Source organism: Diplotaxodon limnothrissa, linkage group LG20 (assembly GCF_057381915.1).
Source record: "Diplotaxodon limnothrissa isolate DT_005_m linkage group LG20, D_limnothrissa_male_GT1.1, whole genome shotgun sequence".
In the NCBI taxonomy this organism is placed as follows: domain Eukaryota; kingdom Metazoa; phylum Chordata; class Actinopteri; order Cichliformes; family Cichlidae; genus Diplotaxodon; species Diplotaxodon limnothrissa.
This window is the reverse complement of record NC_140615.1, coordinates 29,381,569-29,525,747: the sequence shown is the minus strand read 5'-3', so window position 1 is coordinate 29,525,747 and position 144,179 is coordinate 29,381,569. Positions and strand designations below refer to the sequence as shown.

The following is a 144,179-nucleotide window of genomic DNA, read 5'->3' as shown; positions in this document are numbered from 1 at the left end:
CGGAGTTGGGTGACGAAAATGGCTTTGCCCAGCAACGTGTGACCTCGGCCACGCATTTGGGCAAAAGCGGCAGTACCTGCTTAGTAGTGCACTTTGCTTTGGGGAGCCTTTTACCCTCGTATCGTGAGGTGGAGGTCTCCGTTGTCACCGCGGGCCATAGGATTGCCAGCTTTTCAGCTGCCCGTTTTGCAACGTCAAATAGCTCCATGCCGCGGGACAATCGGCCCCTTGTGTCACAGAATTCCGACCAGAGGGGGCAAAGAAAACGTCGTCATCCTCGTCCGAGACAAGATGTTCCGACGCTCCCTCAGAGGATTCGCTGAGTAGCTCGTCATTAGCCTCGAGGGAATCAGACAACATAGCTTCGCAGCTGACCTCGGCATCATCCTCCAGCGGGAGGACGATATCCATCTCGTCGCCCAAGCTGGTGCCTGGTGTGGCGGTCTCATTGTGCTCCATCGGTGGGCCGATTGGAGACAGCATTGGGTCCTTCTTTGACAGGCAGTGTTGCCAACTTAGTGACTTTGTCGCTATATTTAGCGAGTTTTCAGACCCCTTAGCGACTTTTTTTCTAAAAAAAAGTCGACTTTTTTTCTAAAAAAAGTCGCTAAAAAAAGACGTGAAAGCGCGTATCGCTTTTACTCTCAACAAGCAGCGGGTGCTGTAACACAGTCAGTTCTTCTTTTACTCTTTTACTCTTATGCTGTTTTGTGGATAACGAGGTTTAAAACTACTTATAAACACACACACACAAAATAACTCCACCAGAGTGCCTATTTCGGGTCACTTTTGCCGGTCCAAGCCCGGGTAAAGGAGCAGGGTTGGAATGCGGGGCGACCGTGGCTCAGGGCCTACTGGTGTTGGCCAGAGGGGCCGATGGCGCGATATGGCAGCCTCGCTTCTGTCAGTCTGCCCCAGGGCAGCTGTGGCTACAACTGTAGCTTGCCTCCACCAGTGTATGAATGTGAGAGTGAATGAATAGTGGTATTGTAAAGCGCTTTGGGTGCCTTGAAAAGCGCTATATAAATCCAATCCATTATTATTATTATTATTTAGGATGTTTTTTACTCACTTTATGTCTCTTCCACGATGTTATTTCTCTCTCCAACAACATAGGTTACAATTAGATTAGCATGACCAATTATGCAAATTAGGCGATGACGTCATTTAGCGACTTCTAGCGACTTTTAGGAGAACCAATAGCGATTTTCCTTATTGAGGAGTTGGCAACACTGTCGACAGGCTAGCCTGGCGGGCTAGCCTTCGACAAAGGCTTTTTAAATGGTAAATGGCCTGCATTTGTACAGCGCTTTTCTAGTCCCTAAGGACCCCAAAGCGCTTCACACTACATTCAGTCATTCACCCATTCACACACTGGCGATGGCAAGCTACATTGTAGCCACAGCTGCCCTGGGGTGCGCTGACAGAGGCGAGGCTGCCGGACACTGGCGCCACCGGGCCCTCTGACCACCACCAGTAGGCAAACATGGGGTTAGTATCTTGCCCAAGGATATTTGGCATGCAGCCAGGAGGCAGCCTGAGATCGAACCACCGACCTTCTGATTAGTGGCTGACCTGCTGTCACCTGAGCTACAACCACCCCAGGGTGGAGCGAGCGCAGTGTTCGCTTATACCCGGTGTGGAAATAGCCGCTTGGGCGTGTTGCAGCCCGAGGAACATCACACACGCGTCATGTGTATCTGAACCTGAGATTTTGCAACCGCAGGGGCAAATTCTGGGCAGCGGTTTGCAGTCTGCTATATTAAGAAAGCTTGGTGTAGCTAGCTTGGAATGGCTGGACGGCTAACGCTGATCTTTTTTTTTTTTTCTTCTCTCGGTCGGGTAGCTATGGTGAGCTAGTATGACCTAGCTAGTGTGGTGGCTAGCGTTTGTGCTACTTGGCTTGGTGACCGTGTGTAGCAAAGACAGTTAGCTTGGTCAGCTAACTGTTGTGCTAGGTGCATGCTGGCAGCTAACACACTCTCCGACCTGGCTCTGTGGTGAAGAGCAGGTGACTCGAAACGCAAGCCGCGCTAGCACCTGGTGACCAAGGTGTTAGCTTGCTCACGTGGACAGTTAAGCTAGCACTCACGTTCACAGTCAGGAGAGATGAGGTTTCTAAGAAGCGAGAAGAGGAAATTGAATGACGGGTGACGCTGCGTCACACCCTTTTATAGGGAGGAGGGTGGCCCCTCCCTGACGCAAGCGTCACGACTGCCAGCCAATACTGGCTGGAGTAATGATATAGAGGCTTCTGAGGACAACGCTGAGAGAGCGTTCCCCATAGTGAGACACCGAAACGAATGTTTGAAAGAGAACAAACAGTTGCCATTGCTATTGCTTTGGTCCTGCTAAATTCCTTCAACAATGTTTCCTGGTAGAATATTTACTTTTCAACTTTTGTAAAACAGTAAAGGTAGAAGTCTGAGTATTATTCTTTATAAGTGCAAATAGCTCTTACAGATTACCCTAGCACAGGGGTCAGCAACCTGCGGCTCCGGAGCCGCATGCAGCTCTTTAGTCCTTATAGTGCGGCTCCGCGTGGTTGATAAATTAGAAGTATTTAGCTGAAGTGTATTTTATTTATGTTAGTTCTTTTTTAACTTGTAGTTCTAAATTGGAAGATTATTGTGATATTGAAATATAAAAATAAAATTATATTCTATTATTTTTTTTCATCGCTCAAAATAAGCTTCACACTCGGTGTACCAGCTGAAACGCCGTGCATTTATCGAGACTTTCAACCCCAGGTAGGCCAATTATGGATCTTCAGATCCACATTATGTCAGCAGCTGTTCTCCAGCATGAGCGGCGAGACGTGATTGCGGGTGCAGCTCAGGGGCGTCCGCCTCCCCTGCAGCGACAGCTTACAGTCCTGCGTAAAGATGATAGTGACTTTGTACAGTCCCGATTTGCAGACGCTGTGCGCAGAGGTTCAGGAGCAGAAGTCCCATTGTAAACATACCATCTCTTTATTGACCACTTTTCACACACAGTTTGCTGTACACATACAGCCGGCTGTAGCTTTTCAGCTCACAGCCCGACACATACCAACACGACAGCATAGATAGCACAGACGTTATGGCGGAGAGATGTGATTGCGGGTGCAGCTCAGGGGCGTCCGCCTCCCCTGCAGCGGCGCTGCAGACGACGCCCCGCCACACACATTAACCAGGTAAAATACATATTTAGGCTGAATTTTGCAAATATCTATTTTTCATTTTTTAGCAGAATAGTGCTTTTTTTCCCAATTATTTTTTAAAAGTCAGGTCAAGGCTCCAAAAGCCCAAAGGAGATATAACAGTTTTTGTTTGCTACATGGATCATTTTAGTTCAGCTGGTGTCTTTCCTTTTGTTATATTTCTTTAAGAGTCCAAAATGTGTTAATTACATAAATAAAATGTAATTTTCTCTGTAGCACTTCATGGATTTCATAAGCAACACACCTTAGTTGTTCACACAAAGCATAAAGGTAAAAAACAATATATACAGTATTATCTTCATTTTAGATGTCAAAAAGTATTTACGTCTCCCAGTGTTTTCTTTTGCCTGGAAATGGGGTCCAAATGGCTCTTTGAGTGTTAAAGGTTGCTGACCCCTGCCGTAGCATAACAAAAGTACTGTTTCCAAAATCCACATATGTCTGGTTGACCTTGGATTTTTGACTGTATGCTTCAAGCATACAACACCATGGCCTTAACCATATTATGAAGCTTACATGTAAGTTCAATAAGGAAGATCTATGGTCTCACATCTGCCTGCTCCCAGGTGCAGCCAGTTAAATCTAAGCCTTATCACTCCGACTTTCCCACACTGTCAAGCTGTTCGTGCCATCACGGGTCTAGTCCAATCACCTTCTCCAGGCCAATCAGCATTCATGAAGCATGCTTTAAATCTCACTGTGCATCTTTCATTGTCCTTTGCAGATGCCTTTGTGCAAAGAAGACTAGGGATCATTAGAACCAGGATATGGAGGTTTACCCCGCAGACTAGACTTCTGCAGACCCAGAGTTCACCCTCAGCCACTCAGATGGGACTACAGCTGACCACTCCCAGCCAGGTAATGGAATTGATCAGGGAAAAATACATTTATCCAACATTTTCTGCAAACTAATTTAATCTAAAATAGTTTCTTGACTTCCACTGCATGAAGATGTAAGTCTAGCCCCTTTGCTGTACAAGTGCTGCTGATGTTCCTGAGACTGGAGCAAATTTTTCCGTGACAATCTCTCCAACGTCTGCAGCTTTACTCTCCTTTCCAGAACATACTGAATCCCATTTTTGCTGGGCTTGGACCTTCCTCCAGGTTTTCTTTAATCCAACACCCCCTGCGGGTTCCACAAAAAATAATGAACTACCACATAATATTCAGAGTATGTTTTTTGAGAAAAGGAAGTTATCATTTAAGGGGTTTTTGTAACTTCGAAGCTGTGAAGGTACGTACTACCAGAAAGAGCTTTTGTGCATGCAGTGAAGCTGTGGAATACGCAGTTGAAGCCAAACATAAAGCAGTTCAAAAAGAGTTCTGAAAATATGATGTTCATGAATTATAAAGAAAGGGAAAATGTTGGAATTCAGTGAATTTAGTAAATTCACTGAATAATTTACTGAAAAAATAAAAAGCAAACGTTACATGCCACTCAAGGTCGACCACATCCTCACACACTGCTCCAACAGGTTATTTAAACCCCGGCCAATCTGAACCCAGAATTAAGGGCTCCATCAGGCGTGAGCTAAGTGCAGCCTTTACACTGTGCTTTTTACCCTTGTATTTAATATGCAGCGGTAAAAATAATATATTTGTGTATGTCCCCATGCACATACGTAATTTCCACCCACTCTGCCTCCGCCCACACCGCCAACACACGTGTCTCAGCATTTGCATTGCAGTCTGTGAGTTGGCCTCCTCTGGGCTGGGTACCAGTGTCAGGAGTGCCAGTTGTCGGTGCATCTAGGTTGTGGTCGCTCCAGTGGTTAAACTGGCTGAGCTGCCAGGTGGTTTTCAGCCAGCGACACAGACATGTCAAGGCTTGCTGGCCAGTGGCAGTGGACCCACTCCGCCATTCCTGCTGGGAGCACTTCCACAAACCGCTTGAAGAGGATCACATCTAGCAGCCGAGCCTCCCCCATTGGAGCCACCTGGCCTCTACGTCACTCAGCCGCCTGGCCCCAATTGTCCCTCCTGGAAGCATCTGCGTATTCCACAGGCCCTGATAATCACCTGGCGGGCATCCTCAAATGGCCTCCTTGGCCCCACAGACAAGTATTGTTGCCAGTACTCCCAGCACCCAGATCCCAGTAGCGGATCTGTCATCCCGCGACTGGGTTTAGGCACCACTGAGACACGAAGAACCCACACGTACACACTCTTATCACGCTGGTTACACTTTATTTAGCACTTTAAGTCGATCTGTGCAGCTTTTCAACAGACTAGTTCCTGGCGCAACCTTCCTCTCTTCAGTCCCAAGTAGTAACCGAAATGGCAGGGCTGATCACAACCAATCAGTCCCAGCTGCTCTGCTGGCCTTCTGGCACTGGCCACCGAACCCACTGCCCCACCTCTGCAGCAGAGGCGCAGACAACACCCTGTTGTCTGATGCAATTAGCATCAAATCCACTTTCCTACACAAGAAAAAAATACCTACTGCGCTCACCAGAGCAAACTTTTAAAAAGATAGCTAGGACACACCCACACAGCCATAACAACAAACAGAACATTCCTTAAAGAAAACACATTAACCTATTTATCACCAGAAAAAAATCAAAAGAAAATATAGGACTTTTACCTGCTTCCTTAGAAAGGACACAGCACTGTCTGGGTGGAAACAGGAAGTAGAAAAGGTCGAGCCAGTCTTGTCAGGTTTCAATTTATAGTCACAAAAAGGTTCACTTTAGTAGGCTTCTGGTGGACACAAACCCCCACAAATAAATTTAACACTGCTGTCATACTTGATTACCAAATACACATGTTTGGTCCAATTTTGCCACAAATTTCCTAAAGCCTTTATCCTCCACAAAGTTGAAAGGTCATCAGTCCACAATTACAGAGACTAAGGCTTCACCCAAGTCCTTCTTTGTCTTCACTGAAAAAAAATAGAGAACCTTTTATTTGTGCTATTATCATTGTTACTTACAAATATGGTAAAAATGCCAAAATGTGTCAGTATAGTAAGATAATTACCCACACTTCAATTAAATTCAATATTATTTCCACAGCGCCAAATCACAACAGCAGTCGCCTCAAGTGGCTTTATATTGTAAGGTAGACCGTACAATAAGACATACAGATTAAAACCCAACAATCATATGACCCCCTATGAGCAAGCACTTTGGCGACAGTGGGAAGGAAAAACTCCCTTTTAACAGGATGAAACCTCCATCAGAACCAGGCTCAGGGAGGGGCGGGGCCATCTGCTGCGACCGGTTGGGGTGAGAAAAGGAAGACAGGATAAAGACATGCTGTGGAAGAGAGACAGAGGTTAATAACAAATATGATTCAATGCAGAGAGGTCTGTTAATACATAGTGAGTGAGAAAGGTGACTGGAAAGGAAACACCCAGTGCATTATGGGAATCCCCCAGCAGCCTACATCTATTGCAGCATAACTAAGGGAGCATTCAGGGTCACCTGGTCCAGCCCTAACTATATACTTTAGCAAAAAGGAAAGTTTGAAGCCTAATCTTAAAAGTAGAGATAGTGTCTGTCTCCCAAATCCAAACTGGAAGCTGGTTCCACAGAAGAGGGGTCTGAAAACTGAAGGCTCTCCCTCCCATTCTACTTTTAAATACTCTAGGAACAACAAGTAGGCCTGCAGTGCGAGAGCGATTAACTGAAGGCTTTTCAGCGAGTTTTTAGGACTTCCTGATAATAATGAATTGCAGTAGTCCAGCCTGGAAGTAATAAATGCATGAACTAGTTTTTCAGCGTCACTCTGAGACAGGATATTTCTACTTTTAGAGATGTTGCACAAATGGAAGAACGCAGTCTTACATATTTGTTTAATATGTGCATTGAAGGACATATCCTGGTCAAAAATGACTCCAAGGTTCCTCACAGTGTTACTGGAGGCCAAGGTAATGCCATCCAGAGTAAGAATCTGGTTAGATACCATATTTCTAAGATTTTCAGGGCCAGATTTTCAGTACAATAACCTCAGTTTGATCTGAATTAAGAAGCAGAAACTTAGTGGCCATCCAGGTCTTTATGTCTTTAAGACATTCCTGCAGTTTAACTAATTGGTGTGTGTTATCTGGCTTCATAGACAGATAGAGCTGGGTGTCATCTGCATAGCATTGAAAATGTCTGCTATGTCTTCTAATGATACTGTCTAAGGGAAGCATGTATAATGTAAACAGAATTGGTCCTAGCACTGAACCCTGTGAAACTCCATAATTAACCTCAGTGTGTGAAGAGGACTCTCCATTTACATGAAGCCGATTATTAGAGATAGGTTGATCATATTTAAGATTGAAGCATTAATTAATGGCAGGACTTCTTTGAGCAGTTTTGTAGGAATGGGGTCTAAAAGACACGTTGCTGGTTTGGAGGAGGTAATTATTGAAGTTAACTCAGAAAGATCAATTAGAGAAAAAGAGTCTAACTTAACATCAATGGTACTAAGAGTAGCTGTAGATAATGTTACATCTGTGGGATGATTATTGGTAATTTTTTCTCTAATGATAAAAAATTTTATTTGTGAAGAAGTTCATGAAGTCATTACTAGTTAATGTTAAAGGGATGATTGACTCAAAAGAGCTCTGGCTTTTTGTCAGCCTGGCTACAGTGCTGAAGAGAAACCTGGGGTTGTTCTTATTTTCTTCAATCAGTGATGAATAGTAAGATGTTCTGGCTTTGCGGAGGGCTTTCTTATAAAGCAGCAAACTATTTCTCCAGGCTAAATGATGATCTTCTAAATTTGTGACACGCCATTTCCTCTCCAGCTTACGAGTCATCTGCTTTAGGCTACGTGTTTGAGAATTATACCACGGAGTCAGGTACTTCTGATTTGAGGCCTTAGTTTTCACCGGAGCTACAGTATCCAGAGTCGTACGTAGTGAGGAGGTAAAATTATTAACAAGATGATCGACCTCTGTTGGTGTAGTACATTGTTAATCATTAATATTTAATCGGTGCTGATTATTGATTCTGGTACATATGTAGAAATCAACTGAACTAAAGGTATGACATCTTTAACACTCAGGCTCCTCCTCGTTTTCCATAATAATAATAATGGATTGCATTTATATAGCACTTTTCTAGGCACCTAAAGCACTTTACAATTCCACTATTTATTCACTCTCACATTCACACACTGGTGGAGAAAAACCACAGCCGCCCTGGGGCAGACTGACAGAAGCAAAGCTGCCATATCGCGCCATCGGCCCCTCTGGCAGGGTAAAGTGTCTTGCCCAAGGACACAAAGACTAGGACAGAGAAAGCTGGGGGATCGAACCGGCAACCTTCCAGTTACAGATGAGCTTCCCAACCCCCTGAACCACGGTCGCCCCAACCAGCAGCTTTAAGAGTTTCTGTATATTTCGCTCTCAAAAGGTAATTCTGAATCTGCTATTTAACGGCACTTGTGTAACAGTATTTACTAATACTAACACTATTTAAAACTATTTATAATTAAAGTAAAGATGTCCTCATAATGGGATGTAAATATAAATATAAATATAAATTACATTTTAATTTAATAATATAAATTAATACATTAATAATTTATATTATTTAATAATTAATTAATTACATTAATTTAATAATATAAAATTAATACAGGCTTTTAAAAGTTACATATTTTATATTAAAAAATAGTTCACAACATTAATCATCATTAATCAAGTCATCTCACTTTAGTCATTAACACTGAAAATACTCAAATATTAGACTCCAACAATCAGATGTTTACCTATGCTTGGAAATGGAAAAAAGAACTTCATTCTAACAGGAGAGATCTCTCGGAGAGCAAGGCTCTCTTTATTTATCTTTTATGAAATATTTAGGAATTTAATGGGGCTAAATGAAAGAAATGCAAAACGGTTAAGTAAAATATTTTTAAAGAAACTGTAAAAGCATGCTGCCTGTTTCAATTGCTCCAGCTTTTTACTACATACTTTAACTTTTTGTCCTTTTTTTTTTTTGTCCTCTGTAGAGCTCGTCTGTCCTGCATGGTGCTGTTTCCGAACCAGGTTAAGATGTTTCCCGCCAGGATGCTCTCTATGGTGCACGAGTAAAAGTTCCTGAGCACTTTGGAGGGCAGTTGGAAGTCTCTCAAGCGTCTGAGGTGGTAGAGACGCTGACGGGCCTTTTTCACCACGGTGTTGATGTGTATATATGTATTTATATTTCTTCATACATTCTTATATAGTTCTATATTGTGTATTTTGTTGTACAGTTATTTTATTTTCAACTTTAATTTATATATTTTATCTTATTCTTTCCCAGTTAAATTTACCCTTCATTCTAATTTGTGTTGTACAGTTATTTCCTTTTTAACCTTAATTTATATTTTATTCCTTCCTAGTAAAATTTACCCTTTTTAATTTTTCATATTTATTTCCCTTTTTAATTTTTCATATTTATTTCCTATCTTATTCATAGCCTTTTCCTTTTTTGTTTTCTTTAGGTCACGAGCAGTTGTCCAAGCATTTCACTGCATATCGTACTGTGTATGACTGTGTACGTGACAAATAAAATTTGAATTTGAATTTGAATTTGAGTACTAGTTTGTTTCCTGTCATCATCAGAAGTTTTCTAATGACTTTGTCACTCTGAGCTGCAGATGATTCTGTTTGCACCATGTGACCGAAGAATTGGAAGAGAGTGCAGTAGGTTTTCTCTATCTTCTGAGGCAGCTGCTGTCTTTTAAAATCTAGTAATATTGCGATCGTGGCTCAAGAGTTGGGAGTTCACCTTGTAATGGGAAGGTTGCCGGTTCGAGCCCCGACTTGAACAGTCTCGGTCTTTGTGTCCTTGGGCAAGACACTTCACCCGTTGCCTACTGGTGGTGGTCAGAGGGCCCGGTGGCGTCAGTGTCCGGCAGCCTCGCCTCTGTCAGTGCCCCCCAGGGGGGCTGTGGCTACAATGTAGCTTGCCATCACCAGTGTGTGGATGACTGGATGTGTAAAGCGTTTTGGGGTCCTTAGGGACTAGTAAAGCGCTATACAAATACAGGCCATTTACCATATTGTGGGGATAGAGCTGGACCTCCTTAAGGTGGTGTCAGAGAAGTGGATAGTGTCCACGATAAGGGCAATGTTAGATAATACCTCCCAACCACTCCACGGCGTGCTGACCAGTCACAAGAGCACGTTCAATGAGAGACTGAGATTGCCCAAATGCACCTCTGAATGACACAGGAAATCATTCCTGGCTGTGGCCATCTGCCTGTAAAACTCCTTCGTCTAATGTAGATTGCAAAAGTTAAACCCTTTGCACATCCTCTACAGTGAAAATAACAAATAACAAAGTTTTACAGTTTGCTGGTAAAATGTCAATCATATATATTTAATCTCTGTAATGTTCTGCATATTTCTAATTCAGCTATTTGTATACATTAGAGATTGTTCTTATATTTGGTAACTTCGTAATATCTTGTATTGTTTAATTTTTTTCAGTCTATTGCTGTTCTTATTATATTGGAGCAAGTGTAAGTAACTTTAGGTTACCCGCATTGCCAGACAAGCTTATCTCAAGCGTGGGGTGGCTGTAGCTCAGGAGGTACAGCAGGTCACCTACTGATAGAAAGGTTGGTGGTTCAATTCCAGGCTTCTCCAGTCTGCATGTCAAGTATCCTTGGGCAAGATACCCAGGACACTGCCAGACCACAAGTAGAGTGAGCCTGCAGGCCATCTGGTCCCTGCCACCCCATACTTGTGTAACCAAGAGCAATCGCCTCCAGTCGCCTCCAATCCAATGTGAGAGCCGTTGCTAACTGATATCCCTACCCTTATAAATGAATGCCCACGAAAGAAAAATCCTGAAAAGGATTTCAGAAAATCCTTGGTCCTGCATGCATGCAAAATTCAAACAGGACACAGTGTATGCAGCCTTCTTCAGAAGAGAAAGGGGGTGGGGAGAATGCTGACAGGACAATAGGCACACATGCCCCAACAACCTTAGGCACACCAGCACCAGAGCACATTCCCCTCTTACCAATATTATCCATGCACCATGATACACAGGGAGAGAAGCCACCCAGTGCTGAAAATGCCTCATAAACAGCCGGCCAAGCTGGACCACCAGATCCAGTGGCCAAAGGGATAATCTGAAGGAAACTGCTTTGTGTGGGCGAAAAAGGCCGAGGCAAGCTCTGCACATTTTCACTCTCTCCTCTGACAAGCGGGCTGTAAATGTGATCGAGTCCAGAGATAACCTGAGGAATGATATATGTTGTACTGAAGACAACACACTCTTCTCAGTGTTTATTATGAAGCCCAGGTCAGCCAGATGCTTCATGACAACAGAAGTCTGTGTGGAAGCCTCGCCTCCATAGCCACAATAGACTTCTGCTCTATTGCCACTCCTGTCCAGCGAACAAATACTTTGGGGCTCAGCGACAGACCGAAAGGCAGCACTGTGTATTTGTAACAAAAGCCCCGAAAAACTAACCTCAGATACCTCCTGTGTGGAGGGTAAATGGGAATGTGGATATATGCATCCTTCAGGTGGACTGAAGTGAACCAGTCGCCTTGGCGCACTAAACATATCAGAGATGCATGTGTGAGCATCCTGAATTTGTATTTTCTGAGAAATCCATGCAGAGCCCGCATTTCCAGGATGGAGCGAAGACCGTTTCACCCCCGTTTAGGGACCAGAAAATACCAAGAGTAAAAGCCACTTCGACTCTGATCTGACTATACATATTGCTCTAGAATATGAGCAGACTCCCTGTGCTCTGGAATGTGATACGCCCTGAAAAGGAGGTGGAGTCACGGCGAACTGAAGCCTGTAGCCCCATGATATTGTCTTCCCAGGCTGAAGTTGTGAGCGTTGCCCATCTCACTCTCCTCCGGGATAGAGAAGAAGCAGCCTCTTGTGTCTCCCCTGCCCTGCCTGCCCCCAACACTAGTGGCAGACTATGGCTGAAACATCTGGTTAACACTGAGCATGCCCAGGGTGTTAGGCTTTTTACAACATTGGCCATGGGGTGGCTGGAGCTTCATCCGTTGAACTGAACTGAACTGAATGGGAGGCCGGGCAACTGCCTGTGCAAAGGTGCAAGAGGTGTTGGCTCGATTTTCCGGGGGAGGCAGAGCTTGAGAGCCTCATCCTCTCTCTTCCTCGCCTCACATTTCTGCTGCATGGAAGCCAGAGCAGTCCCAAAAATGCAGTCAGGCACGATCGGCATGTCCAAAATGTCCTCCTTCTCCCTCTCTGACAGGTTTGTCAGGTTGAGCTATCTGGCTCGCTTCTGCAACACTATCTTCCCCATAGATTTCCCTGTGGCTTGGACTATGCAGTACCGCATGTGGAGGCAAATGTCCGTGATCACAGTATTCTCGCCCCGCACATTTGGATTGGGCCTAGTCTTCATGGCTTCACATAGCTCTGCCTGGTAGCAGCTAGGATGGAGGAAACATTCAGTGCATTACAAAGCCACCACTTTGTAGGGCCTTTCAGTCATGGCGGACTGAAAGCGGTCTACCTTTGACGGGAGTGTGGGGCTCCTGGAGGAGGCTGTAGGCAGCTGCTGATAGAGGTGGACTGCAACTACCAGCTCCATGGGGGACTTACTGAGTAGGCCTTGCTTCTCCATGCCCTCAAAAGAAGAAGTGCCCTGTATGGGGCTTCTGCTGCTAAACGGGCGGTCCTTCCAAGAGACGGTTACCTCTTCCAGCAGCTCTGGAAAGACTGGGAGTAATTGCTTCGCCGCTCTGGTAGACTGGGGCAATTTCTTCCCCTCATAACATCATCTAGTGGTCTCAGTTACTCCGTTATGCCACAGGATATTAAGTGCATTTGCACACATTTTGCATATCCATGCTAGGACCATGAGAGGTTGGTCTGCTCCCTCTGCTCCTGAAGAGCAGTCGTAGGGGCGCTAGTCTGACATTTCATCTTCATACTTGTCGTCGGATAAGAGGATTTCTGAGGCATCCTCATCATCATCCTCGTAATCCAACTCCAATATGTCATGCATTGGTGGAGCCACCCCTGCTAGGTCCAGCTGAGAGCCCCAGCTGCTGCCAGCCCGCTGTTCAGCTTCTGTGACACCACCATCGGCCACGGTGTTGGCTGTGGGCAAGAAGGGGTCTGTTCCTGACAGGCTAGCTTGGTGCACTAGCCATCGTCAGAGATTCTTCATGGTGAACCGGGCACGATGTGCACATGAACCGGAGGCCTTGGTTGCGAGCTGGGCATGTTCCAGCCCAAGGCAACACAAGCAGACCTGGTGAGACTAGTCCATATAGAGAAGACAACAGGTTTTTGAATAACAACTATGTAATAGCGCAAGCTATTAAAGGGTGGGTGGCTCTGCCTGGTCATGCATGGTCATCACGATCACCACCTAATCAGGATTGGCAGAATGAGAAAAAAGCTTCTGAGGAATACGCAGGGAGGCGCATCCCATAATGAGGCATTGAAATGAAAGTAAGGAATGAGAACGACAGAATTTCCTTAGGGATTAAGTATTTTGATTCTGATTATTCTGATTCTGAAATTAAAACAAAATAGAATGAAAACCTAACAAATATTTTAAAAAGTAAATGTGCCATGCAGTTTTGCTGCTTAGGATATCCTCATGATCATCACAATACTTTGTTGGTACAAAACAGGAAGGAGCTTGTTGTGATTCTTATTAAGAGCTGATTTCATAAGCTGAAGGATGTTTCAGTATTACATGTTACTAAAATCACTCACTAACAGGCTAAAGACGACAGTGACTCGTGCCATTCATTCACTGAGCTTTCAGTATACTGTACAGGGAGTGCAGAATTATTAGGCAAATGAGTATTTTGTCCACATCATCCTCTTCATGCATGTTGTCTTACTCCAAGCTGTATAGGCTCGAAAGCCTACTACCAATTAAGCATATTAGGTGACATGCATCTCTGTAATGAGAAGGGGTGTGGTCTAATGACATCAACACCCTATATCAGGTGTGCATAATTATTAGGCAACGTCCTTTCCTTTGGCAAAATGGGTCAAAAGAAGGACTTGACAGGCTCAGAAAAGTCAAAAATAGTGAGATATCTTGCAGAGGGATGCAGCAGTCTCAAAATTGCAAAGCTTCTGAAGCGTGATCATCGAACAATCAAGCGTTTCATTCAAAATAGTCAACAGGGTCGCAAGAAGCGTGTGGAAAAACCAAGGCGCAAAATAACTGCCCATGAACTGAGAAAAGTCAAGCGTGCAGCTGCCAAGATGCCACTTGCCACCAGTTTGGCCAAATTTCAGAGCTGCAACATCACTGGAGTGCCCAAAAGCACAAGGTGTGCAATACTCAGAGACATGGCCAAGGTAAGAAAGGCTGAAAGACGACCACCACTGAACAAGACACACAAGCTGAAACGTCAAGACTGGGCCAAGAAATATCTCAAGACTGATTTTTCTAAGGTTTTATGGACTGATGAAATGAGAGTGAGTCTTGATGGGCCAGATGGATGGGCCCGTGGCTGGATTGGTAAAGGGCAGAGAGCTCCAGTCCGACTCAGACGCCAGCAAGGTGAAGATGGAGTACTGGTTTGGGCTGGTATCATCAAAGATGAGCTTGTGGGGCCTTTTCGGGTTGAGGATGGAGTCAAGCTCAACTCCCAGTCCTACTGCCAGTTTCTGGAAGACACCTTCTTCAAGCAGTGGTACAGGAAGAAGTCTGCATCCTTCAAGAAAAACATGATTTCCATGCAGGACAATGCTCCATCACACGCGTCCAAGTACTCCACAGCGTGGCTGGCAAGAAAGGGTATAAAAGAAGAAAAACTAATGACATGGCCACCTTGTTCACCTGATCTGAACCCCATTGAGAACCTGTGGTCCATCATCAAATGTGAGATTTACAAGGAGGGAAAACAGTACACCTCTCTGAACAGTGTCTGGGAGGCTGTGGTTGCTGCTGCACGCAATGTTGATGGTGAACAGATCAAAACACTGACAGAATCCATGGATGGCAGGCTTTTGAGTGTCCTTGCAAAGAAAGGTGGCTATATTGGTCACTGATTTGTTTTTCTTTTGTTTTTGAATGTCAGAAATGTATATTTGTGAATGTGTAGATGTTATATTGGTTTCACTGGTAAAAAGAAATAATTGAAATGGGTATATATTTGTTTTTTGTTGTTGCCTAATAATTATGCACAGTAATAGTCACCTGCACACACAGATATCCCCCTAAAATAGCTAAAACTAAAAACAAACTAAAAACTACTTCCAAAAACATTCAGCTTTGATATTAATGAGTTTTTTGGGTTCATTGAGAACATGGTTGTTGTTCAATAATAAAATTATTCCTCAAAAATACAACTTGCCTAATAATTCTGCACTCCCTGTATGTAGAACTGATCAATGCAGAGGAAACGTGGTTGCAGTTTTCTGAACTGGTAAACTGAGGCTCTTGATTTCCAGGAGGATGTTTGCTCAACCAGAAGACAAATACAAAATCAATAAAATTTTCAACTTAATTTCATCTCGTGTGCTCTAGAAGCAGCTGTTGATGGGAGAGTGGGCAGAGCTGACTGATCTATGAAATCAATTGTATCCTATTCATTTCAGAATGAATCATTATTGTAATACTACAGGAACTAAGATGTGAAAGTATGACCCTCTATTTATCTGTACCATATCATGTTCATTTGATTTAATAGAATGGGACTTTTATGTGTGCCTTTCTTTAAAATAGAGTTCATATTGTGTGTGGAGGGGGGGGACCACCCGACTGCACGTGAATCTCAATTATCCAGCCAATTGGGCAGTAAGGAATATGATTTGTTACTGATCCTAAGAGGGCTTACTTAATGCTTATAATACAGTGTGTGCAAATCAGCACAGTGGAATAACTTATTATTCAGATGGTCATTAAGTATGAAACAAGGTCTGTACTATGAAAGCTGTTTTACCCATAGGAGCTTCAGACAGATATGAATCATGTAAATATGAATTATATTTACAGGGAACTACTTTTACACAGTGCATTCTAGGTAGAAACTACTCATAGTTTTTTACCCATCAAGCCCCAAGTTGCTTATCTCAGCATGGTTAGGTTTCCAGTCTACCAAACTCACTGACAATTGAGAAGACGAGGGGTCTCAAAGTTGTTTTAGCGGTAAAGAATTTATCACACAGAGATGAATTAGTTATATAGAATGATATATTACATTAGCTGAGGACAGAATTATCAGCCCCACTATGAAAACTGCTTTTTTAAAAGTATTTTTGCAAGTGCTGTTAAAGAGCGCAATGGCTTCTGCAAACATCCTGATTTTATTTTGGATGTTAAATTATTTTACTGTAATTTTTTTCTTTTTCTTTTTTTTTTTGCCTGCTCTGAGATTTATTTATTTATTATCCAAACTGGAGCAATCAGAATTAAAGTCTGACGGCCAAGAAAAACAGCCAGCAGATTTATTTTCCCAAGTGGACCTTTTGCTATACTAGTACACTTGATTGTCATAGTTTATTAGCTTATTCGTTATTACAGGCAGAACGGACAGGACCGGGAGATGGGAAAGAGACTGAAGAAGGAAAAAGAAGTTGGGAAAAGAGTTAATTGAAGGAGATGGGAAAGATAAATAGAGGAAGAGTGACAGAGAGACAGAAGACACTGATAATCTGTTTTACCAACTGTTGAGAAAAACAAGCAAAAAGAATATGACACAGCAAGGAAACAAAAGCATCAACCAACATAAGCATAAATAACAATAAATAATACACGTTGAATGCCACTGAGTAGCATACAGTACTAATAATGCATGATATGCATTCATAACTGTAACTGTCTAATAGTGGGTGTGGGGAGCCCTGCCCCACCAGAACATGAAGCAGGCATGGAGGAGATCCAAGACATCCAGAGCCCCCCCCCCCCCCCCCCCCCCCCCAGAGTACGAGAGCCCAGTGAGGACCACCGCAGCCCATGGATTCTACATGTATGAGATGCTGAAGATTGTGCTGATCATTAATGTACTGTGTGGAAATTAATCTTTGGCCACCTACAGTTCCACTGATGTGATATGATCACTTCAGCAAACAGTAGATGGTCAGATATATCCCTCAGGTCCAGTGTCACGTCTGTTTTTTCCTATTTCATAAGCAAGACTTCCAGATACTCTTCTTCTACTGTTGGCAGTTTTTTTTTAGATCTGAAACATCTTTTGTCCTCTACTTGACTAAATCGCTCAGTTTTCTGAAAGACACACTACACACCATGGTGAGATATGACAATTTTCAGTTAATAGCTCTTTGGAAACCAACTTGTTGGTAGAAAAATACTTTTTATGCCTTAAAAAATTGTGTTATCTTTAGCGTTTTTTCCTATATTTTGGAAACTATTGCTCAAGACCACTTAAACAAATTACAAAAAAGTCGGCTCTCCCAGCTGTCATAGGTCGAAAGCCAGGTACACCCTGGACCGGTTGGCAGTCTGTCAAACAGCTAATCCAAAGAGACAGACAACGATTTACAACTATCGGCAATTTAGAATCAACAAATAGCCCAAACCCTCTAACTGAATATCTTTGATTGTGGGAGGAGTATGTGGAGAGATGGGGCACGACATGCAAAATGTTCTCCACACAAGAAGTCCCCGGCCAGAAGGTGGATTTGAACTGACTGTTGTGAGACAGCAGTGCTAACCAGCATGTAACCCAGCTAATCTTCTAATGTTTGCTAATTCTTGCTCATTTTAGCAATCAATTAACCTATAAGGCTTTTGCTTTCCTTTCTTTACCACACTGTTTATTTATGAATCCTTTTTTATTGCTGTAAATGTGATTTACATGATTTATCTTTGCTATGATTACCATCCATCCATCCATCCATCCATTTTCATCCGCTTTGTCCGGGGCCGGGTCGCGGGGGCAGCAGCCTAAGCAAAGAGGCCCAGACCTCCCTCTCCCCAGCCACCTCCTCCAGCTTATCCGGGGGAATACCAAGGCGTTCCCAGGCCAGCCGAGAGGTATAATCTCTCCAGCGTGTCCTGGGTCTGCCCCGGGGCCTCCTCCCGGTGGGACATGCCTGGAACACCTCACCCAGGAGGCGCCCAGGGGGCATCCTTGTCAGATGCCCGAACCACCTCAGCTGGCTCCTTTCGATGTGGAGCAGCAGCTGCTCTACTCTGAGCCCCTCCCGGATGGCCGAACTTCTCACCCTATCTCTAAGGGAGAGGCCAGCCACCCTTCGGAGGAAGCTCATTTCTGCCGCTTGTATCCGTGATCTCGTTCTTTCGGTCACTACCCACAGCTCGTGGCCATAGGTGAGGGTAGGGACGTAGATCGACCGGTAAATTGAGAGCTTCGCTTTTACACTCAGCTCCCTCTTCACCACGACGGACCGGTGCAGCGTCCGCATTACTGCAGCTGCAGCCCCAATCCGTCTGTCGATCTCCGGCTCCCTTCTCCCATCACTCGCGAACAAGACCCCGAGATACTTGAACTCCTCCACTTGGAACAGCATAGGTGAAAGCTACAGACAATGCACAGACCATATAGCTTCAGACAACAGACTGATTTTATAGTTAGATTGTTGTATCTCACTGCTGCATTTGACCAAATCTAGAACCCAATCTTACCACTTGGGGGCCATCTACAAAAGGATTCAGAGCACTTATTTGGATTAATGTGGAACACTATATATACATGAAACTGAATTTCAGTATTGAGAAAGTGAGCAGGCGTCCATATGGAACAGTAGGCTCTCCCTTTCTCTCTCTCCCTCTCCACTTTCTCCTGTCTATCAACACAATCTATGTCCAATAAACGCTAGAAAAATCTATTGCATTCTAATTTTAGATTGAATTAGAGTAGATTAATTTTTTTTTTTTTTAATTTTAGATGATATAACGAATAAGACTGGTTTCTGAGTTTTACAGCTGGGGTGGACAAGACTAAGCATAAGTCTGTTTGGGTCTTTGGTTGATTAATAGGCTGGTATGAAAAATTGCTGCCACACTGCCCCCTCAGCCAGTACTTCGAGGTTTCTGATAGTTAGAATGACTCGGGGGTGTTGATTCATTTAAACTAACATAATCATCTTGCTGCAACCAGGTTTCTGTAAGGCAGAGTACTGTACTTATATGATGTCTCATATTTTGTGCAATTATTTCTTGTTGTGCTATCATCCTTCATCTTTTTAATAAATATGTTTTCTGTTCTTAAGCAGGGGTGGTGTTAATTGTGAGCTGGGAAGTCTTGGTTGTAGCATCAACTGCCAATCACTTTTAAGAATCTGAGATCTGATGAGACATTTGGACTCGTTTACAAACTGAAACTGTGTGATTCTGGGCCTGAACATTGTAGTTGACCTGAGATTATAGATGATTAGTATACTGCCCAGGGTCAGCAGCCCAGATTCCCAACCATTAAAGCTTGGTGTAAGTACAGATGCGTTGCAATTATTTGGATGATTATATGTATTATATTTGAATTATAATGTTTTTGATGCAAATTCCCAGAAAAATAACTCATGGATTATCATTTAAAGTCAGTATGTTTATATACAAATGTTACATTCTCATCGAGTCACAAAAAAAATAATAATATAAATGTAACAATATCTTTACAAATTTCACAAATGTTTTAGTTCTGCAGATATTTTGGACTTTCATTCTGCAGTTTAGTCATTATATTCCCCTTTTGTCCGTCTCCTGTCAGATGTGAGTTTATTCCTGTGACTCAGTTCTTTTTCTCAGTAGCAAAAGCGATTGAACTACCTCATCAAGAATCACTGATCCTCCCACACTGCCACAGAGTTTGCTGGTCCCCATCCTCCAACTGCTCATCAAAGGGCCTGTGCCTCTCTGTGGCCCACAGTAGCCTGCTGTCACAGCCTGCACAGGGACTATGTGATAAAACCTTCTGTCACTCTAATTATACAGCCATTTACTCAATGACTGGAAACTAGGTCTCACAGTGAGTCTAGAGTTTACAGGTTTACAGTCAGAGAATTGCACAAAGAAGAAGAAAGAAATATGATGTAACGTCATAGAGGAAATAAAATCAGCATATTTAATCTGTTTAATATGCTGGTTTACACACACACTGCCTTTAAAAACATAATAGGATATTATCACATATTTCACTTTGAGTGATCTTTTTACTTTGTAACTATACCATGTTAGGTCACAACAAAGATAAGTAGCAATTGTTTATCTTTGCAAAGTTACAATTGACTCATAGGTAACAGCATTTATGTATATGTATTTTTATGTACGTGGTCCTTGTCTGAGCACCACCCAACCATAATAAATGTTAGTCAAATTTGAGTGGATGTACTAGTTTAACAGGTCTTGGTTATTGTGGATACACTTACACCAAATGTAATTTTATGTGTATTTTGTCCGTTTGTTGCCTTTGAAAACCAAATTTGTAACATTATTAATTTGCACAACACTGAGATTTGAATTGAACAGTAGCAATATTTTTGAATGGTTTAATGGTTTTGATCATCATCAGATCATCAACAAAAAAAATTATAAACGGTTCAGGGCGGCCGACCCACAGGCCGACAGCACAAACACAGTTCAGGAGGCCGCTGCATGCACTCTAAGAACTAAAACTGATAATTACTTAAATATTTTGGTGCAACACTTTTACACTCAAAAATAATGAGTAAATGCAAAAACAATCACATCTCTTAAATACACCTTATTGAGTAAATCCAACTAAAATGGAATAAGTTGTTATGAACAATTAAAGATGTTACAGTAACATACAAAATTGAGTAAATACAATTGAAAATGTAAGTTAAAACAACAGTAACCAAAAGTTCAAACTACATAAAATATTAATTAGGAAATGCTGAAATGCTTGGCACATTTAACCTACACCATTACAATTATTTGTTTTTAAATAATGGTTCAATTTACTTAATATTTTTAAGTTAACTTAAGCAAAAACGTTAATTACAATTAAGTGTTTATTATATACACACACACACACACACACACACACACACACACACACACGAAAAAAGAACCACGTCAGTTCAACATTGTTCACAATGATTTATTTTAAACAGCTTTTTTGTGAATCACACATTTTGCAGATTCCTTCTCTGAACACAGTGAGCTGAAATCTGTTCTACATTCAGTGGATAAAACTTGGATAAAATTTCAGTCACAACAGCCTTATATAATAAAATTGCATCCAAATTGGCATGCTTGATAAAACTCTGTAAAACTGGCATATTCATGCTAACAACACGAAAAATGTACCTGCCATACAAAGAATAAAAGTGGCTCAAGTGAACGCAGTGCTTTACCTTTTCAGAAAAGGTCAAATGACAAAAATAAAATTAAGATCCCAAAAAAACATAAATCCTGAAAAAAAAAACAAAAAAAAAAAACATTTGCACTGTGACATAGTTTTTGAACATCTTATTTTGATTCCAAAAAATTGGGAAGATTATAACTAAAGAGTGACCAAAAAACATCCAGAATTTAAATAAAAAGGTTTCAAAAAGGATTGCGCTTATAAAAAAATAAAAAAAAAATCATACAGAAGATACTCTCCCATTTACACCTTAATGTGAATCTGGAAAGTTAATACAAAAACACAGTTTATGGTACAAACATTATTTATGAACAGGAATGTCAACACAATGTAATGCCGCAACTGAACCTTTTGATGAGCATTACATGTCACTTAACAAGTCTAACACTTTAAGAACAGCCCTGTGAAATTTTGTCTACAATGAACAGAGGTCATTTTTCAGTCTTTGAACCTTGACAGAAAGGTTTCCTGGATCCAGCTCCATGAACACTTTGTGAAATGCTTCAAATGTGCATTTGAAATTCTTGGGGTATTTCAGATCCAGAGCATAGCACAGTCCCAAAAGATAGCAACAGGCTTTGCTCAGATTCCCAAGTTTGCCCAGAACAGTAACGCCTTCAATAACAATACCCACATCAGTAGGTTCGCCTGACCTGTCTTGATTCTGCAGCAGGTAAATCTTCATCACCTCCTCAGCCAAAGCCTCTTCAACAAAGACAGCATCAGCACCGTCCTTTAAAAAGAGAAACAACTGTTTTAAGCTCACATATTTCCAAACATTGAAACAAAAAGTTTCATTTGTATGACATCACCGGTACTCATAATATGTGGACACTGTGCTCCAAAATCTTTGAGCAAATGCTATTCTTTTGTATGCTTTGAAGTGTTTTTTTTTCTTTAGAACAGTATCTTAAAACTTTTCTATGATCTCACAAGCTAAAATAAACTACTAATATTCCTAAAACAGATTTAGTGCACCAACCTCAAAGGTTTTGATTAAGGCACTTGGATCCTCTCCCAGATGGTCAATGAGACATCTGATGATGACTTCTCGTTTTTTTCTCGATGGAATTTCCACTCTGTAAAACAGGAAGTCTCAACTGAGGCAAAATTTGCACATTTAAAACATGACTTACCATTTCTAGCTTAAACATAACTATTTTTTTTCTGTTGTTGACCTGTTTTCACACCCACCATCAAGGTAAGAACACCTGTGGAGCTAAAATATTGAACAGAAACCTAAGAAAAGCCGTTTTTAGTGGAAGGGCCTCTTCAATGCTGTGTTGGAACGTTTTTGTGGTTAGAAAATGCAATCTTCCTTACCTGAAGCAGAAGGTTTAACTGTGCCCTGTCGCGTTGTCCAGCAGCACCTTTCTTGGCTTGAAACAAGGACAGGAGTTTGGATGAATACAAGTCCAACGATGACATGAACTTTGGTTCAAGGTTCAGGGTCGTGATCCTATGAAACTCTGCACTGACCTGGATGGGAGAGGACAAAAAACCAAGGACAAAAAATCTGAAGGCCAAAATTCTGATTCAATCAAAAAAAAAAATCTTTAAGTGGAACTACCATTTTTTGCAACCTGGACCTTATTTTCTAACATGCAAAAGATTAATTTACTCATCCAGACATAAATCCATATAAGTGGAGTTGTTCAGTATGCAGACTAAAGCCTTAACATAAAGTATTATCTTCCACTAAGCTTCTAAATTTTATGTTATGAATTGCTTGCACTATTTCCCTGTGAGATTGTATAATCTTGGAGGGAAGAGGCGGAGCCAGGTTGCCCTCTGAACCATCGTCTGCCAGGCAGCGATGCGAGAGGAACACACCGCTGAAGTGGTGCACATTTTCAGAATCGCGTCAGCGGCTTTACAGAGAAAGCCTTTCAGCTCCTCTGGCAGCTCTGCTTCCTCCACCTTCCTGGAGATGACAAACGCTAGCGAGGCAGTGTTGTTAGTCACTGCAGCTGACAGAACAGTGCATTGATGTGCGTGATCAGTGAACCTTGCTATCAGCTGGTCAAGTTTGGCGGGATGGGCCGGTCGCTGTCCAACGACCTTGGTCATTTTGGTGCCGAAAACTGAAGCAAGGCTCGGCTCTAGAGGGGGAACAGGCGGAAAACTCCGGTCTGTGAAGCCCTCTGTGAAGCCCTAGGTAGAGACCGGCGCTCTAATCTTCGCTGGCTCTGCTGCTACCTCAGAGAGGTAGGTCATCACCGCCGGGAACTGAGGCCAGATGGGATCTGGGCAACGAGAGTGAGCAGAGCCATACCTTCCCTCCAGATCATCCGATGGGGGTGGAGCAGGCTGAGGGACGGGAAGTCCCTTCTCACCAGCTGCCTCCTGGATGATGCCAGGCAGATCCAGGAGCAGCGCACCAACAACTGGGAGCGGCGTCCTCGCCGACATGTGAAGGCCAGGGGTGGATGAGCGTCCGCTCATCCGCCTCCCTTCTGTCGCCAGGCTGCCCAGCTCGGAGGCAGTGGAGCTGCCACCACTGCCGTTTTCCTCACGGTGGGTGGAATCATCCAATTCCGGCCCACCATCGAAGAACTCGATGGCTTCTTCCAGCGAGTACCTCTCTCTTAGCGGGAACGCCTCCTCAGTATCAGCCTTGAAAAAGGCTGACCTCCGCTGCTTTTCCTCTGGCGGGAGGAGCTAACAGGAGCAGCAATAGGATTAAGGTGTGAGGGCGAGGTCCGCATGGTGAGGACCGAGGCAGCCCACGCAGACGGCATGTTGGTCATACGACATGATGTAGCAGGATGGACACAGACGGATGGTCTCGCTGGACATCTTCTGGCTGGCTGAAGAAAAACGGTAGAGCCGATTTCCTGGTCTCACCGTAACTTATACTAGGACCAGGGTGAGGCCCACACAGCAGGTGGGCGTGGACTAAAATACTTCAGTGCTGCGCTCACAAGGGGAATACCCACTTAAAGGGCTGCGCCTATACTCATAGAATCTGGGGTTACAATACGTAGCCAACGTTTCATAAAAATATTAAATTACTCTTCACTCTTTACTCTTCAGTAAAATCTAGTCTGTCGTTATGTGCTCCAGAGTTAGATAAGTGAGACAAAGGCACTTTGCAATCAGCCCAGTCATTCTTCAGTCAGGTTACATTAGCTTAGCCTAAAACAAGTTAAGTGAACGGAAATTACTAGCATTTATTGTTCCCTAGGCTTGGGAATGGTTTCGATTAGAACCATTCTGGTTTTGATTCAGATTCCTCATTTTGATTCAAACTCCTAGCGATTCTAGAGTCTTATGACAAATTAAAGCAACCTGGCTGCTGCAAGATCATCAAAATCACTAGGATGGTAGCAACATGTTTTTCCTCACTTATCTTATGATGGGGGATCTAACAGACCAAATTTTATTTACAAGTGGATATCCCTTTAAATGTTCACTTACTTGGGAGACGTCAAACAACGCCGGCCATCTGTCCTTGATGTCGCTGACACTCAGCTGTTGGCTGATAATATCATGTCTTCTATGTGCAAAGGTTTTGCACATTAAATCCTTGACGGCTGTGCTGTTTTTCTTCTTATACTCCTCAATCAGTTGTTGTCGCTCCAGCTCTTGCTGTTCTTTACCATCTTGTCCTGGATAGTGTGGCAGAAACAGCACTTCTCCTTTCCGCGCCTTCTTTATGTTCTTCGCTGGAGCCTTGTCATCAGGGTGCTTGTTCTTCAGTGAGTTGCAAGTAACCTCTGGAACTCCAAGACTTCGTAACTTTGACCTGTAATTTCCCATCTTGTATTTAAGACTATACATCCATCCCATCCAGCCATTACGACTGCCTGGCTCTGTCAGACATGGGTGCTTTTTGACCAGAGCCTCTGCCACTTCTCCAAACTGAAGGCCAGTAGGGTAGGCTGTGTAGCTGTACATATAATCAGCTAATTTTTCCATTATATCTGACTTGACTGAAGTATTGTTCAGCACAGTGCCATTTTGAACAAAGACTTCATTGGCATTTTTCAGTACAGTCTCTGTTGCCACAGAGAAAAGTGGAATGACAATTTCATCTGGCCATGTAGTCTTCAGAGGACTTTGAAGAGGGGAGAGTATGACAGTGTTGTCTGAAGACAGAGATGATCCATCTGTTTGGTCCTCTGTGGTTTTATAGGTTGAAGAGCTTGAACTTTCATTCAGTGAACTTACATCTGAGGGATTTTCACACTGAGGAATCAATGTAAGCACTACTGATGGAATGACCACAGCTTTGACTGTACCCCTATCTTTGATTTGGTTGGGAGAATGAAGTGTAAAGAAATCTCCAAATGAGTCATCATAATAGTGCAATGTGAAATCCTCAACTAGCCCAAATGTCTCTCTCACTGTCTCATGCAACTCCTCAACAGTCCTGGGTATTCCAGAAGAGAGCACAAGCTTCTCACTCTGTTGTCCAAAAATTACTTTCAAGGCAACGGAGTCCATCTGCAGAATAAAAACCACAAGAAAAAAGAAAAAGAAAGGGGGTATCTGAGTCTTTCCCCTTACACTAACAAACAATGTGACGTTTTATTGACACCATTTTCTTGCCTTCAACACGATATGGTGTTAAGGGCTAAGTGTCACCAAGTACTCTGGGATGTATTAGGTCATTTTCCCAGAAGGATCCAGGTAAAAAGAATCACAGATTTTACATCTAATAGTTGGAAGGACCTCACACTCTTCCGTTTCATGCGAACTGTGAGACCTAGGCAAGTGTGAGCCTAAGGCACCCCATGTCTTAAAAGAGCAAGGACAATTCAAATGAAGACAGGGTATGGAATAGCCATGACCAAATGTACCATGTTTCACTCGATAATGTTTGAGTAGTGACACTTTTGATGACTCCTCATGTTTGCAGAGTTTACACTGCCATCTCATCACCTGTGACCTAAAACATTGTGAGAAAATATGTCTCACAGTATGAAGATGACAGAATGGTGTATAACCATATTTACACAGTTTTTGTATGATTAACTGATTGAATAACCAATACTCACTACCAATTCAGGTGGAGGATACAACTTACAAATAAGTCAACATGGAACAAAGTACAATACTTAACCACATTGAAATAATCTGAATCACATCACCACGCTGTATAAATAAAAAGATAGTATGGTGACACTAGATGACAGACCATGAAATCATCAATATATTTACTGAACTGAAAAATTCTCAAAATTTAGATTTGGCATTTGTATGACCCACCACAAAACCAGTATAAATATTTAGGTGGTATCACCATCCACTACTCAGCTTGTATAAAACAATATCATATCATTCCAAAATTTAACACATCAAGTCCTCTGAGTAAAATTACCTGCTTTACTTTGTAGTTGATGCAGATTTTTTTCTCCTGGTGGTGAAGATGGTGCTGAAAAAATACAAATCAAAACTTTATCATTACAAAACATGTCACTGAGTAATCTGCCATAACATCAATCTCTTATAAGAAATTTTAACTTGGATTGAAATAAACATTTATTTATGTAAATTGGGAGTAACTATACTGGAAATGATGGTACTTTTGGCTTGACCCAAAGGACCAAAGCTTTTTTTTTTTTTTCATTATTTTCTGGGATCTGAAAGGAAGTAGGGCCCCGAGTCTAAATTTACTTAAGCCCCCATAGTACTTTGGACCGGCCCTGGATGAGGTAATCTGCTGACCCGGGCGGTCCTCTCAGTGTTCTCTCAAAAACTGGCCCTGTTCGGGACAAAGCTGAAAGCAGCGTCTTATATGCTCTGAAAGACCCCACATAGAACAAGAAAGCTAAGCAGCATGGTTGCTGCTATGAACTGTTCCGCGGGCAGATCTTCTTAGTTACCAAAGCCATTGATGACGTCTGTTCATCACCTGAACAACCTGACAGAGTGAGTCAGGCCGCATGACTACCGCAGCTCCCGCACCGCGACTCAACAGGGCCATTTTCTAGAAATGTCTGAGCACACCTGCTTTCACGTGGTTCCTAAAATGCCCCCGATTAAACGGTCAGGTCGCTGGTACCGGGAGATTCCGGTCAAATTACCCGGAACGCAGATAGCGACTCAGAACGTAAAAGGATAAAAGGGCGCGGTTTCCCGCCACCTTGACTGGAAGACGGGTTGAAAACTTAAATTAACGTGCACAAACACGCTGCGAAAAGTGAGCCACCATGACAAACGCTTTCTTCAGAACATGTTATAAAAGAACGGTGTGGATAAAGACAGCTAATGCAAGAATTGGTCACTTACCTGAAAACGTTACCAAGTCTGCAGTGGATGTGTGTCTGTCTCGTTCAACGGGCAGAAAATCTCCCATGAGGCCATGCTCCTCGCGCGCGGTACATGCCAAAGGTCATTAGTCTTACTCAAAGTTTTAAGTTAGTATTGGGGGACAAAATTATATTGATTTTGAACCATTAATAATTAAAGTTAAAGACAATGATAAGTATGAATACCAGTGTCTCAGTTATTTTGAGTACTTTCTATGAGATATATTGAGTAGATTTAAATAATGCACCCTGTGTTTCAAATACAGAATTTTTTCTTTTAACTAAACTTGAACAAAAGAGCTCAGTTCAACCAAAAACTGGTGTTGAAAATTTAAGCATTCTTTTCAGTATTTTCAACTCAAGATAACACTTTTGTGATTTTCAAAGATTTAATCAAGGTCATCTAACTTAGAATTATAATGATATTTACTAAGCCCCTGAATAATTTTTTAGGGTGTGGAAAGCACCAGTGCAGATATAGTTCTGGAGGCCGACTGCGGAGACAGCGGTGGCAACGGAGAAGTTCTGGAGGCCAGCCATGTGCAAAGCGGCAGTGGCGTGGGTGAAGCAAATCCAGAGGTTGACCGCGCAGAAAGCAGTGGTGGCGTAGAAACAGTTCAAGAAGCTACCCATGATGGCCAAGATCCTCAGCCAATGGCCTGGAAAGTGGCCGGCGATGGTGTGGTGCTGGACGTGGACATGGCCGTGAAAGCACAGGACCAGATGGCAGCATGACAGCTGCAGGAGAGGAGGTAGGACCAGACGAGGCAAGGCCAGACAAGGGCATGGACGCCGGCACCATGGCTGTTGCAGGTGGTGGAATTGACGGTGGCATGGCTGCCGCACACAGTTGATCCAAAGGTGGCGTGGCCGCCGCAAACAATTGATCTGACGGTTGAATAGCTGGTGGAGCTGATGTCTTTTTTTTTTCCTTTTTTTTTTTTTCTTTTTCCTTTCTTGCCTGTCCCGTTTGGCTCTTTTGCCATCAGAATTGTTGTCTAAAGGCAAAGAAAGATGCCCAACGGATTTACTTTACCAAATTGACCATCCCAGCCTTGCCGTAATGGTCCATTTGATTCACCTTTTATTGTTTATTTTATTTTCACTTACTGAATACGGGACAGACTTGACTGGGGGAAAGAAGGGGAGAAAGAAAGAGGGAAAGAAAAACAGCTGAGAAGAGGGACGGGGGAGAAGGGCAAAAAACAAAAACCAACAGAACGGGCAGAAAAAAAATAAAAAGAAAAAAATGCATATATCAATCACCTGGATCACCTGCTAAGAAAAAAGAAAACAAGCAGAAGAGAACAAGAGTAATAGAATAAACAACATCACAATGATATATGGGAATATGACGCGCTTGTTTTTTTTTTTTTAAAGGTTCCTTCATGTAATGATCTGCTAGAGGGTGTGGGGGGGGGCACAGCCCCGTCCTCCAGGGCATGAAGCAGGTATGGAGGAGATCAAAACTCCAGACATCCAGAGGCCCCCAGAACACAAGAGACCAAGGAAGACCAACAGAGGGGCAGCCGCGCCACTGTCCCAGAAAGAGCTGAGGAGAGTCCCAGATGAGGGCTCACTCAGCAGCCGCGGAGCAGAAGCCAGGGGGAGTTGCAGTGACGCGCCCGTGAGCTCCGCCGGCAGCCAGCCGTGCCTGAGTGACCGAGCCCCAGGCCGAGAGGCCGGGAGCACCCCACCTCCGAAGTGGCCCGAGCAAGCCCCAGGCTCCAGGCCCCGATAAGCGGCCGCCAAGGAGTGAGCCGGTGTGTACCTGGACGCCCATCCCCGGACACAAAGAACCACCAACGCACCGATGTCTGAGGGAGTCCGCCACTGGCAGGGGAAGTGGTGGTAGGGGGAGATAGGCCTCCAAACCTTGGAGGGCCTGAGATGTCCCCAGAGAGGTGGCGCCTCTCTGGGGACATATAACCTGACATATAGACACAGACATACAGGCACACACATATACAAACATCCATTCCCACCCTCATGCTCTCATATGCACTTACTCCACACTCAACCAACATGGAGACAGACATAAAGAGACGCTGTACATACGATCACACTCCCCAAGCGTACTCTACGAACCGGGTCTAGGTACCCTTGCCCCTGGAGGGGGGAACTGCACCCAGACCTAGGTGGTGTTACCCTTTTCCCTGCGGTGGGGGGAGGCAGACCGCCCCGACTCCGCAGCAGCAGGGAGGCCCCACACTCCAGACTGCAGTCGGACGGCCAACTCCTCCTCCTAGCCCCCCCGCTCCAGCAGGTCGCAGAGAATGGGGGTGAGAGGAGACTCCAAACCTCCCTCCACCCGCTCATTGTAGTGTTGATGTGTGTTCTAAGGTGCATCAGGTGGAGCTGATGTCTGGACAGACTCTCCAGAGTCTTCAGCAGAGACAGAAGACAGCATCGAAAACATGGACAGCTGGATTGACTCTCCAGAGCCACCAGCGTAAACAGATGGCTGCATGGAAGCCGCGGAGTGCCGGAGAAGCTCACCAAGGCCCCCAGTGGTAACAGACGGTAGGTGTGCAGATCCCTGGCTGAGGCGACACAGGACCAGCAGGTGCAGAGACCCCTGGCTGGACAGGTGGCTGAGCAGGTGACTGAGGCTGTAACAGAGCTGATGACTGAGCTAGTGACTGAAGTAGAGGTTGCAATGGTGGTTGTAGTGGTGGTTGAATTGGTGATTAAAGTGAGGGGAAACTGCTGAACAGGCTCACCTCCAACTGAGACAGGAACGGGTACAGGCACCTACCAGACACTAGCCGCTCCCACCCTAGGAGCAGGTATGCGTGCGGAGGTCAGCTGTGTCCTGGCTGGCCTCACCTCAGGGACTGGTGTGGGTTTTGGGGCAGACCGGACATCAGTCACTCCCACAGGTGCAGGAGAGAGCTACAGGTACAGGTGCAAGAGAGAGCTGGTTCACGGCCGCCCTGAACCAGCCGGGACAGGCAACAGCTAGGCAGCTGCTGTTCCCACCTGACGAGCTGGTACAGGTGCAGAGACTAGTAGAGCCTCAGCTGGCCTGAAAACCAGAGCAAGGACCAACCGAGCCCCAGGCCTCCTCACCCGGGAAACTGATAGGGGTGCAGGGGATGGCTGGACCACAGCCACCCTGGGAACAGGACCATGGAGAGGCAGAGGAGCAGGCTCAGAAAATCTGATTCATCAGAAATTGGCTTTCAACTTCTTTCACCACGGTGGGCACAGTGGCGTGTCTAGAAAATTTTTGTTGGGGGGCCAGGTAGGGGCACAGATTTGGAGAAGGGTGGCAGATGTAATTGGCAGATAATGTTTAAAAAAAATTCTACCAACCATTAACCATAATTCAATAATCCTGTAAACCTAATAACCGAATGCGCTTTTAACTCTTATTAGAATGAGATTTTAACCACTACGGTGCAAAGTTTTTAGATACTGCGTTGATAAAGTACAAGAGATACAATCAGTGCTTTGTCAGTGTTTACTCAGCATTCAAGGACAGCAATATTTGCATAGTATTTTTACTGACATATAGTGCACATATGTTTTGGGCAAAAACATTTTTTAATATTGAAATACGAACATTTGTAACAAACAATTGACAAATTAGCCAATGCAAAACTTTATCTGCCTGTTAAAAAAAGAAGATAATCTTTTCACAAACTGGTGTTTGATTTTGAAACAGGGAAAAAGTGGGGAAACAACTGAAAAGACTAATATTTGAATAAAACCTGAAAGCAAGTAAATACTTTCTATGCTGCCTTATGGTAAACTTTGGTAATATTGATCAAGAACAACACTGGCTGATGATGAAATACAGTCAGCTGGCATGGTGACACTGCCAGTATTAACCTGCAGGGCTGGACCGGGACAGAAAATCGGGCATTTTGACTAGAGACCGGCCCAACAGGTATTAAAGCCATAAAGCCTTTGAATGAAAACAAATGCTGTTGTGACAGTGATGTACACTGTCTTGTTGGTATATGTATGATTTCTATACATTTTACGTCAGATAAAATCTTTGGTTGTAAGATTTAGATAATTATTTAATAAAAGCGAGGTATTTTAAATGAGAATAAGAAAGAAAAGTATTTCTTTGTGCCCCCTTTCCCTGTTAATGCCCTACCTGGCCCCCTGGCAAAAATTTCCTAGATCCACCCCTGCACAGTTAACAGCTGTCAGCTGCTTAGAAAAGGATCCTGGTGTTATTTGTCTCTCAGAAACAGTTCATAACTTCCCTTCAACTCATTCATGTCACCTAAAAGGTAAACCTGTTTCTCCATCACCTGTTCAGCTCTGATGATTCAGTAAGGACATCTCCTGGTTTCATCTTCATGTTTCCCTCTCACCACATATCCAAACCGACATAATGACCAGCAGTTTTACAGCTGTGGCTCCAGCAAACATCAGCTGATACTAGAAATTAATATTAAATAAATTCTGACAACAGCTGATCAAGCTTAAACGTGCTGCTGTTGTTTAGCGCGACATCTGCTGGTTTCCTCTTTCTGGCGCAAAGTGGGCAATAAATAAATGAGAGAGAAAAGCTGATCAGCTGATCATTGATCAGTTTCATGATTGAAGTAGCAACAGGAGAGGCAGGGGGAGAGAATGAGAGAAGAAGAGGCAGCTGTGCAGCGTAACGACAGAATAAATCCAGCTTTGTGTCTTTTTCCATTATAGCTAAAGTCCGGGACAAACTGCATCTCTTCTCAGCTCAATACGAAACGTGTAATATTTTCACTGAATGAGGGACCATTCCATTTTTTTAAGGAGCCGTTGGCAACTCTACTAACCTTATGAATAAAATAAAGTTCACTATCAGTAACATCATAGAACCCACCCACCTAAAAACTCCATCAAGCTGGCTAGAACGCAGTACGAGTTATTGCAACTGACGGTAAAAAGTCAGCACAACGAAAATAAAATCCACCTAAACTTAGTTTATATCTGACCCAGATAGACTGCAGGTCATAACTTCTTACCTGAAGTTCAGTTCACCTGACACTCGGACTGGTGGCCGCCTCGGGGCTCTCCTCCTGCCTCCCCTTCCCTCATCCACCTGCTGGCCTCTGTGGAAGCCCCGCCATAGCCACCACCAAACAACTGAGTTATTTTTACACATCGACCTGCATCTGGCCAATCCACCACCTCTCATTGTTCATGCCGTTACAAAAAAAAAATAATAATAAGTCACCGGGCATATGCCCGGTATGCCCGATGGCCAGTCCAGCTATGTTAACCTGCAACCAAATCTGCAGCTCCATACAGCAATGTTACGACTTAGATTATATCTTATAACTCATAACTCTTATGTTAGCTGCCCTCAGTAGCATACTGTCTGAAATATTCGTCGGCTGAATTAATTCTTTAAGTGTTATTTTTTCCTTGGTATTCTAATTTCACCGAAGTTTACTAAACTCAACAAACTTAATATTACTTACCGGGACATTTATTCTGTCCTCATTTTCTTTCACCGAAAAATTGTTTCCTTCAGTGCCGTCTTTCGTGCTTGGCTCTCCTACCTTTGCTAACGATGCACATAGCGCAGAAGCCGATGCTGCATTCACTTACACTCGGATATCTGAGCTTCACCGTGAAAACATAATAATCGTACATTTGATATTTGATTGAATTTTATTGTTTTACCTTTGGGGTGGCACCTGGGGTGGCCAGTCTGGTTGGGGGGGTGGCCTGTGCCCCCCCAGGCCACCCCGCTGGACACGCCATTGGGTGGGCAGTCTTTGGAACTATCAGTCTTTGAATTGACAGAACCTGAACTCACAGTCTTTGACTCAGGAACATGGCTTACAGACTTTAATTTAACGGGTCTTTGAGTTTAAGTTAACAGTCTTTGAAAAATGATTGTGTTTTACCTTCTGGAGAGGAACAGAACAAAACAGTTCTCCCAGTCAAACTCTTCATCCAAGAAAGATATTTCAAAGGTTTCTGGATTGAGAGTATAGTTATTTGTGTGTGGGTTTGGGAGGTGTCTGGAAAAAAGAAAACAGTCATTGTCACCCACGGCCGTAGGTTGCTCAGCAGGGTTAGTATGACGGCGGTGTGAGCACCGCTTCCTGAAGCCAGCGGGGTGAACAGCTGAGCCTCTGGTGTGCAGAACGGCAACGCCGAGGCTGGTGCTTGTGCATCTGAAGAAATGCTGAGGATTCCCGCCTGAAGTGGCCGAGGCTTAGGTGCAGGCGGAGCAAATGGTGGGGGCTTTCGGCAGCTCCTGGGATCTCTGAGAGCCAGCCAAGTCCCGTGGAAAATGCGCTCATAGTCAGGGACGCGCCATGGCTTCCAGCGGAGCTCTTCCTCCAGCTGGGCTAAAGCTGCCTCCAGCCACTCAAACAGCTCGAAGTCTGCTGGGTCCATGTTGTGGCTGGATCATACTGTCACAGTTTGTGAGGTAAAGCGTGTGGAGATGATGGAGAGTGGACCCAAGTGCAGAAAAACAGAGGTGTAGATGGAGGTTAAACTGTAAGTGGGTGTTTATTTAAAGGAAGAACAAAAAACACTACAAAGCAACAACTAAGGGAGGAACTGAAAACACTAACAAAATCTAGTGTGGGAACAGGAGGGAGACACGGCTGTAGCTCAGGTGGTAGAGCAGGTCATCTACTGATCGGAAGGTTGGTGGTTCGATTCCCGGCTTCCCCTAGTCTGCATGCCAAATATCCTTGGGCAAGATACTAACCCGAAATTGCTCTCCGATGCATTCATCGGAGTATGAATGTGTGTCAATGTCAGTTGTGCTTGTGCGAATGGGTGTGAATGGGTGAATGCACAAGTTGTGTAAAGCGCTTTGAGTGCTCAGAAGAGTGGAAAAGCGCTATATAAGAACTAGTCCATTTACCATTAATCTGACATAATGAGACACAGGAAGTAAGGCAGACTGCACTGATAAAGGACCAGGACTATCAAAGTAAAACAGGAACGCATAGGCTGAACTCAAGACACATAAGCTTAACACAATGACTGAGGAGACACAGAGAACATAGAGACCTGAAACATGGGACAGGAAGTCACAGAGTACACACAACACAGAAACTAGGAGACTAGCAGTGATAAATCATGAACTCAAAAACTATGTAATAATTCAAAAATGCAAAGCAGTGTGTCACTGACCTCGGACCGTGACACTTGTACTATTTCTTCTAGACTAAACACAAATTTCATTGTGTAATGTTTCCTAAAAAGCACTTAGGTATAGAAATAACTGCATGAGTGAATGAGGCGTGTTATATGAAGAGCAGAGTAGAAGAGTGCTATTTAAGAACAAGTCCATTTCCCATATATGATAGAAATAAATAGTTATAAAACAAAATTTGGCTTCTCTAATTAATACATATAATCGACAACATTACACATAGGGCTGCTCGATTATGGCAAAAATGATAATCACGATTATTTTCACTGAAATTGAGATCTCGATTATTTGACGATATTTATTTAACCCTTTAAGACCTACCATAGAACCAAGTCCACCAGAGCTTATATTATTTTTTTACATGTTGTAGTGCCATTTGTGGGAGCATTTCAAGTTGCTATACATCAATACAACTGTTATAGGCCATATTTTAATAATATGTATGCATTATGTCCATAGTAACTACATTAATTGCAAAAAAGTGCAAAAAACTACAAAAAAATGTAAAATCGTTTTTGTTTTTTTTACATATATTTCTACTTGGAGAAATTTAAGAGGTTTATCCCTCAAAACTTTAAATACAAAAAAATTGTAAAAAATAGTTTACAACAACAGGAAATTTATTTTGAGTGTCTTGATAGTTTTATTTTGGAGATACAGCAATTTTTATATACTGCAGAAAAAACGAAAAACAATCCTGTGATGCAAATTTGCAAAGAAAACAGCAGGTGCATCAAAATAAACTATTTCCAGCAGTGCAATTGAAGTTCTAAGCATCCCAGAAACTATTCAGAAAAGTCAAACATGACCAGTATAGGCTTTTAAGGCCTACAAGTAAAAAACTACATTTTCTGCGAAAATGACGTCACTTCTGGTTTCGGGCAGGAAATGGCGGACATGCGATAGTTTGCGTTGACGTCTTTTTCAATGTGGGAAGTGTTACGAACAGCTGATAGGATCGGCAAAGCCTGTTTCTGGAATATTATGTTTTTGTTCCTGCAAGCGCTTTTTATGCAATATTTGCAAAGCTATATGTGGAAGGAAACCGTGACCTAGGACAAGCTGATGGCATAAGATTTAAGTACAACAACTCCGGTTTCATATGCAAAAAAAATTATTGCGCTAGCTTACGCGGTTCCGGTTCTACAAGGATTTAAAACTAGTTACGCAAAACGGAGCGTGCTGCTCTGACCGGCTTTAAAGGGTTAACAATAACAATGTATTGAATAATGACTTTAAAAAAATAATATAAAATAGTGTGCAAATACTGATAACAGTGCAAATGTTTGCAATATAAGAAATAAATGAAAAATGTAAACATCTATGTTTAGTGAACTTTGCAGTGTTGCTCTGTGGTGCAGCTACGACACCATAGCAAAGTTTACACACTGTGTCTACTTGATCCACATCTGACTCCGCGAACCCATAATGTTTCCACACCACTGAAGTTTTTTTTTACCTCTCTTTTCAACCAACGGCAGTCACTCTCCTCTCCAAATAACTTCTGCTTAGCTTTCCGAGCTTCCCTCGGGTCCTCTTAATTGTTGTGACACGTGTTCAAAATGCAGAGAGGTGCGCTCGATTTGCCACACGGAGCAGCGCGAGAGTAAAGCACGAGGGAGGTGCTAATAATCGGCTCAGTCATTTTTAATGATCGTTGAAAGCCCAGATCGTAATCGTGATTAAAATTCGATTAATTGAGCAGCCCTAATTACACATATAGAAGATGTTTGTGATTTTTCTCAAAGAACTGTTACATTTGACATGCAGAAGAAAGAAGAGCACACGCTGACCTAATATATGTTTGCCACAAAACATTTTACAAAAATTCACAAACAAGGGGTTTCAAGAGACTCCGGTGTGCCATCTCATTAACAGAGATTGGCAATGACAAGTTAGGTGGCAAATATGTGTGTTAGCCCTGTGACCTGTCCAGGGTTTACCCTACATCTCGCCCTGTGGTAACTGACCCACCCAACAACCTTGATATGGGTAAGTGGAAGAGAATGTACGGATGGTTCAAATTACTATTTAAAGTTGACTCAACATTAAGTGCCAGGGCTAGGCATGAGCAGGAGAGCAGGAAGGTAAGGAAACAGAGGCACAAGGGGATTAGCATTAACACAAGGAGTAACAAAGCATAAGCAAAACATGGAAGGCAATTTACTATTTAAAATTTAAATAGTAAATTGCCTTCAAAATTTATTTGAGGTAGCAGACAATCTGGGAGAGAGTGGAAGTCTGAGCTGGTGTTAAAAACTGGCTAATGATTGCTGCTGATGATTCACACGTGTGATGAGGCTAAATTAAGATTTTATATTAATGAGATGACAGTTCCTATCCACATCTCCAATATAGATCTGAACACACAAAAACATCTAATGCAATTAAATTTATTTCTCTGTGTTATTACTGTTCATGCAAGAGCTAAGCATGAAAACAAAGCTGTCGGTTTACCAGTCCAGTCCATTCAAGAGCAACTCAGAGTAGAGCTCCTGCTTGGGATGGTGCTAGGATGGTACTAGGATGCTTCTGGATGCCTCCTAGGTGTTGTATTCCAGCCATATCCTAACCAGAGGAGGCCCCAGGGCAGATCCAGGACCTTCTGGGGAGATTATATCTCTCAGCTGGTTTGGGAACGTCTCGGGCCCACCCTCCAATGACCTGAAGAAGGTGGCTAGGGGAGAGTACAAATCTTAGTCTGGTTCAGCAGAATGTTTTAAACTCTGATCCTATGTGTGTCACCCAGTAGGCAATGAGTTTAGATGGAGCCAATGTGGGTGAGGTGACTCGCCCTGCACTACCTACCGTGAAGACCGGATGTCTTGCCTGCTTCCACTGATAAGATGAGCAAAAACTTGAGTAGCCTTGCAGGTAAAATTCTCACCTGTTGACAGAAGCTCCCCCCTCGATTGGTGCACTTGTCAATTAACTGGATCATTTTAGGGGCCTGGACAGTAGGCCTCAAGGGCCTTTTATTTTTAAAGGGCTGGATCAACCTGTAGGAGCCATATACATTCATTAAGATTAATACTCAGATTTTTTCCTTCTCTATTTACTAAAGGTTCAAAAAAAGAATCCCACTATTTTAAACTTTAATTGTGATCATTTCTATGAAAGCAGTTTAGCAGGACCAAAACAAAAGCAAAATCAAATAATATTAGAAAACATCACCATATAATAATCTAATAACCTGAATTATACTTTCTCATTAGCCTACTCTGAGCTAATGCTCATTTTGCTCTGATCTGTTATAGAATAGAATAGCCTTTTATTCTCATTGTACATGTGCAACAAAATTGTGGGTGCTCCACAGCAACTGTGCAGGTATAAAATACAAATAAGACAGCAGGAATAAATAAGAAACATGAGAGCTATATACACACAGGAAGAAGGCAGAATAGAAAGGCATGCGTTAGAAGCACAGGTTGCAAAGTGCTTGGAAGTAAAATGGTAAATGGCCTGTATTTATATAGCGCTTTACTAGTCCCTAAGGACCCCAAAGCGCTTTACATATCCAGTCATCCACCCATTCACACACACTGGTGATGGCAAGCTACATTGTAGCCACAGCCACCCTGGGGCGCACTGACAGAGGCGAGGCTGCCGGACACTGGCGCCACCGGGCCCTCTGACCACCACCAGTAGGCAACGGGTGAAGTGTCTTGCCCAAGGACACAACGACCGAGACTGTCCAAGCCGGGGCTCGAACCGGCAACCTTCCGATTGCAAGGCAAACTCCAAACTCTTGAGCCACAATCGCCCAGTGCAATGGACTTGGTAAAGTCCATGTGTGAGTGGCCTGAGTGATGAGGGTTACTCACACATGGCTCAGATTGGTGGGCGGTAGTGTTTGTTAACAGTCCAGATAGCCCAGAGGAAGCTGTCTCTAATGGGCTTAGACACTACTGCTCAAAACACTTCATGACGGCAGACATGAAGGCTATAGGTCTGTGGTCCCTGAGGCTGTCTATTCCAGGCTTCTTGGAGTTGGGCGTGACAGTGGAGGCCTAGCAATGGTGGCATGAGTCAGGGAGAGGTCAAAGAACCTGGTGAACGCAGGCTTTGAGCACAGCGGGCTGGTCTCCAGGACCTGCTGTCAGATCAAAACAGTCCTGTAGGATCATTTGGCCATGTTTTAATGGCCCAGGTGCTTGGAGGAGTTTATTTCCCAAAGCAGGTATAGGCAGCGATGAGGAGCAGAGAGAGGTGGTTAGATTGTCCCAGGTGGGGGGGGGGCTGTTGCTTTGTAAGTCTGCTTGATTTTGCTGTAGATGTGGTCCTGTCCTCCCTGGTAGGACAGTTAACATGTTGGCTACAATTTGGGGAGTACAGATTTCAAACAGGGTGTTCTCTCTGCTGTTTGCTGATGATAATTGTAGAAAAGAGGTTGGAGAGACAATCAGCACAACCAGATCTGAAGATGCACTTATCCACGTGTTGCAAGTTGACACTAATCACTCAACAGGAAAACAGTATCCCCTGGGCATCCAGTGGAAGTATGATGTAAACTGAAATCTTTCTGAATCAACCATTTAATATGGCAGAAATAAGCAGCCAAAAAGCCAAAAATATACAAAACCAATTTGCAGGTTCACAGTTTTGGGCAAAGATTTGACCCTGCTCTGGCATCTCAATTTTTCAACTGTGACCTCTTTAGATTCAATCTTCAGAACTGTTCACCTCAGAAAACAAAAGAGAACAACCCTGTATCTCTTCTTCACCTTACTTTTAGATCTGTTGTGCCCCCCCCCCCCCCGTCTTACTGGATGTCATATCTTCTGAGTAGGGCTTTGCAGAGATGTTTGAAGGGGTGAGTGCTCAGAGTTTAAAAAAAAAAAAAAAAAAAAGGGCACAGGCTGAATAACAACAATCCACATTCATCAAGAGTCTAACATGGAATCGCATCATACTATATCACTGCCATCAGGTGGGGACAAAGCAAAGCAGACGTGGCCTGTTTTACCTGATGGTACAATGTTGCTGCTGATAGTGCTGGATGGCAGGGCTGTGTTCACCTGAGACTTACACATTAAAAGGTCCACAAGAGAGATGGTAGCTGATTAAACAAGTGCTATGGGATAATAATAAAATGCAAAGATTGGTGAGAACGCTTGGAACCATAAGGAAACAGATTTTTAAAAAACTGTGGGAAATAAACTGAAACTGAATTATTAGTAGAGCAAAAGAAAGGGCCGGGTAGGATAAGAATGTAACAAAAAATCTATACAGATGAAACACGCACACACAGTGTGTTTTTTTTATATCAACTACAATAATAATTATAGTTATGGATATGCATATCACATAGTTTTTAGTGAAATATAAGCCCTTCAGTAAGGCGGGGAAACACCTGTTACTTACTTTAAATATTTTCCCTAACCTAAGCAGACCGAGCTACAGACCCATGACAACGTTACCCAGACAGCTAGCAGCTATGACCTCCAAATTTACTCATATAAACATTGTGCAAAGTAAGAAAAATAGAACACTGGGCTGATTTAACTGCATTAAAACGTTTATTTTCATATAGAAAAAAGTACTTGATACTGCTCTGCTGAACAAGAAAACAAGTATACTGCCACTATTGTAGCTGGTGTTATTTCATAACATTTTTAAATATATGAAATAACGTTTTATGCTTTATTTTTGTACGATTTTTTAATAACCTTACAATAAAACAAGCCTATAAAACATCTTGCTTCACATTTAATATTCATCTTGAAATGAAGTTTTAAGTTTCCCATAATTTTGTAATGTATGATGTGAAATGTATTTATTATTCGTATATCTGGTGCTGAATCGCAAGAAGGAACAAAAACAGTTTGCATAACAGTAAACTGTCTACTTGCAAAATCAATGTGCCAAGTACAAGAATCACAATGATGCCAACAAAAACCACTTAAGTTGAAGAGTTGTGCATCAGCAGTAAGTGCTGGATGCAGATTTATCTGCACGAGAGGAGGAAACTATCCTCATCATTATATCCTTCTCCTAAGAAGAGTTTGCCTTTTGAATGTTTCTTTGTAAAGTCACACAGAAATAAAATAAAATGAATTGCAATTTCAGATGGATTTATTTAAAATATAGTATACTGTATATAGTATATATGTATCGTATATATATATAAAGTATGACCTAGGTTGCACACTCTCGATCTAGTTCTTCTCTTTTTTTCTAGAAACAAACAATAAAAAACAAACAAACAAAAAACCCAGAGAAAGTAAAAATTGATTAACTAAATACAAATCAGTAATTTTACTTATATTCATGTACACAGCTGTCATATACAACATTACATGCATATAAATAAAACATCTAATATAGTGAAGGAGAGACAGAACCACACAACCTCTAAGTTGTAGCTTTCTGAAGTAGAATAGAAAGTACATGCACTTAATTATATTCCACCACTGAAAAGTAACATTCAAAGTATAGGTTTCTGATTTAAACTAAGTCACATAAGTGAATACTGAATATGTTTAAATAATCACCACATTAGTATCTACAGATATGGACCTACAACACACACAGTCAGAGCAAACCCGTGCAGTGGGTTTGCTCTGACTTGTGTTGTGTTGTCTGCAGCACCCCTCCTCTGCAACGGAGCTGCAGACAACACTGCGCCACAACAGTGTCAATTAAAGGGTTCGAAAGCTCATTTCATGTTTTTACTGTTTTTAGGAAACAACTGCTATAAATCTGTATAATTTATTCAAATGAACTGACTGGAGAATCCATCTGTCTAAGCTGCATTTCAGAAGCATTTTCACTACTGAAATAGCAGCAGATGGAAAGTACTGGACACAAATGACTCTCAAACGCCCGACCAGTATCTAGACTGGTCTAGACCGTTCTGGTTAACTCAGTCGACTATTACAGACACTGTGTGGCAGAACTGACTGTAAAATCAGTGTGGTCTCACTGATACAGATGTAATCTTAGTTATGGTACATGTATTTATTTTGCTGGCCATGTTTAAATTATAGTATAAATTGATGTTGCATACTAGGTTTTGCTAAATTATTTCATGATTTTACACATTTGAGTTTATTATCTATTTAATTACTTTATTATCACTTATCTCTCTTTATAATTTTCTTTAAAACGTTTAAGTTATTTCTTATAACATTTTGTTGGGTAATTTGGGTTCCTACTCAGTGTTTATGGTGGGACTGTTTATGGTGTGACGTGCCCTGTGCCCTGTGCCCTGTGCGTGGAGGAGTCAATAAACTTTTAAGATAAACTTTAGCCCACATCACACCCACTGCCCAATGAGATTGGAGAACACTACCACAACCAGAAATCAGAGTTACGCAGACATTTACATTTCCACAATCCACAGTCCAGGTGAGTCCACGTTCTCCTGTGCCTGTGCCAGGGCGGAGCTGTCATCACCTCACCTGGAGCTAATCTGGAGCAATGTGCTGCAGATGTTTAAGACCAGCGTTGTCGTCTCTTCACCGCCAGTTCATCAGCTAAACTGCGTTGGTAACAGGCTCCCATGCTCCATGCTTTTGTCTCTAGTCTGTGTACTTACCTCGTTCTCATGTGCTTCAGTTCTCTGGTCATGTCACGGCTCAATTCCTCGGCTCAGCTCGCTATTCAGACACCCACCCACACTCACTGCTGTTCATGCTCCATCACCTGGAAGGTTTCCAATCTTACACCTGCCTGCCTTCTTGCAAGAAGGCCTGCACATGGCTGACCTGAACTCCGGGCAGCCATCATCTCTCCACTCGGCTCACCGGGAATATCGCCTTCTCCCCTCAAAGCATCGCTGACTCCACCTGCAAAGTAAGCTATACCCCTCTGTTGAACATATGTACACCTGGAGGAGTTCTCTTTTGGTCCCCTCTCCTCAGTGCAACCACTTGTTACAAGCCACGCCCTGTGCCTGTCTTAAACCTCCATACTAGTTTTCCTAGACATGAACCTCACAGCAAGCATACTTGTACTTCATGTTCACTCAACCATCTCCGCACTTGGCCCAACAGGTGAGCCTCTGGCCCTCTGTGACAACGGCTCTTCTTCGTTATGGTCATGGCCACAGTGCATGTGTCAAACTGGCTATGAAGTGACGCAGACAATACCTGAATGATTCACCACAGTAATCACTAACCAGATTCATTCTTCTATTTTGTTGCATCCAAAGATCAAGTTGGTTTACCTCTTCAGTTTCATTTAGCCATGGTGACATCAACTTTTTCAGGAGAGCTTGTCTTTGTGTGAAAACTGTAAAATTCGGTGTGTTCAGAGTAACATGACCCATCCAGGGAAAAAATATTAGAGCCATGCCTTTTAAATCTGAGGCCATATTTCAAAACCAGAGGAGTGCAGCATCTGTCGTGTTATTGTACTGGTGTGTTGTGACAGAGAGAAATAAACATGACCGTGAACCTGTCATTTTATTGGTTGATCTATGTTCATGTCCTTGCATGTGGCCCCAAGCTATCCGTGACCAAAGAATAAGATCTGAGTGGATAAAAAGAGCCGTCTCTGAAGGGTGTCTGGACTCAGCTGTTCCCACTGTGAGCCAACTGTGGTGATTCAGGCGTCTGACCAGAATGCCTCCTGGATGGCTGCCTGCTGAGGTGTTTGGGCATCTCTTACATAGATGAGACTCCAGCACGTGAGATTGTCTCTCAGATACTTGGGGCACGGTGGCCATGGTTCAGGGTGTGAATATAACAGCCATTTACCAACTGAGCCAAGTTACAGCAACCAGCTCCACAAAACTCAGTTCTTTAAATTGCAAAAGTAATATACAATTAATTGTAATTATATGGTTTAAGTAAATCTAGCTAAGTTGTAGGGCTGCAACTATTGATTATTTATGTCAATTATTCCATTGATTAATACTGTGAGTAATGCTTTTATCAAGTACAACTATTCAAAAGAGAAAAAACACAGTCTTTCAAAATGAACTATTCATTGGTTTTAATTTTAGCAAGTGCAATGTTTTGAAGTTTAATTCTGTACAACCTCTGTAACAATAAATAAACCCTTTAATTGTATTTACGTGCCTTATACAGACTCCTGCGCCACATTAAACTATGATGACATCATTGTCACTGCTGCTGTTCTGTTATCAGTCTTATGTTGAAAAACTGGGGCCTGTGTGAGTTCTCAAACCTTTTAATTCACACACTACTCATGTTTTTATTGCATGTGTGGGTTAAACAGTCACGTTTACATGATGACAATAAAGTAAGTAAAATTTATTTATACCGCGCTTTCACAGATAAGTCACAAAGTGCTTCACAATACAAGGAATAAAAATACAACATATAACAATGTAAAAGACTAAAATTCAACATGAAAACAACAAATTAGTTGAAAGCTTGTCTCTATAAAAATGTCTTTTTAAAAGAATCAGGGGAGTCAGCGTAAAAACAGTGGGAGAGAATTCCACAGCCAGAAAGGCCCGATCACCACCAGTTTTAAATCGAGTGTGTGGGGCCACCAGCACACTCTGACCTGATGATGATCTCAGAGCTTGGGAAGGTGAGGCACTACAAGGCATCAGAACAACAACATTGTGTTGAATCTGCTGACAACAGGTTCAGTTAAGTTGACATGATAAAGTTGCAAAACACAAATGTTCATTATTAATGTTGTGAGGTTATGTTCGTTGTGGGCTGTATCTTCTCTATTTAAATATTCACTCCAGTAATTAATTTGCCCAGCTCTATTAATCTCAGGTTTAAACAGTTATTCATGGTGCGTTACATTAACTGGGATGTTAAGAAACAGAGCTGTTACTGTACATGCTATGTTTACCGACTGAAATCCAAAAACTAAAACTTCCTAATGTGTCCTTTGATTAAAGTCCCACACTGAATCCCTTCAAACTAGTAAAACTGTGTTTTAAATAACTGGAAAGGTTTATGGTCATACCCTGCTACTCTAAATATGACAAAAGATTCTTCTGTCACACCCTCTGGTTCTTGTTTCTTACACCAACAAATGGTAGCCTTACATCAGTGATCTTATTGTTTTCTTATTAACAATAAGAATTAAAATCAGCTAACAGTAATGTGAACATACAACAGCAAAACAAACATGAAGATAGTTATAGTTGGCATTAACAAGGGAGCAGCAGAGGACAGTAACTCCTGTACCTGTTTATAGAGCCACAGGGGGAACAATTAGAAAAAGAGCATGTTAGCATTTACAGTTGGGACATCTTCAAAAGTGTGTCTCTTTTTTAAATTGCTTTTGTTCCCCAGAATTTTCAGAAAACTGTTTGTGGTAATAACCGTTCACAGGTGAAACTTGAAACAGCTCACTCATAACAGTTAACCTAAATCCTTGAGGTTACTGATTGTTTTGTCCAGATTCCAAACACAAAGTTTTTTACTCTGCCCGATTAAGATTTAACTTAAGCCCGACTCCAGGTCCATGTTGTCTGCTATAGATGACTTAACTCATGTAGTCTGTTGCTGAGGACGTGGACCTTAGTGGTGGACTTGTTTTGTCCAATCCAGTTATCTCTTTCAAATGTGTATCGCAGGTCTTTAGGACAAGTCAAACTTTTACTGTAGATCACAGGTGTCGAACTCCAGGCCTCGAGGGCCGGTATCCTGCAGGTTTTAGATGTGTCCTTGATCCATCACAGCTGATTTAAATGGCTAAATGACCTCCTCAACATGTCTTGAAGTTCTCCAGAGGCCTGGTAATGAACTAATCATTTGATTCAGGTGTGCTGACCCAGGGTGAGATCTAAAACCTGCTGGACACCGGCACTCGAGGCCTGGGGTTCGACGCCCCTGCTGTAGATCAAGCCACACAGGACTGCACACCCATTTGCCACCTCAGATTTTACAGTACTGTGCATCTTTCAGTGATGATGCCAACATCTCGAAAAGTCTTGAATTCTTGAAAATGTGATGGTCCATTATCAACATCGACAGTTAACAACAGCATGCCAATAACAGTTCCACCTTAGTCAAAAAGTTATGACATTTACAGGATGAACAATACAGATAAACAACATAATGTCTAAAGGAAAAAAATTCCTTTATCAGTTGGGCTGTAACAGTGCTGCAGCTTAGCAGGAACTTTTTAATAAGGCTGACAGCATCTTGATTTAAGTATACACGTAATGCTTTCAGTATGAATTCCTGTAGCAATAACCCTTTTTTAAACTCTATCCAATTATATGAAGAAGCACATTAAAAAAATTCTTCATCATCTCCAGTTACAAATGTGTCATTTTTCCAAATGTGATGGATAATTATTGTATAATTATAGGTCCCTGCTCTTCTTTCTTTAGTACTGCACATGTGTAAATGTGCTAAAGAAAGCACAACGTTAGTTAGTACCTCGGAAGTGAGATGTTTATATTAATTTGAATCTGGAGGATTTTGTAGCCTTACCATCTCATATGATCATTTAATAGGAAGAAACCTTATTATTTTGACCATAACAAATAAATTGTTGTTATAATTTTACCATAAAAATATGTAAATGGTGCACTGAATGCATGAAACAGCTCATGCTTTCCTTGTAAAGTGAGTGAATAATTTCATTTTTCTGGGTCTGTTTCGTTCATATGAATGTTAATGCATGTATGAATATCTACCTTAACATGAATTCAATTCAGCTTTGTTCAGTTTTATTTTTAAGGTGACAATTAATACTGTTTATCACCTCAAGACTTTTTACATAATAAGGTAAACCCAGTCATAATGACCACGAAATCCCCTATGAGCCAGCACTTCATGACAGTGAGAAGAACTCTCTGTTAACAGGAAACAATCAACAGCATGGTAAAAGCACTTCCTAACAACAACAGCCACACACTACCACAGCTGGAGAACAATGTCAAAACTTTTATGTAGAAACTGTTTCATGATCTAATGATCATTTTTGTGGCTCTTTGTGGGGTTTTTCTTGCTTTTCTGAAGTATGGAAAATGTTTCTTCTCTTTCTTGCATGACTTTCATTGGCTTTCATTATTCTTAACAAATACATGAGCAAAAAAATAATTTCATTTCATGAGCGTAATCAAGTTAATCAGCCCGAACACGTAGACGTCAGCAGCCGCGCACACAAAGAATCCACTGCACAAGCAAGAGTGTCTGCTTTGCACGCGCTGCTACAGTTTCGTGCTCTGGCGTGTAGCTCTCAGAGAAATCCTCCTACATATAAACGTACTTTTGACTGTCTGGAGGCGGAGCTCAAAGGAGGGTGTGTACTGTTGAATTTAGTAGTGAGGAATTCAGTTGCACCCATGAAATAAAATTATTTGCTTGGATTATGTTTTATGACATAAACATAATTCCATATGTTAGCTCAAACCTAACATCAGATGATTTTATATCGAGACTGTATTTTTTTAATTTGCAGTAAATAGCACTGCTTCCATTATAAGAACTGACAGGATTTAACAACAAAGTTAGTAGTGGCAAAAGAGACTTAAAAGTCAGTGATATATTTGGAGAATGTATTTTTAAATCAGAAGGTCAAAGATTGCTAAGCTGGAGAACATAATTATGTGAATACAACTCACTAACCTCCACATAAACTGGATCTTTGATTACTGAACGTTACCTGCCTTTCAGGCATGTTAGCAAAACCAACTACTGTTGAACAAGGCAAATTAGTATTTTTCATTTTATGATGGTGTAAATTATTTAAACAGTTTCTGAAGCTGACAGGCTATATTTCACATGGCTTGGTAGTATTCATCCACCTGGCAAGACAATACAAAGAGCTGCAATCATTCTGATGATTTCTGCTCCTGTGAATGTGTGTGGGCAGAAGCCACGGACTGTGGGTTGTGAAACTGGGTGTTGGCAGCATTCCAGGTGGATGGAGGCTGAGAGACGCCTCAACACGCTGAAATATTGATTCAAAAAGCTGAAGGCAACTGCAGGCCATGGGTTACATTTGGACAATACATGCAGCAGTGTGTAAAAGTTCAATCCATGCATCTGCTCAAAGTCTTACAGGGTTATATCATTTGAGTGAAAAAGGTTTCGCTGAGTGCCACCACAAGACTGCATTTACATAGATCCACTGATTTTACATATTGCAAACAGGTCAGGTCATATTTATCTATATATCTATGTGCACATAGAAATATATACATATAGAGAGCTACTGTCAGCCATTTTATATCCAGCTGGATGCCTATACTACTTTAAGTCATTATAAAAGCAATTGACAAGAACTTGGAGGTTCTTTTTTCATTCCACTACTATGTCATCTGTATCTTTAGCATTGTATTCACTTTCCCAGCCAGTTTCACAATAATTGACATGTGTATTTGTCTGATTTGAATAATGATAAATAAATAAACATACATTTTCCTGTCTCTTGGGTTGAAACTGAATCACATTTTCATTTAAATGACCTCAGGGTTATACTCAGCATAGATGTTTCTGTACACTATGCCGGCCACTTGGTTATGGCGTTCCATGTATGCCTTGCCTGCTAGCATCTTGCACCCTGCTGTTATGTGCTGGATTGTCTCAGGGGCATCTTTACACAGCCTGCACCTGGGGTCTTGCCTGGTGTTATAGACCCCAGCCTCTATGGATCTTGTACTCAGAGCTTGTTCCTGTGCTGCCATGATTAGTGCCTCTGCTATCACCTCTGCTATCTGCCGGTGGTACATACCGTGCAGGGGCCTGTCCTTCCATGATGGTTCCTCCTCTTCCTCCTCTCTCTTGGGTTTCTGCTGCCTGAGGTATTCACTGAGCACTCGGTCAGTTGGGGCCATCTTTGTGATGTATTCGTGGATGTTCATTGTCTCATCCTGGACTGTGGTGCTGACACTCACCAGTCCCCAGCCTCCTTCGTTCCACTTAGCATACAGCCTCAGGGTGCTGGATATGGGGTGAAACCCTCCATGCATGGTCAGGAGCTTCCTGGTCTTGATGTCAGTGGCTTCTATCTCCTCCTTTGGCCACCTTATTATCCCAGCAGGGTACCTGATCACGGGCAGGGCGTACGTGTTGATAGCCCAGATCTTGTTCTTACTGTTCAGCTGACTCCTTGTCTGACCCTCTGCAGGTACTTGGTGGTTGCAGTTTTCCTAGTGGCCTCTTCGTGGTTTCCATTTGCCTGTGGGATCCCCAGGTACTTGTAGCTGTCCTCTATGTCTGCAATGTTGCCTTCTGGTAGTTTGATCCCCTCCGTTCTGACTACCTTCCCTCTCTTTGTTATCATCCGACTACATATTCATCACTGATTGAAGAAAATAAGAACAACCCCAGGTTTCTCTTCAGCACTGTAGCCAGGCTGACAAAAAGTCAGAGCTCTTGTGAGCCAACAATCCCTTTAACGTTAACTAGTAATGACTTCATGAACTTCTTCACAAATAAAATTTTTATCATTAGAGAAAAAATTACCAGTAATCATCCTACAGATGTAATATTATCTACAGCTACTGTTAGTACCATTGATGTTAAGTTAGACTCTTTTTCTCCAATTGATCTTTCTGAGTTAACTTCAATAATTACTTCCTCCAAACCATCAACATGTCTTTTAGACCCCATTCCTACAAAACTGCTCAAAGAAGTCCTGCCATTAATTAATTCTTCGATCTTAAATATGATCAACCTATCTCTAATAATCGGCTATGTACCACAGGCCCTCACAGGCTGTAGTTAAACCTTTACTTAAAAAGCATCTCTAGACCCAGCAGTCTTAGCTAATTACAGGCCAATCTCCAACCTTCCTTTCATATCAAAAATCCTTGAAGTCCTCCAGTCTTCCTTATGGTGCCAAAAAACAAAACAAAAAGTACTGGCACACTTTAACCTCTGACACACATAGTTTTGCCTCGTTCCTCTCTTTTTGGATGTGACATCCACCAGTGATTAATACACAAACAGGACTGCCTTTCGTTTATTATTGTTTAGGCTAAAATCAGATTGATTGGAGGTTTAAAGTGACATAAATAAAATACCTCACCTCAAACGTGTTAAATGTTAAATTGAAAATGAAAGGAGTAGAAAGTAGAGATATTTGTTTAAAAATGTAGTAAGTAAAAAGCTGTCTAATATACTACCAGTCAAAAGTTTGTTTTTTCTTTATTTTGTACTACTTTCTAAATTGTAGATACAAACTGAAGACATCAGATGTATGAAGCAAGATATATGGAATTATTTAGCAAAGAAAAAAATAATAAATAACTCTAAATATTTTTTATATTTTTCCTCAGTATCTCCTCAAAGTAGCCACCCTTTTGCTTTTTTGACAGCGCTGCAAACCCTTGGCCTTCTCTCAATGAGCTTCATGATGTAGTCGCCTAGCATGAGAACCGCCCCAGAAAAGGAAGACCTCGAGTCCCCTCTGCTGCTGAGAATAAATTCGTCCGAGTCACCAGCCTCAGAAATCACAAGTTAACAGCAGCTCAGATTAGAGCCCAGATAAATGCCACACAGAGCTCCAGTAGCAGACACATCTCTACATGTTCAGAGGAGACTGTGTGAATCAGGCCTTTATGGTCAAACAGCTGCTAAGAAACCACGACTAAAGAAAAGCCAAAAAGTAGATTCTGTTCATCTGAATGTAGCGTTTTCACTCATCCAAGACAAAATGTTTCTCCCACTGAAAACACTACGTCCAGATGAACAGAATCACCTTTTGGGGATTTCCTTACCTGGATGATTGAGCATGCATCAATATATTAAGAAAAGCAACAAGCAGAAGAGATTTGTTTGGTCCAAGAAACACAAGGAATGGACATTAGACCAGTGGGAATCTGTGCTTTGGTCTGATAAGTTCAAATTTGAGCTCTTTAGTTCCACCTGCTGTGTCTTTGTGTGACACAGAAAAGGTGAGGGGATGGTCTCTACATGCATGGTTCCCACTGTGATGGTGTGGGGGGGGCTTTGCTGGTGACACAGTTGGGGATTTATTCCAAACTGAAGGCACACTGAACCAGCATGGCCATCCTGCAGCCACATGCCATCCCATCATTGATTTTACAAAAAGACAATAACCCCAAAGGGCTATTTGACCAAGAATGAGAGTGATGGAGTGCTGCACCAGATGGCCTGGCCTCCACAGTCACCCGACTTAAACCCAATGGAGATGGTTTGAGAGGAATGAATCGCTGTGGCAGCTTCATTGCATGAAGCATGCCAGCGCACGGTATCTGGTGTGATCTTATGGCAGTTTAGACATTTACTCTTGCTCTTGCATTTAGTTTTCAGCAAATTCCCTTGTTGGGCTGACTGTGACTTTACTGCAGTTTCCCTGCTATTAGCCACAGCTCTGCTCATATCTCCACATTCCTTGGTCCCAGTGTCATACTGTTTCTGATGCTCATCCAGTTTAGGGTCATAGGGAGGCTGGAGGCTATCTCTGCTGCTACAGGGCAAGAAGATAGGTGGTCAGTCTGTTGCAGAATATTCATGTTTTCAAATAAGAAGGCATAATTAGGTGATGGCAGGCAACTGTCAGACAGCCTCCCATGCCACTGTTCTTGAACCTGCTTATAATATTCAATGAATCAAGTATATTTTACTTGATTTGGCCAAGAACTAAATTTCATTATATTCTTTTTAATTCTCAAAAAGAAACCTTCTCCTCTTAACAGAAGGAGGCAGTATCTATTTTGTGCAGAAGAGTCAAATGATCCCAGGTTTAGGTTTTGTCAAACCAGCTAACACAAAGAAATCCCTGCTGTGTTGAACTTTCTTCATAGTATACCCCTCTGGTAGCTGCTTGTGTTCTGTTATGATAAGCTAGGCTAACTATATTCTGACTCGTGTAACTCAGCATCTTACATTTATCTTGACAATCATTAACATAATGTACAAATGCTGCATCATAATTTGTCTCATTCTGTGACATAAATATGCACCAAATTATGTTTGTTTGTTGAGGCTGTGTGGGGAACACATATATATTCAGACATAATATGTCCACTGTGGTGTCTCGCAGTTCACCAGACTCAGGGAGTCCAAACGTTCTAAATAGAAAATGCTTCAGAATCAGAATAAACCACACAGGACATGCCCACTCTGAAGGAACTGTGGGTCTCTCACTTATGATTCATTACTCCAACAGCTCAAAGTACTCAAGGATGTGTTCAAAGAGTTGTGCAGCTGAAGCTTTGTGGATACTGATTGGGGTGTGTCCTCAAAGAGCATGACTTAACCAACAGGGCGCCACCAGTAGTAGGCAGCTTTCATCAAAGCCCGTGTGGGCATCGTTTCATAAATACTATGTGCACCTGTGGGTGAGTCATGCATGCCCTGCTGCATGCCACAATTTCTCACCATGGTTAGTCAACTTATTAGGCTTGAGAAGCTAATGGCAGGGTTAGTATGAAGGATGACCATTGATACACAGCTGGTGTAGGCATCCAAATCAAGCCTGTAACAAAGAGACTTTAAAAAAAAAAGAAGCAACAACAAAGCACGTCACATGTGGGTACTTCAGGAGAGTTGTGAACAAGGGAAAGGCAAACAGCAAAAAACCTTTTCAAAAAGAGTAAAGCTTGATGCATATTTCCTGCAGAAAGGTTAGTCTCAGGAGAGGCTGGTTGAATCAGGGGCTCTACCAAGGCAACATGACTAGTACAACGCCCAGAAAGGCAAGGAAGGGGTTGGTGGTTGTGCTGGGCGCTACATCTCTTCCATTGTGTGCATAGTGGGAGCTGACAACAAGTTGAGGGAGGGGAGTCGATACCACTCTGATGAAGCTAAGCTGGTGTGCCCCCCAGCATCACTCTGCATGGCTTTGTTTCTTTCATTTGTACATTTAATACAATAATTTGGATTTGTGCATTTGTGTACATACAGAAACATTGAGGAGTGAATGCACTAAGACACAACACACTGTTGGCGTAGGCGTAAAACATGAGGGGAAGAAAAATAACTGAAGGATGGGGGGAAGGGTGATCAAAGAGGAAGTAGGGCGAGTGGAGAAAGATGAGCTGGTTCCCTCCCTTCCTCCCTCCTCCTCCTGTCTCTGCTTTTTCAATGGAGATTGAGAAATACAAGGTCAGTCTTCACAGCTTCCTCTCACCTGCAATTGAAGCCCCAGTGAATGCAGGCTCTTCTGTTCTGAGACATGTGAAGCTAGAGACACTGGCAACCATAGTCAATTGTCTTCCAGGGGCCAGAGCAGGTGACATTGAGGGAGATTTAAAACTGCTGGCTAAGGGTAAATGTAAATTCAGTAAAATTAATTCACATCGGCAGTAATGACACCCGGTTATGCCAATCGGAGGTCACTAAAATCAATATTGAATCAGTGTGCAACTTTGCCAAAACAATGTCAGCAAAGTCAGATTGCTGTCTGTCTGAGTGGTGTCCAAAAACGATGTGGGCTTCATAGATAATTGGGAAACTTTCTGGAGGAAAGCTGGTCTTGTTAGGAGAGACGGCATCCATCCCACTTTGGATGGAGCAGCTCTCATTTCTAGAAATATGGACAAATTATGACTATTCAGAGTTGGGACCAGGAATGAGAATCCTCCTGTTACCCCCCAAAACCGTGGCGGCCCACCCTCGAGTGGGCCACCACGTCACACCTGCATCTCATCTCAAGAGTTTTGGTGGAGGACTATTTAACCCCGCACAGACGGCTGCTCCACGCCAGTCCGTCACTCACTTCACAGTGGTAACTTGGCTCCCCGCTGAACCTTTATATGCTTAGTGTCGCATGAGCTGTGCTACTTTTACCTCTGTGTTCTCAGGTTCCTATCCGACGTGCTGTGTTAATCACTTGCCTGTCCTCCTGCCCACTTGTTCTCATCTCTGCCTCCTTGGACTTACCCTCCACGGACGTACTCCCCTCTCTGGGTTCCAAGGTCCGGCTCAGATTGTAAGCCAGATTCCCTTAGCCCTGCCTAATAGTGTCTTCCCATTCTCCTGCACTCTAGTAACCTTTTCCCCTTTCTGTTGCAACCTTCAACGGTCCCGATCATGGCTCCCGTGTGCTCCTTTGCTTTCCTGGTTTTCTTTGCTGTCCCGGGTCGCTTTTCGTTGTATGAATAAAACTCGAACTTGCCCACATTAAAGCGTATTGTCTGTACTTTTGGGTCTTGCTTGTGTGCAAACCACGATTCATGACAGGTAGTGTGGCAGCAATCTTCCAGACCAGCCTATTAATCAACCAAAGACCCAGACAGACGTTTAACTCATTTCAAAGCCTGATGCTTAGCCTTGTCCACCCCAAATGTGAAACTCAGAAACAGTGTTGGGTGCAACGCGTTACTAAGTAACTAAGTAACGCGTTACTGTAATTAAATTACTTTTCCACTGAAAAAGTAGAGTAACTGATTACTGTTCATTTTTAGGTATTTTAATTACAGTTACTTACAATGTACTTGCGTTACATTGTAAAAGAATTAAACTTGCTGAATATTATGATTTAATTTCAATAATTTATCTTCTAAAGGTAAAAGTAAACTCTGCCGCTTTAACATCGCTGTAGTGCAGGTGCGCGTCATTTCGCGCCACTTTGCTGCATAGCCGTATTCTAAAGCGGAAGATGTCGGACTCGGCTGAAGCGAGTGGCTGTTTTATGAAATGGACATATTTCCGTCTCTTCACTTTTCTGAAACAAGCAGACAAGAACATTACAGTACTGTGTAAGCTATGTCCTTGGGAGAAAAAACTATCGGTCGCTTTTAATAGCACGAGTAATCTACTGAAGCGCCTGACACGAGAGCATAGACGAACACTTCTGAGTGATCCTTGTTCATCATCCATGGATAACACCGCGGCAACTCCTGCTAAGCAGGCAAAACGTGATTTTACTTCAGCAGCACAGAAGGTGCTTAAAAAGGTGAGCTTAAAAAAACGATTGCAGGCTACATTGTGGAAGAGATGCTACTGCTGCGTACTGTAGAGTCTTCGTCTTTAAAAAAATATTTATTATTATCACGATCGGGCGGATTACACACAGTAATTCGGCGTGCCCGTGTGGCGTGCTGGCTAGACCCAAACGCGGCGAAGGCTAGCGGTGGGTTGGAACAGACACGCAGTTATTCTAGTAACGATCAGTGCACGAAGCGGGGCTTCGGAACTGGCGTTACAGACGGAGAGCGAGCGGAGCCGGGATGAGAAAAAGAGTCGAGAGGAAAAACACTCACAGTTGGTGAATCAGGCGGCGACTGACGTCGGCAAGGTTTCGCAGCTCCTGACATGAAGAGAACAATGTCTGAGCGGCGAACAGGTGGGTTAAACCCGGCCCCGTGATCAGCTGATCACCGGCTGACAGGACCCCCCCCCCCCCCCCGAAGACCGGCACCCGACGGTCCAGGACAGCGGCGACGAAAATCCGAGATGAGGGAGGGATCCAAGACGAAGCGGGATGGCACCCAGGAGCGCTCCTCAGGACCGTAGCCAGCCCAGTCCACCAAATACTGGACCCCGCGACCCCGGGGACGAGAGTCCAAGATCCGCCGGACAGTGTAGACAGGGCCCCCATCGACGAACCTGGGCGGGGGCGGGGCCGGGGAGGGGGGCGCCAGCGGAGAAGTAACGCGCCGTTTAAGCTGCGAGACGTGAAAAACCGGATGGACCTTCAAGGCGGGTGGAAGCCGGAGACGATAAGTCACGGGGTTGAGCCGGGCAGTGATCTCGTACGGGCCAACGAACCGGGAAGCGAGCTTCTTGGACTCCGTGCGGAGCCGCAGGTGCCTCGTGAAGAGCCAGACGCGATCCCCCGGCTGAAAAGGATGACCCGGGCGGTGGCGGCGACGATGCTGCTTGGTGCCTGACGACAGCGACGGACCATCCGTTCAGCAGCAGGATGAAAACCATGGCAGACCTCAAAGGGCGAGAGACCGGTGCCAGAAGAGACGTGAAGGTTATGGGACAGCTCAGCCCACAACAGGTAACGAGGCCAAAGCGACGGTTGGGCGGAGACAAAGCACCTCAGGAAGCGCCCCAGCTGTTGATTGGTCCGTTCAACCTGCCCGTTAGTCTGAGGGTGATAATTACTTACCCAACACTGCTCAGAAACCAGTCTTACTTGTTATCATCTATCGTCCACCTGGGCCTTACACTGAGTTTCTCTCTGTCAGACTTTTTATCTGATTTAGTGCTCAGCTCAGATAAAATAATTATTGTGGGTGATTTTTAGACTCAACTGGCTTCTGTCAAAATGTAAAAGAACCCACCCACCACTTTAATTGCCCCGCCGGAGATTTTCCACAACTCCAATGGAATTAAATTGTTTTGGTCTGTTACTCGCCGCCCTTGCAGGAACCCTGATGGGGCTGTTAACCCCCGGTCTCTAGTCTACCTTGGACTTGCTGTTCTGGTCTTACTCCCTTGAATCTTTCTGCTGCTGAAATCCCCATAACTGACCATTTCCTCCTTTCATTTAACCTCACTCTCTGTTTGGTTCTACCAAGCCAACCCATCTCATCTCGTTCCGCAACATCAAGTTCCGCATCATCTTGATCCTGTCCCTACAGGACTTGTGAAATCCTGCCTCTCTTCCTTACTCCCACTCATCTCTGCTATCATCCACTCTTCACTCACCACCGGTATCATTCCCTCCTTATTCAAGATTGCTTCAGTCACTCCTATACTGAAAAAACCTTCCTCAGATCCTAACAACTTTAACAACCTCCGTCCGATTTCTAATCTACCCTAGGTGTAGTGATGGATGCAGACCTAAACACATTAAGACAATAACAAAATCAGCTTACCCATATGGAAAAGAAATAGTAAAAACTTGCATGATTTACTCATGAAAGTGGCCACTTTCTCATTACTTTCATATATTTTTTTAGTAAGTATACAAAACATACAAGTTTCATTATATAATTTTTCAAGGGATCTTATATGTGTTTTCACTCTTGTATGCTTTTCATAGAAGTTTCATACAAGACAGATAAAAACTTTATAAGATTTATATATATCTTTTCCATATGGGTACTATCACCTCAAGTATATTTCAAGGATAAAAGATCTGATGTCTCAACAGGACCTGGAAAAACTAGTCCATGCATTCATCTTTAGTAGGCTTGACTACTGTAACAGCATCTTTACAGGTCTACCTAAAAAATCAGTCAGACAACTACAGCTCATTCAGAACTCTGCTGCTCGAGTCCTCACTAAGACCACATCAGACCAGCTCTGAGGTCTTTACACTGGCTGCCTGTCCGTCAGAGGATAGACTTTAAAATTCTGATGCTGGTCTATAAAGCTCTGAATGGTTTAGGACCAAAATACATCAGTGACCTCCTGACCCAGTATGAACCTTTCAGATCCCTCAGGTCATCTGGATCCTGTTTTTTTATCAGTTCCCAGAGTCAGAACCAGACATGGAGAAGCTGCATTCAGCTTTTATTCTCCATTTATCTGGAACAAACTGCCAGAAAGCCTCAGATCAGCTGAAACACTCAGTTTATTTACATCCAGGTTGAAGACTCCCACTCCCTTTCAACATGTAAATTAATCAGAATGGTTTTTTGTATGTAATTTGTATAGTATTTTTTTTCTCTCTTATTTCTTTTCTAAATGTACTTGTATATTGTTCACATGTTGAAATAAATTACCAACCAAACCAATCAAGACTCACCTGTTCTCAGCTGCATTTGAATAAAACACCAAATCCACACTTTTAAGCTTAAATTTCAAAACTTATATTTTAACTTCTGATTTTATCTACTGTTCTGATTTTATCTACTGTTTTTTTTATCAATTTTAAATCATGCTTTTTATTTGTTTTTGTTTTTTAGTGTCTTTGTAAAGCACTTTGAATCACCTTGTTGTTGAATTGTGCTATATGAATAAGCTTGCCTCGCCTTGCCTTTATTTCTAAAAGACTCGAAAAAGCAGTTGCAACTCAACTTCATTCACACCTGGTTAATAATAACATCTACGAGAGATTTCCGTCTGGTTTTTGTTCATGTCACAGTACAGAAACTGCTTTACTTAGAGTCACTAATGATCTTCTAATCCGAGCTGACTCTGGTCTACTCACCATCCTCGTCCTTTTGGATCTGAGCTCAGCCTTTGACACCATCTGTCACTCTGTCCTTCTAAGCAGACTTTCCTCTCTCGGCATCTCTGACACACCCCTAGCCTGGTTTCAATCATATCTCCTTGACCGCTCCCAGTTTATTCAACTGAAATCAAGCCACTTACGTCTTTTCCCGGTCACTTCTGGTGTACCCCTAGGTTTAGTCTTAGGCCCTGTCTTCATAACTTACATCCTCCAAAATATAAGCAAAAAATAAGAATCAGACCATTTACCATCTCAATTTATGGAGAATAAAGTGTGTGTATATTTTTATATTATATTTGCATACATTTCTAAATTTGAAAGGTAGGACTGCTACACGCATTATTAGTGATATTCCTGATTGTTTTTAGACCTCTACCTGAATGTTGAATTTTAGGCGTTTAATCTATTTATCATTAATAGGTACATTTCCAGCTGTTAGAACTACTATAGTTCAATTTTGTTTTTTACTGGATAAGACAAAGAGTATGAAGTTTTCCCCTATTCTGTGAATCAGATATGACTGTAAACAGAGGATCCGCCCTGACCGGGTATACCTTCCTTTTGTACAATTCATACCCACTCTCAATATAAAGTAGCACGTGGAGAGCAGCTCACTTTCACCAGTGAATTCAGGGCAACACAATAACTCACAAGACATTGTTTTTAATATGGATTTCAGAAATGATGAGAAACACAAGGATAGCATTATTTATAAACGTCTGACTTCATGGTTTATTCAGTTTGCCTTTCTTTGTTTTTTAAAAATAAAAAGTCTGATTTATCGATCACCCTGAGAACAAGCTTACTGCGTGTTTGCTGGAGGGAGGTTAGTGTTTTCACATCTTATCTTCTAAAGGTTTTTCTTAGTATTGTCGCTGGCTCATAACACCCCCGTTTTTGTGACAGCTGAATATGTGTCACAAAACAGATGTGTTTGGGTTTGTGCGTGTGTGTGTGTGTGTTAGCAGGTTCAGAGACTGAGAGTACTGCAAACCAAAGACCAAACCAAATCCACAATCAGAGATTACATATAGTATGTAATAATTATAATGGATTGCATTTATATAGCGCTTTTCAAGGCCCTCAAAGCACTCTACAATTCCACTATTCATTCACACACTGGTGGAGGCAAGCTACATTTGCAGCCACAGCTGCCCGGGGGAAGACTGACAGTAGGTGAAGTGTCTTGCCCAAGAACACAAAGACCAAGACAGAGAGAGCAGGGGATCGAACCAGTAACAAGATGAGCTTCCCAACCCGCTGAACCACAGTTGCCCCAAAAATGGACAACAATCATGGACGTTTATTTTAGCAATAATAAATATAAATATTATTACTTATTATTACTTGGTGCTACGCAGAAGGCTGATCCCCACGCCCCATTATGGCAGGACTTCCAGCGTGCCAGTGGCCCTGGGGCTCCTGCTACTTGACACGGTGACACTTTGTCATCCTCCTTCAGAGCTACTGCTACCTAGCAGACTGATGCCTCCGCCTCCGGCTCGGCCTTTGCATCTGGCAGGGCCTTGACCGGGGTTGCATGTGTATATGTACAATTGTAAATAGTTCGTTTGGAATACTTTCACTCTGGGCTTTCAGTTGCATTGTCTCCTGATGGGGTGTCTTAAAGAATTACCTGGTACATATGGAATATGTAATGGAGTAATGGAAGTTACACTGTAACCTTGTTTCTCTAAGTGAGAACCAAGGTTACACCTTCAGGCCGCTCGGAGACGCGTTCCGATCAAACCAGCACCGGTTTCACGTCTGCACAGCTGTTTTATATGTAAGTTGTGGGGCGTGGCCAGGTCATAAAGAATTATCCACATCACGACAAAGACTCAGAGAACCAAGGTTACAGTGTAACCATACAAAATGCTGTAGAGTTGGTGGAGTGAAGGATGTCTGTTTTTCTGGGAGTCATGACTACAGCTCATGTTAGAATGATGCTGTACAATTTCCTAGACAAACTGCAGCAATATGTAATATACACTGATACCGAATCCATCATAGTTACGTCATTAACACGTGAGTGGATTCCTCCTTTGGGACCCTTTATGGGCGATCAGTGAATTATATTGTGGAGAGGGAGAGGATTAGGTCACAGAATTTGTGTCGGGGGTCCAAAATGCTATCTGTATCACACAAAGCAGAGCAAAACTTATTTTGTAGTAAACCAGAAAACAGACACGCATGTGGTTGTTGTCTCTGATACTTTTAAGCACGATAAAAAAAAGTTTTCATCTAGAGAATGATTCAATTGTAAAAATAAAAGTTCAAGTGGTTTACAACAAATGTAGCGTGTTGCCTGATTATCTGCTCCACATCTACTCCTGCTGGCAGCCTTTATATAACCAGCATTTTCACATAAGAGATATAAAGAGTTTCCACTGCACAGACTGGGATGTATTCAAGGTGCAGGACACTGACAATCGTGTCGCATTGGACAGTTACACCTCCACTGTCTTGGACTACATCTGTTTCTGTGTGGACAATGTAACAACTTGGAAACGATTCCGTGTGTTCCCTAATAATCCACCCTGGATGACACACGGAGTTCAACAACTTATTCGAACAAGGAACAACGCTTTCAAATCCGGGGACCAGGAGGCATACAGTGCTGCCAGGGCCAACCTGAGAAGAGGCATCAAGACTGCCAAGCAGCAGCACAGGAGGCGTATCGAGGCCAGGTTTGAGAACAACACAAACCCAAGGCAGGTCTGGGAGGGCATCAGGGCTATCACGGACTACAAAAGAAGAACACCATCACCCTCAGCCGACAGTTCTACTCTGGCTGAGGATCTAAATCTCTTTTATGCCCGTTTTGACAGGGAGAACACCGACCCTGTCCTGTCCCCTCAACCGACCCTGCTCCGGTCCTGAGCACTCATGAGCTGAGGCGTGTGTTCCGGAGCATTAACACCAGGAAGGCGGCCGGGCCGGATGGAGTGCTGGGCCGGGTGCTAAAAGACTGTGCTGCGGACCTGGCGGACGTCTTCACCTCTATATATAACACCTCGTTGTCCTGTTCACTGGTACCATCCTGTTTCAAAGCAGCAACCATCGTTCCCATCCCAAAACAGTCAAATGTCACATGTCTGAACGATTTCAGACCTGTGGCACTCACCCCCATTCCCGCCAAATGCCTGGAGAGACTGGTCATTAAACACATCAGAGCTGCTTTTCCACCATCCCTGGACTCGCACCAGTTTGCATACAGGGAGAACCGGTCAACCGAGGATGCGATCGCCACAGTGCTGCACACATTACTGAAGCACTTGGAACACAGGAACACCTATGCACGGCTCCTCTTTGTAGACTACAGCTCGGCTTTTAATACCATCTGGCCATACAAACTCCGTCCCAAACTCCACCAACTGGGACTTAACTCTTCTCTGTGCAACTGGATTGTGGACTTCCTCACTAACCGTAGACAGAGTGTCAGAGTGGGTAAGAACACCTCTTCCACCCTTGTGGTCAACACCGGTGCCCCTCAGGGGTGTGTTCTGAGCCCTCTGCTATACACTCTCTTCACCCATGACTATATTTCCTCCTGCGCGTCCAATCTCATTGTTAAGTTTGCAGATGACACTACAGTGCTCGGACTTATATCCAACAATGATGAGACAAACTATAGGACAGAGGTGCAACAACTAGAGTCATGGTGCCACGACAATAACTTGGTCTTAAACACCAAAAAGACCAAGGAGATCATTGTAGATTTCCGGAAGAGGGGTCATAACAACCATCTGCCTCTCTTCATTGGCAGTGAGGCGGTGGAGAGGGTGAGCAGTTTTAAATTCTTGGGGGTAACTGTGACCGAGGACCTGTCCTGGGGCAACCATATCACCTCAGTTGTACGGAAGGCCCAACAGCGCCTCTACTACCTGAGGAGACTGCGGAGCGCACACATTCCCAGATCTCTGATGTTGAACTTCTACAACTGTGCCATCAGCAGCGTTCTGACGTATGGATTTCTAGTGTGGTTCCCCAGCTGCACCAAGGCCGATCAGCAAGCACTCCAGCGGGTGGTGAAAGAAGCTGGCAGAATTATTGGAACAAGTCTGCCAGAGATCAGTAATATCTTCCCCACTCGCTGTCTGAGGAGGGTGCACAGTATCCTGCGGGACCAACATCACCCTGCGCGCCACCTTTTCCATCTGCTGCCCTCAGGGAGAAGGTACAGGTCTATACAGGCCAGAACATCCAGACTGGCCAACAGCCTGTATCCACAGGCTGTGAGGCTCCTGAACTCTCTGCCCCCCTCTCACGGACAATAACCATATCCAACTTCTTAATAGCAATGAACTGGTCTGCATTGGTGCATCATATCTTTATTCTCTTCCCCCTCCTGCCCCCCCCCCCCCTCTTTCTTAAATAGATAACTATCATATCTGATATCATATCTCACAGTACAATAATATTGAATGGGTTGCATTGTTGTATTTTGTCATGTTTCTCAGGTCTTTGTCTGAATTTCTACGAACATTATTGCTAAGGATTGTCTTATTGCATTGGAGTCACACTGGGTTAAATATGTACACTTGGGTTTTAAGGGGTATTTATTATTTTCTTCTTTTTTTTGGGTTGTATGGAAGCCCCAAACGCAATTTCATTGTTCTTGACAATGACAATAAATAAATAAATACTAAATACTAAATAAACTTTGCAACAACATCCTTCCACCTCCAGACAAGAACAGTTATAATAATGTATAATAATAATAATGTAGAAGTACAAAATGTTTTCACCAAATATTAGGATTTGGTGAAGTAGGAATTTAAGTTGTATTTATTTAGTTTAAACTTGTTTAGAACGTTTTGGGAAAATCCAGTAGAGCGATTTCTGTGAACAATTTTGTTTAATAATCCCAGAGAAATCGCACAAATGTTTCCTGATAACACCAAATATTTTATAGAAGCATTTAACGATGCGGTAAGCACCCTTTATGTTCTTATACAAAATAAATCCAAGACACCTGACTATTTAAGACTCAGAACGAACCTGCTGTCAGACCAGCCACTTGTTAATATCACTAAAAAAGGGCGAAAGAAAAAAAGAAAGAGGTGAAAGGATGGAAACTGGCACTGTTGGATTTGATATACAAATCATCACCCTGTGTGAGGAGGATTATTATTGGTAATGCAAACATCGATTTTATTAATGCACTGTGTGCGATACAACAACAACCATTAGACCAGTAAAAAAAACCATCAACACAATATGGTGGATTTTTATTTCTGTTATAAGTTGCTGCTGTCCTTTTCATAGCCAGTATGACAGCAAACAGGTGCAACATACACACAAAAAATGTTTGTAGTCCCTCAGCACCAAAAACACCAAAATACAGAAACCAGCTCAAAATGAGCTGGACAAAGCTATGGTTGAGGTACTGCAAAGAAATGACAAAGATGTGTATGAAAAAGCTACAAAGTACTCCAGTATTCTTCAGAGATATCACTAACGCTGCCACGGGAATGTGATATTCACAGAGAAACCCCCCCACCGACATGACCTCTGTGGCACCGGGCAAACCTCCACCCGGCCCACTCTAAACAGGTGACAGTAGACTTAAGAGCCACAGGACTCAGTGCCGCTGAATCTTTGATTTTATTTATTTTTTGTTGTGTTTTACTTGCATCTATTTGAAAGGGTGAGTGTAAACACAAAACATTAAAAATGAAACCTAATAAAACAAGTTTTAGAAAGAGACTTTTTCATTTGATTCAATTTTATATTATGGGTTATGCAGAAATAATAGAATTGGGCTGAAAGGTCTGTTGCTTTTTTACATATTCAAGTTGTGTATGATGTTTTTAAAAAGTAACTAATTATTTTTGAAAATAAGTAATCAGTTAAGTAACGGGATTACTTTCTTGGAGAAGTAATCAGTAATTAGTAACTAATTATTGTTTTCAAGTAACTTGATCAACTGGTCAAATAAATACTGTCAGTAAATACTGACTCAAGAGATTGTGAAGGCATACCGTGTATGTTATTAACAGTTTTTTGGTGAGTTACTGAGATATTGTGTATTATTCTTGTGTTGTCCATGCATTTGCGTTTCATAAACATGTATCTTTCCATTTTTTTAAAACATGTATATGCTAAGGACATCCCAGTATGTGCCCTGTACCTATCTGTTTCATTTAAAAAATACTCAAAATGTACCTAATAAATTAAACACGACTCCTTGATTGACTGTACATTTTAAAATAGCAGGAAACAGGGGGGGCAGAATAAGAGTGAGAAAGCTGCAGAGATGCTCCAGAGACTAATGAGCTAACTGCGGGGTGTTCTTCCTCGTGTGACTGCTGTATTTGGGTCAGTCAATAGTCCCGTGTAGTGATAGCGCCGCTGGTTTAAAGGAGTTTAGAGCTGTCCGACAGCCAGGCCCACATCACTCTGAAGATATGGGCCACGGCAGAAGCAGCATCCAGAAAACTGCCTCCAAGCAGCCTAATGTCTCACTGTACAGAGAGGGAGGAGTCTGAGGCTTGTGTGAGCTATGTGGAGTATTTGGGTTTTGCTCTAAGAACTATTTAGTTTTTGAGTTTTCAGGTCAGTAATTTGTCATTATTCATAAAGACTGAATGCTAAATGCTTCAGTTGAAGCTAATAAATGTTCCTGATTGACAACAAGCTTCCTCATATAGAAATCTGCTTACAGGATGCTATTTCTTTTGCTCAAGGTTGGCATCCTTTGGTTGTGCATAACAACAGGATGATATCTAAATTGTGTTTTTTCACAAAAAAGCTCCTTGAAAAGTTTTTCAGTGACAAAAAGAACGTATTCTCTCTCAACATCAAACAGGTAAACAGCGAAGCACAATATCTGCTTTTATTAAAGTCTAAATGGCATTATTGATGGAAACAAAATACTGAGCTGCTCTATTTCTTCATGTGTAAAAGACTTTTGTCAGTTAATCACACAACCTTGGGAACTTGGGGCGACCGTGGCTCAGGGGATTGGGAATCGCATCGGCAACCGGAGGGTTGCCGGTTCAATCCCTGGGCTCTCTGTCATAATCATGGGTGATAATCTGAGTTACTTGAAAAAAGTAATTAGTAACTAATTACTGATAACTTCTCCAAGAAAGTAATCCCATTACTTAACTTATTTTCAAAAATAATTAGTTACTTTTTAAAAACATCATACACAACTTGAATATGTAAAAAAGCAACAGACCTTTCAGCCCAATTCTACTTTTTCTACATAACCCATCATATGAAATTGAATCAATTAAAAAAGTCTCTTTTTTTAAAATTGTTTTATTCAATTTAATCTTTTAACTTTATGCATCAAGCAAAAATTTAATTATATGCAACAGTCTTTGACTTGAAGAAATGTGTTTAATATTTAAACCTATTTCCTGCATATTCAGCATATAAAATAAAATCAAGTTTTGTGTTTACCCTCTTTCAAATAGATGCAAGTAAAACACAGCAGAAAATAAATAAAATCAAAGAATCAGATAATTCCATTAACAATGTTCTACAACACACACACACCCTCACACACACACACACACACAGAGAGAGAGAGAGAGAGAGATCCAGTTTAGTGAATGCAGTAAGCAGTGGAGTGGAGGTGAGACCAAGCAGCAGGCTCTCAGCCACAGCTGCCTGCATCAGTGCGCCTGTTAGACTCAACCACAGGAGGGCAGAGCAGCCAGAAAATGTACTCAAGTACCACTACCTCAACATAGTTTTACTCAAGTAAAAGTAAAAAGTATTTAGTAAAAAAGGCTGCTTGAGTACTGAGTAACTGATCATAACATCTGATTTAATGTTTCAAAATGAGAAAATCAGATGGACAAAAATATAAAGTTTAGTGCAAATTTTGGTATTTGAAAGACTGAAAAGCAAAAAGGATACTAAATATAAATAACACTTTTCCAAATCAGTTTTCACACACACACACACACACACATATATATATATACATATATAAAAAACACCCAGCACGCGTCTGCTCGGGTCCTCTACCAGAGGCCTGGGAGCTTGAGGGTCCTGCGCAGTATCTTAGCTGTTCCCAGGACTGCGCTCTTCTGGACAGAGATCTCCGATGTTGTTCCCGGGATCTGCTGGAGCCACTCGCCTAGTTTGGGAGTCACCGCACCTAGTGCTCCGATTACCACGGGGACCACCGTTACCTTCACCCTCGCATTCTCTCGAGCTCTTCTCTGAGCCCTTGGTATTTCTCCAGCTTCTCGTGTTCCATATATATATATATATATATATATATATATATATATATATATATATATATATATATACACAGTGGGGCAAAAAAGTATTTAGTCAGCCACCGATTGTGCAAGTTCCCCCACTTAAAATGATGACAGAGGTCAGTAATTTGCACCAGAGGTACACTTCAACTGTGAGAGACAGAATGTGAAAAAAAAATCCATGAATCCACATGGTAGGATTTGTAAAGAATTTATTCGTAAATTAGGGTGGAAAATAAGTATTTGGTCACCTCAAACAAGGAAAATCTCTGGCTCTCACAAACCTGTAACGTCGTCTGTAAAAAGCTTTTCTGTCCCCCACTCGTTACCTGTATGAATGGCACCTGTTTGAACTCATCATCTGTATAAAAGACACCTGTCCACAGCCTCAAACAGTCAGACTCCAAACTCCGCCATGGCCAAGACCAAAGAGCTTTGGAAGGACACCAGGAAAAGTATTGTAGACCTGCACCAGACTGGGAAGAGTGAATCTACAATAGGCAAGCAGCTTGGTGTGAAAAAATCAACTGTGGGAGCAATCATCAGAAAATGGAAGACATACAAGACCACTGATAATCTCCCTCGATCTGGGGCTCCACGCAAGATCTCATCCCGTGGGGTCAAAATGATCATGAGAACGGTGAGCAAAGATCCCAGAACCACACGGGGGGACCTGGTGAATGACCTGCAGAGAGCTGGGACCAAAGTAACAAAGGTCACCATCAGTAACACACTACAACGGCAGGGAATCAAATCCCGCAGTGCCAGACGTGTTCCGCTGCTGAAGCCAGTGCATGTCCAGGCCCGTCTGAAGTTTGCCAGAGAGCACATGGATGATACAGCAGAGGATTGGGAGAATGTCATGTGGTCAGATGAAACCAAAGTAGAACTTTTTGGTATAAACTCAACTCGTCGTGTTTGGAGGAAGAAGAATACTGAGTTGCATCCCAAGAACACCATACCTACTGTGAAGCATGGGGGTGGAAACATCATGCTATGGGGCTGTTTTTCTGCCAAGGGGACAGGACGACTGATCCGTGTTAAGGACAGAATGAATGGGGCCATGTATCGTGAGATTTTGAGCCAAAACCTCCTTCCATCAGTGAGAACTTTGAAGATGAAACGAGGCTGGGTCTTCCAACATGACAATGATCCAAAACACACCGCCCGGGCAACAAAGGAGTGGCTCCGTAAGAAGCATTTGAAAGTCCTGGAGTGGCCTAGCCAGTCTCCAGACCTCAACCCCATAGACAATCTGTGGCGGGAGTTGAAAGTCCGTGTTGCTCGGCGACAGCCCCAAAACATCACTGCTCTCGAGAAGATCTGCATGGAGGAATGGGCCAAAATACCAGCTACTGTGTGTGCAAACCTGGTAAAGACCTATAGTAAACGTTTGACCTCTGTTATTGCCAACAAAGGTTATGTTACAAAGTATTGAGTTGTATTTTTATTATTGACCAAATACTTATTTTCCACCCTGATTTACGAATAAATTCTTTACAAATCCTACCATGTGGATTCATGGATTTTTTTTTTTCACATTCTGTCTCTCACAGTTGAAGTGTACCTCTGGTGCAAATTACTGACCTCTGTCATCATTTTAGGTGGGGGAACTTGCACAATCGGTGGCTGACTAAATACTTTTTTGCCCCACTATATATATATATATATATATATAGGCCTATGCAGAACAGCAGTGGGGACAGAGCATCTCCTTGGTAGATCCCGCACTTGATGGTGACTTGTGCTATGGGCTTGGAGTTGGCCTCTAGTGTTGTACGCCACATCCCCATTGAGTTCCTGATGAAGGCTCTTAGGGTCCCATTGATCTTGTACAATTCTAGGCATTCCAGTATCCAGCTGTGGGGCATTGAGTCATAGGCCTTCTTGTAATCAATCCAGGCAGTGCACAGGTTGGTCAGTCTGGTCTTGCAGTCTCGGCTGATTGTTCTGTCTACCAGTAGCTGGTGTTTTGCGCCTCTGGTATTCTTGCCAATTCCTTTCTGTGTCCCGCTCATGTATTGACCCATGTGCCTGTTCATCTTAGCCGATATGATGCCTGACAGGAGCTTCCATGTAGTACTGAGGCAGGTTATTGGTCGGTAGTTGGAGGGGACCGGTCCCTTCTTGGGGTCCTTGGGGATCAGGACCGTCCGGCCTTCAGTTAGCCATTCCGGGTGTCTCTCGTTAACTAGCAGCTGGTTCATTTGTGCTGCCAGACGCTCGTGGAGTGCAGTCAGCTTCTTCAGCCAGTAGGCGTGAACCATGTCGGGCCCTGGTGCTGTCCAACTCTTCATACTGGAGACCCTTTCTTGGATATCTGCCACTGTGATGGTTACTGGACCCTGTTCAGGGAGGTCGCTGTGGTCTGCCCTCAGATCCACTAGCCACTGAGCATTGCCGTTATGGGTTGCGTCCTTCTCCCATATGCTCTTCCAGTATTGCTCCGTCTCCAGCCTTGGTGGTGCTGTTCTCTTATTGTTCCCTTGCCACTGAGAGTACACCTTTGCTGGTTCTGTGGAGAACAGCTGGTTTATTCTCCTGCCTTCTATCTCTCTGGTGTACCTCCTCAAGCGGCTGGCCAAGGCTGTGAGTCTTTGCTTGGCAGTTTCCAAGGCCTCAGGTATGGACAGCTTGCTGTATTTCTTAGGCACCTTATTTGTCGCACCTTTCTGCAACTCCGTTAGTTGGCTAACCTCCCTCCGTGCTACTTTGATCTTGCCCTCTAGCCTCCTTCTCCATGGAGGGTACTGCCCCTTGTCGCTGTTCAACTTGTAGCCAAGCATCTCACTGATCACTGTTGCCGTATTGTAGATCAGCTTGTTAGTGTCGGTAATCGTGGTTGTAGGTATTGCCCGTAGTGCTGCATTAACATCATCTAGCAGACCTTCTGAGGGAACTTCACGTAATCTTGGTAACCGGCTACGCGGGATCCAGGTTTCAAGCTTGGCCATGATCCTATTTTTCAGGTCAGTTCCTCTCGCACTCAACGATCCTTCTCCTATCGCACTTGGGGCTATGTACCCAATCTCGGGTGGGGGTGATGATATCTCCCCCCTGACCTGGCGTCCTGACTCCTCCTTGCCGTAGCATTTGTGTTGTACCTCGTCAATCTCTAGCTGTGAGAGCAGTCCCTTCTTTCGAATGTTGGAACACTGAGCTACTAGTTGTTTCGCCGCTACTAGTTGTTTCGCCGTCATTGTGGATGTTGGGTATCGAAGAATCCATAGGTCCCTCATCCTATTCATGTAGCCCCTTCCGCCGGGGTTAGTAGCATTCCAACAACGCCCTGTTTTCGTCTCTTGCCCACCGATGCCTTCTTGTTCCAGTAGCCCACTTTTCGTCAGGGTGCCCTGGTTCCTCAACACCTGACGCGGACCTTGTTGATCCGGGCGACGTCCGAGCCGGCATGCCTTCATATTTATCTGTCTCGCTCATGTCTGCGGTAGGCTTGCTTAGCATAGGGGGTCTAGCCTTAGGACCCTTACTGGATACAGACGCCCCAGGCAGGAATCGAACTTGCGATCCTCTGTTCCAAAGGCGTGTAGTCTAACCACTACGCTATCCAACTGAGGGGATTGAACTACCAGAAGGCAACATTGCAGACATAGAGGACAGTTACAAGTACTTGGGGATCCCACAGGCGAATGGGAACCATGAAGAGGCCGCTAGAAAAGCTGCAACCACCAAGTACCTGCAGAGGGTCAGGCAAGTCCTGAGGAGTCAGCTGAATGGTAAGAACAAGATCCGGGCCATCAACACGTACGCCCTGCCCGTGATCAGGTACCCTGCTGGGGTAATAGGCTGGCCAAAGGAGGAGATAGAAGCCACTGACATAAAGACAAGAAAGCTCCTTACCATGCATGGAGGGTTTCACCCCAAATCCAGCACCCTGAGGCTGTACGCTAAGCGGAAGGAAGGGGGCCGGGGACTGGTGAGTGTCAGCACCACAGTCCAGGATGAGACAACGAACATCCAAGAATACATTAGGAAGATGGCCCCAACTGACCGAGTGCTCAGTGAATACCTCAGGCAGCAGAAACCCAAGAAAGAGGAGGGAGACGAGGAACCATCATGGAAGGACAGGCCCCTGCACGGTATGTACCACCGGCAGATAGAGGAGGTGGCTGATATCCAGAAATCCTACCAGTGGCTGGACAAAGCTGGACTGAAAGACAGCACAGAGGCACTAATCATGGCAGCACAAGAACAAGCTCTGAGCACAAGATCCATAGAGGCTGGGGTCTATCACACCAGGCAAGACCCCAGGTGCAGGCTGTGTAAAGATGCCCCAGAGACAATCCAGCACATAACAGCAGGGTGCAAGATGCTAGCAGGCAAGGCATACATGGAACGCCATAACCAAGTGGCCGGCATAGTGTACAGGAACATCTGTGCCGAGTATAACCTGGAAGTCCCGAGGTCAAAATGGGAGATGCCCCCAAGGGTGGTGGAGAATGACCGAGCTAAGATCCTGTGGGACTTCCAGATACAGACGGACAAAATGGTGGTGGCTAACCAACCGGACATAGTGGTGGTAGACAAACAGAAGAAGATGGCCGTAGTGATCGATGTAGCGGTTCCGAATGACAGCAATATCAGGAAGAAGGAACACGAGAAGCTGGAGAAATACCAAGGGCTCAGAGAAGAGCTCGAGAGGATGTGGAGGGTGAAGGTAACGGTGGTCCCCGTGGTAATCGGAGCACTAGGTGCGGTGACTCCCAAGCTAGGCGAGTGGCTCCAGCAGATCCCAGGAACAACATCGGAGATCTCTGTCCAGAAGAGCGCAGTCCTGGGAACAGCTAAGATACTGCGCAGGACCCTCAAGCTCCCAGGCCTCTGGTAGAGGACCCGAGCTTGAAGGATAAACCGCCCGCAGGGGCGTGCTGGGTGTTTTTTTTTTTTATATATATATATATTGGTATCTATAGTATCTCTGGGGCCACAGAGTACCAGATCTGGTAGGTCCAACATTGGCACCCTGTGCCTTTCACAGATGATTCACCCTGAGCTCGTGTGACAGACACTAAAGGGCCCGTATCAGAAATCAGCAGTGACATGTTGACGTAGTGTAGCCTGGGTTAATGTTAGACCCCGTCAGACACAGGAAGCACAAATCAATGAGCACCAGAGGCTCCCCGAGGCACAGCATGGGAGGGGTGAGGGGGTTACTGTAAATCAATTGTTGGCCAATTCATTTTCCATCGATAGCATCAGAATAATGCCGTGCTTTAATAATCAGGGCCTGGACAGTCAGCTGCTGGGACACAGGGCAGTGGCCCACATTTCCTCTTCTCTATTGCATTGCTGAACACGTGTGCACCTATTCATGTGTGCACAGGGGCATTAGCATGAATTATTCAATACAATGTGTCATTTGTTTTTATTATGGCTGGATAAGAGTGTGCGTTGTGTGTCCTTGGCTGGTGTGTAGCTTGCAGAGCTGCAGCTATCAATTAATCAGGCAAGTAGTTAGAAATGTGTTTGCTATTAATGGGCAAAGAGAACAGACTGATCATTGGTTTCCATTTAGGAAAGTGTTTTCCTTCTGTCAGTGGAAGTTACACTGCTTCTGTATTTTAACATGTTGCAGTTTGTTGAACAGGTGGTTTCAGTGAGTTTTTTCCCAGTACAGGTTTCTGTGTTTCCTCTCTGCTTTACACATCAGGTCACATTTTGGTTGCACACATGGGTGAAATGCTAACGAGGTAATAACTGGGCACTACAGAGTTTCAATGAAGCGTTGAAGCTAAAATCTTTCCTGGAGGAGTTTTTCTTTAAGAATAGTCACTGGAGTTACTCGATGAATAGTTGTAGCGTATACAGTGGGGCAAAAAAGTATTTAGTCAGCCACCGATTGTGCAAGTTCCCCCACTTAAAATGATGACAGAGGTCAGTAATTTGCACCAGAGGTACACTTCAACTGTGAGAGACAGAATGTGAAAAAAAAAATCCATGAATCCACATGGTAGGATTTGTAAAGCATTTATTCGTAAATTAGGGTGGAAAATAAGTATTTGGTCACCTCAAACAAGGAAAATCTCTGGCTCTCACAGACCTGTAACGTCTTCTGTAAGAAGCTTTTCTGTCCCCCACTCGTTACCTGTATGAATGGCACCTGTTTGAACTCATCATCTGTATAAAAGACACCTGTCCACAGCCTCAAACAGTCAGACTCCAAACTCCGCCATGGCCAAGACCAAAGAGCTTTCGAAGGACACCAGGAAAAGTATTGTAGACCTGCACCAGACTGGGAAGAGTGAATCTACAATAGGCAAGCAGCTTGGTGTGAAGAAATCAACTGTGGGAGCAATCATCAGAAAATGGAAGACATACAAGACCACTGATAATCTCCCACGATCTGGGGCTCCACGCAAGATCTCATCCCGTGGGGTCAAAATGATCATGAGAACGGTGAGCAAAGATCAGTCAGTCAGCCCCACAATCTTTTTTTTTTATATATATATATATATATAAAAACACCCAGCACGCCCCTGCGGGCGGTTTATCCTTCAAGCTCGGGTCCTCTACCAGAGGCCTGGGAGCTTGAGGGTCCTGCGCAGTATCTTAGCTGTTCCCAGGACTGCACTCTTCTGGACAGAGATCTCCGATGTTGTTCCTGGGATCTGCTGGAGCCACTCGCCTAGCTTGGGAGTCACCGCACCTAGTGCTCCGATTACCACGGGGACCACCGTTACCTTCACCCTCCACATCCTCTCGAGCTCTTCTCTGAGCCCTTGGTATTTCTCCAGCTTCTCGTGTTCCTTCTTCCTGATATTGCTGTCATTCGGAACCGCTACATCGATCACTACGGCCATCTTCTTCTGTTTGTCTACCACCACTATGTCCGGTTGGTTAGCCACCACCATTTTGTCCGTCTGTATCTGGAAGTCCCACAGGATCTTAGCTCGGTCATTCTCCACCACCCTTGAGGGCATCTCCCATTTTGACCTCAGGACTTCCAGGTTATACTCGGCACAGATGTTCCTGTACACTATGCCGGCCACTTGGTTATGGCGTTCCATGTATGCCTTGCCTGCTAGCATCTTGCACCCTGCTGTTATGTGCTGGATTGTCTCTGGGGCATCTTTACACAGCCTGCACCTGGGGTCTTGCCTGGTGTGATAGACCCCAGCCTCTATGGATCTTGTGCTCAGAGCTTGTTCTTGTGCTGCCATGATTAGTGCCTCTGTGCTGTCTTTCAGTCCAGCTTTGTCCAGCCACTGGTAGGATTTCTGGATATCAGCCACCTCCTCTATCTGCCGGTGGTACATACCGTGCAGGGGCCTGTCCTTCCATGATGGTTCCTCGTCTCCCTCCTCTTTCTTGGGTTTCTGCTGCCTGAGGTATTCACTGAGCACTCGGTCAGTTGGGGCCATCTTCCTAATGTATTCTTGGATGTTCGTTGTCTCATCCTGGACTGTGGTGCTGACACTCACCAGTCCCCGGCCCCCTTCCTTCCGCTTAGCGTACAGCCTCAGGGTGCTGGATTTGGGGTGAAACCCTCCATGCATGGTAAGGAGCTTTCTTGTCTTTATGTCAGTGGCTTCTATCTCCTCCTTTGGCCAGCCTATTACCCCAGCAGGGTACCTGATCACGGGCAGGGCGTACGTGTTGATGGCCCGGATCTTGTTCTTACCATTCAGCTGACTCCTCAGGACTTGCCTGACCCTCTGCAGGTACTTGGTGGTTGCAGCTTTTCTAGCGGCCTCTTCATGGTTCCCATTCGCCTGTGGGATCCCCAAGTACTTGTAACTGTCCTCTATGTCTGCAATGTTGCCTTCTGGTAGTTCAATCCCCTCAGTTCTGACTACCTTCCCTCTCTTTGTTACCATCCGACTACACTTCTCCAGTCCGAACGACATTCCAATGTCATTGCTGTATAGCCTGGTAGTGTGGATCAGTGAATCGATGTCTCGTTCACTCTTGGCATACAGCTTGATGTCATCCATGTACAGGAGGTGGCTGACAACTGCTCCGTTCCGTAGTCGGTATCCGTAGCCAGTCTTGTTAATGATCTCACTGAGGGGGTTCAGGCCTATGCAGAACAGCAGTGGGGACAGAGCATCTCCTTGGTAGATCCCGCACTTGATGGTGACTTGTGCTATGGGCTTGGAGTTGGCCTCTAGTGTTGTACGCCACATCCCCATTGAGTTCCTGATGAAGGCTCTTAGGGTCCCATTGATCTTGTACAATTCTAGGCATTCCAGTATCCAGCTGTGGGGCATTGAGTCATAGGCCTTCTTGTAATCAATCCAGGCAGTGCACAGGTTGGTCAGTCTGGTCTTGCAGTCTCGGCTGATTGTTCTGTCTACCAGTAGCTGGTGTTTTGCGCCTCTGGTATTCTTGCCAATTCCTTTCTGTGTCCCGCTCATGTATTGACCCATGTGCCTGTTCATCTTAGCCGATATGATGCCTGACAGGAGCTTCCATGTAGTACTGAGGCAGGTTATTGGTCGGTAGTTGGAGGGGACCGGTCCCTTCTTGGGGTCCTTGGGGATCAGGACCGTCCGGCCTTCAGTTAGCCATTCCGGGTGTCTCTCGTTAACTAGCAGCTGGTTCATTTGTGCTGCCAGACGCTCGTGGAGTGCAGTCAGCTTCTTCAGCCAGTAGGCGTGAACCATGTCGGGCCCTGGTGCTGTCCAACTCTTCATACTGGAGACCCTTTCTTGGATATCTGCCACTGTGATGGTTACTGGACCCTGTTCAGGGAGGTCGCTGTGGTCAGCCCTCAGATCCTCTAGCCACTGAGCATTGCCGTTATGGGTTGCATCCTTCTCCCATATGCTCTTCCAGTATTGCTCCGTCTCCAGCCTTGGTGGTGCTGTTCTCTTATTGTTCCCTTGCCACTGAGAGTACACCTTTGCTGGTTCTGTGGAGAACAGCTGGTTTATTCTCCTGCCTTCTATCTCTCTGGTGTACCTCCTCAAGCGGCTGGCCAAGGCTGTGAGTCTTTGCTTGGCAGTTTCCAAGGCCTCAGGTATGGACAGCTTGCTGTATTTCTTAGGCACCTTATTTGTCGCACCTTTCTGCAACTCCGTTAGTTGGCTAACCTCCCTCCGTGCTACTTTGATCTTGCCCTCTAGCCTCCTTCTCCATGGAGGGCACTGCCCCTTGTCGCTGTTCAACTTGTAGCCAAGCATCTCACTGATCACTGTTGCCGTATTGTAGATCAGCTTGTTAGTGTCGGTAATCGTGGTTGTAGGTATTGCCCGTAGTGCTGCATTAACATCATAGGATGAGGGACCTATGGATATATATATATATATATATGGATATATATATATATCCATATATATATATATATATATATATGGATATATATATATATCCATATATATATATATATATATATATATATATATATATATATATATATATATATATATATATGTGTGTGTGTGTGTGTATGAAAGATTGTGGGGCTGACTGACTGATTTTTGCCCCCTGCCCCAAGTGGTCATTAGAAATACTGCGGGCCAACGTGGAGTTTGATGAAGTACAGCAGCCTTGTTTGGAAGTAGCAGACGACTTCAGTTTCATCACTGCTTTGCTTGAGTCTGTGTTTGCGTCTATTGTCTTGATTTTGCCACAGAATGAAGTTAAAAGCAACATTTGAAGGTTGAATATGTCGTAAACCTCATCAAACCTCCACTGAGCAGAGAGAGAGGAGTCTGCGGCTAACATATACTGTATACACACATCTGTGTAACGCCGCTGTGTGCACACACTAATGAATGTTTACATCAAATGCTGTAAGACTGAGTGGGCGTTAAGTGCACATTCCTGTGTAGTTCAGTGCTTGTAGCTCATCTTTTCCTTTTTAAGGTTTTCATAGTAATTACGGAGGCATCTCCAAAGCTGCCCTGAAACCACATCAGCACACACAAAGAAATCAGAAGGTGAAACTAGAAGAACGCCGTGTTTCAGTGATGCTGAAAGCGTCCTCTGCACTGGAAGAGCTCAGCTTTGTTTTACCTGACAGAAGCTCTGTGTATATTATTTGTTTCATCATCATTATGGCCACGGTACACTTTTAATTAACTTGTTCTGGTTGGAGCGCGCTGAGCTGCTTCTTTTGCTCATTTGATTCTGTCAATCCTGTAATTAGAGATTAGAAGGATAAAACCAACGAGTCTCACGTTTGTTTATTTTGTCTTTCCAGCACATAAACAGCAGAAGCTTCTAGTTTCACATCCAACTCTTACTCATATCTTCAAAATAACTCGAGTCATACTGAAAGCGAGGGACATGCCAGATGACGCTTTGTTGTAGTGATCAATCCCCAGCTGTGGACTACTTTCTTTATTTGCTTTATCTAGAGGTTTTGGATAGCACGGGGGCAAAGGAAGGGCAACAGGGAAGTAGGGTGGCACATCCTACTTCAGTGAAGATCCCCAATATGTAAATTCAGCAAACTAAATATCCACTTTAACACTATTTATTGTATCAGTATCTCCAATAATTAGTATTTTAAGGACATAAAAGTTGGGGGCAGCCGAGGCACAGGGAACGGGTGGATCTACAGCAAGGGGTTGCCCCCCCATAGCTCCGCCCCACCAAAAGTCCAGGTTTCTAGGTGGAGTCTTTTACAGTAGCTTTAAATTCACAGATAAAAATAATTCTTATGTATCTTTATATTAAATGGCTTTTATAAAGTGTTGCGCAGTCCCACTGACCTCCTACACGACAGGCCACATTTGGACTGTTTAGTGGTTCAGAAGCACTTTATCCTTGAATGTTTAAACCAGCTTCACAATCATCAATTCAAATTTCATTAGAGAATCCACACAAACATGCAGACGACAGGGTGAAGCACGTCTCTGAAGAATACAAAGCAGAGGTCTTATGGAGCGTCACGGTTTGAAACTACAGCTCAGTTGGCGGTGCCAAACAACACGGTAGAAGCACACATGTAAGATTGTTGTAGTCTGCATTGAGGACATTTAATGGTAAAGACATGGACAGCCACGTTATTAAGCAGCCCATCTTAACTGCAGTTTGATTCTCCACAGTCTCTTTTTCCTTCACAACTTTCTTTGATGGTAAAAGGACACTTTATTTTTCTTCTCTACTGGAACACACAGATAGTAGGAACTATCAACACATGAATCCAGACATATGTGTATTTCCACTTTACAACACCAAGGTTTAGACCGAGGTATTCTTGCAGTCTCCTTGTGAACTGCACTGAATCCATCGGTCAGAATTGAAAACAAAAAAGGCACTGAGTGCAAATAATAGCTGTTTGCTAACAAGGCACCAAAAACAGGAAGCAAGGTCGTTCTATCTGGACAAACAACTTTATTTGTGGTAATGCATCTATACACTGTACATTCAGTCACTGTAGTATATAAGCATAGCTATTTTCAAACATAATCTCATAAAGTCCTTTCCTTTACAATATATCTGTATCGTTAGAGAAGGGAACAGTGGCGCTGGAAGAGAAAGGCATGAAGAATCAAGAAAATAAAGGAAATAGATGAATAAGCCAAGCCTCTTTTCATACTGTATGTGTGGCATTAATACATGGGAGCGCTCGCCTCTTACATAAAAATATTTCTAGTACTGTATATAGTATTAGCAGCAGCACAGGGCTAAAAAGATACATGAGGATGAAGGGAAAAGAATCAGCACGGTGATATAGTAGGTGTAGCTGTGTGCGACCTGTACTGCAGGTCAGCTGATCCCAAACACACTGTTAAAAATTCATGAGTGGTGAAAAAAGTCATGTCATATAAAGACTACAGTAAAAAAAAAAAAAAAAAAAAAAGAAGATTAAATTCTCTTATGCATGAACTGTTTTTGAAACATCTCAGTTAAAACACAAAGTTAAAAAAAACAAACTCCCCACCAGCTATTGTAAGAAAAGAGTTTTTGAAAAAGGAAACACCATGTACATATATTATTACAATATCGTAAATGAAAAAATATTTACATTTGTAAATTCTTATTCAACTCTTCACACTGGCTAGTATACTAATGTGGACTGTTATTGCTGCTTTGCTGCCGTCGTTTAGCAAAATGGTTCTTTAGAAAATAAAATGTGTTTTTAAACGTCAGGAGGACAAAAAGCCAAATGTCATTGTCTCCTTCTTTTGTAGAAAACCACAAGCACTGTAAGGCCATTAGCTATTTCGTAAAAACAACTACAAAATGTACCAATTTCAGCTCTGCCAAACCCAGAGTAACAATTTGCCAAAGCAGGTGGCTTTTTTGCCACAGCGTGCACATAATTGATTTCAAGTACGGGGCGAGGAAAGCAATCGTTCAGAAAAACGCCCAAAGCTTTTTAGGATTGTGAAGTTTGTTCGTTGCGCTGAAAGGGAAACATGAGTAAACTGGTGGATTCTCAGAATACTGATATAAAGAGCTGCAGAGCGAGGGCGGGGCTTGATGTGACACCCCTCCCTCTGACAGCTTCAGCATCACCTGTCCTGCTCTGGAAACCTTTGGCCCTCCTTCAGGCACTTTAGGTTTTCCAGCATTGATTAGTTTTTTTCTTTGTGTGAAGTTTGATTTTCTCTTAAGAACAACATACACGTGTTGCTTTTTTTTAATAACATTTCTAAATAAGACAAATTGTTTGATATTGCATAACACAATAAAACCCTTACATGTACAGTATCAATGCCCAATAACTGACTATAAGTATGGCAAACGCTGTCAAATTTCATGCATAAAGAAAATTAGTTTTCTATTAAAAATGTGAACAGAACTGTTAGTTTGAAGTATTCTTCTTTAGAAAGTAAAAACTTCAACACAACAGACAAATAATAAAATATTTTCACATTTAAAACAACATCAATAATTAAAGGAAAACTAGCATCAACACAATGTACATTCTGATTGTATTGCATCCACAGTGTGGCGGCTGATTCACAGCCTCCGGCTTCTGAATACAACGTTTGTTCGTGCTCCTGTTGTCAGACTGGAGAGTGTGCTGCTGCCCAACGCCGGCTTCCTGCTTATTTACAATACTTTCCTAATGAAAACAGAGCAGCAATATTCTTTTGAAAATGCATATAATCAACAAAATGCTATATGGTAGGAGTCGCGTATAAGATGATGCTTTCAAAGAAAGATTGCTGAAAATAGTGGGAGTACGATGGGGGAGGGGCTGTTTTCACCTCATGACAAAGTGCGATTCATTATTGTAAAGTTTAAAAAAAGAAAGGTATATTTATATGTACATACTTTAATTCAAATGAACACTTTGTGGTTACGGACAAGACCAACCACCCAGCCCACTGCGACGGCACGAAAACATCTGGAGTGTGTTACAGACTTCAGGACTCAAACACTCAAATAAAATGCGACTTGTATGTGAGTGTATGCAGAGCATCCAATAAAAGAGCTCGTTTAAAAACTCGTCACCAAGTGACTGGTAGGGATCATCTTTGAGGCTTCATTTGAAATGGAAAATGTGCCTGTTGAACACAAAGCCAAACCTAATCTTTCATGTTAAAATCATTTGCCATGTTTTCATATCCTATCGTGTTTGGGGAGTCGCCCCAATGGGCTGCGATGGCTCCCTGACAAACCCCCGCAGCACATTGGGAAGTCCATTTGTTCATTTTTCCCTCCAATAGCACAGAAAAACAGAAAAACGCTCTTTGTGTACTCTACATATCGCTATGTAATCTCTTAAATAGCTTATAATGTCTTCAGACTCCTATGGTTCATCGTGGCAGGAGGCGCTGGTGGAGGCCTTCCCTCCTGGCCACGTCATTGTAACACCTCCCAGCAGGTGCACACGTTGATGTTATATTGTTATGAGTTTATATCACAGTCCTACAGCCTCTCCTTGTGTCCTTGTGAAGGAAAATCCAGGCACAGCCGCACTCAGCACTACAGAGCCGTTCACTGTGCTCCAGTTTTCAGTTCTACGAGTTCAGAGGTGCAAAAGTCAGTGCTTCAGAAAATGCATGCTTCCAGTCATTCCTCTACGGTACCACTAGACTTTTCATGCACAAGGACAACGCTCCTCCATTCTTCTCTGTGTCTCCATTTGAAGTCTTACGTTTTGTGTTCAGTAAACTGAGGGGCAAGCACAGGAACAGTGGTGTGATGCGGGTGACCTGTGGGACTCGTGGGGTGGCGATCATGGTGGCAAATGGAAAAGGTTCAGCTGTAAGGCTGGCTGCTTGGTTAGTTGTCACCAGTGGGAATGTCCTTGGGTGTCCCGTCTCTTTTACTGTTTGATTTGCTGCTGTAGCTCCTTCACCATCCTCTCCAGGTGCTCCCGAGCTTCTCGCTCGTGCAGCAAGTCGGCTCGAAGCTGCTCACGGTCGGCCTCGGCATGCTGCAGCTTCATCTGGAGGTCCTCGATCTGCAAAACGCAAGGGCACAAATCAGCTGGGACTGTACAGCAGAGGAGAGCAGAACGGTCTGGAGTCAAAAGCACCGACCTCACTCTACACAACTCAGACTAACTGGGCTCATGTACTCAAAAAAACTATAAGAATACACTGTAAAAATGTTGTTTCAGGGCTAAAGAATGAACGACCTGGAAGTTTCCTGCGTTTCCTCAAACAGCCACTTGGCAGTGGCTCCAAGTGGGAGTCAATGTTAAAACGAGCGAGGCTTACAGCCAATGCTTTAACAAGTTTGTTCAAACTGTAACAAAGCTAAAAGTGATGCAGAATAAAGGGCGGCTTAATTTTGACACAGGTGTGTAGCGTTGGTACTCAAAGACACCCAAAGGAGTCAGTTGGTTTGAATCTTGCTTTTCACAAGCAGAGCTGACGTCGCCTCCCTGGAATATTGATCCTATATTCAGGAAGTGAGAAGTTTCTCTCAGCAGGTTACATCCTGTCACCAGGTGCTTGCTCATAGAATACGAATGCAGTGAACTGCCAATCTCTGAAAGCTGAACTGAAACAACAACAGTGGCTGTCCCTCTTTTATCTGTGCTCTTTAAAGCAAACATCCTGATCTTTTGGCTCACAGGGATTACACACGGGATTTGAAAGCTGAATCATCACCTGTGCAGAATACTTTGCACGGAGTCGCCCAGCCTCACAGCCTTTATCACAGACCCTCAGCTGTCGGGCTTGCTCTAGCTCCCGCTTCAGGCGGATCCTTGACTCGTTGGCTTCCTTCATCTTCTTCTCACTCTCAGCTCGCAGACGCTCAATTTCCTTCCTGAGGTTGCGCTTTGCCTCAGTCGCCTCCCGCAGCTTTTCCTTCTTGGCCACCCGCAAGAACTCCAACTCCTTCAAAGTAGAGAACACAACAGCCGGGGGTTAGCAGCCTCTTACCATTCACGCTCAAACTCAGAGTTACGGCTGGTCCTGGGTCTGCTTAGCATTCTGTCCTAAAGCAGAATATGTTGTCTTTGAATGTCTCAAATGTTACAGTCTTTCTGTTTGTCTTCCAAACAGGCACGTTTTTCAATAAAAGGAATGAACTAAACTATGTCCGTAGACATGGATGCGTCACTGAGAGAAACTCGGAGTGCCCACAGAGCTTAAACAACATCTTAAATGAGCATCGTAGGAACGTGACCCGCCCCGCTGCCTGTCACAGTCCTGTCTCTGAACTGCTCACACTTCAGTGTCAGTGTTTACACTAAGCCAGTTCAGCTGACAGAGTCTGGGTTTACTTCCTCTAAATCTCTAAGAGAGAGTCAGTCTGTGCCGTGGCAACACGCCCATCGCCTTCTCATGGGAAACGAGCAGCTGGGACTAACTTATCTGTCAAGCTTTGTTGGTTCCTACAGTGACAACTAAAAGTCCATCCCCATCACAGCCTGTATTTCACAGAGACTTGAAATGAAAACAAAGCTATGAGGATGAACTGAGCTAAACACAGGAGGAAGGAGAGCAGAGGCTCTGCTGCTGGTTTAGCTTGTGGGGGACATGGATATGCACTAAGCTCTAATGGAAAGTGAAAGTAGACTGGCGTCTGGCTGCTTTTCTTTCTCTGCATGCATCTTGTGTTGCTCAAAAATAAAAATGGAAGTTTGGCCTTTCCCTTTGCAGCAACATCCGCTGCCACTGTTATCATTTGCCAACTCATGCTAAGCTTTGTGGGGAACGACAGTGACTTCTACTAAAGCTCAGTGAATCTCCTGTGTGTGCACACTCTGTGGAGTGTAGAGCTTTTGTTAAGGACGGCTAAAACAAGCCAAAACACAAGTCATAGTGATAAATTTAAATCTACGGCCCCTGTAGGGTAGTCCACTTCATGTCACACAATGCAAATGTGTTAGTTCCCATTTACCTATGCTTCCACTCTTTACCTTGGCACTTTGTATTTAATGCAAATACACAAAAGTTAGGATAATACTCATGTTGCCTTCCAACAAGGATTACCTGCTGAAGGCTTCGTTTCGCCTGCAGGGCCGATCCCAACTTCTCCTCCTGCTTCACCCTCATCTTAACTATTTCGTGCAGAAACCTCTCCTTCGACTCCTTGGAATCCAGCCCACTGTCCAGCGCCTGCCTCAGGCTCTCCAGCTCTGACTCCAGGCCCGACTCTGAAGAGGTGACAGGGGCTGGTGCTGCCACCGATGTGGCTGCCGGTGCCGTGCTTTCGGCTGACGCGATAGTGCAGATGGGACCTTGGACACCGGGCGAGCTCAAGTCTTTGGCTGAGCTGCTGGATGAGGTAAAAGATGGCGACGACAGGGAGGACATGGACGAAACAGCTGTTGGAAAAGGCCATGGAGATGAGAGAGGATGAAACGATCACCTGACCGGGGCTACATGTATTTAGCCAAACAATGAAACAACCTTTACACATCTGATTATCGTTAAAGCGTTCGTTTCTTACCTTCGTCGCGGTTCTCCACCTCGATCTCCACCTCAGAGTCCTTGTCATCCTGAGGCAGCGGAGGTTTGCAGGCTGCTGAGGAAGCAGGCCGAGGGATTTCATGTGCTGTGGACTGGAGCTCCTCGGTAGCTCTCCTCTTGCGAGGCCTGGTGTTGGGGTGTGCGCCCTCACCTGGAGGTTCGCTTCCACTTGGGTAGGAAGTGCTGGGTATCGATGGGGACAGAGGCCCTACCTTGCCTAGTGGTAGCGGAGTGAGGGCGACGTTGGGGGCCACTGCATTCTCTAGGGTCTTGTAATTGTAGAAGCTAAAACGAAACCAGACCAGCATGACGCGTGTTGCTTTACATACAATAACCTAAATCCAGGTTACGCGATTATCAAGACAGAGATCCAATAGTACGGATTGTTACTGCTGTGTTACACAGTCCAATCTGAACAGCCTCAGCAGCCAAACGCGTTGGGAAACAGTCAAAGCGCCCGCAGCTCTTTCCTCCCACTTCAGGAGAAACTGGGCCAGATCATCTGTGATATTTTGCAGACTGCGCTGGCAGCACTGTGCCAAGTGGGTGCCCACGGCATGAGTGTGTCAAATGTGTGTGAATGGTAGAGTGTGGGAAGCTGTGGAACAGTCAGACTTGACCCCTGTGACACCAGCCCACCCAGACAAGTGAGAGAGCACTCCTCTGGGTGGGAGCTCCACATACCCAGCTAAGTGAAGCAACTGCCATCCTCATGAGCAGCAGCTTCCCTTAGACCGCACATCTACTGAACTCAGGTTTATAATGGACTTGGTGCTGTTCTCACCTGTCTCTCAGCAGAGCCAGCGGGTTACTGGAGGGCTCCTTATCACCCGCAGAGATGTGGGGGGACCAGGGTCTGAAAGCTGAGGGCCTCTGCCTGGACTGAATGCAGTTCAGCCCCTGGAGAACAAAAGTGATTCAAGTTAGTGAGGAAATTACACCGAGCCACAGAGTTTAGGGTTAACAAGGACAGAGATGGCTAATCAGATTACCTTTTTCAAGTAATAAGTAAAGTAAGGGATTACTATTGCAAAAACGGTAATTAGATTACCGTTACTTTCCCGTAGGAACGCTGCGTTACTGCGTTACTAAAACCGTGATTTTTTGCGAGAGTGTCTCATGACAGTGACGTAAGCGAGTGCGACGTTCGTGACAACAGCTGTGTGCAGATCAACAGTGGATCACATATCGATTGTGGGAGAGAGTATGAGCGTGCAGCGTTTAAAGCGTGGAAGTACTGACCTTACTTTGACTTTGATTCCATAAAAAGTGACAAAAACATTAGCGTCCGTTGTGCGTGGGAAGAAAACTTCTTTTTACAGCGAAAAAACCCCTAAACTTCCAAGCAAGCACCGAGTGCGCAACGACGTAATGGGAAATTCACAGAGAAACTCGAGGATTCTTCCACTGACCGCTGCGGCACACCTGCACCAGGGCAAACCTCCGCCTACCCTGCTCCTGCTTTACAGGTGAAAATAGAGCAACAGGACCGCTGAGTCTTTGATTTTATTTATTTTCTGCTGTGTTTTACTTGCATCTATTTGAAAGACTGAGTGTAAACAGAAAAAATATTTTATTTTATGTGCTGGAATGTGCAGAAAATAGGTTTAAATGTTAAACTAATTTCTTCCAGTCAGAGAATGTTGCATGTAATTAAATTTTTTAAAAGATTAAAACTAATAAAACAAGTTTTAAAAAGAGACTTTTCCATTTGATTACATTTTGCATGATGGATTATGCAGAAAAAGTAGAATTGGGCTGAAAGATCTATCGCTTTATCACCTATTCAGGTTGTAAATCGTGTTTTTAAAAAGTAACTAAGTAACTAAGTAATTAATACTTTTGAAAATAAGTAATCAGTAAAGTAACAAGATTACTTTTGGGGGGAAGTAATCAGTAATTACTTGACCAACACTGAACAAGGACATTCCCATTGGTCACAACTACTAACCATTAAAAAACTACATAAAATGTATTCATTTTTACTATCAGCTCACAGGAAAAGTCGATAAGCGTGTGAATATTAACATAAACATCTTTATAACTTGGCCATAACAACAATATGCAGTGAAGAAACTGTTCCCTGTTGTGATCATGTAAACTCCTGCTCACAGTCCCAGGTCCACTGCTACAACAAGAACAGGAGCCCACTTACACTATGAACCTTCTCTGGCTGTGGGTGAGGATGACGGCTTTTTGTTTCTACTTCATGGTATTTAATATGATTTTTTCTTACTAGTATTGGTTTACTATAATAATGGACTCTGATATGTTGGAGAAGAGAAAGAAAAGATAAACACACAAAGAAAAATCGGTCGCAGTGTTGACAGGTTTGTGTCGCAGCGATCTCTGCTCTCTGAGAATCTCCATGAACCTCGAACACTGTAGAAACTCCTCTGAGGTCAAACCTCCAAACTGGGAGGTGAAATTACACCAGTGGACTGTTCAGCAGTCGTGACAGCAGTTTGGCACTCATCAGTTAATGAGATTTTATTTACTTCTGAAAAATCATAACTTTATTAGGACTTATTAACTTTACCATGTTACAGCTGCAAGTTACTGTAAATGTTTTAGGATGTTCAAAGAAAAAGAACAAATATTTGTTTGCACAAGGTTAATATTCCCAAAATTTCATTTTGACATAATGTAAATATGAAACATGGATATTAGACAGGTGTCACTGGTATCAGAACATTTCCCTCCTGTTCTTATGGTGAAAGCTGCCGTTTATTCTGGGTACAAAGAGTAGAATGAGTCACTTCAGTTGTTGGTGTAAATGTGTTACTGTGTTCGACACACTGGACATGGGTCAGTACAACCAAGCGTCACTCAGCACGTGGCCACCATTAGCACTGCATGCCAAATCTAAAGATAGTGCTGTGTGTCCTGATTTCACATGTTTTTGCATATTTGTCAGTTACGTGTTTCACATCGTCACACAAATGTCAGTAGTAGAAAAAGACGACTGAGGTGAATACAACATTTTGACTTTTGATTTGATTCATTAAGAGAAAAACGGCTATCCAACCCTGAACTCTCAGTTCTTTCTTTAGATTGTGACACAAAGTCATTTCTGAGGCTCCACAGCGAGAGCCTGCATCCACACATGTGGAAAACTTGGAAGAGTACTGGACCTTCCGAGGAGAGGAAAGAGCACATCATCGACTCAGAAAAGAAAGGGGAACAACATCTGAACAAGTGCAGGCCTAATTTGCCTCAGGCTGCATTCATGATTCAACAATGAGAAAGAGACCTGTGGAAAACTGTCACCAGTGGGAGCGCTGTGAGGCAAAGCCATGCCTGAATAAAAAGAAGAAAAAGGCCAGTTTCAGGTGAACCTCAAGCACACTGAAGTCATGCAGCAGGTCAATACTCCACAAGACACCAGCAGGTCGAGGCTCCCAAAATGAAGTGTGGATCTGAAGTCAAAGAGCACACTTCACTCTGAATTTAAACTTCATACTCGAAAACTGTCCGATGTGGCTGACTTAAAGCACTTCTGCACAGTTACTGCAAACATTTGAGGTTTCGTCATATAGACCAGGAAGTTTGGAGAGCAGAATGAAAACTGGACTTTTTCTCCACTCTGGTTATGTGTCTGATATAAAAATGAGCTTGATGATCTGAAACAGATAAATGACAAATCTGCGAAAGAAAGCAAACCGTTCATCTTCACATGACATCACGTGTCATGTCGTGCATCATGATCACCAACATGTTCTCCTGATTTGACACTGACCTTGTTGGGAGTTGGCAAGGACTGCAGCCAGTCGTGCTGCTTCGCTCTGTCGGCCAGCGGAGTTTGTGATGAGAGGTCGTCATGTTTAGACCTTTTCATCGGGATGGGATCGGACACCTGAGAACAGAAGAAGGTGTGTTTAAAGGATCAATCAGACCATGCCGATGTCTGCATCACTCCAGTGTCAGTGAACTGAGCAGCCTGTACTGGGGAGTGCCAGCAGGGGTCTCCGATGGCTGAAGTTAAATGTAGGTGTGCCGCTTACTCTTCGTGTGTCGTTCTATTTCTGGCAAAGGTCACACACACACCTCACAGTCCGCTTTATGGCAATGTGTCACAGAGTAACCAATGTGAGGGCATGTGCTCAGAGGCAGCCAAGAGAGAGAGAGTGTGTGTGTGTGTGTGTGTGTGTGTGTGTGTGTGTGTGTGTGTGTGCGCGCCATCCATATACACACACGCATGTGTGTATTTATATCCTTGTGGGGACATCTCATTGACATAATGCTTTCCCTAGCTGCTTACCCCAACCATCAAAAATGGAGGCCTAACCCTGACCCTAACCTAATTGTAACCCTGACACTAAAACCACATTTTGAGTCTCAAAAATGCCTTCAAACTCATGGAGACGGGATTTTGGTCCCCACAAGGGCTGTTTGTCCCCACAAGTATAGCAAACTACCAATTTTTGGTCTCCATGAAGATGTTAATACCCTCCCACTCACACATTCGTTGGTATGAGTGTGTGTGTGTGCCATCGATATACCCGTACAGACAGACAAGCAGGGGTTTGTTTCTTTTCCTCCCCGTTATGCTGACTTTGTGGCTATGACCTCAGCCTCTCTAGGCTGTGACTGTCACTAGTACACACACACACACACACACACACACCCCGAGTGATTACAGTGACTGAACAGATTGCATTCAGCTAGACTTTAAATATGATAAAGACTGTTTTAATTGTAGAGTATTTACTCAGTAGCAGCCACAGCTCCAGGAGCCACAGACTGCCCGGCCCTGTGGCCCTGTGGCCCTGTGGCCTCGAGGTTCCTGACACTGAGGTTGGTGAAACCGTTTTCATGACTGACCTACTGTCACACTAAGCAGGCTTAAAGTAGGGGTCACAGACAGTGTGCTCCACTTCATGGCTCTGCACAGGACATGGAGGAAGCCTATTTTATTCTTAGTGACTGCTGAACTTAGTCCTGGACTTTGTTGAGGTCACGGCTTGGACTGGAGGTCACATGTAGCCAGGTTTGCCTCGGCTCCGTCAAACCATTAACATTTATGCATAGCTTAAATGTTTTGGCAGGCACCTAAAATAAAATGTATGGATCTCAAAATCCTTATCATCGGAGATAGATGCACTCTCTCACTGTGGTTTTCTCTGTGAGGACTTCTCTTGAGAATCAGCGATGTGAGCAGGAGTAGCACTATCTTTACACCATCACACAGAGCAGCCCTGCGTGATGTCAACAGGTGGTCATTTGTAATGGGCTGGACGCTGCTTCTGTCGACTGTTGGCAGTGTGTCACGTCTGCCACATGTCTGTGTAATCAGAGCTGCTCTCGTAGGAAAGTGGCCAGACGATCAAATACCACTGAGGTCTGCCGATGCTGGCCTCGATCTGCCTGACGTAAGACTTCGTGACTTTCCATAGCAGCGTCACAGCATTGAAGCAGCCTTCATTATCTGGTCTGCTGGTGTAAGGGAACTGTTATCTGGAGGCTCGGGTCTCAGAGGAACACAGTTGTGGTTCCTTTAAATGAGAAACCACGCTCAGCGCTCAGCTTGTTTAAAGACGTCTTTTCTATAAGTGTCTCAAAGGTACAGCAAGCACCAACGTACAGTCAGGTTTTGTATTCCTATTGTTTGCTAAGCTCTTTGATAGAGAACCTTAAACTATCTAACAGAGAGTGATTCATGGCATCATTACACTGACTGTTAATATATCAACTGCAAATTTAAGCATTTTTAATTAAAAAAATGGGTCCAAATAGCTTTTTTTTTTTAAACTAGGCTTTGCTCTGGTGTAAAAAACAAATATATTCACACACATTTATCACCTTTTTACCGCCTTAGCACTTCAATCAGCACAACTATAGCTTCAATTTTTCCATTAATTCTAACTAATATTTTTATCTGCTGTCATTTTGCTGTCAGTTGTAAACCTGTCCTTCCATGTGCTTCTATGGAGAGCATCGAGTAGGAGCCCAGAACAGAGCTCCATGAGAACAAACACAGAACGAGGAGGAGATACAAGAACCTGTGGCCAGGTGAGGGTAGTTAAAGTAGCAGAGATGAGCAAGTGTAGGCTGGGACTGATGTCATTAAATATGGCACGACTCAGCAAACATGTGGGTAAGCACCCTGAACCAGCTCTGACACTTTGTGTCCACTCATATATTTAATACTATGTTACCTTTCAAACAGGCTTCCACAGTATACTGGAGTCCCACACTCACACAATAATAAGGACATTACCATTTTTCATAGAAGGTAAACAAACACAAAAACCCCTATAATAGCGCACAAGAGTCTTGGTCGCTATGATTGTGGGTTATCAAGAGATCAAGACGTGTCCTAGATTTGACTGCAGCCGAGCAGCCAGAGGCAAGCGGCTAGAGCCTGCAGCTGAGAGGGAGAGGGGGAGAGGGGGGTGGCAGACAGCTCTGGCTCTGGGCAAAGTCTCCGTGCCACGTGCCAGTCCTTGTCTCGTGGATTAACAGTTGCCAACACCGCGGTCTCCATACGGTCCTGGTAATCACGGGCACACGGGAGGAACAGGGTCAACAAAGCCGGCAGCTGAGCCTGCGTGCTTCAGCGATGCAGAAATCTGAATGTCTCGTTGATTGAACAACGGGAGGCAAAGAGTCAGGAAATTCCTGTTTGAGGCATGTCAGTGGGACTGGTTCTCAGCCCAAAAGTGAGCACCGGTGTAATCTTTACTACTGTGTCTGACGTCACGGTGTGTGTCATTGTCTTGCTTTCTTCATGAGGAATAAGTCTCTAAACCAGCGATGCCTGTCGAAGCGCAGACCCAACAACTACACCAACCCTACCCCCCTAACCCTATTATAGTTTGATTTCTGACATCATCTTTATACGTGAGAGTAAACGTTATCGAAACGCTTGTGTGGGATGAATGACGAGTCTTCGAGCAAACACCGAGACCTTGACCGAGATGTGAGCAACACACATCTTGTTTATTGGAAACTTCAGTCCTCTCCAGATAAGACGCTGTGCTCAACAGGGTGCTGTAAGAGTTCAAAGACGTGCCAAAGTATGCAAGCGTGCACACACACTTGTGCACCTTGCAGCAAACCCACTCCCTTTATGATCCGGCGTGGATTCCACAGCAGACAGGATGTCACACTTCTAAGATAAGACTTTGTGATTAAGCAGGGCGTGTTAGACGTGTCGAAAGTGCACCGTCTATGTACTGCCTTCCAGTGCTTGTATTATCTAGGCACAGGCCTTACTGCGATATCGAGAGGGTGGCAGTGGCTCTTATTGAAAGTCAGATATGATTTTATTAGGAGAGCTGCAGAGTGGTGTACAGGCCGGGATCTGTCAGATGTGCCTCGCACGGGAATCGCACAAAGGATCGAGTCACGGAGCAGCATATGTTGAAAAGGTCTGTCCGTAGCATGTGTCTGGCAGAGCCGTGGTGGGTGTGTATCTCTGTTAGGAGTGTTTGCGGCAGAGACAGGAAGGGTGGAGTGAGAGCAGTCCTCTCAGTTTAAGTCTGTCTGAAAATCCTCAGTTTCACTTCCTGTGTCTGCAGGCCATCGCCGTTTGTCTCTATGAATAGAATCTTTTTGTCAGACTTTTGTGTGTAAACCATTTTTACACATATATGGAGAAGAAAATCCTGAAAAGAGCATGACCACGAGGTTACCACCGAATCCCCCGCACCACGAGCGCTGTGCAAAGACATTCAGTTCTTTAAAAACGTACATAAGTCTTGCAAAGACAAACGGGGAAGTGAAACTTTTAACAAGACTGACACTGCTACACTCTCACTGCACTGACCTTTAAACGGTTAAATAACATATATACACTTGTGAAGCTGGGCACAATCTGAGATGGAAAAGGAACGCTAGAGCAAGATCCCAGTGTTGATGAAAGCTGTGCTTTCTTATTGTGTTGTACTCACAAACACAGAATCAGTCTGACTACAGAAACATGTTCAGTTTGTTTTAATCATTCCCTGCATGCTCCGATACACCGACAAGACGAGCAACACTAGCCGATCCTGTCTGCTGACGTCTGCTGAAAACCATGACTGAACACGGCGGACGCACACGCTCTTTCTTGACAGCCCACTGTCACCACCACATTGTTTCCTTTGCTGCCACTCCCTCCTCTTGCTCGTCTTCCCCTGAACCTCCACCCACCTACCCAGCTCTTTTCGTCTATCTGTCTGAGAGCGTTTCCTGTGTCATAGATTACAGGATGTCCTCTACAAACAAGTTAGATTCCAGCTGCAGAGAAAAGCGAGCAAAACAGAGCCTCGCAGAAACATACTTGCAGCACAGCCTCACAGAACCTGACAGCTGGCTTCAACTAAACGGTTACATTAAAAAGAAAACGTCACTGAGTGGTTTTTTTTGACTCATACACAAACATTAGTGCAGGCATTAAACTGTGCTGAATGTTGTGCGTTTCCTTGGAAAATCAATTTCCTTTTGTGATTTCTGTTTTGACTGTGTATCAGGTGGTCAGACCGCAGATGAATCAGAGGCAAACAGCTTGCACGAGTAAGGAACCAAAACAGGTCACCTAACCCAAAATCCACCACATGCCAGGCTGACATGAAAGGGGCAAATAACTCTGCTTCTCCTTCGCTCAGGAGCCGCACCCTGCCTGTGACCTGACTTTGGCCTCACTGCATGTCTTGCTAAGGGGCCCGCTGCAGTGGAAAGGGAGGGGCTCTTCCTGAAGACAAAGCGGGAGCTTAGCTGCCTTTGTACATGAGAAGCCACAAAACCCAACATATGCTGGGGAAACAAACAGGTGTGAGACAACATGCTCCATTTTTGATGCAAATAAAAAGGACGGACCCTGATGCTCTGGGATCAGTTCATTGGCTCTGGATGAACAAACAATCTCACTAAGTGGCTTTTATTCAAGAGATATGTGAAGGTGAACTCCTCTGTGTGCAGACTGTGTGTGTGTGTGTGTGTGTGTGTGTGTGTGTGTGTGTGTGTGTGTGTGTGTGTGTGTGTGCGTGTGTTTCAGTGTGCGTGTGCTTCAGTGTGCGTGTGTTTCAGTGTGCGTGTGTTTCAGTGTGCGTGTGTGCGCACACGCTGAGCTTCAGTTTTGGTTGGTAGTTCGACCCACCATCACCTCCTTGGCCGACAGGTCACAGAGAACAATCGTGCCTCTGTCCTCTATGGAGTAAACAGAAACACACTTTACATAATTACAGCACTGCATCAGATCACTTTTATTATTCAAGACTTCCCAGTGTGCTGGGGTGCAGTTTTCAACATGAACTGGTTTGCTGACTCCACTTGAAATGGCCTCATCTAATATTCACTTTGATGTGGTGCAAAGTCATTTCTCCTGCACTCAGCACATAAGTAACTGAGTTTTTCTTTTTTTGGGAAGTTTTGAGTTAGAAGGAACAAGTAATAAGTTGTTGAGTTCACTGGGTAACAGACAACTACCAGCTGTATACAGAGAGGAGGCCCATGCACGCTGGATATAAACACAGACTAGGACAACTGACACCGACGGCCAAGGACTCCCTCCTATTATCCTTCTATGAAGTCTGCTCGAGCCTACCATCATGTGCAGTTGCTCCAATGTAAACTGGCAACAGTGCAGTCAAACCAGGCTAAACAGGACATCGGTGCAGATGGAGATTATAAAGTCTAATCCCCCCCTCCATCCATTCTCTTCCAATCATCAGGGTTGCCTATCCCAGCTACCATGGAGCAGCACCCTGGACAGGTCACCAGTCTGCCCCAGGGAGTGACCAATTAACCTGACCCCACTAACTGCATGCATTTGGACTGTGGGAAGAAGAACCCATGCAGATGCCTTGTTGCTGTGAGGCAACATTGTGCGACGTGTTGCCCTAATCCCCATCTGAGACATCATTTACCCCATCAGCTGTGAAATTTCTACACTGCCAGTTACCCCTTCTTCCTGGAACTTTGACCCAATGTTAGATCTGACGATTCTGTTTATTTGAAATGGACATGTTTTTCCCAGGAAAGATGTGGCAGCAGGTCTGTAGTTGTTTTTAGGCCTTTTCCAGGAAGACTCCTGAGAGGCTAGTAGACAAAACAGAGGGCCAACTTCCCAGAGACGGTCTAAAGTTCAAACACTTGTAGCAACTAACCAATACAACCCCTGTACAACACTAACAGGCCAAATATAATGGTTAAATTACATACTTACATCCTCCTAGTTCATGTCCTTTGTAGACATGAACTATACTATTTCAGGAGTCTCAAAATCACCTGACCCTCTAAAGGGAACGCGGCGCCTCCGTCTCAAACACACATCAGTAAAATTAAAACCACCAAGTCTTTTTAATAGGTCATAAAAACCTATAAACTGACAGATTTGTGACACCTCATGGAGGGCAAGCTTTCATTTAGAGCACCAAAACTGTCAGTTTCACATGACAAGACTGATAACTGTGAGAGGAAGCACAACGAGAGGGAGGACAACACACGTATTGTGTTGTATGCAGGCCTTTCCCACTGGCGCCCTGGAGGCCGTGCAGATCCACACACACACACACACACACACACACACACACACTCTTACACTCTTTAGGAAGGGAGAGGGGTCTCCATTTCCTGTCGCCAAATTTGCTTTGGCAACTCTCTCCGTGGGAATGGTGAGAGACCAGCTCCGCTGAGCCACAGAGTGCTGCAGATTAGCTTTCCATCCTCTCAGTGGGGCCAAACCCCCCAAAACACAGAGAGAGAAAGAAAAACTAAGATGGAGATAGAAGAGAAAAGGTGGGGGTCAGGGTAAGCACAGACATATGGGTATTTCCATAGCTGTGCTTTATTATTCTCTCCTTAGTTTTGCAGTTCAGAGGGAACTGCTACTGCTAACGTTAGCAGATGCATTGATGCTGCATGTTGGATTTGAAGGACTGACAGTGAACTGTTGTATAATACAAAAGTGTTTTATCTCTTTCTTTTCTTGAGCGTGCACATGAATTCCTTTGTGTGTGACGGTGCCACATCGAGCTCTTTCAGAATAAAGAAACCAAAAAATGCCTAAAATATCGTTGTGATGCAGAGAGGCAGAACCACAAATTATGGACATTATGTGCTAGCAAGCACAAAGACTTGTGGAACTACTTATACATTTCTCCCCATACTCTAAATGTATTTAAAGTATGGTCCATTGCTATGCTACATTTGCCTTTAGCAGCGTGTCCATCACAGCCTACATTATGTATGTATATGTATGCTTAGCCAGTCCATCCATTTATTAATGTCACAAAATGTGAATCAAAAGATGCAAAATTAATTCAAGTCATTTTTTATACAACAGTGACTCTGACTGGCATTTAGTAACTTATCAAGGCTCCTGTTAACAAAGTGAGAAAAGAACCCTACAGCAGGGCTACATGATGTCACACAGTGGGCGTTTCCTCGGTTGTGTGAGTGTTTGCATGTATGCACTTCATGTTTCACACAAAGACGTCTAAATGATTATTATGCTATGATATTAGGTGACAAATTTAAACCTGTACAAGCTGCAGACTGTTCAGCTGGAGGATGTTTCAGGTAAAGTATCAGCTGTTCTCATATCTCAGCTTGATTGTCAAAGGCGATGATGAGCCAGACTTGTGTTTGGAGAACTGTGGGATAGCACGGAAGAGAAGGTTGAAGAGCGAGGAGGAATGTGCTGATGAAACAGCTGTCCCATTTTAAAGATGGCCAGATGTGAATTATGGGTAATGAGGGCAGGAGTGTGTCTGTCATAAGTAGCACTGTGTGTGTGTGTGTGTGTGTGTGTGTGTGTGTGTGTGTGTGTGTGTGTGTGTGTGTGTGTGTGTGTGAAGGAACAACTTCTTGCACACCAGTCCAGTTAGCAGCAGTATACACACACACACACACACACACACACACACACACACACACACACAGAATAATTTGCACACTCCTAAATACACACAGTGTGCACAGGTTTATGAATAAGTAAAAACACGCCCACTCTCAAGCATCAGAGCTGGCAGCTCTGTTGTAATAATGTGAGAGTCACCGTGAATCTCTGCAGCACTGAACATGGCAGCATGCAGCTGACTGAAAACACACTTATGTCACACTCTGTGGAACGGCTTCTCCACAGACCAGAGATGATATCGTGGACCTTTTTGGGGTCCATAGTTTAAAAAAAAACGTCCAGCTTTGACACTGGCCTGGCACATCTGGTCCCCACTCATTGATTCCATTACTTAGTTGGGGGTGGTCAGCTGCAGTCACCCTCTGGTCCTTGCAGGTGGCTGGGGTGGTCTCTGGGGCTATGGCAGTCTGGTGCCTTCCTGGGGGCTGGAGAGCTGCCGTTTTGGGGCATCTGTGCGTCTGCCTCGGCTGGTGGTGGTTGGTGGCTGGGGTGGGTGCTGCCTTGCAGTCTTGGGATGTGGGGCCTGGGGGGCTTGTGGTAGCAGGTGCTGGCACAGGGCCAGGTGGCTGGCCTCCTCTATGCGGGTGCAGGCGCAGGGCAAGGGGCCCTGGTGCCCGAGGTTACCTGATTTTCTGGCTGTGCGGGAGCGATCTGCAACCTTTGGCTGCTCGGGGAACAGTCGGAGAGGGAGCCGTTGAGATGGCGGTTTGGGGAAGTGGCTTGTCTTGGACTGGGGCCAGTCTGCCTTTTTGGTCTTCAGTGTTGGTTGAATCGGTTACTGGTGTTGGGGCTCTGCGTCCGGTGGAGTCCCCAGAACTGGGGCCTGTCTGCATCAACTACACTACCCATTGCAGTGGGAGCGATGGGTTCAGGTGATCCGGGGTGTTGACACAGGTCTCCACAATTTTAATAGGACAGTTATTGTTTACACCTCATAGAGGTCACCTTCAACACTGAGAAGCAGGGAGAGGAGCAGGCAGGTCTTTCCACAGTATTTAGTTTGCTGTAGTGTTGACAGCAGAGCAGCAACAGAGGGACTCACTACTCAAAGAAAGAACCTGGCCCCCACTGTACCTGTCAGTCTCTACTTGGCTAACAGATGGACTGTGCCTATGGAGCGCTTATCGTATGAGAGGGAATGCCAAGAATTTCATGGAGGCTGAATATGACCGCCTCACCTCCTTTTCTGAGAAATAATGTTAAAAATCATTAATAATGGGGGGAAAGGAGCTTGCAGCAGCAGAGTGAAGCTGCAGAGACAAGTCATACTGATAAATCATAACCAACATCTAAAACAAAGCCTCTGGTCTTCTAAAGGGAGATCCAAGACGAACAACCAGAACAAACCTGGTGCTCCCAAACTCTGCACCACATTGTTCCTGCAGGACGTTTTCCCTCATCTGAAGGACTTGGCAAAGCTTTGTGTTGTCTGGATCTATGTCACGTTAAAATTCGACATCACTGAGTCCAGCATGTATCCTTGAGCTGGCAGTTTGCTGTCTGTGGATCCTCCAGTCAGAGAGGAGCATGGGTGGGGGCTCGCAGTTAGTCTCCCATCATCTTGCAGGCATCATAAGGCCTGATAAAGTCTTTGTCCCTGGTGCATTGCACTACCAGGACCAGGACAGATGCCAATTACAGTCTTAACCTTTCTCTTGCACTTCCTGTCTCTACTTCACTGACTCCTCTAGCTGCAGGGAGGCGGGGCCGATACAGATGCCACCTCACTGGAGACACTGAAAGCTGCCATCACTGCACACATGTAACACGCAGTGCTTCTGCTACATGGACACAGCCATCAATGGGCCGCCTTCACAGGTTCACTGTATCTACAATGCATAATTTTCATTTGACATGTTCAACCTGTCAGAAATGACACATGTGCTGTTATAACAGACGGTAACCAAGAGGAAAAACAACCTTCTTTTAGTGAACTGCAGAACTGGTCGTGCCTCGGTCACATGTTGGACAGAGGACCAGATCTCTTCATCAAAACTGTGAGACTGTGCTGTGAGGCCTGAAATGAACCCTAATAAAGTTACATCAAAAACGTTCAGGCCAGATTCATTATTAAACATGATGTAATAGTTAACAAGAGTTACAATGTTCACAAATGTGCTTGTTTCTGGTTCTAGTTCACTTTTAATTGCAACAAGGAGGGTATGGAAGAAATAGCAATGTCTGATCACATATAAAGCAAATGCTGAATGAGCTGAATAACCAACAGCTACACAGGCTGAACTGGTGAACCTGGTGTGTAGTCGGCTCGATGCTTACACTGCACAGCTCTAATATAAATAAAACGTCTCACGGGGAGATAATTTGCAGATGGAGTGGTCTGCTGTGACTCAGTAGCTGTAAATGAATTGTTGATCACATAAACAAGCCTCTGGCACTTGAGACAGCAAAGCTGATATGCTGAGTTGGAGGATAATGAAAGGTGTGAATGTAACGATGTGTGAGCCGTAACCACACTCAGGTCGGAGAGCCGGAGGAAACTCAGCAGCTTTGAAGAAATGACAAGAAATGTATGTGTGATGATGACACAGACTATGGGTGCATGTTATACTGCAATCATGTTTCTCATTCAACAGCAGTGACGAGCTGCAGTAACAAACGACACAAAGATCCAGCCCTCGTCACGGACGGGCTGACCTTTCCCTTAAGAGTGACCTGGTGAGAGTCAGACGTGGCGATGTGATTAGGAGTGTGTGAGGGGTGGACATCAGATGAGGTCAGCAGTGAGTCCAGTGCTAGTCAAACATCGGATTACAAAAAGCTGCCACAGAGACGAGGTTCAAACGAATGAGCGAGAAACAAAGTAATCTAGCCTCAACGTTTACATCACTGAGAGGATGTGGATGTGACTCCAACTTAACTTTACAGTTATCCCCATCTCATCGAGTATCAGCAGGATGGGCTCAAACAAAGCCACAGTCCACAGCACACATGCCCTGTGTCAGATGATCTTTGCCGCCTCACAATATCATTCAGGTTGTTATGGTGCAGCTATGACACAGTTTGCATGTCCATCAGTCATCTATAGCAGCTACAGCTTGCTTACAACATTATCATAACTAGTAGAATATTTAGAATACAATAAATCGAAACGGGTTGAAATTCAGATATCAAAGACTGTGTCCATAGAAGAACCTTGTAATGCTCTCACACAGTCTGAGAGCAACTAATAATTCATGTTGAAGTGTAATGAATGTGTCATATTTGCCTTTTGACCCTTCAGCGGTTCTTTGTGCTAATCCAAATATTAAGGGTCCAGGCTGCGAGGGACCCGGGTCGCCGCTCTAAATAGTCTGACCCAAAAGTATCAGAACTGATTGCATCAGTCACAGATGAACACAAGCAAAGCTCGCCAAATCCCCTTTAGCCATGCTGGTTCTTGGATAATCTTGCTGTTTGCCCACTGACTGAACCCTTGTGTTACTCAAAAATCAGATGGGCAGAAGCTACATTCGTTCCTTCGCTTCCTGTGTGCGTGGTAGGATGATGCACACCCTCCAGTTTCAGACACCGCGACTAGCCGCTCTCCTAACCAGGCTGCTGTCTGAGAGGCCCTGATTTTTAGACAAACCGCCCTCACAGGCAGACAGCAGCTCACTGTGCGCTGCATAAAAAGGCGGCTATATTTATTGATGGCAGTGTTTGTTGTAGTTGGGCATTAAGTGGGCCCGAGTACAGTCGCACTAATGGATCTGCAGACATACTGGGTCAATACGAGCGCTACACTGAGCCAATCATCTGATGTGGAGAAACAAGCTTTTACACATGCTGGCTGCTGAAATGCAAGCTGTGGTCCTCAAGTGTCATTATGTAGAGAGACAGAGCACAGTCAGGGTGTGGTAGGGTTAAGTGAATGAAGTGTGCTGTGTAAAATGCAAGTGCCTACATGCACAATATAAATATGAAGCTATACAGGCTGCAGAAAATGTTTGCCAGGAACTTTAGAGACTAATTACTTTGTGTGGTATACACACAGTCCTCACTGCTGCTCTCATGCATTATTTCCAACCCGACCCTCCCTCCATAGGCACAAACAAATCTCCACACAGCAATGTAACGTGTCAAGATTACACCAGGAACATGCTCCATCCCACGCACGAGACGCAGAGGACAGACAATGTCTTTCCTCTCTGAGACGCAGACGATGCTTCTCCTCTCTGAGACGCAGAGGACAGACGATGCTTCTCCTCTCTGAGACGCAGAGGACAGACGATGTCTCTCCTCTCTGAGACACAGAGGACAGACACTGTCTCTCCCAGCACACCTCTATTGCTGGTCCACGGTGAAGACAGCCCTCCTGCTTCTATTCCCACCACAGTGCAGTCATGTACCTGTGACAGCAGACAGTGCTTAACCACTGATCTCCTGTGACAGTTGGCCATCACACAGTAAATGCTGCAGCACAGCACTCTTCTCCATACATTTCAGTTTGGTTTATATAGCACCAAATAAAAACAGCTGTCCCACTGTGCTCTACACTGTAAGACCTTACAGTAACACACAGTTTGCATTAATACATCAGTTCCATGAGTTACAAACTTACAAACCGCGAAAAGGGCAGAGGCGATGAACCGGGCCAAAGAGACATCTATGTAAGCGGAAGTGTGCCAGACTAGAAGTTCGCAGTTGCAAGGTGAGAAACGAGAAGTGTTTCAGCGAGAGACATTAGGTCACGTCCTCCTAGAGCGAAGTGAGTGTCTCGGGGGCAGGAGAGACAGCCGCCATGTTCCTGCAGTGCTACAGCAGGAAACGGTGCCTGTTACACATTATGAGCTGAGTTCAAGCCAAGATTTATGTCCAGATTCATCCTACAGTGTGAAAGACTTCCATCTGCAGCTGTAACAGTAGTTTGGTTTTAAAGAGTCAAACTCTGACAGTTATAGCATGGCTATGGTCACAGACTCTCCAATGAGCCTCTTTGACTCAGCTGAGAGGAAATGTGTGCAGCTGGACGTGTGCTTAATATGCCAACATCACACCTCAGTGCGAGGCCCGGTGACTGCTGGCCCAGTCAGGGACTGCAGGCGTAATGGTCCGGCTTGTTAGCGAGCACTCCAGTTGTGCAACGTGATGGCAACGCTCGCGACAGCACACTCATCACTAATGACGTTGTGCCTGTGGGAGCAAACTGGGAGCTTTCTTTTTCCTCTTCCTAATCAGCGAGTCCAACCGTCGTACCTGCAGCTAACTCCACTCCACTGCACTGCTGTAGGCACTGTTAAAGTTTTACTGTCCAGTAGAGCTGGGCGATATGAGATTTTTTCATATCACGATATTTTTTTTCATTTCAGGCGATAACGATATCTATCACGATATAAGCCAAATAACTATATTTGTAAGATTTAAATGTGCCGTTGCTCACAAGTAAAATGTGAAATAATCAGCAGCTTGTTTTTATTTAAATATTTATTTCCCATAATAAGTTCAACAGGGTAGATGTACTTAAGGAACATGAGACTTTTTCAGATAAATAAAGACAAATATTGCAAACTACACAAAAGGCAGCCGCTAAAGCGTTTAAGTTTCAAAATAGAACAAACAAAACAGGCTAAATTGTCAGTTCCACTTAGAAACAAGATATTGATTCTAAAAATAAATCTTAGTTTGTTTTACAGAAGAACAGACAAAACTGACTAACTTTTGTCAATATCAAATAAACTGAGAACTAAAAGGAAATTCTCAATCTCTCCTTGTTGTATAGCTGAGCTTTTCAAACAGTTTTAACAGTTACTTTAGTCTGACAAAAGCCAAATGACGAATTAGCGCTTCCAGTCAGAGACTGAGGCTACGTCCACACGTGCACGGGTATTTTTGAAAACTGAGATTTTCTGTTTTCGTTTTAAAAAATAATCCCGTCCACACATAAAGGCAGAACTGAAGGAAAACGCTGCTATGAACATGCCAAAGCAGCAGGTGGCGCTAGATTCCTAACCGTGCCGAAATGTTGGCCAATCAGAAGTCTAGAAGCCTCGGTGGGAAAAAGTAAACAAAGCTGGGGCATAGAAGCAGAACCGAGTCGTATGTGTGGACGGACAGTAACTGTGTGTATATGTAAGCATTTAAACACTGCAGAGAGTAGAATTAACAGTAACAGTATTGTAGAAATTCATTTCACCGAAACAATAATGTGGCGCACAGTGTGACGCATGCACCAGTTTATTGTATTTCCAGACTTGCTTTCGGCACAATTTACAGTGCACGCTACTCTATTTTTTGTCAGACTTGAAATAGCCGAAATACCTTCACACTACGGAACTTCTATGGCTCTTCCGTTTGACAATCTCTCCGGCATTGGAACCATCATCTGTTTTCTCTTCGGTCACGCTCGGTTGATTTTTCTAGTCGGCACACTCATTTCCTCCATTACACGCTGGCTCCATTACCCGCTGGCTGCTTCCCAAACAAACACACGTGCGGCTTGGCACTTGTGCTGTACGTAACAAGTCACGCGACGTGACGCTGCGGCTGTGATTGGTTTGGCTCTGCGCTACTTAATTTGGATTGGCTGACCTTTTTTTTTTTTTTTTTTTTTTGAGGACAAGAGCGGCGAGGTCTATCGCGATAGCTTAATTTCTCTATCGAGTAAAAGTTATATCGCGATACATATCGTTATCGTTCTATCGCCCAGCTCTACTGTCCAGCCATGTTTAGTTTAAAGTTAAAACAGACAAATGACAAAATAATTATGTTTGTATATTTACAGATCAAAGTGGTCTCTGATGAACAAGAATGAAATGAAATCTTTAGACAGGTATAGTTTGGTAAGGCAACACTGAGGACTAACAATGTTGTTGGTATCTAATTCTCTAATTGTTTAAATGAGAAGAGCCACAGTGGAGCTACGTCCTGTCGGAGGAGCACCACCCTCCTCCGTAGGCTAATATCTATGCAAACAGACAGAACCTCTGGACCACAGAGCAGGAATGACTTCCCCCCTTGTTTTCTTTCATTCCTATCACAAAGAGACACCGGTGCTTCCATCCAACCAACACAGTGGAAAACGTAGCGACGCTTAAACAGCTGGTCTACTCTTCCCTACAAGGGCTCTATGAGCAGGTAGTGTTTGAATTAGCTGACATCCAGTTCACAGTTCAAGATGCTCACTCGAACGAGTCAAACACTTCTTAATAAGCATCAAGTCAGCAAAACGTCTGTGATATTGATGTGATCATTAAGGGAGCAGAGGGCCTGATTATCAGTTTGAGCTGCTTTGTGATTAATGAACAGGTGAGCAACAACAACACAATCACCAAAGCAATAATGGATTCACAGACATTTTCTGTCTTTTCTGTTTTTCACTAGTTTTACACTTGGCTAAGGCCAATGTCACTACTGGTAAAATGAATACTAGGTTTAAACTGGTAGTCCAACTCCTACAGAGCAGCACATTCGAAAGTCTGCTGTGTCTCAGGAGTATGGAGGCGACTCCAGGAGACATTCATTTAGTGTAGGAGAGCCAGACAGAGCAACACATTGGTATCTATAGTATCTCTGGGGCCACAGAGTACCAGATCTGGTAGGTCCAACATTGGCACCCTGTGCCTTTCACAGATGATTCACCCTGAGCTCGTGTGACAGACACTAAAGGGCCCGTATCAGAAATCAGCAGTGACATGTTGACGTAGTGTAGCCTGGGTTAATGTTAGACCCCGTCAGACACAGGAAGCACAAATCAATGAGCACCAGAGGCTCCCCGAGGCACAGCATGGGAGGGGTGAGGGGGTTACTGTAAATCAATTGTTGGCCAATTCATTTTCCATCGATAGCATCAGAATAATGCCGTGCTTTAATAATCAGGGCCTGGACAGTCAGCTGCTGGGACACAGGGCAGTGGCCCACATTTCCTCTTCTCTATTGCATTGCTGAACACGTGTGCACCTATTCATGTGTGCACAGGGGCATTAGCATGAATTATTCAATACAATGTGTCATTTGTTTTTATTATGGCTGGATAAGAGTGTGCGTTGTGTGTCCTTGGCTGGTGTGTAGCTTGCAGAGCTGCAGCTATCAATTAATCAGGCAAGTAGTTAGAAATGTGTTTGCTATTAATGGGCAAAGAGAACAGACTGATCATTGGTTTCCATTTAGGAAAGTGTTTTCCTTCTGTCAGTGGAAGTTACACTGCTTCTGTATTTTTAACATGTTGCAGTTTGTTGAACAGGTGGTTTCAGTGAGTTTTTTCCCAGTACAGGTTTCTGTGTTTCCTCTCTGCTTTACACATCAGGTCACATTTTGGTTGCACACATGGGTGAAATGCTAACGAGGTAATAACTGGGCACTACAGAGTTTCAATGAAGCGTTGAAGCTAAAATCTTTCCTGGAGGAGTTTTTCTTTAAGAATAGTCACTGGAGTTACTCGATGAATAGTTGTAGCGTATACAGTGATTTACGAATAAATTCTTTACAAATCCTACCATGTGGATTCATGGATTTTTTTTTCACATTCTGTCTCTCACAGTTGAAGTGTACCTCTGGTGCAAATTACTGACCTCTGTCATCATTTTAGGTGGGGGAACTTGCACAATCGGTGGCTGACTAAATACTTTTTTGCCCCACTGTATGTTGCCTCATGTGCTGCACTGCATCCAGTTTAGTCCCAGAGACGAGCGACAGATGGGCTGTGATCACATTCAAAGCTAAGCTCAAACCTCATGCTGATCCAAACAGACAGAAAACTGAGACAAATACTGTCACATCTATAATATATGAGTGTAAGGAGAAAAGAAGACAAAAGATTACTTGGCTCAACAGAAATCAGAGTTACCCTAAACTGGCTTCAATCGATGAGTGAGGGAAACGATGCTCAGGTCAAACCAATGAGCTGGGTGTTATAAGAAGAGAGGGACCACAGGAGCAGAACGTCAGTGTCAAGGCAGAAACTGAGGATAAAGTTAGTGACCATGGCTGTGACGATACCACTAGACAATTTAATTTTTGACAGCACAGAGAACATTTTCACCCCAACCTGCAAAAATAATGACCAACAGGTCATTTCTATAAAAAGTCAAGTTAACTTTATTTTAAAAAGTAACAATTTTAGATGAAGTTTAGAGGTTTTATTCAGTTTACAGATGATGATCGTTAAAGTAAAACACATCTGCGAACCTACGAATGAACCAAGGTTACAACAAACAATTCCTCACATGTAAATAAAATTAATTTAATGAACTATTAAGTGTGAATTATGTGTGCCATTAGTTATGTTGAATTAAAGGACGTATTAAAGAAACAGTGCTCCTGCTGCTGAGTAGCAGAGATGTTAGCTACTTGATCTTTTAGTGAGGGGAGAAGCTGTGTGTCTGCAGCACTGCCTTCTGAAGTGTTTCCAATGATGATAACCATTCAATATTAATCTTAGTATTTACTAATATCTGTGTACTGATGGTTTTTGACATCCCTACTAGTGACTGTTGTACTGCAGGACCAGCCCAAGCTTTAAATAACAGGGCCGGTATTTCAGCAGAGAGTCTGGAAACCACAGAGTTCAAATGTGAGCTCTATGTGACGTCATGTTTGTGTCCTATTGGGTGGGTGAGTAAAGTTTTTGGTGCAGGACCAGTAAAAAAAATACATGTACAGGTTAATTTGCTGAAACACGCACTCCTACTCCTAAAAGGAAATCTGACTTCGACCTGCACTGGCAGTAAAAGCTGAGTAAAACCAAAGAACAGGACCGAACGCAGTTTTGTCTCCTTATTTTGTCAGGGAACATTGTGTGTTGGTGAGAACACTAACTGCCACTCTGCTGTTAGCCTCAGTGCCCCACTTCCACCCGTAACACACATTCACACAATGAATGTGCCAGCCTCAACAGAGCCAGCGCCACAACCTTGGAAGTAATTTCAGGGTGCTAACACTAAACGATGGCCATCCCTGGTGTTTGAATCAAGCTCCAGTGTGGACCATCAAACACACACTCAGCAGACAACATGTATTTATACACGACTCTGTCTAAATACAGTGTTTGACAAGAGCAGCAGGAAAAAGGAACAAAGGTAAGAAAAGCAAATATGGCTGTGATTACTCACAGGTCTCAGGAAATCGCCATGGTTACTGGACTTCCACATACTGTACTGAACCACAGGGAACAGAGGCAGTGTCTCTCTAAACGCTGGACAGAAGCGTGAAGACACTGAAGTCGTCCACAGGGCAGAGTGGACAGGGTGAAGTTGGGGTCATGTTGTTCTGTGCTCCAACGAGAGGGAAGAGTGGTGTCTGTTGGTGGAGTTCACCGAGAGGTGAGCAAACAGACCCGCGTCATAAACAAGTCTGAAGTTTATAGCCACTATTTGGGTTTGTTGTTCTGCCACATTCTGGGGGGTTGGGGATGGCAAAGACACAACAAGAGACGGGCCGAGCAGGGACGCCGTAAAAAACAAAGGGACGTTTGGAAATAAAACCAAATGGCTCACAGCGAGGCCAACTGGCCACTAAATGTTGGGGTCATTCAGAGAGCAGCTTCTCCAGGTCAACCTGCCATCCCAGGTTTGGCTCTCGTTCTGACTCCAGGTCAGTGCTTCAGCCACATACGTCTCCACAGCAGGAAACAACGTGCAAGCTTCCAGAAATAAACAAGAGAAATAACTGACAGGATGTAATCGTTGTGTGTGTGGGCAACGGCGTATCTTCTTCCCTCACTGGAATCTGTCTCCATTAAATGGTTTAGCATCAAGTGTGAGAGTCTGGGGGAGTCACTATAAACGTGGCCGTGCAGCCGTGCTTGGAGTTTCGAACACTCACTTAAAGAAGAGCTCAGCGAGGAGACTGGCTGAAGCAGGAGTTCTCTCTGGATCCTACAAACCCACACATGCTTTTGGGATTTGTCTCTACAACCTTGAAGAAGCCTGTTTATATCCAGGTGTGAGGCTGTGCCAGCAGGTGATGAAAGTTAAATGAAGTGCATTAGCAAACCTGGAAACAACTAGCTGCACGCTGCTGTTGCCACAGCAAACAGGAAACCCCAGTGTGGACGCACACACACCAGGAACGTCAGACTGGCTGCTGTCTCACCAGTTTGTTTAGTGGGATGTGTTAACTGCCATGCTTTCAGATGCTCCACACTTGCACGTGGATTAGGGCCATGCCCTTATGACTAGCAAACAGGTCTGAAGTCACAGGAGTTTTAGATCTGGAAATACCACACGACTAACCATCTGGCTGGTGTGCTGAATGACAGCAGGGCTGCAGCTAAGAAATGAATCGACTTCAGGGTTAGGTTCACGTCAGTGAGGCCTGCTGCTCCCACTGGGCACAAGGATTTTTTAGTTTATTTTATTCAGCGCGTTACCTGCCACCAGGTTGGCTACTGTGTCTCACTGACCTACCTTTGCTGCCATCCAACATACCTAAAAAAAGCTTGAAGAGGGTGAAGAAGTAGCTCAGTACTGCTGTAACATCCATCCAGAGATTAGGCCACAATAACAGGATGGTGTAAGAGTAGTTCTTAAGCTCACAGGTAGTATTCCCCCAAACGTGTCCCAGTGAGGGGGACCTGCCAACAACGTTAACAGTATAAATAGATCCATCATTATCAATGTGGGTTACCAGAGTCAAGCACAGTTCACTGTTTACTGGCAGTGAGCGATGGAGGAAGCTAATCAGGCAGCAGAGGACCAGAGCCGTCACCATGGCAACCAGCAAACCCACGGCTTTGCCAGAGAAGCGTAGACTAAACTGTTAATACTGAGCCAAAGCAGATCCTGATGTGAACGACCTCAGAGAGCGGACACACAGACACACTGCCCACAGCAGGAAGCACAGGGGGCGGGGCCACCTCAGCCCTGGATTAAAGTGTGTCTACACACCAACCATGTGTGAGCACTGGCACGTTTGGTGTGTGGGAGTGCTTTTACTGCAGGTGAGCTGCATACCACAAGCTCCACTGGCAATGGATGAACTGATAACAGACAGAGACATGACGTGCACACACACACACACACACAGAAACACACACACACACACACACACACACACACACAGACACCAAGGAATCAGCAGAGCTGTATCCGCAGCCAGACGCTCACAGCTGACCTTTAACTCACTTCCCTCTAATTAATAAAAAGCACCCCATCAATCCAGCTTTGACACAGCAAACCTCAGCTCTGTTTCTGTCTCTCACACACACAAACACACGCACACACACTTATTCACTCACTATCAATCTCATGTCAGCACGCACTAATGCGCCTCATCATTCATTCATGGAGGGGAAATGGCATACACAAGCAGCAGCTTTGTTCAGAGCAAACAGTGGGATTAGTGCTGTTGGACTCAAGTGAAGCTCAAACTGGATCGAAAGGGACTCACAACAGTTTACACTGAGTGGAAGTGTCTTGCATGATGTTTATATTTTCTTCTGTTATATCAAAGTGACCGGTCGACCCATTGTTGTTAGTCTGAGCACAGATGGTTCTTCTCTGTGGAAGGCAGCAGAGATTGCTGCTATACAGGAGACTGAAACTACAACACACAGGAGGTCGTGAGCACTGACCACTCCCCTTCCTGCTCAGGCTCACCTTTCAATCATCCAGCATTTGATACAGGTCATGTTAGCCCATTGGGGCATATTGGCAAGCCACTGAACATGGTGCTTCAGATTACCTCACTTACCCCATCTTTAAAAGTTAAAATATAGTCAACAGTTAACAGTAAAAAACCCCGCCCAGTTAAGTGGAGACAGGGGTGTGTGGGAGGCTTGGGATTTATACAACACTTTCACATACACTCCATGCACTGTAAGTGCTTCAGGCGTGACGCAACAACGCCTGAGTGCGTGAGCACGGCAGAGAGCAGCAGAGTCAGGAGAACACGTTTTACATGCTGTCCATGGCTCGTTGATACACGCTGTCAGTGCACTGCAATCAATTTGTAAGGTTATGTTAAGTTTACGTGTTGACTTCCTGACCCGCCACGAGGCTGAGCTCTCTTATTTTGAAAAGAAATCAAAGCCACCAACTTTTTCCCTTCATCGATTTGCACAAAACAGGCAAATGATTATAGAAATCCTCCAGACAGTGATTGTATTCATTGACAGCTCATTATACACGCTTGCTTCTTGCATGGCTGCTCAGCTTCAGTGAGGGCAGACATATGAACCTGATTCGCCATCTTTATTGGTGGAATAACGCACGACGTACAGCCGACAGCTTCAGTTTGTTGACAGCGTTCAGAAGTCTTGGTTTGCTGCGGTGGTTCAAAGAAGGAGCAACTGAAACACTGGCTTTGTGCAACAGCAGAGCAGCTTCTTTTCTGCTGCAAATACAGTGGGGCAAAAAAGTATTTAGTCAGCCACCGATTGTGCAAGTTCCCCCACTTAAAATGATGACAGAGGTCAGTAATTTGCACCAGAGGTACACTTCAACTGTGAGAGACAGAATGTGAAAAAAAAATCCATGAATCCACATGGTAGGATTTGTAAAGAATTTATTCGTAAATTAGGGTGGAAAATAAGTATTTGGTCACCTCAAACAAGGAAAATCTCTGGCTCTCACAGACCTGTAACGTCTTCTGTAAGAAGCTTTTCTGTCCCCCACTCGTTACCTGTATGAATGGCACCTGTTTGAACTCATCATCTGTATAAAAGACACCTGTCCACAGCCTCAAACAGTCAGACTCCAAACTCCGCCATGGCCAAGACCAAAGAGCTTTCGAAGGACACCAGGAAAAGTATTGTAGACCTGCACCAGACTGGGAAGAGTGAATCTACAATAGGCAAGCAGCTTGGTGTGAAAAAATCAACTGTGGGAGCAATCATCAGAAAATGGAAGACATACAAGACCACTGATAATCTCCCTCGATCTGGGGCTCCACGCAAGATCTCATCCCGTGGGGTCAAAATGATCATGAGAACGGTGAGCAAAGATCCCAGAACCACACGGGGGGACCTGGTGAATGACCTGCAGAGAGCTGGGACCAAAGTAACAAAGGTCACCATCAGTAACACACTACAACGGCAGGGAATCAAATCCCGCAGTGCCAGACGTGTTCCGCTGCTGAAGCCAGTGCATGTCCAGGCCCGTCTGAAGTTTGCCAGAGAGCACATGGATGATACAGCAGAGGATTGGGAGAATGTCATGTGGTCAGATGAAACCAAAGTAGAACTTTTTGGTATAAACTCAACTCGTCGTGTTTGGAGGAAGAAGAATACTGAGTTGCATCCCAAGAACACCATACCTACTGTGAAGCATGGGGGTGGAAACATCATGCTATGGGGCTGTTTTTCTGCCAAGGGGACAGGACGACTGATCCGTGTTAAGGACAGAATGAATGGGGCCATGTATCGTGAGATTTTGAGCCAAAACCTCCTTCCATCAGTGAGAACTTTGAAGATGAAACGAGGCTGGGTCTTCCAACATGACAATGATCCAAAACACACCGCCCGGGCAACAAAGGAGTGGCTCCGTAAGAAGCATTTGAAAGTCCTGGAGTGGCCTAGCCAGTCTCCAGACCTCAACCCCATAGAAAATCTGTGGCGGGAGTTGAAAGTCCGTGTTGCTCGGCGACAGCCCCAAAACATCACTGCTCTCGAGAAGATCTGCATGGAGGAATGGGCCAAAATACCAGCTACTGTGTGTGCAAACCTGGTAAAGACCTATAGTAAACGTTTGACCTCTGTTATTGCCAACAAAGGTTATGTTACAAAGTATTGAGTTGTATTTTTGTTATTGACCAAATACTTATTTTCCACCCTTACGAATAAATTCTTTACAAATCCTACCATGTGGATTCATGGATTTTTTTTTCACATTCTGTCTCTCACAGTTGAAGTGTACCTCTGGTGCAAATTACTGACCTCTGTCATCATTTTAGGTGGGGGAACTTGCACAATCGGTGGCTGACTAAATACTTTTTTGCCCCACTGTATACTTTCTATCTGTCGTGTCATCCTCGCCATGAATCCACACCCTCTGAATTCTTGGACTCAAATTTCCCTCGCCCCCCCGCCCGCCCGTCCTTGCACATGCTTTTCTCCCTTTTTTTCACTCCTTGTACTGCTCAGAGTCTGGCATGGCCTGTGTTTTTCACCATAGAAACCGACATAACACACCAGCACAGCCAAGCCTGGGCTCAACAAACAGACCAAATAAAATCAATCATTCAGTCGGTGTGTGCAAAAGCCTTTTCTCTTCACTTCACAGCACTTCCAACAGGACGAGGAGGGTCAGGGCCAGGCTGCGCACATTTTTGACATCATTCTGGTGTTGAAGCCAGACGCAGTTTGACATAAAACAAAAGCAGTCACATACATCTGCCCCAAACATTTCTGCAGATGGAGACTTTATATTTGTATTTAATATGACTTGTTCTGACTGTCCCAGGCCCATCCACATAACCTGCTGAGATAGGACACTATTATGTCTATGACGTAATCTGATGATTCGACGAATCAAAACGCGCTGCTATGAGATCAATCTGTTCTTTTAACAACAATCTTGTTCTAAAAACACAGTCTGGCACCTTCTTGGCACCGAGGCAAAACTAAAATCTAACCAATTTGCTCCCATTCCTATGATGTAATCCCCGAAAATGTCAGATATTTGTTTTAGTTATGTAAGCCTTCCTCAGCCCTCTCCAAACCCTCCACTGTGTCTGCCAGATGGAACAAATGACGAATCTCAAGACGTTCAGCGTTTCCTGGCCAGAGCAGTGCAAGTGTGTGTTTGTGTGCGTGTGCATGTGTGTGTGTGTGTGCGCGTGCATTTACTGACTATGAAACCTAGATCTAGTAGATCTAGAAAATAGAAATTTGGGGGAATAAAATGCAGAATGACACTATTTTTATAGCTAATGGGTCCTTGTTCAGCTTCTTTATGTTTCTTTCTAACAGTGTAGTCTGTCTCCTTCTGCATACACATTTATGTGAACTACCAGATCTTTTCTGTTGTCCTTTCCACCCTTCTTATTTCCCCAACGTCTGCAGCCATGATAGTTACATAATTGCTTTGGTAAACTGTGTGACCCCCCCTCCTCCTCCAATCTCACATCACACTGATCTGTTATGTCTGAGGCCGAGGAGACCAGATTCCCAGACACACATATCACAGTGGGTGTTTTTAGGGCAACAGTTACTTTCATGTGTCGCTTTGAAGAACAAAAATAGAAACTAATTCCTTCAAATCAAAGATTGAATGTTGCAGGGCTGTCGTTTCTATGGTGAGAAACTCAGTGAGATAAAGTCTCCTGGGCTGTAATCTCCATTCTATCAGGTAAACACAATGCACCGCAGCTCCTCAGTGCGCCCTCCCCTCAGTGAGCTCATTGTGTTTGGCTGTGTGGGCTTTACTGGTACTGGTGGACCCAGCTGTCTTTCTCATGCTCACACTGGTTCCACAATGTAAGGCCTGACCAACAGCTCTGGATCGCCATAAAATATTGTGTCCATAGTTACCTTTATGGTAAGGTAGGCTGGTGATTGGTTTGTAGGATGATCACTTTAACCTGTAAAAGCATGAACTCTTTCATGTCATCGATTTTTAATTTGGGACCTGATGAATGTAAAAACAAAGAACTACCAGATTTTTTTTTTACCTGATTTTTGTTTCTGAGAGAAATGAGATCCAGATATGAGGACATATTTCGATAGAGCAGTGGCAGCATAATGTCCTCGTAAGTGGATATCAGGCCTTTGTGGAGCAAAATTTTGTATTTTGGTCAAAACAACCCCAAATGTGATGTCCACATATGTGGACGCCAGGTCCTAGGAGGTTAAAAATCTCCCCCTGACATCAATCAGCTCTGCTTTGAGATTTCCAATTAAACAAAGAGTAAACTGGATTTTTTTAATATCCTGGTAAAACAGGGAAAACATGAAATTTAAGACAACCTTCCACCTTCTGTGGACACTGAGGGAGCTGCTAGCCTTTGTCCTTTTTAAATGAGTCATTAGAACAAACTGTTACAAATGTAAGGTTGGCGGCTTCTTCTCATCCTGCCAGAAGGTCTAATGCACCAACTATATGTTGTTTGGTACAAACAATGTGACACATGGGGGATTTAGGGACTTTTCAATACAGACACTTCCTGCTTGTCATTTATTAAACTTCTAATGCAAATAGTCCTTTTTACCACATTTGTTCAGTTTGACACGAGGCCTGGTGGCTGCAGCACTGGCTCCAAAAATCCAAACTCATTTTCCCACTGGGAGACTGCGAAAGGTCACGAGCAGAGGGGAAAAGCCTAAGCTAAAGAGTAAAAAGATGGAACATCTGTCTTTCTCTTAAAGGACAAAGGAAATAAATGTGTTGTGTCCAGAGTGTACCAGCTGGAACTGGTGGACATTTTCCACTCACTGTGCTTCCCCAGAGGTGTCTCTCTTTCCTCTCTCAGGCTCTCTCCTGAACTCTCTTTTACTTATCATTGTACAGTCTGCTAATTTTATCTTCACAAATACAACACAGAGCGATAAGCCCCCTACATATGAACACCAAACAAAGCCGAGTGTGTGTGTGTGTGTGTGTGTGTGTGTGTGGGGGGGGGGATAAAGTTAGTGTGGTCGGGGGGAAGGGGAAAGGGAAAGGGGGCAAAAGCAAACAGTCCTTTCCTCCACTTCTTCATTCCTTCCTCCCAACATGAGGGAGTGAGATTGCAGCTGCAGAGCACACATGCAGCCAACAGCAGCTCGTTCATCACAAACACGGTGCTGTGAAAAAGTTTTTGTCTCCTTCTTCATTTCTTGGTTTTTGTCTAATCGTCAAACTTTAATGTGTCAGACAACCAAACACACTGACTGAGATGCTTTAAATAAGCTGTTTCTGCTCCAAACACGAGTCTGAAAAGAGGAGTGGGCCAAAATTCATTAGCAGTTATGCTTGATTGCAACACTCGCTGCCAAGGGTGGTGCAAGCAGTTATTAGGTTTAGTAATGACTTCTTCACAGAGGGACAGGTGATCCTCAATAAATGAAATCATCTTTGACAAACTGCATTCTGTACTTTGTACGTAATATAACATTAAAACTGGTCTGAAACATTGTGTGACACATTTTTTAAAAAAAAAAGCTCTAATAACATTATAAAGTCAACCTACATTAAACTATTTAAACTATAATCTGTCCCACAAGTATTGAAATATTATTACATGCTGCCTACAGGAGCGTGCAGATTCACAGCACACTGTCCACAGTGCTGCAAGCACAGAGATCAGGACAGTGCATCTGTGGCTCAGCATTAGAAAAACAGAAACAAATATGCTGTTAAGTTAAAACCGCACATGAGTCTTCAGACGAGATGTAACTGCAGGGGCAGAGTTTACAAGCAGGAAGCAGGATGGACTCAGATAGCTGTGGTCAGTTTAAAGGAAGCTGAGGTGTTAATGGACCCAGACTGATAAGAGTGCTTAAGCCAATTAAGGGAGGAGTACAACCATCATTGCTTATCTGGCTTCATGTGTCTTTTTATGCAGTCGCCTACAAAGCCAACAGTTCTGTGTTATTTAACTGCATTAGTCATGTGAAATGACTTGCAGCACTGGAACGTGTGGGCCTGTGTTGCACTGATAAATAACAAACAGGTGCCGGGATGTTTCACAGGTTTATCGTTGCAGCCGCAGCTCGCAGCTATCGGGGCCGAAAATTGACCGAACGTACGCATTTTTACAGCCACAGCTGCATGTGAGCCCCACCTAAGCACCGGGGAGGGATCAAGCAGGCAGCACAGCACTGGCAGGTCTGCACTGGCTGCACTAAGCAGTGACGCTGATCGATTTCATTGTGCAGATTAGATTTGGGGAATGCAATGGGATGGAGCTGATGGTGCTCTGAGTGGAGGTGGGTGGGTTCATCATCATCATCAGGCGCCAAGTTGGTCTACTGAAGCCTTCCAAAGCCAACACACACACACACACAGGGGGGGGGAGGTGGATCGGTGGGTGGGGCCATATCACGACTGGCTGGGGGGTGCAGTTAGGCAGCTGTGAGCATTTCAGAAAAGATTAGCACCAGGTTCAACTGTAAACAATGAGCTCATTCTCTCTGCTAGAGCACCGCAGAACACACCACATCTGTTTTTGAACAAGCAGGCTCATTCAAGGCCCACACTGAGGTAATCAACACCCACACTTGTAAAAATTAAACTGGGGAAAACGCTGGAGACTTAAAGTCATGCATTGTCCTGCAGCTACGGGAAAAAATATGCACGACTAGTGTTCATTAAAAGGAATATTAATGAAGACTATAGCAGGGAAAGGCTTGGTGCGAGGGGGAAGGACGGTGGAAGGTTTCTCAAATGTCCCTCGCTTCTTAAAAATACCAGTGTGGTGAGCACTATCGGTTTCTGTCTGAATCCTCCAAGCTGTTTTTCTGACTATTGCAGAGCCCCTGGCAATATTGTTTCATCTATTAAAATGGTACAGGACTCTAAAAGCCATTGTGCACAGCACGCTTTAAAATGGATTGAGATTATTTCATTACACTGTAAAAAAAATCAGCTTTCCCAGATGTGACTTGCTGCAGATGCAGAAATCTTCAACACAAGCCTGCATCAGTAGGTCCTGCAGGAGCTTAGACCTGGATCACACAGAGCATTCGATGGTTAGCTTTACAAAAGGATCATTATGAGGAAACTTTTGATAAATGAAGTGGAGTATGGAACAACTGTGTCCAGGATTAACAGAGGTCCAGTTAAATGTCCTTACTACAGAGGGTGGAAACAGTAGACTGGCATGCTTTGACTCCACCGCTGGCCCCATCCCGTCCCTAAAAACAAAAGTATCATATGGCCAAGGAGGATTGTGAACCATTCAGCTCAGTTCAGCTCTAATTATATAGTGCCAGTTCACAACAGCAGTCACTGCACGGTTTCTTTACATCGTATACTTTACTGTATACAAGCCACACTGCAGCCCTGCAACTCCTTTGTCGTCTTTGACATGCTGGAGCTGTTTTGTGCAGAGATATGATGAAGATGACGAGCTTGAAGGAAACAAGCATTCACTGCTGTGATAATAAAGCTGTGCAGTGAGACTCAGAGACAAAACACACACGTACAGCCAGCTCACGTGCACAAATCTTTCAGTTAGGAGAGACGTTTTCAGAGCTGTATGCAGCACAGATCGGAAACGTGTGCGTGACTGAACTCTTTTCTGACAGACTTAACTTTTCATTAAAAAACAAAAGGCTAACACAAAGAAGGCATGAAAATAGAAAATGAGAGTTTTTCATTACGTGGGTTTGTGTGTGGCAGGCACGAGGGTCAAGCAGACACCAGGAGCAGGTGGCACCGGGGTAGGTGCTGCTGGGCTGACGGGTGCTGATTGGTGAGCGCTGCCCTTTCACGATCCACGTGCCATCTGCCTCGGCCGGCAGTGACTGCATCCCCAGTGACAAACAGGCAACAGAGGGACGGAGGCTGTACTGCCACGTTAGAAAGCTTCCAGCTCTCTTGCTCATTTTCACCACCGCCCTCTGCTTGGTTGTCAGAAACAGCTCGGGCCCCTGTGGCACCGGTACCTGGGTGTAACGCTACGCCAACATCGTCTCGTCCAGCGCGTTAGCTTTGACTTACACTAACCGATCTGTTTGGCTGCATAGAGTAAAATGTAGGGAAAGGCCCGTCTCCATAGAGAATTGATGTCACACTCTGCCAATTTAATTTGGCAAACCAATTTATGGAATAGTTAATTGCAACACTGCTCTATTTAACAGTCAAATGAGGTCTGGAAGATGTCCTCGGTCTTGTGACCTTAGAAATGTCATATCGTTTAATCAGAGCTGGGAGGCAGCAGCAGTTCACTGTGTGCACTGTCCTGAGTAGAAAAATGGCATTTTTACTTGGCAGTTTGTGTGTCTTTTGCAGCTTGGGGGGTTGGAGGGCAATCAGGATGCCTGTGCAATCTGCATGCAACTCACACTCACGAGCGGCTCCAACACCTGTCTTTTTTGTGGTAAAAAGGGCAACTTGCAGAAATAAAACGGGGCCTTGTTGTGGTACTTAAATCATCTCAGCTTTCTCAATCTTCCTCCCATTGGAACCGGGTTGGAGGCGGTGATGAGCTATTTACGAGGAAGGTCATGCTGAGAGGGCATGGCAAAGAGCCAGCGCTCTGTCTCTCCTGCTCCTCTTCCTCCTTCCTGCCCTTGTCTTTGTTTTCTCCCCTCTGCTTTCCTGCACCAACTCTGAATGCTAAAATCAGAGAAGGCAGAGTGTATCATGCAGCAGCATGGATACACTCTGTGCAACCACACAATCAAAAGTGAGTTTGCAATAGCTGAGACTGTTTGCTACCAGCTCTGAGGGTGATTTCACACATAACTTCAGTGGCTTTGTTTCCTATTGGTGTTCACACCAGGTGAAGAAACTGAAATGTCCAGTCAGTGCTTCTAACGGTTCAGCCATCTTCCTCAAGCATTAGTCAAAAGGACATATTTTTGATGCATGCTAGCATTTCATACTACATACACAGGTTGACCTGAAGCACAACACAGAGCAGCTTTAGCCATGAGACACCCTGAAGGTAAAGAGTGGGCAATCAGATTTCCACGGGGGGAACTACAAGTGCTGTGGAAGGCCACACCAGTAGACTGAACCCAGCTCTGCTCAACATTACTTTGACCTTTTTTATAAACAGACTGCTGCTGGTGGGAATAAATGTGAACAATAGGTCAAACCTTCGATCACTATTTAATCAACGTTCCCCAAAACAACAAAATGTACCTTCATGAACATTCAGCATATTTCCCACATACAAAGGTGAGTATCTGGGCTGTGTCACCAAAGCCTCACAGTGAAGAAGAAAGAAAGAAAAACTCTAATTTGGCTGTTTGGTTTCTCAGCTGACCCTCCAACCTTCCTGCAATCTCCTCAATCTGCTCTCGTCCATGAATTTCTTTCTCTCTTCATGGATGGATGCATGGATGGATGCATGGATGGATGGAGTCTCTGATGAGGGTCTCAATAAAAACAGTGGGACCGGTGGGATGGGCCTAGACTGCAACCCTTCCATGCTGTAATCTTCCTTGCCTCCATCCGATCAGCACTATGAGAATCTCTCTCCGTCTCCACCTCTGTGTTCAGTAAATTGCACTAATGTACTGTGAAAGCTCTCTCGCGCTCCTTCTCGGAGCTGCACACCTCCTTCATCTCACACCAGTTTAATTAGCGTAGCCAACAAAGCAGAAAACAGATGTCTGCTTAACACGTACTTCTGGCCAAATATGGAGTTTAATTAGAGGTCGAGCATCAGTTGCCAATGAGTATTTCACCATTTTACCCCAACCCTTACCTTTTATTACAGTATTCCTTGTTGTGTGTTTGCAGCCGTTGCAGGCGTTGACATAAACGAGAATACGCCCTAATTTGAGGAAACGAGTCAACCTTGACTTGTTTTTTTTCAGAGCATCTTTGGCCACATCAAACACACACACACTTGAAAACTGGAGATGGCACACCATCAGGAGCAGGCAGCGGGAGACGGGGATTAGATTGGGTGTGAAATGCATTCCACACCCAGACTTTCAAAGAAGGGAAGAAGGAGCTGTGGCATTCCTGGGTGCACCTAGTGGAGGCTCTCCCTTTGATGTTTAATTTAGAGGCAGAAGGAGGGACAGACTGAAAGGCTGGATGGAGAGAGCGATGGTGGAAGTGTAAGATAAGATAGAACTTTATTAATCCCTCAGGTGGGTTCCTCTGGGAAATTCGAGTGTTGAGTGTGCTGAAACTCTGCTGCGCTTCATCAAAGGCTTTGGGTTCCCTCTCCTCTTCATTTATACACCGACAGCGATAAAGGCGAATATGCTCGAACGCAGCAGAGAGAAAGGCCGGGGTATGAAAGAGGAGGGAGGAGGGAGTGAAGCGAGGCTCATAAACGAGGCTCTAGTGGGGAGCTGAGCCAAATCTGACTCATGGAAGCAGTTTTGGCTGCCATTTCCTCTCTTCCTCTCTCCTTTATCGTTCCTTCCCCCTTCCTCAGCTGGGGAGACCTTCCTCCTCCTTTCTGCTCACTGAGTGAAAAGTGGAGCTGTGCGCCAGGCGGAGGAAGCGATTAAAAATTAATGGAAGCTGAGTGACAGAGAAACCTGCAAGGGCGTGTGTGTCGCTCTCTGAACCCACCAATCCCCAACAGGTCAGAGTGCTCAGTGTGTAGGTCTAACACAAGCCCCCCTCATGCTGGGGCTGCTGTTGCCATTGTAATACAGTAAGACAGAGTACTTATCAGCGTTAACTGTGGGCTGGATGGAGTACAGAGCTGCTGAGGAGTAACGCTGATGAGCACCCACTAAGATATGGAAAAGAGCTGGTGTGAGAAGACGAGTGTTTATGTGAGCAGCAACAGACAAAGAGTGTGCTTTGGCTGAGAGTAAAACAGACGATGAGAAGTTGGACTGTGTGTCAGGGCCTCTAAGCCCCTCCCTGTTTGTAAGAGTGATGCACATCCATCGCTCCTCCGTGTCCGCAACAAAAAACAAACACCACCATCTACCTTTTTTGCTGTTACAGGCAAAACAAGTTTTAAAAAAAAAAAAGAGTTTCAGTAGTAAAATAATGTTGCAGAGCACCACTGGTGACCTCCATCCAGAAATACACTGGAAATTCACCAGCGTTTGGATTTTTCTAAGTACAGAAGTTGATGTTGATAGATTTCTTCAGTGAACATGCAGCGAATGAGTTTGAAACAAACACACAATGTAGACTTTAAGTTAAGATTTCTTTGTCAAACTGCTGATTGGATGGTGAGGAGCAGCGTGCTGCTCGGGATGGATGAGACTGTATAAAACGAGAGCTGAATTAGCGAAACACAATAACAGATTTCAGTTAGTCGCGGCTGTTGGCTGTGAGGAGCGCTGATGCAAAGTGAAAGTTAGCAGGTGTAGCTGAGAAACAAAGCTTGTAAGAACAAAGGCACTGCCTCGCTGTGTGCACGTTTGCAGTTTGTAGGTTGCAGCATGCACCAGTGCAACCGTGGTAGATAGCAGAAGCATGTGGTTACACCCAGCTCCATCTCACAGAGGCCTGTGGCGGGCGGCCATTTTGGTTAAACCCAAGTCGGTCTGCGCTGGGGGTTTCAATACCGCACCCTTCCCCAGCCCGTTCTGCAGCTCCTCCCTCCCAGAACTACCACACAAATCTCAGTTTACAGCATCTGAAAGGTGGATGTGGGCCATCAAATTACCAGTATGCAGTCCATGTAACACAACTAACCAGGGCTGCAGCTCTACTGGCAGCCATCGCATGAAAGGCTGCAGTCATACGAGTGGCGTCAAGCACTCAAGGTGCTTTATACTGTAAGCTAAAGAGCCCAAAATCCCATAGTAACACAAAGGAAACCCCAACAATCAGACAGCTGCCTGTGAAGGGGGGGGGGGGGGGGGGGGGGGGGGGGGGGGTGAGAGCATCTTTAAGAAGAGATTTTGACCTCGTATTTGAGGAGCTGCATCTGGATTCAAGAGGGAGCCAATGAAAATGAGCCATTACAGCAGAAACATGCTCTGCCTGTCAGGACTCTCACTGAAGCAGCCTTTAACTGAAGGTTTTTCACAGAGGTTTGAGAACAAACTGATAATAATGAAGCACAGCAGCCAGCCTAGAAGTCAAAGAGCCATCCTCAGAGACAGGATGGGTCTCATTTTGGAAGTACTGCAAAGATGCAAGGAAGCACTAATGTGCTGAGTGTGACGATGGATGTGCAGGGGACCAGCAGACAGTGACACTCACCTGTAGTTGGACAGCAGCAGGAACACAGCAGGCAGCCATGGAAGAGAAGAGGAGACAAAAAAGGGGAAGTCAGTGCAAACTAATTGCATAATAAAGCATTGATTCACAAAGTGGTCATTTAGGGGGATCCAGCAAAATGAGCTTAATTTCACTCCAAGTGAAATGATCCTCATTAGCAGCATGTACATGATTCATTTCACTCATCATCTGTGCTTCCCCACAGGAAGTGCACAAACTCAGGTCTGGGACCCTGGTGGGCTCTAAACACATGAAAGTAAACCAGCTCCACTGAAATGAACCAGCACACGTAATCTTTTCCATGTTATCTGTAATACATACTGAATGCATATATGCTCAGAATATACAGTGAGATCATATCACCAGAAACACATCCGTCCTCTTCTGCTCACGGTCACATGCACATATGAAAGCTAATGTGTGCACTCACATCAGCTCAGTGTGCTGCTGTCGTTCACCAACACGAGCACGTGCACGGCACATGCTCACGCTCACATATGTTAGTCAATCAGACTGAGGGTAAACCACGAGGTCATCGGCGTACACACACATTTCTCTCATTAAGGAAACACCTGGAGGTGACCTGGACCGAGTGCAGTGAGACGGACAGAAGGACGCCGTGGCTGAAGATCATTCGATAACAGTGTCTGAGGAGGAATCCAGAAAGAGGCAGCTTTTCCTCCCCGCTCTCTTTATGGCACCACAAAGATAAGAAGAAAAAAGACAAAGACCACAAGAAGAAGGAACGCTGGAGGAGCAGGTGCACGGTTCCTGCAGACTTCCATGTACACAGTGTTAGTACATGAGCGCCTATCTGAGCGCACATTCTGTGCCACACACACACGTTGGTGTGGCGCTGACACAAACAGATGAAGTGAGATAATATTAATGGAGCTGATGACAACACTTTATGTTACTGTAAGTGCAACGACAGCTTCCCAGCAAGTGTTAGACCAAACACACGCAGAGGAGCCGCCACAGCTATCAGGGGCTCAGTGCAACGCTCACTAAGGACGTGTAAGCATGCTGCCAGCGTCTGCAGTGCACAGCCAGCTAACGTCGCCACACACTGACTGTGCAGAGCTGTGAGGGGATGAGGCGTCTCGCCTGGTTATCAGCGTTTTTATAAACACCCCTTTAACCACAGCCCCGGTTCTTACACACAGCCACACATACCTGCATGTGGGTGCTTGAATGATTAATGGGGCATACAGAGCACAGGCACCCACACGGATTAGCTACTAACACACGGCCGTGACTATCTGTAGCTAGGCTGTAGCTGCCTGGCACAATCTGCCCCACTTCCTTCTTTTTTCCTAAACTCTGCATTTCACAGGCCCGCCGACATCGCTCTCCACGCATATGAGCACCTCCTTCACTGCACCCCCTAATGAGGTAATAAGGGTAAAACTGGTCTAAATGTATTTGTTTTTCACACTGAGGGCCTAATTAGCTGCTCCTACAACCCCACACAACGCTGCCATGTGCACGTTCCTCAGGTGTGGGTCAGCATCTTATTTTGTTACACACTGCTTTTCATACATGTGGAGACAAAAGCATGAGAAAATAAAAGTACGCTGTGGTCTGTGTCCCAGACCTGAACCAACAACTGCCTTCTGTGGGAATAAAAACAGCAGCAAAAGGAGGTGTAGTTTAAGTTGAGGTGGAGCAATCCCTCAGTGGGTTTCACTTTCACATGGTGATTAATCACTTAAGAAGATTTGCCCCCCCCCCCCCCTCACTTCCCTGTGGTTGTCTGGCTAATGTCTCTCTGCTTAACCCATTTGAAGCCCCGGCTGCAAAGTGGCACATTTTCATCTGAAAGGACAGAGGACTCACTAAGACAATAGACAGAAGGGGGTGTGGGTTGGGGGGGGGGGTCTTTCCTCTCCCCACAGGCTCTCCTGTGTTGTTAGAGAAAGCTAGCATGTGGTCTCCACCTTCTCTGCAACTAAATGAATGATCTGTAATCGGGACAAAAGTGCTTCCCTCACTGAGCACACTCAGCTCCACTTCAGGAACTTTATCAGCTGAGATCTCTCACGTTTGTTCTGTGTGAGGTGCTTTAAGTCCAGATGCAGGAACGCTGTACTCTACATGCTGTGTGGTTTACAGGATGGGGGGGGGGGGGGGGGGGGGGGGGCTGGAAAATTACCTTTGCACTTAGACCGACTGTTTCTTCTTTGTGGTGCTAAAAACGCTCACATTTCCTTTCCTCGCACCTATCAGAGGCCTCAAAAGTGATGACACTAACGCTGATGTTGAATGGTGGGAAAATGTCAGAAAAGTGGAAGCAGACAGTACAGGAGTGTCGAAAAGCGTGTCTGTGCACGTCGGCTATTTTAGGTCTCTGAGTCGCTTCACTTTCTCAGACAGTAAAACAGGAAACTGGATGTGCTGAACATTACAGCAACATCCTCCCTGTAACTCGCAGCTCCTTCAGCAGGTTACTACAGCAGGCGCTGAGGTCAGCTGCTCGTCTGAGCACACACGAGAACTCTTAACCAGTACAAGAGCTGGGCTGGCTTTGTTGCTGTCAGTGAGGGGGCAGTCTGTGAACGAGCCCACACCCTGTAAAATAGTGACCAGTTGACCTTGAGCCTTATAAACCTACATCTAAGACAGCAAGGCCCCAACCACAGAGACTAGTCACTGCAGTCGAGTCACCTGAAGAGGCCCACTCACACAGGCTGCTGTTTGATTTCTGCTCTTTTCCACAGGGCAAAGGTCACCAGGAAGAACCTCGGGACTTCTTCCAACATGCAAACTTACAGCTGTCCTTCTTTTCTGTCACTTTGTGCTTATCACAAAGATTAACAGGCTGTTTGCTGTGTTAGGGAGCGGAGAGCACCACCCTGCCTAGGCCACACCCTGTTAGGAGCCCTAATGATGTGGCCTGATAGAGACACGTGTTGCATACAGGCCACAGATGTTTGACGACCTCACAGAGAAACAGCAAAGATCCTTTAGACTAGCATCAATCTCTGAATCACTCAAAACTGCAAAACTGGGGAAAGGTGCAGGAAGGTTGTATCTGGGTTTTAGAGTATATTGAGAAGTAAGGACATCCAAATGACCTTTAACAAGCAGAAGTTAGTCCTGCAGAGGTTGGAGAGGGGTCACTGCAGCCCACTGAGAGAAGCTGCTGTGCCTTCGAGGAGCAGTTTGTTCTGGAGACAAGTCAGCGAAGAAAAAGTTCACACAGCAGTGCTAACAAAATGGATTCCTTTGCAGAGTGAGCAAATGAGGAAACTGTGGTTTGAGGCTAAGATATGAGGAGGCTAAATAAGGTGGAAGGGGACACACCCCCTACCTGACCACAGGACCGACTCAACCTGGAACCAGAAGACTCTTCACGCTGACGACAGTCTGTTTGTGTTGCTGCGCTCTCTTTTGTCCGGCCTGTTCTCCTCATTTCCCTTTTCTGCTCTCACATCTGGAAAGCAGGACTGGTTTCCCTGCCATTCCCCATGCATCCACACACACACACACGCGCGCGCGCACACACACACACACACGCGCGCGCGCACACACACACACACGCACACTGACGTCATGCAGTTTGCTCTGCCTGATGGAAAGCATATGAGCTGAGAAAGGAACACTGGAGGAAGGGGTGTTGTCACTAGAACACGCAATTTATTTGCCAGAACTCGATTAAAATTCATTTTTTCCAGGACTTTTTCCCTCTTTGTACCTTATAATGCTGCTGCTTCTTCATGACAGTCTTATTATTCCAAACTTCAACATTAGGACCTGGTGCAGTGTTGGGATTACAGATGAGTGTTACATCTGTCCTTCTGCATGTAGACCCAGGTCTGACACTTCTACCCATAGGAGCAACATTAGCTGGTTTCAGAGCCACACATCTCCAGCTTTGCATATGAAACTTTCTCCTTTTTCTATTGCAAAATCCTGCAGGAGAGGTGGGGTGCACTGGAGAACATGCTTCCAGCTGGACAATGCCATTGGCTGCCTCCCCAACGCTCACTGGCTACATTTTTCCATAACATCAAAGCCAAGAAAAACCTCCTATGTTGCTTTCCTCTGTTTGGGAATTTGCCACCACCACCATAATCACTTCTCCTGCCGGAGCCAGAATGGTTGCTAAGAAGGAAAAATAAGAGAAAATAATACAAACGGAGGTGGTCTGTGCGTGTTCTTGGCGAAGGACGCATCTGATCTGGTTTGGATTTTTCCTCATTGTGAGCTGCAGGACACAGATGACTCGCTGTCAACTTTACAGGCCTTATTTACCATGTATGTGTTTCTGCAGGGCCTTTTTTCACTTACTGTGGTGCAGAATTTCAACACTTCCTGCAAATTTAGGCTGTGAAACTCCTGCACACAATTTTACTGACTTCATAATGTTCAGGCGCAGATTTGCACAGGTGAGGTGTGGCGTGGACAGTACCTACCCACGCTCCCCCTCTGTGAGCTCTTTCTGCTGATTCAGAACCAAAGCATTACAGATTTGAACTTCAAGGCAGGTTCACATGTAAGCATGACACTTCCACCCGTCATGCTACACCCGCTCAGCTTTATAATGCTAACATGTTTGATCTGGTCAACACACAGCGCCTTTAGAGCGTTTAGTACCAACAGCAACACCAAAACAACAAAAACAAGAATGCGATTAAAGCAGCGAGTGGCACTGCACATGAACTGTAGGTACACTGCAGCTGGTGTATATAAGCCCTCTCATGCTGAGGGGTGATTACCTAGTTTGCAGTGCTGGTAATCTGTAAAGCAGCTTGGAGAGAGTTTTTTAAAGACGCAGCAGTGGTGGCAGTCTGTTCTCTCTCTCCCCCTGAGCAGCATGGCCAGCCTCACAAGCCTGCCAAAAAGAACTACCAGGAGGTATGAATCACCACATGGACAATATTTCACAATATTGTTAAAGTGCTTTGTGAAGTAGGTCAGCTGTACGAGTAGGTGCAAACGATGGTGATGAGCCTCCCACAGAGGTGCATTAGTGTTGGTGAAACGTCTAAAACTGATAAGAACGGCAAGAGAAAACATGATGAGGCTCCAACGGGGCGTCAGCAAACGCTCCTGTAGTTTGGAGGCTACACCAACTCTCAGGAGAACCGAGAAAGCAGGTGGACACTGACATTTGACTTTGGCTAGGGTCAGTGTCACTACTGACAGCACGAGGCAATGCCTCGACCTCTGCACAGGTAGTCCAGCATCTCCAGGATAGAGCGCACCATTACCAGAAGGCGCAGTCTCAAGACCAGGAGACAGGAGAGCTGGACAGGTCCTTAACCCGTCAGCAAGACCAGGACCTACTCCTCTGTGAAAGGAGGAACAGGTCACAGCCACAGGCCTAGAAAATGACCTCCAACAGATGACTGGTGTGAATGACTCTGACCAAACATTCAGAAACGGCGCTCCAGTGGGCCCAGTGCTCCTCCCAGCATCATGGAGCCTGATTCACATTGGTCCTTTATTTCTAACATATTACTCCACCCATATCAGCACAGACATTTAGAGTGATTATTTTCTCTTTCAGATCTGTGTTTTCAAAATGTTCCTTTCCTTTTTGTGAGCAGCATATCCTCTAAAGGGTATTTATGGGCTCTATCATTCTACAACACAATGCAGTACGAGTACAGGAAGGTAGCAGGACTCCAAGCTTGAAAGCAGCCTGGGTCTCAGCATTGTGCTGCTCCTGACTCCTCGGTGACACTGCATGAGTTCTAACATGCAGTTAATGTGTTTGTGACAACACAAACACATTAACACACATACACACAAGCGTGTGCACGTCGTCTTTCCACCAGCTCAGAAAAATGGAAATCAAAGTATTTACGTATTGTGATCCACGCTGGCACCCTTCAGCAACACAAACTGGGCCTTCACGACTCCTCCACCAAGATGCTTTTGTATGGAAACAGTTTTCATTCATCTTTGGCAAAGACGCCATGTTTCTTAGAGTTTGTTTTAAAAGAGTAGAAAAAATGTTGTGGTTTGATATCTAAAATAGAAAACAGGATGTCCTGTTTTCTTAACTTTAACCCAGATATGGAAATTCTGTTATTCCCGTCAGTGGAACAGCACGGGAGGCAGACGCTGCCATTCTTGCTCTGTCTGCCGTACAGCCACTGTGAAATTGTTCGCTTCTCTGAAGTAAGCGTGCTGGGAGCCTATGGAACCACACGTGTGGGCGTACGTATGAGTGAGCGCACTACAGAGTGTGTTCAAGTGCACTGCACGGGCACATCATAATGTGGAGAAGACATAGACTGCAACAGAAGAACGGATGAGCGAGTGAGAGCGAGTGGACGGCTGAATGAGAGAGCAGAGAGAAAGCTCTGGTCAGGCACGCGATGCTCAGCCAGAATCAGGTCAGAGGCCTCCCTCACATCCACGCTCTGCAGAAACGCTCACTTCTGCACGGCTCCGCTAAGTTATACGCTGCTGCAAAGAACCACTTAAAGGTACAGTGCAACATTTTGGAAATCTGTTGTTTGCAACCTTACACAGAGACAGAAGTCACCGTGGATAGGGCCTTAAGGTAAACCGACTTATATACAGTACTTTTGCTTTTCTATGTATTAATCAGTCACTTGTAAAAAACAAGGTATGCACGCCTCACTTTTGCAAACAGCACAGCTTCATTGAAGCTTAATTAAGTTTAATATCCACACAGTATCCTGATGGACTTCCACCAGCTTGGGTCCCACAGACTGTGACGTACGTGTGAATGTAAGGACACTAGAAGCAGGTGACACGATGAACAAACAGACACGTGCATACACAAGGAGAGCTATATTTCTATAACATCTGACAACTCTCACTGCAGGTCTGTGGTCCCTACAGTCGACATGCATGACGTGGATGATCCAATTATTCTCCACTGTTGCTCCATCAAGGTTGGAGAGCTGCACTAATGAAGATGCGAGGAATATTAATATAAAGGTTTCCCTGTATGCAGATGACATACTTCAACATATCCCTGGGAGGTTTGGACAGACAGCTGACTAGTCCACCACAAGAGACCCGACTCGATAACAAGACACTGGAAGTGTGACACTGGAGCATGGTCTCTGAGTCTAATGCCGCTGCAAGGAGCATGAGGTCACAGTATAACGCCGGGTTTTAGATCCGATTGTGGGAATTTTATAATTTAGTGATTAGGTTTCAAAACACAAGCAACTATTTAGTCCAAGTGTTTGTGCTTTTTCAGCTGAATATCACAAACCCTTTGTCGTGGCCCTGATTGCCATCCAGCCCATCCTTATATTTCTGTTGTCCAGCCCTTCGGGCAGTCATGTGTTGTCTTTATTGTGCTGTATAAATAAACTATGGTGTGGTCTTCCTAAACTAATAAGTGCACCAACTTTGGCTGAAATGACCTGTTTCAATTACTTCATCCGGTCTAAGAAATATAATTACAGCTCTGAGAAACAAATAAGTACTTTTAAATGAACATAAACAGGAGATCCAGCTGGGATTATGTCTCTGTGCTCCTCCCACCAATCACCTGGAAGTCTCCTCTGCACAGAGACAGCGCACAGAGCTTCTTTCTCATTGTAGTATTTACCTTATAATATAAAGCACTACATGAAATTACTGTTATTGTGAAACGGCACAACATAAATTAAGAGCTGTGCCATATCATTCCGTTGGCTCACTGACAGAGGAGGACGGCCCTCAGGCTCTCTGTACTAATAAATGCTGCCAGCCTGAAGCTGAACTGATACATTAGTTTGGTATGTTTTTCTATATCATAAATATCATTATCAAAAATGTGCTTAAAATAACACGGCATCACCCTGGGGCTGTGTGACCGATCCTAATCCAAACTAAAATGGAATTATCCAGAGCTTAACGAGGTTCCTCTGGAGATGCACTGCTCCAGCACTGCTCGTGCATGCACAGTGTCGCAGCGGCACTAAAGCCAGCCAGTTCCTGATTCTGCCCTAGAAGGCTGCATTCGCTTAGCAACCACATCAACGTTCAGCCGCCGCAGCAGTCAGTGTAATGTAGGCCAAAATGCTGTGTGGAAGCAGTCTGGTGCTTCTCGTCACCTCATGCTGCAGTAAGCATTAAGGAAAAGGAAGCCCCCCCCCCCCCAGCACAGGACACGCTGTAGCCCTGCCTGTGTTTAGTGTCACACCACACAGCTGCTCAGGCCTCGAGACAAAGGTTATTAGATCTACTGTACAGAGGGACAAAGAGCAAACACAGGCCGGTTCAAGCAGGGTTAATGGAGCAGTCTGCAGATTGCATCTGGATTCCAGTTTGTGACTGCCAGAGGCGCTGATGGTCATGAGTTTAGGATTTCTTTTGAAAACACTATCCCTGTTTGTCATTGTTCTGCAGCGCAATTACCTGAGGAGGTCATGTGACGGAAACATTTCACCATATGCCGGTTCAACTCAGACTAGATCCATCAGCAGGATGAGGAACATACTACTAGAGCAGGGCGATATGGCCAAAAATATTTATCACGATATATATTTGAAAATTTGCGATAACGATATAACCGACGATATAATTGATGCGAGACAAAATACAACTCCACAACATTACTAGCGCAAAAAGACAACCTTCCATTTATTTTCACTTAAACAAGAAGCTGGTTTTTATGTACATTAAAGCTTTATAAAAATGTAACAGTGCAAATGCAAATTCCTTGCTGAAAGTTTAACCAAAAGGCATTTCCAGTAGAAATGGGCTGACATATCCTGAGCATAACCATGTATAATATCCACTGAAGTTAAAAAGAGGTGCTTTGCAACATTAAACTGCAGTGTGCAGTACGTATTTTTCGGACCATAAGGTGCACGGGATTATAAGGCACATTAAGCGAAACAAAGCAGTCAGATAAATCAAACTTTATTAAACTCATTCTTCTTGCTTCCTCCACTTCTGTACCATTGATTCCTTAATGTTGAATTCTCTGGCAGCTGCTCTATTCCCATGTTGTTGCAGTATATTAATGACTAACCTCGTATTGTGGATGGATTATCTCAGTTGTTCTCCTGACTGAAGTTTGGTCCGTTTACAGCATCCTGCCATGCGATTGCATTTGTCTCTAACCATGAAGAACCTTCACGTTAACTTTTATAAGTGGAAAAGTGTTAGTGTTCGTCCTCCAGCTTCACTGTTTATGTTATGCTAACATAGCTGTGTCGCTAGCGATCACGTAGCACATCATTATATACCAGCTAGCCCAACTTCAGTAACCCTACAAACGTCACTGCTGTTTAGTTTCCTGTCTTCATTTATGTTGGAAGTGATAGCAGAGCTGTACGTTTGATTTTTTTCAGAAATCTCTCCGTCAGAACATGCTATATCATGCTTAGGTAACTAGCGAAACTAGCGAGCTAACTTCCGCTAGCTTCCTGCTAACTTCTAACTCCGTTAAATGTAATAACTTTTGTTTTCATGGATGCCTGGAAGTTAAACTTTATAGTTACACCTGGTAAAGCAGCAATGCTGATCGTTTTATTAAAGATGAAAGAATTTAGACAGTTAACTCTTGGTGATGCTGCAGTGTTGTTTGACCTGAAATATACGGAGTTTAGGACCCAGATTACTCCCAGATTTAAGAGCATCTTAGTCCGACAAATATGACAATAACAACGGCCGCTTGCATGTTCTGCAAAAAAATGTGCTTTGTTGTGTATCTGACGGACAAACACCAAACCAGTTCCACATCACTGAAGTTGCACCATTTTTACAAACCAATTCTGGTTCATCTGTTTCACTCAACAATCGGCCATGTGCGTATGAAAACAAAGGCACTGTGCATGCGCGTTTTACTCCCATTCTATCGCGATATTTCATTTTCCTATCGTTGCCTAACATTATACCGGTATTACCGTGAACGGTATAATATGGCCCAGCCCTACATACTACCATCAAACAGGACAAACAATGACTTTAATGTAAGGCAAGGCAAGGCAAGGCAAGTTTATTTGTATAGCACAATTCAACAACAAGGTGATTCAAAGTGCTTTACAGAGACATGTAACATGTACGCAGACAGGAGGATACTCAGTGGCTGTCTCAGTACAAGGGCTGACAACTTGACTAAACAATGAATCACCTGAATTAATTCTTACGTCTATTTTTTTCCCAGAAACACCGACATGCTCAAGCTTGTAAACATCACAGGCCATCTTGTTTCAGTGGTAGCTGAACTTTCTTCATGGTTCAGACTGTTGTTTCAGCAAAATACGCTGAGTGAAGACGGGCAATCGCACCAAACGACCACATGACACCGTTTTGGGACAGAATGATGATTCTCAGCTGACCGCTCTGATGGCGTCACGTCAGTCGTTTCCCACTGCACATTAAATCGCTCGGACAGACTCCGGCTCTACAAGGTCTCGTTGTGTTCTGCAAACTCAGCGAGTTTAGCACGATGGAAACAACAGAGGGTCGCACCAGGGCTGCGACGCTGATGTCAGGGATCCAAGGTCAAAGGTCATAGCAACAGTGCACCAGTCAAGGTGACAACTCATACTGTCATCGTGGTGAAACTCATAATGAGTTTAAAGCCATAGTTTCATGTTGCACCTCCACCTATGGCCTACATTTGCAACAGAGACGTTTTTGGGCGTGTGTGTGTGTGGCTCCACTGATTCATCACGATCCTTACATGAGAGAAAACAGGAGGAGGATATTTGTGGCTGCTGATTGATTGTGAAATCAGTGTTTCCACAGTGTTGGTGAAGGGAGCACACAGAGATGATTTTACACATAAAAACCAAATGAGCTCATCATCAGATCACCTGGGGCTCCAAGATGAGATTGACTAAACGAGCAGATTAACTAAAACCCTGCTGGACGCGTTTGATATATGAAGCTAGCAGTTTGTGCAGATATGTAACAAGGATCGGATGAAAACCATTGACCAGAATGCAAAGAGTTCAGCTCTGTACACACGGGGAGGAGTGAGGGGAAGCCCACCACGTGGCCACTTTCAACTGTCATGGAAAACTTCCTTCCCCAGTTTTCCTCCAGTTTCTCCAGTGGCTCTTAGTCGTGACAGCCCCGTTTACTTGGACAGCGTGTAGGAGGCTGCATCCACCCCTGGCTGTGACACTGCTGTTTATTTTTATCTTGAAGAGGACTACTTTTTTTTTTGCTCTGCTCAGTCTACATCTTTGTGAGGCCACAACACAAAGAGGCTCTTTTGGTTTGGTGTGGGGAGCCGGGCAGCCTCAGATTCACGCCAGCACGTACTGGTGCTTTCCACTCTGGAGCCGGACATTTTGTTCCACTGCTGAGCTCTGGAGCCAAATCACATGATTTCCAGTGGAGACTGAGAAGGGCTGGATGTGAGTGAGGAAGGATTCGACTTCCACTCCATTTGATCCTAACCCATACACTCAGTTTGACTGTTTTAACCGGGCTCCGTGCTTTCTTTTATCACACACGTTGATAAGAATGTGACAGCATGAAGCTGTACTCACTCCTCAGTTCACACAGGGAGGGTTACTACAAAGCAAACAGTGATAGTAGATAACCTGCTGCAATTTTGGTTGTGAACACGATGGGACAGGACCAAAACTGTGGAGCAACAGAGTGATCATAGGAGACAGTTAAATGAGGAGTGCTGACGGTGCTTCCGACAGCAGGGCGGAGGCGCCACAGGAAGCCAGTGTGGTGTCGAAACCAGAACTCTAAGGCTCGCTGCCTGCCACGGCTCTGCGGTAGACGCTTGCCCTAACAGTCTGCTGAGTTGTTGTGGCCAACAGCCGACACACCGCTCAACCCTCACTCTGTACTGAGAAAAAGGGAAGTGGGAGGGACATCGCACAGGTTCGGTTGCACACATGTGCATTCATTTTGAACAAAGGGGCCCATCACTGAGCTTTGGCCTGTTGTCTGCAAACATCACACTGACGAGGTGCAGCAAACTCTGGTATCAGCAACCTCTCTGACCCCGGCGATGAGCGCACACGGGCCAGGAGCCACAGAGGGGTCCCTTACAGCTGTTTGTGCGTTACATCAACGTATGGAGTCGACGGGGTTATAGTGGATGGTCTTTACAGTCCAGTGAGTCCAACGATGCTCCTCCCTGCTGGCAGCAACATTTTTATCAGCTTAAAAAGCTAAAGCCAATGATAATGAGACTGAATTCAGACAACAAAAATGTTAAAAATGTCCCATTTCCTGCCCTCTGTCTCTTTCACCAGGTTGGTCTCTGCTCTAATGGACACATTAGCCGCCGGCTTGTCACTCCATCTCAATTAGGTGGCCATGAGGTCATCCCTTCACTTCTACTCCCATCTACATCAGGGAGCTATCATTTCATTAGTCCTGTTGGGGAGGGTGGTGGATGGGTGGAGAGTCTAGCCCTTCCACGGGCCTCTCTGATTCACAACATGAAGAAGAGAAGGACAGGACGAGGATTTTACTGGATGATGTGAGAAGGAATTTAGCAGAATAAACCTTTGAGTCAGCTGTACAAAAACGTCGGAGAACTGTGTAGGGCTGCCACGATTAGTCGACTAGTCACGATTACGTCGACTATCAAAATCGTCGACGACTAATTTAATAGTCGACGCGTCGTTTGAAGCTTTGTAAGATCCCAAAAGACGCAGGAATAAGTAGTAGGATTTAAGAGTGTAATAATGGACTGAAACAGAAGATGGCAGCACTGCATGTACAAGGATGCCAGCTGCCGTTAAACCCCGAAGAAGAAGAAGAAGAAGCTGTGTCCCAGAATTCATAGCGCAGCCCAGCTCAGTTTCCAACAATGGCGGCAGCTAGTTAGTTTTAATATTACTCTTATTATTCTTTCTGGGTCACAAAATAAACGTTTAACATATTTTCAGGCGAGAATGTAGCTGTGTAAACCTCAAATATCTGCTCAGTTTATCAAGACTACATATTTTCAAAAGCGCTCCGACGTTTTCGGAGACGTCTGTTACCCACTAGTTCGACAGCTAGTCGGGGGCAAGGCTCACTAGAGCCCGTGAGAACACCGGACTCCCAGCAAATAGTTTTCAAACCCACCGCCATCTTTCACTACTCAGGTTAAACATATATAAGTCACTTAGATAACTTAAAAATGTTATTGTTTGGCTTTTTCCAGTGTTTTATTTGTTCCTGAGTAAATCGGTTTGTCTGAGATTAAAGTTATAGTTTTTACACAGCTGAATAAACATCAAGCAGACAGCTGATTATCAGAAGTGTGAGATGCTCGAGAATATACTCCAGTGTCCTGTTATATTTTAGATAGCAAGGAGTTTATTAAACTTCACTGAAACAATCTGCAAATTTCATTAAAATTTAATAAACTATCATCTTGTCTTTAGTTAGCATATACCTTAAACACTTAAAGCTGTAAGCTAATGATAGTTATATAAGAGCAGATGCTGCTGGTGCAATAAGCTGTACGTTTTACATCCAATGGATGCATGATCTGATTAGTCGACTAATCGCAAAAATAATCGGTGACTAGTCGACTATCAAAATAATCGTTTGTGGCAGCCCTATAACTGTGCTTCTTGGCATTTCAAAGGTTGAATGAGCTGCCCATCAGGGCTTTGCAACCAGGTCTTCTTCTGGGCTTCTGGAGCTGAGGGACAAGAACACGACTGTGCTGCGTTATGTCTCAGCAGCGTTTGCACCTGCTGAACCTGAAACGTATCGATCGCTGCAGGAAGTGGAATCTGATGTTTCACTGCACTTCCCCAGCTGGACAGTTTGGCCACGAGCAGCGGAGCTCTGGTGGAGCACAAGACGGGGCTCAAATCAGGTTAACAGAAAGAACTATACTCAAAAACACAGAGCACTCATGACTCTGTCCTTGTGCTGAGACTAAACACTGGCTCACACAGACCTGTGCTCTGCAGAGAGTCATACGCTGGCCTGTGTCACACCGGGTTTCCTCTACCATCAGATAGCATCCAGCTCCAGAATAAACCTTCCTTGAAAAATAAAGTCTTCCTTGAAAACCACCTTTGATCAGATCTACCATCCTCACATTTTACAACTAGAAAATTGTAACCACTTCTAAAAAAAAACCCACATCGACACTCAGACATGCTGCCAGGGAGAAGAAGATACACTGTCACAGATTTCCCATATCCCAGGCAGCATGAGTGATTTGTGGGAATTTCGTGATTTTGTCTCGCCGGTTGTTTTTGCCCATCACGTTGTTGTGTGACAGTGTTAACCCCACAGGACAGGCTGTAGACAAGCACAGTCCTAGAAAGCATGTACTGACACTACACTGGTGGGATGGTGGGGAAAAAGTGTGACAGCTACGCAAACTACAAGTGCTCACACACACACACACACACACACACACACACACACACACACACACACACTTACTTTAATCCTCTAAAAAAAACATACAGATAAGCAGCTTTCATGCAGGGAGAGAGGGAGAACTGTGAGATGAGTGGGCGGAAGAATGGGAGTGGGAGTGGAGGTGGCGTGGCAAGGTTCAGCTGCAGAAGCTCTGACCTCTGCACATGTGAGAGGGGATAATTAAAGCAGAGGTCACACTTGTCCAAACGTGACACACACCTGAGCGGCAGCATAAAAGCTGCAGCGGGGTTTAAATAAACAGATGTGCTGCTGCTCCAGACAGCCGTGGCAGCGTTTCTATGAAAGAAGATGCTGAGAGTAACGCCTCTGTGCCCGGAGGTGTTACACATGCAATGCATTACCTCATCTCAGAGATCTACAATTACATTAATTATAAGCAGAGGGCTTCGAGAGGTCTATTGTCTGCTGTGCAGGATGGGAATGAGCGCGTTCACACGTGTGTGCATGCAGAAAGAGGATGCCTAAACAGCCGTATGCACGTTTACAATAAGACACAAGCAAGAAGTGCGTAAAAGGAAGTGTGCAACGTACAAAATCAATGAGATAGGCTGAAGCAGAGGAGCAAGTCTGGGCCTGGCTGGAGACGGCTTCCTGAACCTGAGAAGCAGGCATCGGTGCCAGGAGGAGGGATCGTCTTTCAGCGTATTGTTTTATTTAGCATTCCTTCATTTGCCAGAGTGAGGCTGGCTGATTTCATTCAGGAGATTGGTGACTTGGAAAGCAGGAACAGCCCAGCCGGCCTGATAAGCACATTAAAAGCCTTTGTTTCCAACACTCGGTTCCTGAGGAGTAACCTTAGCCTCCGAACCCCTGACTGCCTCTACCAAGAGGCCCTAATTTGCTCGCACACATCCATCTTCCACCTCAACTTCCTGACAAACTGAGGCGAGGTGCGGCTGCACTTTATAAACTGTGTTACCGAAGCGGTGTCGTCCTGTTCTGCCCGGCCGTGCGCTCCCGTCTCTGCTCAGCAAATCGAACCAGCCCAAAGCTTCTTTGCTGGTTTCACCTCAAACCCACTGATGGCTGCATTTGATGAAGCAGCACTTCTTATAAAAGCGTGAGAACACTTGAACGGTCAGTCAAAGTTCACCGCCGTGCCAATTAATCCTGTTTAACATTAACTCGCTCAGCTCTAACATAACTAACAGCAGCTAGACATCACAATGACTCAGAGCAGACTAAACAACAGTAAAGATCAGATGTGTTTGTGCTGCGTGCAGCCAGGAAACACACCATTTCTGAGAAAAGACATGCGCGTGCACTCGAGTCTGCTGCGCACTTTCGCAACTTTGCTTTCTCTCGCAAAGCTGCCATTTGATTTCACAAAGGTGAAGTTTAAGGGATCAAAAAGGTGCATCCAGAAACAAAGACGGCGCTTTCTGTCTTTTATTAGCAGACTTTGTTTCAGTGTGAGACAAACAAAGTGCAACACTTGCGTCTTACACAAAGGGTGACTCACGTTTGTTTGTCATTCCATAAAGTGGGTTTGATTGATGCATACAGCAGCTCTCCCCCCACGCCTCGCCTGTGCGCCTCCTGTCCTACAGACGCGGTCCTTCCTGCAGCGACTTGTCTCTGGTTGTGCCTCGGGCCCTTCACCCAACGTGTCCCCCTCATCTCTCACAAGCACATACTTTCATCAGATTGCTGTTATTGTTTATCCAACTATCTGTTAAATTAGTCAAATGACTAAAAATACCATCAAATGTCAGAAGTAGACGGGCTGTGTGGTGAGGAATATGTGTCTGAACAAAGACAGGACAGGAAGCATTTAATGATAGAAAAGATAAATGATGTTTTAGCTCATTTCCATCTGCAGGCAGAAGGTGAGATGTAATTAAAATCAATAACAAACACACACATACTTACCTACACACATATATCCACACACACAGGTTTAAGCACCCATGATAACAAATATCAAGCATCCAAATGTTAATCATTTGGATGCTTGATATCAGAAGCAGACTGATATGATAGGATAATTACATTTTGTCACTCGGTAGTAAACCTGCGTTAGCCTCCTGACACCAGAGCCCACTGCTCCCTAACCAGCAGTGCTGGAACCAAAAACCAGTTTCAGTCTGGTTCAAAGGAAGCTAAATGTCTCTTAACATCCACATGCAGTGGTAGAAAGCAGACAGTGTCCACACTGTCTGCTTTCTACCACTAAAGATGAAAAACAGGGGGACAGAGGGTTGAAGGGGGGAGTCAGGCACTTTGGGATCAGTGATCCCCGCAATGAAGGGGGATGGGACTCAAAGCAACAGATCCACAGCTGATACTGGTCACAAAGGATGTGACAATAGCTAGCCAGTGGACAACTGCCCCGAAACCACACATATAACACAAACACCACCCCATACCTCCACAACAATACCCCGCCAACCTCCTGGGAGCTGCCCTTCCACATGGCTGAGGCCAAACCAGTGCACCCACCCTCCCCACCTCTGCACCCCCCCCCAAAAAAAAAAAAAATCCCTTGAAGAGTGAAAAAGAAAGAAAGAGATTTCCAAGAACCGAGCCTTTCTCTTAAGAATAGAAAGTATACCTGACGCCCTTTCTCTCTCTTTGGTCTGACTGCTTTGGACAAATGCTTATTTGGAAAGCTGATATACTGTTACTGCATTTCAGAACATTTAACGTCCCCTTTGGTGACAGACAATCAAGCTCCCCAACTAACAGAGTGCACCATGATGGAGAGGACAAACAAAAGATGGCTAAGGTCAATCAGCTTTATTTTTAGCATTATAAACCTATCTGTAAAGTTTGGTAGTGCATACAATGTGGACTAGATTTAAGAATTTCAAATAGAAATGAATGTGAGTCACATGACGTCTCTTTCAGTGGGATTTTTTGGAGCAGTGTAAAGAAAAAGGACGACGATGCTATTCTACATATTTTCAGCCAGAGTAGAAACATGAAGCTTTGCTGCTCTGCTTCTTAAACATAAAAGTCTCTCAGTGCTGTCCCATCCACTTGACAGAGACTTTGCTGCTTAGTTGACTTAGCAGCTCCTGCTCGGAGGAACTGTGCCCGTTCGATCAGACGTACGATTAGCACTGTTTATTATTAGATTGACAATCTCCCGGCATCTGCCTCTACCTGTCCTTCCCAAACTTTGAGATAATTCCGGAGATGAGCTAGCACTCATCCCATGGACTGAGCTGGACCACTGGCTCGTGACATGATCTTAAAGGAGGACATTGTGGATGTTGTGTTAGAGAGCTGCAAGGCTGTAAATGCGTGAACGTATGATTCTTTGGGCTTCTGTATCATTTATAAGACTTAAAAGGAATTGCGGGGGTGGAATCGGGTTGCTGTGTGGAAGTCTAAGCTCAGTATGTGTGGCTGGGATGGGGGAGGGATGGGAAGCATCACTGTGGGAGACAGGCAGATGGAGATGGAAATGAGTAGGCATTGAGCTCATGTTAATCTCCTCCTACAGCTGATGCAGGCACAAAACAAGAACACATATTTGTCCACATGCGCACTCGCATGACAGCAGATCATAGACCCGACCGGGCCTGTGCGCCATCGCGCTCCAAATGAGGCAAAGGGATGCTTTTGCTATTCACACGTTCCCATGTGTGCTTTGTGGAAAAGTTTGCAGCCAAATCTGAAATGCATCCGAGCACAACTTCCACTGTGCAGCATTCAGTTTACTGTATCACGGTGGATCTCATTTATTTGATAGTATGTGAGACTAGCTGCCTTCATCAGACAGCCATCTGCCCCGTGGGAGCGGCTAAGCCACACGCCATTGGCCGACTGGTCGTCAAGAGAGGCGAGGGGTGAGGCGGGTCACCTCTTTATTTGGGGAGGGAAAGGTCATGCAATACTAGCTGCCCTACAAACAGCATGAGGGGGGATGGGGTACCGCCAGTGGCTGCTATCATACACAAAGGCTGCTCCTGGTCTGACACAGCAGAAAGTAACCTCCCCCCTCCCGTCGGACTCCAGTTCATCCTGGATCCATCTAGACGGCATCCCTCACCAACGATCGCGGCGTTTATTGTCAAAGATTAAGAAAAGCTTTAGGAAAGACAGCAAGACGGCAGAAGATTGGAATTTTCCATGGAAACGCATGTCCTACATACACATCAGATTATCTCCACAGCCTGATCTCGCATCCTCCTCTGCACTTTATACAGACATGGGAAAAAAACTTTTACAGATATGACTCTCTTTTAATCATCCATGCACTCCATACACAGAGTGTGGACAGGCTGCACCATTCAGTTAACATCACCCAGGTGCTGGGTTAGGCTTCAGTGCATCAGACTAATGTTCACTTGTCTTTGTAAGACTCACACTGAAATCTTTTTACTGAAAAACCTGTAAGAATAAAATGTGACATGTCTCAACATTCAGCACTGGTGAGCTCACCAGCAGGAGGACTGGAGGAAGCCTGACTGCCTGATTCTCTGATGTTAAAGACCAAAAAACTGTCAAACCTTTTGACCAACTTATTTTTAAGCACATCACTAACACTGTCCCCTCTTCACAGCTCAACCTATGTAAACACTACCGGGGAAGGAGCTGCAGGGGAGATCGCGCTGCTTGGGCACGTCCAGTTATGCTGATGAATAATTCACAGACCACCTTATTAAACAAACATGCCTATGGTTACCTACCATCAGCTGTGGCTAACAGTCAAACTAGACACCAAATTCCATCATCTGGCTGAGAAAGAGCTTCTGTCCCACGAGACACCTGGATCAGGTCACTGGCTCTTCTCTTACCTGTGCTATAATCCCAATGAGACACACTTAAGGTCTTTTGAAAACATAAGAGCAGCCACAGCCAGCCGTGTGTGCTTGTGTTATCATACGGCTCGGAATATTCTCACAGGAATGTCAAAGACGGGAAGGAAACACTTGATTGTCACGCACGCTACTGGCTCGTCAAACCGATATTCAAACTTTCCCAGATGACCTGCATGCAGCCACGCACAAACCTTATCTGGCCTGCTCTTTTTTCACCCCTCCATCTTCTTGAAATGGACAGGCAGACACTTATTGACTTAAAGCAAGTATGTGTCCATAGCAGGCAGAGATATGACTGCAGCGCCGAGTTTCGGCACCACTGCTCTTTGTGTATTTCACTTCTCACATGTTGGAAGAAATAGTTCTTCTCAGCTGTGAATCCAATCAAATTTTACTCAAGTAACGTGTTGCCACTGAACATCTCACAGCTTCTGTAAATTTGAAGCCCTATTTGAAATACCTGATAATCAGAAATCAGGACTGTGCACAGTCGAGCCGTACACGAGGAAAGAAAAGTCCTTTTGTTTGCAAAAGTTAAAAACTGTTGATACAAACGGCTTGTAGCAAGGAGACGTGCTGTATGAAGACAATCACTGCACCCAGTTCATTTCCACCACCGCTGGAGTCGCAGCCTTTTGAGAAACGTTCCAAGCAAACCTAAGCAGCCGTACACCCTGCTCCCACAGAGAGGCCTGTCCTGAGAGCAGCTGCAGTGGAAACAGACTTTTCATCTTATGGCTGGTCCTCAGAGTTTTTGTCATGGAGCACAATGATTCATCGCTGATGTGTTTTTCCATATAGGAGAGCAAAACACATGCTTTTTGTTGTTCATTGCCAGCATAGAAGAAGAAAGCAGCAACCCTGAATGAAACACTCTTTTTAAATATTCTTAGAAAGTGAAGAATACTTTTGTCTTTGAATGCGCTCCATACCTTCAAGCAAAGACTGAAGCACCATTCACACAGTGAGGTGGTTCATTTCCAACACTGTTCTGACCCACAGCTCGAACCAGAGACACGACTCTATCATGTTAGTCGTGTTTTTAATGGGACGGCCCAAAATATAGTTTTTAAATACAGCAGCAGAACTCATTACAGAGCCCTGACTGAATTGGTGTCCTCTCCCAGCACAGGGCACAAAATGCACTTTTTATGAAAAGGAAAATAGGAAAGTATACAAACTGACCGAAACAGCCACACAGTCGGGCTCCACTGCAGACTGCTGCACAGGATCAGAATGGAAATATTCCCTGAACAGCCACTGAAACGCACAGCTCCCAGCTGTTGTTCTGTCTGCTGTGTGGACATGGCTGGCTGTCAGCAGGCTTAGCCAGCACTGCGCCTTGCATATGAAACAGGACATGGGCCTATATCCCCTGTGGGAGTTCACTTCCTCTGAGCCCCCACCACCACAGCCCCACGTCTCTCCTGAAACAAGCAGCTCCTTCAGCTGGAGGCCAGATATTCCAAGCACCGGGGGTAGCAGGGTGGGGGCAGCAGAAAGGGAAGTGCTGGCTTCTGCACGTTAGAGATTTAAGAAGTGCCCTGACTTGGAAGGACATATTCAGACTCGACAGTTGTGCGTTCCAACCCTACGTAGGTTTGGTTTGAGCCTTTCCTCAGCCACACGTGGAAACAGCCTGCAGGAATGTGTTGGTTGTCAGCACAACAACGCAGCATATGTGGAGCATCGACGCAAAATGGCCTCTGCTATTGTTCTGGCTGGTTTTTAGTGCACATCTGTCTCTGAACAAATCCCATCCCAGCACTTTAGGAGGAACCTGAAAGCTCAGCAGACACACATGCTTTGCTCAAGACCAGTTACAACAGTCGTGTACACATGCTCACCACTCTGAGGAGGCGCACATCTGCAACATGAGCACAGACTGATGAAGCAACAATAATAATAATACAGTAACCAAGAAGCCCGAGGACGGCCCTCTCCACGTAGGAAGGTGCCAAAACCCAAACAAACCAAAAAAGTCTGAGGTAAACTTTTTTCAAAGCCAAGCACAAGTCGAGCTTCAGCTGCCCACCACCATCCACCACAGCCACCCTCACTCCTCATATCTCTCTAAACCAGGCAGACTGTGCAGAGCCGACGTCATCGTGAGGCCAAATTATAAAGTTAGTGTCACACTAAATCTGCAACCACAAGCCTTATCTCCACATCCTGATGTGGAAACCCACTCATTATGTGTGCCAGCCAGAAAGCAGAAGCCTGGCATGGCAATCTGGGGCCGGCCTGCGCAGGAAAACCTTCCCCAACCTACGTGGAACGCTTCAATGCATTTGTGCTTTGCAGCCTGCACTGTGTATGAATCCTACAAGACAAAAAAAGGAAAAGTGAACTTCAAGTTCACACTTTCTCCACAACTGGAGGCACGCTGCTAAATGTGGACAGCTTTTTTTACTCTGTGATTCACTCGTCTCAGGAGGAAGCTTTCAAAAGAGCGTCTGCAAGGAGGGAAGTGTGGCAATATCGCTTCCTGTGTCTGTCTGCTATGCGAGACTGCTGCCGACACTTTTCTATCAGTCTTATTAATATTCACTGAGCTGCCCTCCTTTGACAACAGTGACGCATTTCAAAGTAAGGCGCTGTGGCGACATCCTCCACAAACGTTTCCTCAGCTGTGCCCAAATGTGTTGAGAAAAAGGAGAGCAACAATATTTCTCAACCTGTGCGCAGTCCCTCAGATGCTCGGGGGCAGGGCTTGAATTAAAAAGCATTTCAAACAAGCCTTGAGCTTAACATTCGGGCGCCCCGTCAGCACTTGGAAAAACACAAGAGCCCCCTGAAAGTGGAGCTCCTTGAGGTGTGTCCACTCAAGTCTGAATGAAAGTGTGTGCCAAGAGTGTGTGTTCACCGTGCATGGTAGGACTCTGGCACTCTTCAGGACTTCAAGGGCCTCCCTGATCTCCCTTTCTTTGGCAGGTTTTTCTGAAAGAAGCCTCAGTGGAGGAGTGGAGGAAAACTCTTGTAAACACTTGTGCTGTTGCTTTCTGAGCCTCATCAACAACTCCGCTCTGCTCTACAAGTCCACCGAGGAGAGGGAGAGTAGGCAAAAGGAGCCCTGTCAGAGGTGGCTGGCTGGCCTGGTAGAGGGGTTCTGATGTTTGCTGAATGCTTCCCTTTGTTGGGATCATGTTATGTTTCCACCACAATACTTCTAAACCCCGCTTCATCAGCTCCATTCATGTGTAACAGTTCATGCAAATGGGCTCACTAGCCCTTTTCCCCCTACAGGGGTGGGATCAGTCTGCAAACACCAAAGCTAACACAGAGTCCTTCCATGCAGCTTTAAAGCTCAGAAAAACAAACCTGATGATTGAGGCTGGAGGTGTGTGACCACTGAAAGTGCGCAGAACCTAAAACCTGATTACTGGGACTGTTCAAACAAGAACACAAGAGAACATGGATAAGACTAGAGAGAGGGGGAAATGACATCAGCACTGATTAAACCACAGACAAGTAAAATGACACATATGATACCAGCTCTGTCTGTCACACTAACAGTCAGGTCTAGCTCACCCACTGGAGATAGAGACAGTCACAGACAGCAACCCATTGAACCACAGTGTTCTGAAGAAGTGACAACATTATCTCACAACTGTTGTTTACTACCCTTTAAGGTGTTTCACGGCCAGATAATGGCTTTATTGCCACCAGAGGCATATTGTTGTCGCTGCTGGATGACGCCCAATTAGTAAGACCACAGTAGCAGCAGTGACCAGACACTGTCAGGCTCAGCATCCACTCCTGAAACGTGTTTGCTCGGTCATGTTTAAAGTTTGGTGACCCACGCTCGTTTTAACGTTAAGGAGAAGGGTGGCGGATAACAAGCTGCAACAGTTAGAGCTCGGAAACCAGCTTACCTTGGATGATGCTTTTCTCTTGTACTTGTTGGCGAAGTCGAATTTCTCCTTAATCTCGTCCAGGAAGAGCTCCAGGCGGGCCTTCTCCTCTTTCTCCGTGTAATCCTCGCCCAGGAGGATGTACGCCCTCCAGTTGGCCGAGTCGAAGCCCCAGTGGCAAGTCCTGTTCTCCTGCGCCTTGTGGCCGTGCACCACGAACTTGTGGGTCGGGTACATTAGTCTGCAGTCCATGCACTGGATGCACGCTGCGTTCGGGTTGGTGTACAGCTCCGGCACGAACAAGCCTTTGCACTTGCCGAAGCACTCGTGGTAGACTTTGAAGCTCCTGTCGGTGAACTGCAGCTCCAGCGAGCCTCCGTTCATCTCCTTCTTGCAGCGCGGCGGGTAAGCGCCTCCGTAGATCAGGGCGTTGCAGAGCCGCTCTGCGTCCGTCTTGGTGATGAGACCGCAGGACGGCGCTGAGAAGGGCAGGATCCCCATGACTTTGAGGATCTCCAGCTGGTCGGCCGTGCAGCGAGAGCAGTAGATGTGCAGCTCGTCGCACACGGAGTTGATCTGCTGCAGGGTAAAGTCCCGCAGCACCGTGTTGAGAATCTGCGGCAGGCACAGCCGTTTCTCCCCGCCGACCACAAAGCAGGAGATGGTTTCTCCCTCCAGGACCGTCTCGCACCTCTCCGTGGAGCGGTCCGACGGGATGAAGAGCGGGCCGGGCATCACGGGCGGCGGCAGATGCTGCAGAACCGGCTCGGGCTCCTTCCCGTCCTTCTTAAAGAGCAGCTCATGTTGCCAGCGAGCAGAGAAAGCGGCCGGTCCACCCAACGAGCTCATAGAGCTGAGGTGAAACTGCTTGAGAGTTTGTTGCAGTCCCGGATGAGGCTGGAAGCTCGGCCGACTTACAGTCTCCATGCTTTTCCTGCAACTTTAGATGCGTAAATCCTTCCTACGGTCGACCGGGAATCACAACCAGCTAGGCGTCCTTCAACCTGGTAAATCCACCGCGTCCCAGAGCTGATCAGATGTGCGAAACGCCTCATCAACCATCCAGGAAAAAAGTCCCAGCTGCAGTTTTATTCCCGTGTGTGAGTCAACACCGACCAGTCGCTCCCTGTAGCAGTGAGCCGACTGTCCATATTAGAAAAAACGGCTTCCAAACTCCACCGAGGCGAAAAGTTCCGTTTGTCAGGCTTGAAAACGAAATGTAAAAATCCTTATTTGAGGTTCTTTCCGCTGTCGAGGACGAAACATCCACCCCGTTTGCCCCCGCAGTTCACTCTGACTGCGCGGAGAGGAGAAGTCTGAAGAGCCAGTCCGCTCGCGAGAGCTCTCTCTCCCCCAGTCTGAGTGCGCGTGTCTCTCTCTCTCGCTCTCCCTCGCGCTCCGTCTAGGTCTCTCTGTCGCGCGCTCACTCACACGCCCCCTCCCTTTGCGTTTGTGTGTCTGGCTCAGTCATTGAATCCCGGCCAGGAATGTGAGTGACACTGCAGGCAGGCTGGGCTCTTCCAGGAACAAGCCGCCACCCCCCGCACGTACACGCGCACACGTGCACACAGAAAAGAGAACAGTGAAGAAGAAAAAGAAACGAACTGAGCAAAGCAAAGAAAATGACGCATTCAGGCCGTTGAACAGGCCGTTTTCCTACTTTTTCTAAGGCGTAGATGCGAAATGTTGTTCTCTTTACCACGTGGCACCCCAAGCTGTGACTATACAGTCTAATATAAGATTGACTGCATGGTTGGATCTTAAAGGAGAGACTCTTCTTTTGATGAAGAAGCTTTATTTGTCACTTGCAGTTGCCTGCAGCGAAACAGGACCTCTTCCGACCATACATACATTACACAAACTGCAGAAAAACAATGAAATTTACAACACAATAGGCAGCGGAGGAGAGAAAAGGTAAAATATTTTAAAATAT

General features: G+C 44.5%; 1 protein-coding gene across 1 annotated transcript; it reads right to left on the bottom strand.

Annotated features, from left to right (window-relative positions):
- Positions 1–77,838: 77,838 nt before the first annotated feature.
- skia (SKI proto-oncogene a) lies at positions 77,839–143,582 on the bottom strand. The gene is given in 8 exon segments (XM_085344713.1): positions 77,839–80,195; positions 80,197–80,318; positions 80,974–81,204; positions 82,306–82,640; positions 82,766–83,070; positions 83,570–83,685; positions 86,525–86,641; positions 142,268–143,582. Coding segments are annotated over 8 exon segments (2,190 nt in total). The 5' UTR covers positions 143,174–143,582; the 3' UTR covers positions 77,839–80,137.
- Between the last annotated feature and the right edge of the window lie 597 nt (positions 143,583–144,179).